The sequence below is a fragment of the Equus asinus genome, chromosome 1 (genome assembly GCF_041296235.1).
Source record: "Equus asinus isolate D_3611 breed Donkey chromosome 1, EquAss-T2T_v2, whole genome shotgun sequence".
Lineage (NCBI taxonomy): Eukaryota > Metazoa > Chordata > Mammalia > Perissodactyla > Equidae > Equus > Equus asinus.
In genome coordinates, this window is record NC_091790.1 from 138,538,804 (window position 1) to 138,658,121 (window position 119,318).

A 119,318-nucleotide genomic window follows, 5' to 3' on the forward strand; every position below is an offset into this window, starting at 1 on the left:
TGGAATAAATATATGATTGCATGTTCATAATTAGAGCCAGTGGGAAGAAATTATGGACAGGCAAATTTTGACTCAATGTTACACAGAAACTTCTGACTAATTTTTCGGTACAGTCATGTACCACATCACAACATTTTGGTCAATGAAGGATTGCATATATAACAGTGGTCCCATAAGATTAGTACCATACAGCCTAGGTGTGTAGTAGGCTATGCCATCTAGGTTTGTGTAAGTACGCTCTGTGATGTTCACACAATGATGAAATTGCCTAATGACGCATTTCTTAGAACATATCCCCATCCTTAAGTGATGCATGACTGTAATGGGATGGATTGCTTTGTAAACAAAGATGTGAGATTTAATTATTTAATTAATTAATTATTGTCTTGTGTTTTCTTCTCAATATTCATCAGTATTTGGCTCCGTCATCGATTTGTTTGTATATTCTTGAAAGCAGGAAATGTAAAATTTGGAATGGTAGGGTTGATTTAAAACTTTATTTTTATTTATTTAAAACTTTACCGTTAAGAATTATGAGGCCTGGGGCCAGCCTGGTGACACAGTGGTTAAGTTTGCATGTTCCGCTTCGGCAGCCCAGGGTTCACTGGTTCAGATCCCACGTGTGGACCTACGCACTGCTTGTTGAGCCACGCTGTGGCAGGTGTCCCATATATAAAATAGAGAAGAATGGGCACGGATCTTAGCTCAGGGCCAGTCTTCCTCAGCCAAAAGAGGAGGATTGGCAGCGGATGTTAATTCAGAGCTAATCTTCCTCAAAAAAAAAAAAAGAAAAGAATTATGAGGCCTATTAACTAATTATCCACTATCTCAGTCCCTAAGGCCACAAAGTGGCAAACTCAAATATGAGAAAATATCCTTGACTATTTAGTCTATATCTTACTCTGATTATCTGATGTCCATCACAAAGTGTAATTGCAAATTTTTCAATGAGGTAAGATTTCATGAAGTTGGTGAAAATGTTGGAGAACTGCCCAAATCACATACAAAATAATTTCCTAATGAGAATTTGGCTGAGTTATTTCTGTTAACAATTTAATAAGAAAAGTTGGAAAACATGAGGATTTTATAAGTGTTCCAGTGGGAACTCCAGCCGTTGAGTTTGAATATCGTTGGACTATCAAAGGCTGAAGAGAGGCCCTTGGCAAAACTACTGAGGTTCTTGAATGCTTTTGTAAATATGATCCTTTTTACATTAGTTTGACAAAAGTCATTCAAAAGGTAAAGGATACTGTCTCAGATTATTATGAAATTGGATCAGAAAAATTATCTTCCTCAGAAAACAGTAAACATTTTATTTTATGGTTCTGTGAATTACGTATAGCTGCTGTCAACCTAAATTTTGTTAAATATTAGACAAAAAAATGTTCCCAGTAATTTTTGCTTTTATTTTTCAAGATGAATTAAAAAAGAATTTTCACCCCATTTTGTGAAATTTGGTCTTCATTTTAAGTAGAGTCAATTTTAGTGGCCTTTCTAGCACTAATTATCCTCCAATAATGTAAAACTTCTGGATCTGTTTCTTCTATTGGGAGTGCTTTTTTTTCTCTTAGTTTTATTGAAAAGGGACAAACTGTATCAGTAAACACTATACTTCCAGTTGAGTTCCCCACGTGGACATAAAAGGAACAGTGTCTTACTTGCCACTGAGCACAGTGCTAAGGACATTGTACATAATCAATGAATAATTCTTTATTCATTCATTATTCATTTATTCATTCCTGCTAGGCACTGAGGACACGAGAATGGTTCAGCTCCTTACTTCATGGACTCTAGAATTCTGTAGCTATTCTGATTTAACAAGTTATCCTTATTACTATATTCAGTACAGAAATACCTTTTTGTCATAAATGTAATATATGCTCATTGTCGATAAATTTAGAAAATGAGAAAGGGATAAATAAGAAATAAGATGTAATCCTACCACTAGGAGATAAAATCTGATGATGTTTGGGAATGGATGCGTACAGACTTTTCTTCCTATGTGTGCACATGGTACATATATTCATACATTTGAACATTATATAAATATATACAAATTATGTAAGTATAGACAAATTATTAGGTATATACAAATGTATATTTGTACCTTATACAAGTAAGGATATTTCTTAAAGATATTTATACTACACATACTATTTTATAATTTATCTCACAGATATTTTTTAATAAATATAGATCTACTAAGTCATAATGACTGAGGAGTATTCCATTATATGGATATGCCATGAATTGTTTATCAGATTTTCTGCTGTTAATCATTTAATTGCTTCCAAACTTTTTATTATTATTAATGTAATCATCCTCACATAGATTTTTATTCATTTATCCATACTTTTTTTCAGAACACATATTTTACACTATGTTAAATCTTGATTTTTTTTTTTCCTGAGGAAGATTTGCCCTGAGCTAACATCTGTGCCAATCCCCCTCCATTTTGTATGTGGGATGCTGCCACAGCATGGCCGCCAACAAGTGGGGTAGGTCACGTCCTAGGGACTGAAGCCCAGCTGCCAAAGCAGAATGCACTCAACTTAACCACTAGGCCATGTGGCTGGCCTCTCAAGCTTGAAATTTTATCTTCTTGGAGATTTAAAAATTAAGATTATTAACAAAATGTTTTAAACATTAAAAAACAAGCAAAACTAATCTACAGTATTAGAAGTCAAGATAATGGTTGTCGTTGGGGGTCAGGTGAGTGTTTTGATTGGATGGGGACCTAAATGGGTCCCAAGTGTACTTGAGCTGTTCTATGGTTTGACCTGGGGTTGGTTACATGGGTGTGTTCACTTTGTAAAACTTTGACAAGCTATATACTTAGACTTGTCACTTTCTACTTTCTTGCATTTATGTTATGCATCAAGGAAATAAGTTCAAAAATTATGTTATGATTTGCATCTATGTTTACATTCTTAGGTAAATTTTAAGAATCAAATACTATTATCATTTTAAGTTTTTCAAAATTCATGTTGCTAATTATTTTGCCTAAAGTTTGCACCAGTTTTGACTCCCACCAACAACATACAAAATGTGATTTCTTTGCATTCAAATTAGTGCTTACTGTCATTTTTCTGATTTTTAATAATTTATAAATTACAAAATGGAGTATTTACTTTTCTCTCTAACTTTTTATTTGGAAAAATTTCAAAGTTATAGAAAAGCTGGAAGAATAATATAATGGACACCCATAGATCCTTCATCAGATTTGCCAACTTTTAAGTTTTTGCCACATTTGCGTTCTCTGTCTCTATTTACATACTCACACGTATGTGTGTATGTATATACACATTTATTGTTATATTTCTGAACTATTTGAAAAGAAGTTTTAGACCTCATGACAATTTACCCCTCAATGCATCACTTAAGAATAAGAATATTCTTTTACATAACCACACTATCTTTACCACACCTTAAAAAATTAACCATAATTTCATATTATCAAGTAATATCTAGTCCATATTCACAAATCCACAATTGTCCAAATATAGTCTTTTTTAATTGATTTTTAAAAAAATAGTACAGGATTAAATAAAGCCCATTCACTTACTGCCTTTAGCTATTTGGTCTCTTTAGTCTCTCTTTACCAAAACAGTCCCCTGCCACCATCATGACACTCTGCTTTCTTTCGTGACATTGAAAATTTTCAAGTCTAGGTCACTTGAAAACCTTCTCTTTGTTTTCAAATGTGCATGACCATGCTTGATTTTGCAGGCTCAGATTATAAAATTATAGGTTTTCAGAAGCACATGTATCAGCAACTGTAACAAATTTTCATTTTCAGCTATTGGTTAATCAGAGCTAGACACTGGATCTCCAGTTGGGCACCAGATGTTTTTACTGACGAAAAAGAAAAAGCATTCAGAGCTTTTAAATCTTACATTATTACTTTGATCATATAAGGAATAATAGCGACCTTTCATTCTCTGAAAATTATGGCAAGGGTTTTCCTTCATATTGACACGATATATTATTCAATGAATCGGTTAGTATAGAACCAGTTTGAAAGCCCTGAAAATACAGTGACAGCCAAGAAGGATATTTTGAAGTTTGAAATGATCCCTATATAAATAGAACGGATCCGCATAACTCTGGGATAAAATTAGCCGACAGTTTGTGGCTCTCCAGCATGTGCCTGTTTGCTTGGTGCCGCTCTCCTGGTAAACCACAACAAAGCTCAGAGGGAGAGGAAGGATGGACGGTGCGGCTGCCCCGAGGACGAAATCTGCAGCTGCCAAGCTAGTTAAGAGAAATTTCCTTGAGGCTCTAAAGTTAAACGACTTCGGAAAATTGAAGGCCATTTTAATCCAAAGGCAAATAGATGTGGACACGGTTTTTGAAGTTGAAGATGAGAATATGGTTTTGGCATCTTATAAACAAGGTAAAAATTATAGGTGTAATTGTAAAATTGATAGAAAATGGATTTTTTTTTAATGCAGTGTCAGTCACCCACTCTAAAGCCATAGCTCTTATAGTTTCTTTAAGTATGTATTTTCAAAATCTTTCTAATTTAATCTTTTCTTTCTTTTTAAACTAGACCACATCATGGGCTGATATCTATACATGATATATCATATATAAATCATATATATAGGCTGATATCTATACATGATATATCATATATAAATCATATATATATATATTTTTTTTTATTTCTTTTTCTCCTTTTTCTTCTCTTTCTCTATCCCTGTGCCTGGAATTTAAAATCCTGGACGCTCATATTTAGTAACGCACTTTTCTTCTAACTTCTCTTCTCCCTATAATGACATAAAATAAAGAAAACATATCTAGATTATGGCTAAATAGGCTGCTGAGACCTAATTCAGACAGAGGGACTGGCTTAGGGACAGGCAGCCAACTCTCAGTTAACACAGCCATTTAAAGATATATCATCTCTATGTCCATCTGCAGAACAAGAGGATTTTTGCCCCCATTTTGGGGGTTAATGAATGGTTAATGTCATTATGCACCTTGAGGGTCCTCATCATTGTAATGAATTTGCAGTTCAGGCACAAAAGCTGAAACCAGAAAAACCAAAAAGTTAACTTCTTTTCCTTGACTACAACAATAGATCAAAATTGTAGGTATACTTGAACAGAGTATCTGCCTTACAAAAAACTAAGGATAACAAAATTAGAACAGAATTTGTTTTTATCAAGAGATTTTCTGGAACTCATGCCTAATAAATCAGAAATAAATTAGAACTGCTCGAATTCTTATTTCTCAAATCAGCTAGTTAATGGGAGAACTTGAGTCGCAGGGCCATCTGGTGAGCGGACTGCGAACAAACATCGTGTTCGACATCAGTTTACACAAAACAGATGATGAGGGCTTGTGTGCAGCATTTAGAGAGACACAGTAATTCTTTTTTCATGTTTGAAATACCTTCCATTCATATATAAATCATCGGCACCATCGTTTGCAGAAACTAATGCTAATGATATATATTTCTACGTTAATTTACCATGCTCTGATTGTCAGTTCTAAGAGAAAGACAGAATAGTTGAGGCCAGTTACCATGTTTATGATTTTTACTTGAAGGCTTTATAATAAATTGGCATTGCAATTTTGACAGGAAGGTAAAGAAGAGGTCTGTTTTTTAAAAAGTAGTTCATGGGGGCTCTGCGGAAAAGAAAACATGTATACTATATAATTAGATTACTTTCATCTTATGGATTCGTTCAGTGAAAGACTGTCCGAATGCTAAACACATCTTTAAGGTACTTTTTAAAACTTACCTTTGTGCCCAATGTAAAATAACTTAGGTCCAAGCCAGCGGCTAATTTAACTGACCTGAGTTGTGAAGACTGCCTTTTTCCTCTCCTGAGTGTGCCAAATTGCACAGATCATGCGAAGGTTCTTAGGTTGTGAGAAAGTTTTAGGGGCAGGCTCCGGAGAGGGAAGGAGTTGTTTCTTCTACTTCCAATGGTGTCATCCGCCCTGAATGAGAAGAAATGCATTTTAAATTCTTTCTGTCAATATGAGTTGACTTCTATGGTCCTCATAGAGCTAAATTTCACTCACACTAATGAGTGTTTTCATAGTGTTAAGACTGTGGGATGTGGCTTTCAATTAGGGAGACAAGAAAAAGAGGAAGAGAACAATTCCACTCTTATGCATGCCAGGTGGAAGTATGCACAGAAATAATAGGATTTGTGGTCATATCTTTGGGGTTTGTACAAGAAATTGTGTGTGTGTGTGTATGTGTGTGCGTGGGCGCTCGCGCATGCACATGTGTGTACACAGAAAGATATGTGCTTACTCTTTGTTTAACGTGAATATGGGTATAAGAAGCTGTCTCTTCAGTCTTAAACCTGGATTAAAGCCTCATCTTTCTTCAAAGTTTCCTGAAACTTTTTCACATGTCCTCCAACCCCATTATCAAACCTTTTCATGTTTCAGTCAGAAATGGAAGTGATAAATAGAATCCTAATTGCTAGCCAAGCAAAGTAGACCTAAGTGGGTATAGCAAGTTCTTAAGTCACAAAGGAATTCCCAGGAAACTGTACAGCTGAGCAAGCTACACTGGTTAGTAAGTTAGTTAATTAGTTAGGGTTAATTAGTCCTTTCTGAATAATTCTAAGGAATGAGATCGTTTTCTGTGTGGCCCTGAGGGATTAAACTTTGTGAGACTTTATCAAACCACAGCAGGTTCTTGAACGTTGAATGCTGTTGTGTTGCTATGCACTAGTTTTTGATTTTTTTAAAGCACTTTTGAAAAGTTTTATACGGAAAAGAGTACAAACCATAAGTGTGCAGCTTGATTAATTTTCACAAAATAAACAAACATATGGGACTAGCATTCAGAGGAGGAAATAGAACATTACCTGTTCACTTTTAAAGTGTGGGAATCTTCAGGTTTTAGGTATTTTTGGCTTAATAAGCGAGACAATGTGTAAAGCCTATAACAGATACCATGCTACCTTTAAATTTGCTTGTATAAATAATAAAATAACCTATATTCAACATTTGATTGCCTTGCAGGAGATCAACAGTATTACAATTAATCTCAAACCATTTTTATTCTTCTGTTAGGACATAGCAAAGCATTTTTCATAGGATTTCAAAAAGTAACCACATTTTTTCCCTAAATATAGCATATCTAAGCCAGTATGAAAGTCAGTTTATAATTTTTGGAAAGGCAACTCAGAACTCTGTTGATGAAAAAAATCAACTTGAGATCTAAATGTTGCTCCCCCAAACCCACAATCTAATTGGTAGACTAATAATCAAAGGTTGACCTCCTAAGCAAATAGAAAATGTGGATTTTGTGAGGAAGTTAGAACAAAGCATCTGGAAAGCCACTTCTGCTTTCCCATCTCACTGAGTAGCGTCTCTTACCTGTGCAATAGAGAACAGATTTAGAAGCCAGCTTCCAGAGCTCACATTCAAAAAGTGGGTCCTGCCCAGCCCCCACACCTAGTAATGATTCTTAAAGTTGAGATCTAATTTGATTTTTTCAAGTTATTTTAACCTTTGTAATTAAATCTTCAGATAAAATCATATTTTATTAATTAAAGAAAACCTCTCATTGTGGCTGGCCCAGTGGTGTAGTGGTTAAGTTTGCATGCTCTGCTTTAGTGGTCTGGGGTTTGCAGGTTTGGATCCTAGGTGTGGACTCAGCACTGCTTGTCAAGCCATGTTGTGGCGGTGTCTCACATAAAATAGAGGAAGATGGGCACAGATGTTAGCTCAGTGACAATCTTCCTCAAGAGAAAAGAGGAACATTGGCAATGGATGTTAGCTCAGGGCCAATCTTCCTCACATGCACACACAAAAATAAACAAACAAATAAATAAATAATAAACAATTTTGAAAAAACCTTCTCTCACACTTTGTAAAGTAAGCATTAAAAACATCCCGTTTGGCATTTGAGTTATCTCCTAGGGAAGGGCAGAGATATGAGTCTTAAAAGCAAAAATGAATAAGCCAAGTCACACCCATTTAAAATGGGAATGACAGGAAGAAAAGCTAAATACGCGAACAACTTTTTAACAGCCAAAAGCAATAAATAATTGAATAGTCAAGGGATGTCAATGATATAAAGTTTATTATGACCCAAGCACACAGTCTTCAGAGTGAAAGCTGGATTTTGAAGAAAGCTCAAGGGCTGTTGATATTGGTTCTGGCTCGTCATCTCCATACTGGAACCGTGAACGTCTCTAGAGCTGTTTCCAAAGGTTTTTCCAACTGCGTATTTTGATTCTCCTTCAGACCTATGAGCCTTGGCTCGTTAATGATACAGGCAGAACATCACACTTATCTCTTTGATATGAAATTCCCTAGTCAGCAAGGTTAATCAGAGTCCTTCTATTAATCAGTGTAATGCACTTTAAGTACTTCGTTAACGGCCCACAGCCGCAGGGTCTGTGGTTGGTAGTCATATTTTTAATTAAAATAACCAATGAATAATTTCACTGGAAAACTTTCTGGCAGGTCCTCTGTCTACTTTACTAGGTAGCAACTGTCGTCCAAATATCTTGAAAGCTCTTATTTCCACTCTCTTAATGAATAATCTCTTTATCACCTAATTTTCCTCTTTGCCAGAAATCTGCTCTCCTACTTTCCTACGAACCAGCCTAGCGTTCTTTTCCCTTCTTAGAAGTTCAAACTTTTTTCTTTAAATTTTACATTGCAAGCTTACTTTTTTTTCTCTCCTGGGAGAATTCTGAGATTTATTCTCAAAATATTAGCTATTAAAAAATAGCCAAGAATTGTGCTTCAGTCTATAATCCTTCAGGACTGTGTAAATACGTGGACCCAGGCAGAGCAAATGTCTGCTAATCCAGCCCCAAGCAGCGTGTGTAACCTTTGGCTGTAATAACAGAGGCTTCTCATGTGTGGGGTTCTTTGGACTCAGATAACATAACTGATAACTGTCTCAGAGCCCAGGCTTAGCGGAAGGTTTACCACAGACGCGTACATCCCCCTCGGCACTGGAGCCGAATCAATCCTCCCTTCCAAAAGATGGCCAGACACTTCCCTCCTTACCATATTTCCTGAGCCAGGGAGCTGTCTACTCAGCTACTCAGGCATATCTCTTTGGTTTCAGATTTAAATTAAACACACACAGGATTACCCTGCATATTTTTGTTTGGGGTAAAACTTCTAAAATCCCTTTAGAACATTTGCCTACAAGTAATGCTGGTTTGGAAGTGAACTATGTGTAGCCTGCAGATCACTGATGGCTATTTGAAGATCTGAGGGAGACCAGAGATTGAGTTGACCTCTGTCAGTACTAGTTACACAAACATGGGCATTTACGCTACTTAATCTCTACAAGATCTTTATCCTCATTTGTAAAGTGGAGGCTTTGTCAAGACCCGCTCTAAATCCCCTGCATGCTGATAATCTACGATGTTATGAAGGGAAAATTATGTAAACAGATTATGGTCTGGAGAAGGTACAAAGTAACTGTAGATACTATAAATCCACATGAGCATGGCCTGTATTTGAGAGTTCTTTGTGGGATTTTTGCATAGGAGAAAGAGTCTGTATTTTCTTTTTTTTTTTAAAGATTGGCACCTGAGCTAACAACTGTTGTCAATCTTTTTTTTTCCTGCTTTATCTCCCCAAATCTCCCCTGGTACATAGCTGTATATCTTAGTTGCAGGTCCTTCTAGTGGTGGCATGTGGGACGCTGCCTCAACATGGCCTGAGGAGTAGTGCCATGTCCACACCCAGGATCCAAACTGGTGAAACCCTGGGCCACCACAGCAGAACGCACCAACTTAACCACTCAGCCACGGGGCCGGGCCCCAAGAATCTGTATTTTCTTCTCTTCTTCCTAGTTAAGCTCCTTGCTCAAGCAGAACTCTTGTGCAAGGAGCTGTCACTACTCACGGACTGCAGACCTGGGGCGAGAGTGTGCATGGTTTACTTCAGGGGAGGCAGAGGGTTCTTCACCACCCCCTCGAGGGCTTTGTTCCCAGGTTCTGCTCCACCCTTGTGCTTTGTGCAGTTTGAGCACGAGGTCAAAGGGCATCTGCAGAAGTGAGCGGAGGGAGGCCCTTTGAAAGATAAATGCTAAGAATAAATCACATTCTAGGTTCTGAAGCCCTGGGACAACTCTGCTGAGGAAAAAAGGGAGAATATGAAGAAATGAATCTGCCTGATTACTTAACTCTATTTCTATCATTCTGTGATTATTGGCGGTTGTATTTTGGAGGACAAATTCTGATCTCTGGACATGTCAGTATTGACACAAGTATGTTAATAGGTGCTGTGTCGCTGTGGTTTTTGAAGATGGATTTTCCTCAGGTTTGGTCCTCAGTGAGGGGAGGTGTGGTGGAAGGACACTTGCTCATTTCCACACATGGTACACAGTGACCTGTGGCCGCAGCCTCACTTTCAGGTGGTGATTATCTGTGGGTAGCCTCCTTGCTGTGAGCTGCTCCTTTCTCTGCAGATGGTCTTCCTGCTATGCTCAGGGTTGAATTACCCAGAAACTCTTCTTCAAACACCACCACCAAATCCTGCAACACAGTGTCAAGATGCACTTCAGCAGACCCTGATCCATATGCAACAGCCTGTCCTCTTCCTATTTCTCCACTCAGCTCCCTTCCAAAAGATGGCCGAACACTTCCCTCCTTACCATATTTCCTGAGCCAGGGAGCTGTCTACTCAGCTAAGGTGTCTTGTTGCCACCCACCTACACACATTCCTATCTGGGAGAGGTGAGTTGTAGGCACGATTCCATTTGGGGCATTGGCTGAATTCCAGACCTTGGCGATCTCCGAGCTCAGTAAATACTGGCTAATGATTATGATTATAGGAAAAGAAGATGAAACTGACTGAGAGGTCAAGGATGACTGATTCATGTCATAAATGCGCAGGATAGATTCTCCAGGTGCTACTGGGAATTTAGGAGGAAGAAAAAAATCAACAAGCAAATGCATTTCCATATCAGAGATGTGACATATATTATAGATGAATTTGGGGTCTTCTTTCCTTCCTCGTGATTTGTGAGGCAGGCTTGGCACTAAACCTATTCTGCGTCCACAAAGACAAAGACAGATGGAAATCCTGCACTGCACATGTCCTCAGTCCATTCGCTTGGGCTGAGGCAGGCAAGTCATGGCTCTACCAGGCTGAAAAAGTAGCAGTTTTTTCATCTGGAAAATAAAAGGCTTGGAGTGGATAATCTTCCCCTTAGTGCTAACATTCTATGTTTCTGATTTTGCATCAAAATGCTGTTTTCTTAATCAGCTCCCTGCTGCTTCCTTTTTGAGGTCATTTTTCTTCCCATTGCAGAAGCAGGCCTGAGTTTCCGATCAGTGGCTGCACAGAGCTGCCTAATCTTTGCTGCTAATCGGTGGGCAAAACACACTTCTGTTTTCAGATCTGGAACCAGCTTCTTTCCAAGACAATTAGAAGAGTCTGTCTTTGCAAATTGCTTGTTGAAGGATTTTGAGTATTAAAATGACTAAGAATCGGTGATAATGTGATTCATTCATTATCAAAAGCAGATTGCATACCATAGAGTTTAAAAACTTTGCTTGGAAGGCATATTCAGCGTACATAGCTAAGTAGAAATGTATAAATGGATATATACACATATATCGTGTGTGCATATCTATTTACACACACACACACTACACATATACACAAATTACAGGCACGGGGTTAATACTCCAGCTCAAGTTGTCTGTGATTCTATTTATCTCTGCTAAGGAAAGTCCGTATCACCAAATATGTCGCCTTCTCAGTGTCTGGAATTTCGAATTAGTATCTTAGAACTTAATTCTATTAGTTGAATATACATTCCTAGATAAATTCAGATAATCCCAAGAGGGTCACCCTTTGAACTATCCTCTGTTTTCTAGACCTTGGTGTGAATTAACCTTGGATTTCTTTACAAAGAGCAGATTTGGATAGGGGGAGAGTTGGGAGGAAGAGAAAGCAAAATGGCCCTAGAATTCTGAACAGGAGGAAAAAGGGATTAAAGTGTATGTGTGTGTGTGTGTGTGTGTGTGTGTCTACGTTGGAAAGTGGGCTGCAGAAAAATAAACTTTGGGTTGGGTTCATTCATTCCTCCAGGATTAATCAGCATTGTGTATCACCCTATATTATATGGCCTCTTTAAACTAAATTATTTTTCCCCCTCTGGACAGGGAGACAATAGCTTATTTTAATTTTGCTTATTTTTATAAATAGTAATACATGCACAAGGTACTAAATATAAAAGCTCAAATGGGGCATTCAAGGACAAGTAAATCCGTGTTCTTGTTTCCCAGTCCCCCAGTTCTTGGAGTCACTACTGCAACCAGTTTCTTGTTCTAGGTGTTTATAAATATGTTTGCATATGATGGCATGTTATGCGCACTGTCCAGCTTCCTGCTTCTCTTACCCGATAATAACATATCTTGAGATTTTTCCCTATCAGTATACATAGAAATGCCCCCTTCTTTATAATGGCTGATAGTATTCGATTGTATAGATACACCGTAATTTATTTAAACAGTCTCCTATTGATGAAGATAGGACTGATGTTTCCAATCGTTAACCTTTGAGAACAATGCTGTGGTGCAGTGCATGTTCTTGTCCATAGGCTGAGTTGCCAGGATTCACAACTCCTGGGAACTTTATACTCTTCACAAAGAGTTCAATGCAAGAGGTGTTCCTGGGAGTTCTGCAATACAATGGCACTTATAGGGCATTTCACACATGAGCGATTATACTTGTAGGATTAATACCCAGGAGTGGCATGTGTGTAGTGTTTTTCACCTAAATGAGGAAATTTTAAGATCTGATCCCCAGGCCCACTTTTAATGTGGTCATCATCCTCTGAGTGCCCTCCAGATGCTCATCATTGGTGCCCAGAAGTATTCAAAATATTCTAGATTTATTCTGACCCCATCTAATCAGTGAATAATACAACTTTTACTTCTCTTGTTCTGGGCACTGCACTTTTGTTAATGTGGCTTAAGATTGCATTAGCTTTTTGGCAGCTCCATCCCACTGTCAGCTCATTTTGAGATTACTGTCAAGTCAAATCCCTAGGTCTTTTCTCAAATAAATTACCATTAAACCATATTCTGCTTGCCTTGTACTTGTATAGTGGGATTTTTATAACTTAAAAGCAAACTTATGATTTATCCGTGTTAAAATTTATTTTGTTGTTTCAGCCCTAGAGTCTCTTCTAAGCTGTTGAGCTCTCTCTCCATCTCATCTTGCCATCAATAGTTCATCTTTCTGTATCTATCTTCCATTCTCCACTTACGGTGAGCTTAATGCCATGGCTCTAGCATTGAGACTGAAAGAAGGTTTATAAAGTTATCTCTTTTATACCTTGTCAAATATGGCAATTGTTAGAGGCTTGGATAAAAGGGGCTAGCTCATTGTTTAGAAGTCAAAGGTCAGGGGGAAAAAGGCAAGACAGGAGAGAGAAGAGGACATTTCCAACAACTAATGGGAAAAATTTATCAAAGATCTCAGTTCTAGGAACAACTATGATTCTTCTCAACAATTAATTTGTATATAGCTTGTGGACATAGTTAACTGTGCAACACATCATGCTTTCCTGTTTATTTTGGGTGCTAGGAAGTTCAAAGGCTAATTTTGCAATGCTGTTCTAGTGTACACGACACAGTTTACATTTTGTGTACTTATCTTTGACCTCTTTTTATTTTCCTACCTTACTTTTTCTTTGCCCTTATTTTCTAGATCATTAGAAAATCCTGTATTGTGTAAATCTTGTGAGTTGCTGTCAAGTCTTCTTTCGAAAGAGATATTGTATAAACTGACAGGCTGGCAAATAAAATCTTGGTGTGACAAATTTTTTAAAGACATCAAATACATTCACACCTTAGATTGACAATAACAGCCACAACTGTAGGGAAAAAGAACTGTGACGGAATAAAAATTATAAGCTTGTAACTAACAGCTTTGGAATCATTCAAGACAATAGTTGGGAGTTAAAAAATTCTTTAATAAGAGTTTCCTGTAACTCACCAGTTAAAATAAAATGCAATCACGTAAACGAAGATCTCAAGCTCAAATGCCTTGGAATGCCAGGAAGGTAAAGCAAATAAAGGAACGAGATAACAGAGAGCAGAAGAGACAGTGAGAAGTCAAGAGTGGCTGTCCCTCTTAAAAACATCCAGATATGCTACTAAACTAAACATTTGCAGACCCACCAGCTACTAGTTTACGGCTTCTGAATCATTCCTCCCCAATTTTATAAACGTGACCAAAGTAAAATACTTTGTAAAAATCCTCGCAAAGTAGGGAGAAATTCTAGGCCAAGAAGTTCAACTTTCTTTTCTTTTCTTTTTCAGGGTACTGGTTGCCTAGTTATAAATTAAAGTCTTCCTGGGCGACAGGCCTGCATCTCTCTGTCTTGTTTGGTCACGTGGAGTGTCTTCTGGTGCTACTGGACCACAATGCTACAATCAACTGTAGGCCTAATGGGAAAACCCCTCTTCATGTGGCTTGTGAAATGGCCAACTTGGATTGTGTTAAGATCCTCTGTGACCGTGGAGCAAAGCTCAATTGCTATTCCTTAAGTGGACACACAGCTTTACACTTCTGTACAACTCCAAGCTCCGTTCTCTGTGCCAAGCAATTGGTCTGGAGAGGTAAGCCTTTCTGGGTGGCTGACACTGTTATCACTTGCACACTCATGGTTTTGAAACGTGGTGATATTTACTGAACTCAGGCAATATAGTAGGTATCCCGATGCATTAAGCCTCATTCAAGGGACCCAAACATACCCATATATGTACATATATACATACACACATACAGGTATATATATGTGTGTGCTGGCCCAGGTCATTTAGTGATGATCACATTAGAGTCTGATAATTTTTTAACTGTAGGAGGCTCATTAATTTACACATTTATTTGACACATATTTATTTAGCGCATATGATATGTTAGGTAATATGCTAAGTAAGTGAAAAGAGAAAATAGTATCTGCCCTGAAGAAGCTTATATTCTAATAGAGGAGATAACTATTAGCAAAACAGATTCATAAATATATAATTGTAAATTTGGAAAGGAGAAAAACAAGGTGTTATGAAAGAGAATGTCAGGAGTGAACTATTATAAAATGTATAAAGATTTCTCTAAACATATGATATGTAAGCCAAATTTTAAGAATGAGAAGGAGCTAACCATTAAAAGAAGGAGCCAAGAGGAAGAAGAATCTAGGTACAGGGAACAGCATGTGCAAAGTTCCCAGGAGAGCAAAAATCTTGGACTATTCAACAGATGGAAGAAGGCCAGTGGGGCCAGAGTGTCACTGCTGTGGGTGGGGTGGGAGAGAGGAGGGGAGAGGGGACTGCCACAAGATGACATTGCACGTGTTAGATCATATACGGCTTGCTGGGGGCCATAGGATGGGGTTTAGAAATGGAGCCACTGGAAAGTTTTGAGAAGGGCAAAAACATGGTTTCGTTTTCACTTGAAAGCATCATTCTGTATTGATGCAGGCATTGGATTGGAGGAGGCCCAGAGTGGGAGCAGGGAGACCCTAAGGGAAGCTATTGCAATCTTGTAGGTGAGAAGGGAGGGTGATTTGCACTAAGGAGCAAACCTGGATAGGAAGATGAGAAGATGAGTTTGTAATATATTTTGGAAGCAGAATTGCTAGCATTTGGAGATGGATTAGATATGGGTGGGAATGAAGGGAAAGGAAGTTTCAGGTATCATTGCAGTTTTCTGGCATTAGAAAATCAGTAAATAGCGATGTCTTTTCTTAAGATGGGGAGAGTTGAGGATGAAGCATGTATGTGGAGAAGATAGCTAAATTAGTCTATTTTTAAAGTCAGATTTATAGAGGTAAAATTTACACACAGTAAAATTTACTATTTTTGAGAAACACATAGTCATGATGAAACCATCACCGCAATCATCTCAAAAAGTTCCCTGATGCCCTTTGTAGTTGATGCCCTCACTCTGTCTCACCTCCAAGAACCACCAATTTGTTTTCTGTCCCTAGAGTTTTGTCTTTTTTGGAATGCTATGCAAATTAAATTATATAATATGCAGCATTTGAGTCTGGTTTTTCCTACTTAACATAATCCATTTGAGATGCATCTGTGTGGTTGCACTCACCAGGAAACCAGAACTTTTATTGCTGAGCAGTATTCCTTGTACAGGTGTAACACAATTTATCTACTCCTCAGTATAGGGGCATTTGGCTTGTTTCTAGTTTTTGGCAATTTTGAAAAAAAAAGCTGATATAAACATTTATATGCAAGTTCTTTTTTTTTTTTGTTTCAAGGAAGATTAGCCCTGAGCTAACTGCCTGCAATCCTCCCCTTTTTGCTGAGGAAGACTGGCCCTGAGCTAACATCCGTGCCCATCTTCCTCTACTTTATACGTGGGACACCTGCTACAGCATGGCTTGCCAAGCGGTGCCATGTCCACACCCGGGATCCGAACCGGTGAACCCTGGGCTGCTGAGAAGCAGGACACGCACACTTAACTGCTGCGCCATCAGGCCAGCCCTGCATGCGGGTTCTTGTATGGACATGTTTCCATTTCTCTTGGGTAAATATGTAGGAGTAGGATGATGGGCTGTATAGTAAATTTATAAGAAACTGCTGAACTGTTTTTCAAAGTGGTTGTACCATTCTGCATTCCCAGCAGCAGTGTATGAGTTCAGTTGCTCTCCATCCTTTCCAGAACCTGGTAATGTCAGATTAAAAAAAAAATTATTTTAGCCATTCAAAAAGGTATATTATAGTATCTCATTATGATCTTAATTTGAATTTCCCTGTTGACCAAGGATATTAAGTATTTTTTCATGTATTTATTTGTCAGCTGTATATTCACTTTAGTGAAATGTCTTTTCGTATCTTTTCTTCTTTCTTTTTAAATGGGTTGCTTGTTTTCTTATTATTGATTTGTGAGAGTTCTTTATATATTCTGGATACTAGCCCTTTATCAGATATGTGATTCGCAAATATTTTTATTCATTCTTTGACTTTTTATTTTCCTAACAGTGTCTTTAAAAGAGCAGAAGTATTTGATTTTGATAAGTTCGATTTATCGATTTTTACCTGTTTTGGTTTGTGCTTTTTTGTGCTGTATCTAAGACTAGCTCAAGTAACAAAGATTTTCTCCTATGTTTTTGTCTAGAAGTTTTATGATTTCAGGTTTTACTTTTGGGCTTTTGATTCATTTTGAGTTAATTTTTATATATGGCATAAGGTACAGATTGAGGTTCATCTTTTTTATATACAGATGTCCAATTGTTTCAACATCATTTGTTGAAAAGACTATTCCTTTACTCTTGAATTGCCTTGATATCTTTGTCAAAAATCAATTGGCCAGGGCCAGCCCTGTGGCATAGTGGTTAAGTTCATGTGCTCCACTTCAGTTGCCTGGGGCTTACGGGTTCAGATGGCAGGCACGGACCTACACACTGCTAATCAAGCCCTGCTATGGCGGTGTCCCACATACAAAGTGGAAAAAGATTGGCTCAGCTATTAGCTCAGTGACAATCTTCCTCAAGCAAAAAGAGGAAGATTGGCAACAGATGTTAGTTCAGGGACAATCTTCCTCACAAAAAAAGAAGGAAAGAGAGAAAAAATCAATTGGCCAAATATGGATGGATCCAGGGATCTACATGTCTATCTTTTGCTAATACTCCACTGACTTGCTTGCAATAGCTTTACATTGTCTCAAAATCAGAGTGAGTCCTCATAGATCAATTTTAAACCTGAGAAGTTTCAGATCTCTTTGAGACATCAAGGTGAATACGTCAAGGTTGCACTTGATATAAAAGTATAGCTTTCAGAAGAAAGTTCTGGATTAATGCCATAAGTTAAAAACTATTGGCTTGTAGACTGTATTTGAAAGCAATGAAATCACCTGGATAAAGAAGGTAGCAGAGAAAAGAGAATCTAGGACCAAGCCCCAATAAATTCTTACATTTAGCTGTTAGCAGGATGGACAGGAGCCAAAAAAGGAGACTGAAATGGATTGCTAAGTCAAGTTGGAGAAAACTCAAGAGCATTTTTGGCATCACAGGGACTAAGAAAGAGGCAGGTTCAAGAAGGAGGAAGTGGTCACCTATATTGACAGCTACTGAGAGGTTTAATTAGATGTTCATTAGATTAATTGAAAGAATTATCGTCAACAAAAATAGCTTTGGTGAAATGGTGGGTGTAGAAGCCAGATTAGAAGGTGTGAATGGGAGGTTAGAAACTAGAGATGGCAAATGTTGACAACTGTTAAAAGAAGCTTGGCTGCAAAAATGAGCATAAGAATAGCATGATTGCTAAAGGGGGAGGGGGTGTCATAGAAGAGTATTATTTACAGCTGGAGATCAAAGGAAATGTTTGTGTGCTGAAGGAAATGACTTATAGAAAGAAAACAGTGGACGGTGCATGAGATAGGATAACTGAAAGCTCCAGATCTTAGAGAAATTGAGACAGGATGAAATCAAGAGACCAGGAGACAAATCCTCATTTTTAACACATTGGCCAAAGCAAAAGATGGCTTTAAATGCCAGAGCATTTATAGATTTGGTAGTGATGAGGGAGTTCATATCTGATAGCTTTCCCCCTTCAATAACGTATGAGCCGAAAATGAGAGAACAAAGGGAGGAAATTTTGATGAGAGAGGAGAAGGTATGAAAAGGTCATGGGGAAGTATGGGAGAACAAGCTTAAAGATGCCATGGTCTTCTCAACCTGGGAGAATTAAGGAGAAAAAAATTAGCCTGGCTTATTCTCCTTCTCTCCTGCCCTAGGAGGAAGGGCCTAACGCAGAGATGCATGATGAGGGATAGGCACCAGCTGACTCATCTAACCACTGGTGTTCATCACCCGCTTTCACATTTACTTATACATTTATTTTTAGGTTTAGTTTTTATTTATATTTTAATTAATTAATTTAAACTTTTAAGCTTTTTATGTTTTAAATTTTTAGAGAGTTAAGAAATTATGTATTTGTTTAATTATTGACCTTTTATATCACTACCTTTTCTTGTGACTTCATCAACTACATACTGACAGAGAGCTGCCAACCCTTTCACTCCTTAGAAGCGTTGCCACACAGTTTTCCCAAAGGGTGCTGTTGTTCCTTGCCTCCCACGTCTTGGTTGACAGAGGGACACTACCTAGTGATCAGAAGGAGTGAAGAGCAAGGGGGAGGCAGAGCAAGGCTCCCTGGAGGTTGACACTAATGAATTAGGCTGATGATGATCAGAGAGGAAGAATGGAAGTCCATTAAAACATATTTGCTCTTTGGCATCATGGTCTCAAAGGCCAAAGCCATAAAGAAAAGAAAGATAAATTAGAGAAAGTGAAAGTGTTCAACTTCTGAGCGGCAAACAGATCATAAAATTAAAAGGCAGTCATAAAACTGGAAAAAATATTTGAGACTATATGACAAAAGGCTTGCATCTTAATTCTTAAATCTTAAGAAGTAAAGTAAGGAAGTTAACAACTAAGGAAAAGAAGAGAACAAAAGGACAAAAAATGGGAACAGGAATAGGTATTTCAGAAAAAAACAAGCATATAAATAATGAATAAAGATAATATAATGATCACCTTCATTGGTAATAAGTAAATATCAATTAAAATAGCAATTGGATGCTTTTATTGTTGTTCATTCCATTAACAAGAACACAAAAGATGATAATACATATGTGGACAAACACACGGGAAAGTACTCTCATACACTCTCAGTGGAGCGTAAATGGGTGCCGTCGGGAGGGATGTATCAAAAGCTGAAAACCTTTTTGACCTCAGAAAGTCCACCTCCTGGGTTAAGACTGATTTGACCCTTTGGCTCAGGGCTCTCATTAGGTAGGGCCTCAAATTCAGATTTTAGATATTATCTCCAAAGAAGGCTATACACTGAGTCAAAGAGATAACTGATAAGAAGGAAGGAAGACAATTATCATGGTAACAGAATTGTGCTTGGTCACACAAACTATAGAACACTAGAAATTAAGAGACTTTCTCCTAATTCCATGAGTCTTCAAAATAGGGCAGTTATAAGTGTGTTTTATCTTCCATTTTTGCATTAGACGGTTTGACTGTTTAAGGAAAACATTTAAAATATGTCACAATTTAAAAATATACATATCGGCATTTTTTTTATTTTTTAATATATTTAGAGTCTCAAAAAATTGCCTGATTTCTTCTTTTACCCGCAGCCATTTATATTACTGAAAAACTGAAAAATATTTGCATATCTAACCAAAAAATTTTAAGCTGTGTTACCTCCATACCATACAGACATTAAAAATGATGTTGGCAAAGAATGTTCATTGACATGGAAAGAGTTTTAAAAAGAAGTTTATAGGAGAGTATGTACAGAGTAGACTTATTTTTCTAAAAATTATATACGATTATGTGTATCAGAAAATACTATCCAAATCATCAGAGTCAAACTTGCTATCATAGCTAATGCTTAGCTCCTTGCATAACAAATTTTTTTTTTTTTTTTTAAGTATGGTACCTGGCAAATATATCAAAACAAAACACAAACGGTGCATCGGATGGTTGGGGAAAATTTCACCCATTTTATGGATGGAGAAATAGAGAAAAGGAGAAGGTTAAGTGCTGGGAGGGAGGTCTCCTAGTCTGGAAACTCTAGAAGACTGTGAGCATCTTGCATCCTTTTCTTTTTGCATTTTTATGTCTTCAGCGTCTTGAGCAGTGCTTGGCATATAGGAGTACTCAGTAAGTGGTCTCTGACTGATCTGGGAATGACTCCAGGGGCCCTGAGTGCATGGATGGGAACTGCCGCCATCTAATAAATGGAAACGGTTATGTTCTTGGTTAACGAAATGCTGCTGATGGTCAGTTTTACCCTCTGAGTCTCTGGGGACATAGCTGAGGGATGAGTTTTCTCTCTCGGACTAGGTCGTAGGCACTTTGAGGAGAAGTCACATACGTCACTTCATGGCTGGACAGAGGGAATTGAGACAGCATACAGACAAGGAAAATAAGTCAGGCTAACATAAAACTTGGGACCAGAGAAGTCCATTAGAGGAAAAACCAATGCCATGGCAACTGAAAACCGATGTAATTTCATTTGCTATTTAATGGGTTCTTTGTGGAAAAGTGCTCTTTGTGGAAAAGGCTAATTGAGGCCAAAAAATTGCATGCAATTTTCTCTTAAAGGATTTTCCCCTATTTTTCCAATGTTGTAGAGCCTGCTTTTGTCCCCATGCTGGATTTGTCTGCTATTTTTCTGTTTGCCTTTCTACTTAATGCCCCCCATCTTCTGGCCTTTGTTTCCTCTGGTATTAGTATAATAGTGTTCATCAGTCGAGAGGGCTTATTTACCTCAGTGAAAATGTCCTCTCCCTGAATCCTGCATTTCCCTACGAATAAAGAGAGTCAGGTCAGGTTTAGCTGGCTGACAAGCAGCATAGTATTTCTACTTATTCCCTTTCGTCAGAGGAAAATGAAAGCTGCTTGCTTTACTCTGTGTGAAGCAAATCCTGACAGTTGGAGGGAAATTTGTTACTGCAGGAAAGCCATAAAAATTCAAATGTTTCCTAGCAGAATGTGGTATGAGGACAATGCAAAGGAGCCCGGGCCTTTTAAAAGACTGTCTCCTGCTACTTGGTGTGACAATGACACAAGTTACTCGAACGGTAGGAAAGTCCCTATGCAATGAGGCATTCATAGTAAGGCAAGATGTCATTGGACTTCATTTTAGTCAAGAAATAGATATGCCTGTTTACAGCCATCTCTCTCACCAATCCATACCTTCCCCTTTCCGGCTCTTACGTTACATGTTGTAATAGCACAAATCTGGCCATCCTAGTTATTTGAAAACCACCTGGGGCATTTTTGCCCCATCTGCTGTACTGTTAGTACCACCTGTACAATGAATTTAATATTTTCTTCAAATTAACGTTACTTATTAAATTTAATTTTAAAGTAAACTTTATACCACTATAAAAATGGATGCATCACTATACAAAAAATACGGCAAAATCCCTTGCCATACGTAGAAAGTCATAGTCACAGTAAATAATGGACAATGAAATTCTTGACCTCTGTCTGTCCCGAGACCCTCTCTCAGATGGCAGAGAATCACTCTAAAAAGTCGCTGCTGTTTCTAGAAGCGTCATCTCCAATCATTCTGCTCTAAATGAGTGAAACCGAAATGTATTTGCAGGTCGTCTCTCACACCCAGAGAGGTGGCAGGTAGTCCAGCCCGGTAGAGAATGTCCCACATAAAATCATAGCACACTTGGGGAGACTCTGCCTTAAGCAGTGCTTTGCAAAGTTGATGGTCTACTTAGTGGTGAATTTTAGAAGCACCCCCTTTAGAATCAGCAGTGAAACAAGCTGGATACTCACACCACATCTCCTCAGCTCTGGCGTGGAGGTCCTCACTGGCACAAAGAGAAAAGAATAAGAAATAAGATGCATGAAGATTGGAAAGCAGGAAGCAAAACTTCCATTATTTCACACAGTGTGTTTATCTACATAAAAAACCCAAGAAAATCTAAGGTCAAACAGTTAGAATTTGTAATTGAATTCAGCAGAGGTACTGCATTTGAGATCAATATACAAAAATAAATCTTTGCATTTCTATATACCAGAAACAAGTGGCAAGAAATTATTATGCAAGAAAACATAGATTTATAATATCACAAGAAATTTAAGGGACCTAAAACATATATTCAACAAAAGGGTAGAAGAAACATGAAAATTGATTAAAAGACATTAAGAGGATACTATATTCAAGGTTTATTATGAAAAATGTAGTTCTTGATTACTCCCTCCTCAAAGGCAACCACTTTCACCTCTTTTAGCTGATTAGTTTGATATTTATCTCCATATTGCTAAATAAATCCCATTTATTTATGCATAAAATTGGAAGGAATAAGTAGAAACATAAGCAGTTTTCTGATAATCTATTGATTTGTCTAAGGGAGGATGAGCATCTGGATCGCACCCCCCAAGCCCTACCACGCACCTCTCCTAGCATCTGTCCTCACGCTATAAATATATTACAACCATGAGGCTTGAGGCAAACCGGAGTACCTTTTCTTTCCTTGTATAACATTTTGTTTTCCCTGGAGTTAGTTGTCTTGTTTTATTCTTTTGCTTAGTTTTCTACGTCTCCCCAAAAGAGAGAGTATTTTAACCTCAAACCACTAGCCAATAGTTTTAAATTTTTCTGAAAATATTCAGAATTCAATGGGCATTTTATCAGTTTCATTTTCTTGAAAAAGTCCCTTCTGGAACCTTCAGACCTGCTCCAACTACTGTTGTCCTGCGATCTCCATTCTCCATCATCCTGGAGATTCCCTTTGTCTCTTCCTTGTGTTGGATTTCCTATTTCCTGGATCCCGGGTCTTCCTATGTTTTGGTTTATTGCCTGTTTGGGTTGAGTATATCGTCTTTCCGAGAAAGAGGGCAAGGGCTATATGTGCCCCAGAAGGCACTTATTCTACCCTGGCTTGGCATAGAATTCTAGATGGATAATCATTTTCCTTTAGAATGGTAAAGGCATTGCTCCATTGATTTGTAGTTTCCAGTACTGCTGCTGAAAAATTGGAAGCCATTTTATTTCCTCTTCATTTATATGTGACCTATTATCTTCCTCTCAGGAGCAGTGGGGTTAGAATTTTCTTTTTGTCTTTGGTGTTCTGACATTCTGTGATGATCTCCTTTAGCGGTTTATTTTCATCCGTTGTACTGGGTCCTTTCAACCCCCCAAAAGTGCATATCTATCAGTTCTGAGAAATGTTCCTGAATGATTTCCTGCATGAATTCTTTTCTTCTATTTTCTGTATGCTCTCTTTCTTGAATTGCTATTATTTAGACATTGTACCTCCTGAATTGTTCCTCTAATTGTCTTATATTGTCTCCTGTTTTACATTTCTTTATCTTCATGCTTTATTTTCTGGGAGATTTACTCCAGACTTTTTTCTCTGTTTTTTTATGGGTTCTATCTACCATATCAAAGGCTTTCCTTAAATATTTTACAATCCTTTGCTGTCTGCTGATGTTTAAGATTGACTGACTGAAAGCTGATTTGGAATCTAAGTGTATCAGTGGAGTTCACTGACTGTTAGCTTCCCTATAGGAGATCTGGCTGGACTTTTTATTTGAGGAATCTTTGACATAGTTCCTTTAGATCTTTTTCTTAGGCTGCTCAGATTCTCCAAAGAAAACTCTACTTGGTTTCTTCCTGGAGGGTCATGGCCTGGGTGCTGGTTTTCTAGGTGCTGAGTTAGGGAAAAGGGCTGGGAATGCAAATCCATTATACATGTGGTCTAGAATGCTCTGCCCTCTCCTCTTGGCTGAGCTAACTTCTACTCCTACTTAAGGCCTTAGTTCAGACATCAGTTCCAAAGATCAGTCTTCCTGAATTCCCTTAAATGAAGTTAGGTCCCTATGTTATTCTGTATTCTCATAGCACGTTGTAGATTTCCTTTGTGACATTTATATTTTATTTGTTTAATGCTTTGATTAGTATTGCCTCCCTCACTAAATCATAAATTTCATGAGAGCAGAGTTTTGCTTAGCATAGGCCAGTACATAGTACATATCAGTTGTTGATTGTTGAATATTTGTTGAACGTTCATTTAAGAACAAGTCCTAGAACTAGGGAGGAGAGTGTGGTTGAACCAGAGTAATTCCATCACCATTACTGGCACAATGACTCTCGGTTCATAGTCTATTGCACTCTGCTTCTTTTCTTATATGAAGAGAGTATGTCAGGGAGGAGGGAGCTGTCAGAAGTGTCAAATACTGCCGAGAAATCCAGTAAGTTGAGAGTTAAAAAGTTTCATTTGGATTTAGTAACATGGAGGGACTTACAGATCATAGCAATCAGTTGAGTGATGGACACAAAAATCAGAATGGAGCAGACTAACAACCAAAAAGAAGCTTGTCTGTGAATGTGAACAAGCTTTTAAAGAGTATTTGTGAAGAAGAGACAAGAGGGCAGATGAAGAGGGAAATGAGGTTGAGAATTCTTTTCTTTTAGATGACAGAAACATGAGCATTTAAAAAAACTGATGGCAAAATCCACTAATAGGCAGACAGTAAAGACAAAGGAGAGAGGAGGGGTAATCTGTGGTGTGAGGATTCTGAGAAGTGTGGGGAATGATGTCGAGAACCAGGTAAAGTATTGGTTCTAGGGAGGAGAACACCTGTTCCATTGTAGCTGGAGGCAAAAAGGGAGAGGATGGGAGATGATATCTGTGAGAGTAAGGCTATAAAGAAGTTTCCATATGAAAGGTATTTTCTGTGTAAAATAAGACATGAGGAAATCCGACCGTAAAGCAAGAGGGAAAAGAGTTAAAGGATTGAGGAAGTGAAACGGGCTTGAAATAATTATGACGGAGAGTGGGGGAATAAGGTAAGAAGAGAAACATTGGATTACTGAGCAGTCTTGAGGACCTAGTTTTTGACTTTACAGTGGCACCAGTCTTGTACAGATGGCACCTCACCTGTAGTGTGGTTTTTGCCATATTGCTCTCAGCTGTTGGGTACAGGTGCTGAGACAGTAGTTAATTGAGTTCATTCATGGCATCAGGTGGGTGCTATGAGAAGTTGGAGATAGTTTAAGGTTTTGGCAAAAGAGTTATTGAAATGGTGGAATATGGAATTAAGCTGGATAAAGAGGGGAGAAAAGAAGGAACATCTAATGGACAAAGAGAACAGAGAGAGGGATTCTAATGAAACTAAGATACAAGAACAGGCAGTTATGGCCAGAGAATTGAATGTAGGAATTCGTGATTTCTGGAGACTAATCAATTGAGGGTAATGACTCAGTCAGGTGTGACTGTGGGTGGGAGTCACCAGGTCAGAAAGGAGGAGAAAGTCATGGGAGAGAATGAGATCCATACATTGAGGAACCTGGGCATTGGGTGGTCGTCCCTGTGGGCACCGATGTCACCCAGGATTTGTGTGGAGAGGAATAATGTAAGTCAGGTGCCAAAATCTTCAGGAACTGATGTGGAGATATATGTATTCAGGAAGGAGGGTACGTGGTAGAGATGAAAAAGCAGAGCCCCAAAGAAGCAGGGATGTTCTTTTTATTTTTATTTATTTTTTCAACAGAATTAGGGAGTAATTGGAAGCAGCAATAGGGAGTCAGCTATATGAAAAAGAACACCCAGCTGTATACTGCAGGCCAGAGTTAAGCATCCCGCATCTGTTCTTTGAGATTGGAATAGGGCAAAGCTAGTTTGGTTGCCATGGTGACCAACGCCATGTCTCCAGGCTCATTAATCCTGTGTTCCAAACTAAGCACTTAGCGATAGCTTCTGAATAAATGCAACAAAGCTCTGCATACTGAAAAGGGCACGTTCGTGTTAAGCAGGGGAAAAAAGGTTTTCAATTTCATTCATTAAACTTGAGTAAATAATTCAATATCTTTGTGCGTCAGTCCTCCTAGCTAATGAATAAGGATAAATGCTTAATGGAAAATCTAGCCTAATAAAGTTAACAGCATCGGCTTTACATGTAAAGGAAATTGATGTTGCCGGTATATATGCATATAAAGGAGAAAATGGAGAGGAAAATGACATATATTAAGCATCTACCATGTGGAATGTCAGGTACTTTGAAATAAAATGTCTCATTTAGTCCTTGCAACAACCGTGTGAGGTGCATATTATTCTCTTCATTTCGTAGATGAGGAATCAGAAACGCAGAGAAGTAAGGCCCCAATTCACACAATTGGTAGGATTCAAGCAGGTGCCATTCTGCCTGGTTTGGGTCCATGATGGTCCTACTATGCCTGGTTGGAAATTGTATACTGCTTTTCCTTTTGGAACATTTGGCTAATTAAAAAATTAGGAGAAAAGTTTCTGCTAAGGTGACACTGCCTACATAAAAGAGAAGTTTAAATGCTGTATTAGAATTCCATTGGCTTAAAAAAAAATTCACTACCATCGATGTTTTTAAATGCTTTTCTTGAAAAAAAAAAAAGAGGAGAAGACAACTGGGTATATTAGAAGCATGTTTAATTAAAAGATGGCAAAACTGTCAATGCTTCTTCCGAAATGAATCTCCCCAAAGCAATCATTTATCCCCACTTTGCCATTTCCTAGTGCATAGAAAGTTTGACGTTGCAAAGCTCACCCTCAACACAGAAGCTGATTTTTTTCTTCTAAGTATAAAGCCTTTATTTGGATTTACTGGATGTGCTCCCACAAAGGTGTAGATAAATGATCAAAAAAGATATATCAAAAACCCATTGGGGCCAGCCTGGTGGTGCAGTGGTTAAGTTCGCATGTTCCCCTTCAGCAGCCCGGGGTTGGCCTATTTGGATCCCAGGTGGGGACATGGCACCGCTTGGCAAAAGCCATGCTGTGGTAAGTGTCCCACATATAAAGTAGAGGAAGATGGGCATGGATGTTAGCTCAGGGCCAGCTTTCCTCAGCAAAAAAGAGGAGGATTGGCAGCAGTTAGCTCAGGGCTAATCTTCCTCAAAAAAAACAAAACACTCATTAATTCGTTTTCCTTAAAATTAAACTCTTTAATTCAAAGCAACACTTTGATCAATGTCTAATTTCTGCCTCTAACAATGTGATATAGTAAGGTTTAAAATATATAGAAACAACTAGGTGCAAGTTAAAGATCCCCGTCACTAAACTCAGCTGTGAGCGATTTTTTAATCCAAATACGAATTGTTTTGGTCTCACCTATATGAGTGTCCCAGGTCTATTCTCTTAAATTTGGGTTGCTTACTGCTGCCCCAGATGATTCCCACGTGTTGCATCAGAGGGAAAGTGTTAATTACAGCCTTCTCTTCCCCTGTTAGTATTACAAGTTTCCTTCTCCGACTGGCTCTCTACTTTGAATTCTGTCCGAGGCCATATGTGACTTGCGTTGTGAGTGTTCAGTCTGGCTGTGTTATCTTTGTTTTACAACTAGCAGAGTCTGAAACCAGAAATTGAAGGATGAAGTTTCCTTGGGCTTGTACTACTTTATTTTTTTTTTCTATCAGCACTTCTCTAATTTGTTTATTACTTAGAGGAGCCTGGATCTTATTATCCACTGAACATTTTAAACACCATTTAGCAAAAGATATCAGATTTATAAGCAGAAATGCAACTGTTTTCTTTGTAATTTCCATAAGTAACAATTCATGGAAGATAATTTAAACAATTTCAGAAGGAGACTCAAGGGCCCAGATTTGGAGGTAAAATGGTCAAATCAAACAAAAGCCTTAGGCTGCCATCTCAGTTTTCCATTAAGCTAACCAAGAAAACATACAAATAGGGGAAATGGCAAAAACATCAGAAGTGGAGGCTAAGAACCAAGCACATATGCCAGCTTCCTGAAGAAGTTGCTACTAATTAGAAAGCTAATGGGAACAGAATAAAAGTGGACCCCTCTTTTTTCTGAGATAAAACATCCTCTGGCAGTCAGAAGAGGTATTAGCCACCCCCCACTGAGAGCCACCGAGGGCTTCAGACTTCTGGGGAGGCCCTGAGAGCATCCTTGCCTTTGTTTACTGGGGCCTTAGAAGTCCCGGCAGCCCTCAGAAACGCTCTCCAATTAAGAGGGGCGCCAACCAGAGAACCGAGTGGAAAGGCAGGAAGCTAATTACTTCTTGCAAGCAAAGCTGAATTAACCCGGTGGAGGGCAGAGGAAAAGATTGAGTAAGAGTCCTGAGAAAAGGTCTGCTTGGACTTAATAATAGTAACAACTGGACATGGCATTTCTATTGCACACCTGGCACTTTATCCATACTCTCATTTAATCCTCACAACTATCCTGAGGTTAATGCTATCTTCCCCATTTGCAGATTAGAACACCAAGTTGCTGAATGATAACACCAGGTTTTGAACGCAGATTGACTTCAACACAGAGAACTTGCTTTTCCACTAGGTGGTGCTGCCTCTCCTGTGCTACTCAGAATCCCGCCAGGAATGTAACTAGTCTTGGGACTGCCCCGTTGCCTTGTTCTGTGAATTTTGTCCCCATTGTAGACTGGACCTGTTGTCAGTAAGGCTACCACTTGCTCACCTTCTTCTAGAACTGCCTGGTTCACAGCTCCTGATGAAGGGAAAGCTTAGGTTATCTTCTCTAATACCCCATCTTCCCTGCCACAGCCAACTAGACCAGTTATTCAACCCGAGGGCCTCAAATATGGCATAATAGGAAGGGAGGAACTCAAGTATAGTGCTTAAGCATGTAGGGTCTGGAGTAAGATTTCCTGAGTTGAAATCTTGACCTCTTTCCTCCATTCCCTACCTACATGAGTGAGGGCAAGATTTAACCTCTTCAAATCTCAGCCCTCATTTGTAATGGGGATATTGATAACAATCCAAGTGGATACCAGGGAACTCAAACAAGGGTTCATGGATCTTCACGTGTGGCTCTTTCCCCACCCCTTACCTTTGTATTGTCTAGAAACGCATGTCCCTAAGTCCGTTATATTAAACACTGACTCTGGGACTGTCAACAGACGTTCAAAAAGAGAATTCCTTGGTCAAATAAGTTTGGGAAAATGCACGTTAAATTAGACAGATTTCCTCACCATAGGGCTTCTCAGAATCTTTCATATGCTAATGTGAATTGTAAATATACAAAGGTACACAGAATCTACAACTTTATTTAACCACAGAGCCTTTATTTTTAATGCATTTTACAATACTAATATGCCACAGAATAGACTGAGAAATACTGGCTTAGAAGAATGAAATTGGGGTTTACAGCTGGAAGAGGAACTCACGTTGGGTGCAGCAAGATCTTAGCCCTGTGTATATCAGTCTTCCCTCCAGCTCCCTGTCTGGGTGCAAATGCTATCTCACTGTAGCAGGCAGAACAATGATTCTCCAAAGACGTCCATATCCTATCCCTGGAACCTGTGCCCATGTTACCTCATATGGCAAAAGGGATTTTGCAGATGTGATTAAATTAGTGGCTTTGAGATGGGGAGATTATTTTAGATTATTCCAGTCAGCTGATCGCCTTAAAACTGGAGAAACTTTTTGGGCTGTTGTCAGAGGAAATGTGATTATGAAAGGAAAGTCAGAAAGATTTGATGCGAAAAAGACTCTACCCACCATTGCTGGCCTTGAAGATGGAGGAAGGAGGCCATGAGCCAAGGAATGTGGGTGGACTTTAGAAGTTGGAAAAGGCAAGGAAACAGATTCTCCTAAAAAGAATCCAGAAGGACCACAGTCTCACTGACTCTTGATCTTAGTCCACTGTATTAGTCAGAGTTTTCCAAAGAAACAGAACAAACAGAGAGAGACAGAGATTAAGAGAGAGAGAGAGATTGAGAGAGACCGAGAGAGATTTATTTTAAGGAATAAATCTCTGTGGAGAAACAAGTCCAAAATCTGCAGGGTAGGCCAGCAGGCTGGAGACTCCGGGAAGACTTACAGTGTGAATCCAAAGGCGAATTCCTTCTTGCTCAGGGGAGGCCAGTCTTTGGTCTATTAAGACCTTCAACTGATTGGATGAGGCCCACTCACATTATGGAGGATAATCTGCTTTACTCAAAGTCTACTGATTTAAAAGTTAACCTCATCTAGGAAACACCTTCACAGAAACAGCCAGAATAATGTTTGACCAAATATCTGGGCACTGTGGCCCAACCAAATTGTCACATAAAATTAACCATCATACCCACTGAGACCTGCATTGGACTTCTGATAATAAATTTGTGTGTTTTAGGCCACTAAATTTGTGGTAATTTGTTACAGAAACAATAAGAAACTACACTCATGCTCTACCCACTCCAAACATTGTCTACTGTAATGCTAGCCATTTCCTACTGAGGACTTGCTCATCTGTCTCTTGGTTTTGGTACATTTCCCTTGTTCCGTCATCAGGAATGATTTTAATTCTGGTGTAGATTACCAATACGAACTCACCCTCCCATCTCCTGGACCTCTACAACTCTAACAACGCTCCTCTCATTCTAGGTCAGCCATCCACTCACATGATCACATCCTGCCCCTTTATATTGCGCCAATATTTTTATTTCCTGTCTTTTCAGCCATCATTCTCTCAGTTACACCTTACTAGTTCTTCAATGTCATGGTGACTCCAGTTCCTTGCACCTCTTTTTAGCCAGGTCTGCCAATCCTTCATAGCTTCATTTCGTTCCCTCCTCAGTCTGGGTTTCCTGGTTGACTTGCACTGCTATCCCACCAACATTATGACTTTGCCACGGCAGGGTTCTTCTGGACTGATACACCTCTCCCTATTTACTGTTGTGTCTATAAAAATACAGTAAAACCCCCAAAATCCTTTAACAACAGCTATGTAAACTCAATATATGAACAAACTATAAACCAAAGAATGAATGACATTTCTATTAATTACATCATCAAAGGGAATGGATTGGGATGTACATTTTTGATGAGATGCCGCATGCTCTACCCTCTTAAACAAAACAGCACAGGTGGCCCCCCAAGAGTTAGGGAGAGAGATTGACACTAACATTCAGTGTCTGGCTTCAGGGTGCGCAAATTCTCCCTCCCCTTAACTTCTTTATCAGTCTACATCCATTGAGAATACCTCACGGCATGCAGCATGTCGGGCATTGGAGAAGATCTTGTATTCTCAGACGATTAGTCATTACCTGTCTTACAGAGCTCTCAAGTATGAAGACGGTAAGAAGTCCAACTGGGAGTCTATGAAAAATACACTGGCCCACAGGGAAGAAACGTTACTCTGACAACTCGGGAGAGGATAATTCTGAAACTGCCTTTCTGCAAGAAATAGACAAAAATTTTGGAGCCCTCTGCTTAATTCCATCCAAAATTTGAAGGAGACATGACTTCTGTGAAAGCTAAGCAGATAACGGGCTGAGATAAAGGCAGCAATGCAAAGGGAGCTGAGGAAATAATTTCCCTCTTCTGTCAACCTCAGCGGCTCTCCTAAACCTTTATGTAGGCACACCTCCAGTTTCACCAGCTTGGACATAGGCAACATCACACATATGTACCCCAGGGTAAACCAACTCTGATCCTCTACAGACTGTCTTACAAGAAGTCTTTCCCCGAAATCTCCTTTCCTGATTTGAATCCCCAGCAGTCACCTCTGTTCAAGCAATGAACTGTTCTTTCTGTAAACCAATGGTTGTAGAAAGAACCCAGGTGTTCCCTCTGGGCTAAAGGACTCCTCGCTCATGGTCCAGAATGCTGGTTGCTCCAGAGATGGGCTTCATCACCATTGCTTTGCTGCGCTGCTGCCACTGAAAGGGGAAGGCCCATTATTGCTTGATTAATTCCTTCTCATGCAGTTGGTTTCTGCTAACCTAATGCCCCACTTGCTGCTCCTCCTCCTCCTCTCATTCTGCCTCAGGAGTGGGAGTACCACTCCCATTCATACCTCATCATCTTCCAGTCCTGCCTCCATGTGGCCAGGGCCATCACCTCCACCCCTGAGGCTGATCCAGGGCTCCCCTAGTTCTGAGTCCAGAACAAAGGAAATTTTGTCCTTGGGTAGAGAAAGAAGTCATTATTCACTTTCTCCAAATTTGTGACCTTTTAAAAAAAAAACAAACAAAAACCCCAGCAAACTTCCCCAGGATTAACCTCTTTTTCAGTTGAATAACAATGGCAGCATTCATTTTCTTCAGCAAAAACATCATCCCAATCATAAGATATGGTCTGCTTTCATGAGCCCAACAAGATTAGCACAAAATAGTATGATAATACTACATTTTCCAAAGTCTGAGTTATTCAGTCCTATCTATGGTTACTTTGCTAAATTCTAATCAATGTCTTTTTGGAATTAAAAAGATAAAAAATAAAACAAGTATAAAGTGACTGAGTTCAGTGCCTGCATCTGATTGTTCACATCTAGAAAGATACCTTTTCCTTAAGGTTGAGTAAATTAAAAATAAACATAAGAATAAATAAACATGGGCTCTATGAGAAAAAGTCTGCCTCCCAAGGGAGGAGAAGCAATAATCTGAGGAGTTGGCAGCTAAGCTTTGATATGAAAAAGATTCGCTTCAGGAGAAAGAAGGAAATAGTTTGTTATTTGTTTCCTGTTTTCAATATGTTTAAAAAAATACAGGTAGCTGTTGAAGACGAAGAAGAAAGTTGTTATGGGAACAGACCACATGCAAAATGGTTTAGTTTAATAAGCATTTATAGAGTCAAGCTGTTTTTCTATTCCCTCACTGGCCTTTCTTCAGTCTTGTTTCCTGGATTTGTTTCTCTTTTCCACGTTTAAACGATGGTGGGCCCCAAAGCTCAGTCAAAGGCACACTTTCCCCATCTAAACTCACCTTATCTAGTCTCATGGCTTCAAATATCATCAGATGGTGTTTGCTCCCAGATTTGTATCTCCCAGCCTGATCCTATCCTCTGAACTCCAGCTCGTCTATCCAGCTCCATATGTCCCATCTCCACTAGATGTTGCATGAGCCTCTCAATCTTATCATGTCCAGACAGAAACTGTTTCCTGACCCTGCCTCCATGCTCTCCATCTTAATAAATAACAATTCCTTCTTCCAGTTGCTCAAGCTAAAAGCCTAGAAGACATCTGTGTTTCCTCACTCTCCCTCACACCTCACAAGCCTCAAAACCTGTTGGTGCCATCAAAATAGATTTCCAGTCTGACTACTTCAAACACTGCGACCCCCTAAGCCAAGCTATGTTATTTCTTCTTAGACTACAATAGTAAACTTTCAGTAATTTCCCTGCTTTCATGCTTCCCCTTTTTACAGTCTACCCTCAACACAGCCAGCCCAAGTGATCTTTACGAAAGGTAAATCAGACCATTTCTGTCTCCCATGCTTCCCCTCATGTTTAGAATATGTCTGAAGTCTTTCCCATGACCTTCTGAGCCTGATCTCATCTGATCCCTGCCTGCCTGGCCAGTGCTGCTACCTACTACTCCTCATCTTACTCACGTCTTTGGATGCTTACCTTCTTTGCATTTTCTGAACACATCCAGCTTGCTCCTACTTACCTCAGAGCCTTTACCCTTGCTGCTTCCTGTGTAAGGAAAGCCTTTCCCCATGCTCTTCAGATGGTTTACTTCCTTGCTGCACGAATGTCACATCCTCAGAGAGCCTTTACATGAAAAGTTGCTTCTTCCCTCATCTCATTCTCCATCACTTACCCGGCTTTATTTTTCTTCACTACCTGTAACTTTGTCTCATGTGTATATATATATATATATATATGTAAATTCCATGAAGTTAAGGATATTGTCTGTCTTATTTACTATGGTATCCCCAGAGCCTAGAACAGTAGCTGCTACATAGCAGGGGCTCAACAAATATTTGTTGAACAAATGAATGTACTGAGCACCAGGGATTCAAAGACAATTGGAAACAGCATCTGTTCTCAAGGATCTCAAAGTGAGGAGAGAGATACCTAAGTCTGCTATTCATTAGAGTGAGGTAATAAAATTGTTACAGTGGAGGGACAAGTAGCACAGCCTGCGGGGTAAGGGAGGGTTTTCTGGAAAACATAGCACTGGCCCTTGAAGGATGAGTGGCGTTAACCAGTCAAAGAAGAAATGAAGGTCACTGCAGATCAAGGAAACAACATAAGCAAAGATACGTAGGTGTTTGCAGAGAACTGCAGACGCTCAGTAATTAAAGCAAAGTGTGAGACAAAGGACAGCAGGATGGAAGCGTGGAGAGGTAGGAGGCGGATTTTGGGTGGCCTTGTCTCTTATGAGAAAAAGTTTAGACTGTATCATATAGAAAATGGAAAGCTATTATAGGATTTTAAGAGAGAGAACGATTTGGTCAGACATGCTTTTTAAATACATTACTTTCAGAATTATGAAGGGTGAATTTGAGCACATGAGAGCCTATGAGGGAAATGCAAATGTACAAACTAGGCAGTGGTGATAGGATGGAAGTAATAGTGCCAAGAGTTGGTGGTTGATGAGAAGGGGCAGGGCGATGAGGAAGAAGAGGAATGGAAGGTGAATTTCTGAGCTGCAGTTTGATGTGCTAGAGTCACAGCAGTGCTATTTATTGCAATACAGCATATGTGAGTGAAAGGATTAAGAAGGAAAAGACTTTAGTTTGGGAATAAAACTTGGTTAAGTTTTAGTGCACAATGGGCCTCCGAATGGATTTGTTCCAAATGCTGTTGCACATATAGATCTGAAACTCAGGGGTCAGCTCAAGACTGTTTATATATTTCTTAGCAGCTTTAGTACAATATAATTCACTTTCATATAATTCACCCATTTAAAGTGTGTGATTCAATGGCTTTTAGTATTTTCACTGAGTTATACAACCACCACCACAACCAATTTTAGAACATTTCATCAGCTAACAAAAAACTTGTACTTTTTAGCAATCACCCTCCAATTTCTCATCCCCAGCCCCTTAGCCCTAGGCAACCACTAATCTACTTTCTGTCTCTGTGTACTTGCCTATTATAGCCTTTTCATATAAATGGAATCATATAATACGTAGCCTTTTCTATCTGGCTTCTGGCTTCTTTCACTTTGCATGTTTTCAACGTATTTTGAAGTGAAATGAAACAATGTATTAGTAGTTCATTCCTTTTTATTGTTGAATAATATTCCATTATGTTGATATACCACATTTTTGCTCATCTATTTATCAGTTGATGTATGTTTGGATTGTTTCCATGTTTTGGCTGTTATGAAAAATGCTGCTATGAATGTTCACGTACAAATGTTTGTGTGGACATTTGTTTTCATTTCTATTGGGTATATACCCAGGAGTAGAATTGCTTGGTCATATGGTAACTCTGTGTTTAGCTTTTTTTTTTTTGGTGAGGAAGATTTGTCCTGAACTAACATCTGTTGCCAATCTTCCCCTTTTTGCTTGAGGAAGATTGTTGCTGAGCTAACATCTGTGACAATTTTTCTCTATTTTATATGTGGGACACTGCCACAGCATGGCTTGATGAGAAGTGTGCAGGTCTGTGCCTGGGATCCAAACTACAACCCTGGGCTGCCAAAGCAGAGTGCGTGAATTTAACCACTACACCACCAGGCCAGCCCCAAACTCTGTGTTTAACTTTTTGAGAAGCCGCCATACTGTTTTCCAAAGTGACTCCACCATTTTACATTCCCACTGTAGGGGAGGAAGACATTTCCTCTATCCAGTCTAGGTCCTTCTGGCTGGGCTATGAATTAAATTCACAGGAGACAGAATAACAGTAGAAAATTAAACAAAGCTTCATAACATGTATACGTGGGAGAGATTCAGGAAAACTGAGCCAAAATGGCAGAGGTTCTCATCTTAAATACCATCTTCAGCTACAAAGGAGGATGTTGGGAGTCGGGGAGTCAGTTATGGGAGATTACCAGAAAAGTACAGTAAACAAGAGTGAGGTTATTATGCAGATTTAAGTCCTTGCCTTCTGCATTGATGAGAATTTCTAGAGATAAGGTCATCCTCCATTCTTCCTGGTACAGAGAGGGAGACACCTTTACAGATGAAGATTTCTCTTACAAATGTAAATGTCTCTTACAAAGGGTAACTTCTACTTTTCAGAGTTCCTGTCATGTCTGCAGTTTTTAAAAGTAACCAGCCCAAAATAATCCTCATGCCAAAGAGACATATCTTGGGGTAGCCAATTCCAATCCCCCACACCACCATCAGTGTATGAGGATTCCTATTTCTCCACATTCTCATTAACACTTGTTATCTTTTTAATCATAGCCACCCTAGTGGATGTAAGCTGGTATCAAACTGTGGTTTTGATTTGCATTTCCCTGACGGTTAATGACATTGAGCATCTTTTCACGTGGCTACTGACCATTGATGTATCTTCTTTGTAGAGATGTCTATTTATATACTTTGCCTTTTTTAAAAAATGGGTTATTTCTTTTTGTATTATTGAGTTGTAATAGTTATATATTCTAGGTACAAGTCCATTATCAGATTGTTCATATAATTTTGAGAGTCATCTGTTCATAGATAAAATGAAAAGAGTAGTTATGTCTGCTCAAGAAAGTTATGTACAGTAAGAAGTGCAGGGATGAAATGATGATAGCCAGTGTGAAACAATTTAGGGACTGAGAAGAAGAAGGGGAATCATAGAAAAATCATGAAGGAATAGCTAGAGAGGGAGAAGGAAAATCTCAGGGAAGTTTGAAAACTACGATTTTAAGAAGTGAGTCATCAACACCATTGGATATAGCAGAGAAGTATTGTAAGATGAGGATTTAAAATTGTAGACAGGACTGATCAATTAGAAGCCACTGTTGACCTTTGTCAAGCAGTTTCGGTGGAGTGGTGGAGACAGAAGACAGGTTGGGACGGGCTGAGGGGATCACGGATCGTGAAGAAGTGGGTGCAGAAAGCAGAGATCACACTTTCAAAAAGATTGGCTAAAAAGAGGTTGAAAGCAATTGGAGCATAGTTAAAGGGGAGAGAAGAATTGAGAGAAGCTTAAGTATGCTAATAAGATGAGGGCAAAAAGCTGATGGAAAGGGAGATGTTGGATATATAGTAAAGAGATATTTGTGAGCAATAGTCAACTGCTGGGCATATGATCAATTGCAAAGATGGAGGTGTTGGTCTTGAATTGGAGGAGAGACTCCTCTTCTCTAAAATGAAAGGGAGAAGGTAAAGGTATGTATTGAATTAGTCAGCATTTTTGTTTATCTTACTGCAACCCATAGAAACACAATTCAGCCATGGCAGAAATACTTACTGCTCATCAATATCTAGTTCTCTTCCCCTCCAGGCTCATGGAAGTCTACATTTTCTAGTCTAGTCCCCTTGCAGTTCAGCAGGGTCATAGGACTCTTCTTCCTAATGACATGTGAACAGAAGAAATGAATCACTTTCAGGCTTAGGCAGTGAAAAGCTCATGTAGGATTTTTAAAGTCTATTTCTCCCCCTGATGTTGTGATAGTGGAAGAAACTTCAGGTAGAGATGGGGAAGCCACAAGACAGAGATAGTCTGGATTCCTGAGAGGTCAAATAGAGGAATCGGTTCTGGAACTACAGTGGACTGTGTGAGAGTGAGAAATAAACTTATTGCATTAAGTCACTGAGATTTGAGTGTTGGTACAACAGCATAAGTTAGCATATCCTGATTAAATTCTAGCCTAAGGAAAATTTAGAATATATTGGCAATCAAGGAAGAGTTGAGTAAGTTAGCTAAGGAAAGGATAGAAATGCAACTGGGCTACTAGAACCAGTAATTTGAATTGAATTCAACATGGTAGAGATGTGTCAACCTTCAACAGGGAAGCCACTGCAAGAAGGGCAATAAAATATTTGGTAATGGTAAGACAGTCCGCCCCAGAAGGTTTAGGAATTGTGTGTGTGGATGTATTGGATGGGTCATCTGCAAAGACATTGCAGGATGGTGTCAGGATAGAGATAAAACAAGGACTGCATCAGAGGCCTATGTCTTCAGTGAAAAAGGGAGAGTGACTGGGAATTTGTGAGATCATAGACAAGAAGGGATAAAGAGGAACCTCATTGGGTGACATAAACCCTAAAAGATGAGGAGTGTACACAAGGGAGTAATGGCTCAGAAGCACCATTGTTGATCTAGAAGAAGGTGGTTCTCAAGTCCAGACCCTGGAGAATGTATTAGAGAAATGGGGACTTAGGGAAAATGGGATTTCATTTAAGATTTCATTTAAGACAAGACTATGAAAGATACAGGAAAACATATTTGCCATAGATTGTAAATTGAAAGGGCAAAATTGAAACTAGAACCAGGCAGCCTACTGAAAATATGCTTTGGTGATAGTTAATAACAAACTTGACACGGCACAAAACTGCCTCCTTGACAAAGAAGCACACTTGAGAAACAATCCCAGAACACGCAGAAAATGAAAAGCCCAGAATATGAAAAAAGAAATCTAATCTTTGAATAGTAGATATTTCTAAAGAATGCTTACTGTTAACAATAAGCAAGACAATATTTGTAAAACTCCTATGAGTGCTCACAAAATAGCAGACATTATTAATATTTTCATAAAGGAACACTGAACAAATGGGCTGTCTTTTGCTTGCACAGAAGCCTATACAAACCTAGGATGGTTTTGAGCTGAGGCAGGTGAAGTTCAAGCTGATGAGGATGAAGACATCTCAGACAAAACAAGTAGCTAAAAAGGATTCTAAATTTCTACCTGAAGTTAATAAATTGAACCAAATTCCTTCTCCAACCCTTGCTCCTATGACCTGTGATAATACTTTCCCCTTGTTTCCTTCTGTTCTCACACATCTTGCAGGCCCTATAAACAAGGACACTAAATACTTTCACTGTCTTAGTAGTTTTTCTAAGAAAAGTGTAACTTTTTAAGGTGATGTTAAAAAGAAAGCCATGAGTAATTTACCATGTTGTCACTCATGCACTGGAGGATTGGGGTTTAAAAAATTGTGATGGGGCCAGCTCGGGGGCATAGCAGTTAAGTTTGGGTGCTTTGCTTCCTCGGCCCAGGATTCAATGGCTCAGATCCATGCATGGACCTGCACCCTGCTTATCAAGCCATGCTGTGGCAGGCGTCCCACATATAAAGTAGAGGGAGATGGGCGTGGATGTTAGCCCAAAGGAAAAAAAAAATGGGAGAGGGGATTTCTTGTCAATGTCTGTAACTTGATAATTAGTGGTAAGGAACATTTTAAAACAAAAAAGATTTTATAGTTTTCAGTTCATAAAGGAATGTTTCCTTTTTGAATATGACCAATATTTAAAACAGAGTAGAAGAACAAACTCCTTGTTTAAAAACACATTTGTTTGGAGATGAAATAGATAGGTTTGGTTCCTGGCAAAATAAATTTTAAAAATCCAAGCCTAGATATATCTTTAATAAAATAACAAATTTTAATAATAAAAGTGGTAAAAGTATACAAACAAATGAACAAACAAAAAGTAGATTGCTTGTAAAGGAACAAAAAACTGGGCAGGCTTCCATTTTTCCGCAATGTTCGGTATTAGAAGAGTAGAATGAACTTACGGAATTTTCTTAAGCAAATTACCCTAGAATTTTACACTCTTTAAATGTTATTTCTGATGTATGATGACAATAGAAAATTAGTCTTAGGTATTTGAGTTCTTAGAAAATATGCCAAAGGGTTTCTGCCTGAAAAATTTACTAGACACATATGACTATTAACTGAATCATGCAAAATACATAGGATGTATTCATAAAAAATTTTATTTTTGTTTTCCAGTGTCTCTCTAAATTATTCAAAGAGTCTAGTTTCTCCCTACTGTGGGAGGAAAACTTGGGGGGGCTCCATGTCTTCTCTGGTAACCCTTAGGTAAGAAAAATTCATAATTGTCACTTCACATCTCAAAAGTCAGCCTCAATTCAAAAGTTGGACATGCAGGACTAATAATTCAGACTTTATTTAAATTCTCTTTTCCCCTTGCTCAAGTACGCTGCAGACCGGAAGCATGCACTTGGGGAAGGGGTACATAGTCTCTTTTCCCACTGAGCAGTTCTGGTCCTTCTTATCCATCTGACTAATGGTGAGTTCCAACCCTTGCAGAGCTGGTGCAAGGGAAAGAGAGGAGAGACGGAAGAGCAGAGAAGTTCTTTCTTCTAGGGATCCAGCTTGGCCACCTTCTGGATTTGGCAGATGTTTAAAGCACTACAAGCAGATAAATACATAGGAATAATTAGAATAACTGTAGTTTAGTGATTACAAAATCAAATGCATTAGTTAAAATTGCTTAAGAAGGATTCCGTATTATTTTTGGAAATGAACACAAATTAACGGCCCCAGATTAAATTAATAAATTTGGACAAAGAAGAGCAAATGGTACGTGGGAGAAACAATGGGATGAGTTCCTTATTTTCCGTTAATTGCTGTCCTACAGGGACACACACTGGCTGCCTGTGCAGCCATGCTGCCTACCTTGAGCATGTGGGTCAGCTCACCACTGCAGGACCCCAGCATATTCTAACTGAGGTGGAACCTTTCAGGCAGCAGGTAAAATTTTAAGTTTAGCTACTAGTCCACCCTTTTCCTTTCTTAGATAGTAGGTAGCCAATTGAAACTTTTCTAGTTGTACAGAAGATTCATAATATATCATGCACTGGCTGCAAGGACTCAATTTAGTTTTTCCAGGGTGGGTTGGAGGAAGGACAGGCTACATAATTTGTGGGGTCCAGCACAGGATGAAAATGTGGGGCCTCCTGTTAAAAAATATTAGTAGGAATTTCAAGATGATGACAGTAAAGCATTAAACCAAGGGTGGGGTCATTCCAAGTGCGGGGCCCTGTTTTGAGCCAGCTGTAGTCGGGGATTGCTGGCTGCATTGCAGTATAGCTCATATCTCTGCATTTCTAGTTAAAGGCCAAAATGACCTCAGCTTGCAAGTTGTAATAATTTAAATACTGTTTTATTAGTTGAAAAAACTTTTATAATTAACCAACGATAAAACATGCAAGGCTAGATTGAGGTTGCAAAACTGAATATAACACCTTAACAACTTTGACAATGTAAATTGTAGCTGTCAGAAATGAGATGTGTAAGTATAGGAGAAAAATAGCTTGGAGATATCCTCATTTCATAAGACAGGCAGCAAGAAATAGTGTGATAAATTTATGGATAGGATTTAAGTGTAATAAAACTTTAGTATTTCTACAGAAGAATTAAAACATGATGAAAATTTAACTATTGAAAGAAGGAGGGATTAGTATAAATAAGTAAAAACTTACCTTTTATATCAGAAAGCAAAAAATACTATCTAAAATTTGATAATAAATCTATAAATAAGTAAATTAGCTGGGGTTGTGGAGATAACTACCAAAAGATGTAAAAACAAACATAGTTAAAAGAGATGTCTTTGTAAATGCATGTATTCTAGAAAATTATGGATCAAATTCTTCTATACTTTTGATTTTTTAAAAACATGTTCTTTGTTATTTAATAAAAATAATTTTGAAAAACCAGAGTAAGTTATTCCAACAGAAAGATATGATATAAATTTGGTTATTCAAGAAGATGAGTCTATGAAAATAGATACATATTCCCTTATTTTGGTTCCCAGTGCCTCGTGCTCATGAGGGCAGAGCTTATTGGAAGCCGTACAGCTGCTCGACAACAAAAGTCTATGTAAATTAATTATTAAAAGGCATACTCTATCACTAGATAAAAAATACCTTATTAAAAGTATGTCTAATCTAAAATGATACAGCTTAGAAACAAAAGCAGAAGGAGAAGATACATCAGGATGTGTAAGCAGAATAGAAAATTAGGCAAGTCTTCAAGGAAAGATGATGGCATCGTCCTTCCCCCGAAACAAAAATGAAATTAGAACAACAAAAAGAGTCTCTGCTTTTTTGTTTATCTGTGAATGTTTTTCTTTTACAATGATATTGGATTAAAACATTTAAAAAGGGTATCAAATATGCCATCAATACTAAAACCAAAAGAATATTTTAACTTTTTACCACAAACTTTAAGAAGTGTCATATTAAAATACAATGGTTTAGATGAAAGATTATAAAACCCAGACTTCTTATATGGCCTAAAATGTCCAACATCACCTTTGTAGCTTCAACTTTACTTTCTGTCTTTCTTCCCCTCACTTTTATCTGTTCCTTGAAGGTGCCAAGCTTTCCTCCCCGACTTGGGCCTTTGTTTTTGCTGTTCCTTCAGCCTAGAGTGCTTTCCTCCCAGATTGTTCACAGCTGCTCTCAGGTCAGAGGTCATTTCCTCAGTTCCCAGCCCCCATGGTCACTATCATTACAACTTGTTATATTTGCTTCATTGTATTTGTCACTATCTGAAATTATCTTGTCACGTATTTACGTGTGCGTTTATTTTCTCTCTCTCAACTAGTACGGAAATTACTTGATAGCAGAATCTTGATCATTTTATACACTGGTCTCTCTCTGTACCTGACACAGAATAGAAACAGAATAAATATTTGCAGAATGAATGAATGAGTCTTGAGATGAACATTCGATCCCTTTTATTGAAGAGTTCATTTAAAAAAATGGAGGAAATGTTCAATGTTGGGCTAGTTAGGACCAAAGGTGTATGTGGCTTAAGGGAAAGTCAAAACCCCTAGAGAATCCAGAAAACATGATAGGATTCCTCATTTTTGCTCTTCTAATCTAGAGGAAGGTGAAAGGGGCTGGACTGAAGACGAGGAAAAGAGAAACGATTTAAATGTAGGGCTGTGACAAAGCAATCCCCAGTGAAATTTATGCTGGGGTAGTCTATCAAATAATAAGGTGCATCCCTGAGTCAAGGAATAATTTAAATCTTGAGAGTGTCCCCCGGCAGAGGTGGTAGGCTCTGCGATGCAGGATGTTACGTACAGAGAGAGCAGAAACAACAAACAACACTAGCAGCTGTTCAGCTGGTCCTACCTCTTCCAGCCGCTGCAAGACTGAACCAAGGGGTGAAAACATTCAACACTGTCTACAAGCTCAGATTTACTGGAGAGTGAACAAACAAGGTACATGGCTGGAGGGAAATTCAAAGAAGTGGAAGATTCAAGAAGATAGCACCCTGTTGTTTTAGATCTAAAGAAAGCTTGGATCTCATAGATCTAATAGAAGTCTTGGATAAAACTGCCTCCATCAGAAGTTAATAAGCTGAGAGGGTATTCTGGAAACAGAGTCACTCAATCTGGAGGACTGCCCATTCCCTTCCAATCCCAACTCCTAAATTTTTATTTTTAGGAGTTTATTATTTAGCTTTTCATTTGCCTTTTATTTATCTGACATTTAACACACACACACACACACACACAATCTAATTTGTGCTTTTGCAACACTGTTAGTCTTTGGTCCCAATACTGTTATTAAATAGTCCACTATTTTTCCGCTGATTGGTACTACCCATATAGTTTTTAAGAACACAAAATAATAGCATATGTGTTGCTTATGGATACATACATGAATAATAAAAGAAGAAAAATTTACAGGGGAATGACAAAAATCAACTTTAGAGTCGTAGTTATCTCTGAGGAGAAAGAAAGGGAAGGAAGAAAGGAGAAATGAGCTGGTTTTCTTTCTGTAAAATTTTATCTTGGAAAAAAGAAAACTAAAGCAAATATGGCAAAAATAATATCTGTCAAATATGAGTAATGATATATAGATGTCCGTTATAATATTTTTCCAGAATTTTCTATAGATTTGAATTATTTCATAATTTGTAAAAAATCTTAGATTTAGTGCAGATGTAATAATAGCTATTTAGATGTTACTACACTGTGGATTTCTAACCTAACTCCATTTTATACATAAACACAAAATACTTTTGAGTTGTAAATAAATATGGACATTTCCAGGAATGCAACTCTGGTATAAATCAAGACAAGATTGGACTTGAATTTATTCAGAATTTTACCAAGATTCTTGCTTATTTTGGAATACCACTCACCATAGCAATGACATTTGTGGTATTTGAATTACAATACAAAATACCTCTGTCAGTTCAAATATGTAGCTGTCAGGATTCTACTTATGGGGTCAAGCAAATCACTATTTCATTATGACATCTAAAATAGTCATTAACATATTGAATTTGACACTACATCACTGTAATTTATTTATATTATTTGTAACAATAATAACTATGTAGTTATAATTATTAGAAATCACTTTGTTTTTGCCTGTACATGTTGGCTAGGCATTGTACTTATTTTTAACAGATTATTTCTGAAGGTAGGTGACACTGTCTATGGACTTCATCGCAGAATGGGAAAGGTGTATCTGAAAGGGTTGAGAAGCGCTGGTCTTCCCTCCTCCTCCATCTCCCTACTGATCTCTCCGCTTACTCACAGTCTTTTCAAGAAATCAAGTCCATCAGAACAGCGAGGAAGGCAGCTGCTGGTTTAGGTACATGAAGTGGGGGATGTGGATTCCCTGAGTCTGGGGAGACGGAGAGGTGACAGTTTCTGCAGTGACAGAGACGTGCTCCCTGCTTTCATTCTCATGGAGCTCTTGAAGTGACAGGACTTGGGAATGTGGATGCTTTGGAGAGGACGCCTCTGAGGGCCAACGCATAGCCTGTAGGGAGCAGCAAAGCCCAGAAGATGGCGCCACAATAATGACTGATCGAGGAGGATCGGCCAACCTAACAAACGGGCACTAGGAGGCTGTTCAATTTTACTTGAAAAAAAATAAGGAAATATGAAGTCTCATAACTACGATTCATGAAACTGATTTTATCTGTTGGGGGATAATGAAAGGAGACTATCACACAGTATGGGAGAACAGAAAAAATTTAATATTGACTGGCACCATGTCCCTCGGTAATCCTGGATCAGGATTATCTTTTCCCCTGGGCCTGGCCTGATGGCCAGCCACCATTTCTTGTGGCCAACTCGCAATCTTTCTGTTCACATTCTTACCGCCTCTCCCCTCTTTATCCCATTCTCAGTGCACACAAATCTCTGTCTCCGTTTTCAGATGAAATCTGAAAAGTCCTTGTTCTTTATCAAGCAGTGCAAATTAAAATTTTTATCTATCTCATTTGCTACCATTCCAGCCTGCTTCTGAAGACCATCTTGCATAAATTACTTGCATAAATTAAAGGATTCTTGAAGGGCTTTCTCTCATTAAAAGTTACTTTATCCCAGAAACAATTTACCTTGCTCCCCTAGAATGAAAATTGCTGCAAATTTTGGGGGGTATAGTTTACAGAAATGAAAGAAAAACTTTCACAGAAACAGACCATGTTTCTGCATGGAAAGACTTTAGATTGTAAGAATGTCCATTCTTCCTAAATTGATGGCTACACCAAAATAAGTTTGAGATGAATCAAATGTTAAACATTTTAAAAATCTATAAGAAACTAAATTATCATGCATCTGGATAGTTATGCAACTTCTGAGAAGAGTTGGACATTCTAACACCAAAAAAAAAAAAGGAAGACTTAGATTACCTGAAGTCAACGTCACTGTATGTAAGAAAAAATCAAAATAAACTGGTTAAAAATTTTTAGCAATTATGATAGCACAGGCTTACATTTTAATTTAATGAAGGGCTCATATAAATGTAAACAATGCAGAATGTCTTCAATGTATAAAAGGACAAACATTTGGGGGCCAGCCTGGGGCCGCAGTGGTTAAGGTTCGCACGTTCCGATTTGGCGGCCAGGGGTTCACCAGTTCGGATCCCGGGCGCAGACATGGCACTGCTTGGCACGCCATGCTGTGGGAGGCATTCCATGTATAAAGTAGAGGATGATGGGCACAGACATTAGCTCAGGGCCAGTCTTCCTCAGCGAAAAGAGGAAGATTGACAGCAGTTAGCTCAGGGCTAATATTCCTCAAAAAAAAGGACAAACATTTGGACAATTAACTAAAGAAGAAATACCACTAGTTAATAATTACAGAGAAAGTGCTCAAACTAGAATAATAAAATGAATTCAGATTAAAAAAAAAGAGAGAGACTATTTTTTACTTCACACTAGCAAAAATTCTTTTAAAAAATGTATGACAACATACCGGTGAATGAAATAGTACTCTTATGTGTCAAAGAGAGAAATATAAATATTTTGGCAATTATTCATAAAGGACCTTAAAATAGTTCAAATGTTTCAGCTTAATGACTCTATTTTGGGGGAATTTATGCCAAGGAAATACTCCTAAAATTTACATACAAATTTCTTAACTGTAGCATTAGTCATAAGATCAAAACTTTGGAAAAAAAATCTTCACAACCAACAGTAAGGATAAACTCACTCTGCGGAGTATTATGTATTTATTTATTTATTTTATTTGCGAAAGATTAGCCCTGAGCTAACATCTGCCACCAATCCTCTCTTTTTTGCTGAGGAAGGCTGGCCCTGAGCTAACACCTGTGCCCATCTTCCTCTACTTTATATGTGGGATGCCTGCCACAGCATGGCTTGACAAGTGGTTCATAAGTCGGCACCTGGGATTCCAACTGGTGAACCCCAGGCCGCCAAAGTGGAATGTGTGAACTTAACCGCTGAGCCACTGGGCCGGCCCTTGTAGTTATTTTTAAATGATATTTAAAATGATTATATAAAAACATGGAAATGCTTATAATAGTAAACAAAAGGTAATGTTGGTCAATAAAAATATTAAAATATGTCTAACCTAATTATTAAGGAAACAAGTATTCAAACAGTGAGATACCACTATGCATCCACTAGATTGGCTAAAATTAAGTAGACTAAAAATACCAAATGTTGCTGAAAATGTGGCACAACAAGAACTCTCATGCATGGCTGATGAGAGTGTAAACTGGTTCAACAGCTGTTTGACACCATCTAATGAAGCTGAAGATATACATACCCAATGACCCAGCAATTCTACTCATATGTATAGAACCCAGAGAAACCCCAGCACGTGGGCACCAGGGGACAACAATGGGCAAAAAGGCTAATGGCAGTGTTTGGAATAGCCTTAAACTGGAAATGTCCATCACCAGTAGGATCATTGAATTGTGGCTTACATGTGCTGTGAGACAGAACACAATAAAATGAATAAATGAGAGCTAAACATCACAACACAGATTATTTTCATCAACATAATGTTGATTGAAAGAAGCAAGTCATAAGAGAATGTGTTTATTATTCCATTTATAAAAAGTTCAAAAATAAATGAAACTATCTTGTTTAGAGATATATACAAAGGTGGTAAAACTATAAAGAAATGCAAGGACGTGATTATCATAATAGTCAGGATAATAGTTACCTCTGGCGGGATGGAGGCGTTGTGGTGGGGAAGGATACACGGGAACATGGAGGGCTTCTCTGGGTCTGGGGAAGTTTGGCTTCTTGACCTGGAATATGATTACATGGGTGAAGGCTTTACGAATTTTTTAAACTACACATGTGTATTTTTACATATTACATAAGGCATGTTATATGCCACGGGTTGAATTGTATCCCCCACCCCCAAAAGAAGATACGTTGAAGTCCTAATCCCCAGTACTGCAGCATGTGACCTTGTTTGGAAAGAGTTGTTGCAGATGTAACTAGTTGAGTAGGAGAAGGATGGACCCCTGTTGCAGTACGACTGGTGTCCTTATAAGAAAACAGTCATGTGAAGACACAGAGACACAGAGAGAACGCCATTAAAGATAGAGGCAGACCTTGGAGAGATACATCGACAAGCCCAGGAACACCAAGGATTGCCGGCCATCACCAGAAGCTTGGCGAGAGGCATGAGACAGTCTGTCGCTTAAAGCCCTCAGAAGGAGCCAACCCTGCTGGCATCTCAATTTTGAACTTCCTGTCTGCAGCACTGTGAATAAATTTCTGGTGTTTGAAGCCACCTAGTTTATGGTTCTTTTTTACGGCAGCTCTAGGAAACCAATACATTGTATTTTCGCATCAAAAATATTTTTAAAAAGTTCCCAAGAACTTATGTTTATACTCTCTAATTTCTTGAATAAATTATAAAAACTAAAATAAAAAAGTAGTTAAATCATCCTACTTTATGTACTCCCTGGAAAAGTTACACTCAGAGTCACAATTCAAATATAAAAATAAGGGTCTTTATTCAGAAAAGGAAACTGCTTGGCATATCTAGTTGTACCAAGAGGTCGAGGATCAATTGTAAATGTTCAAGTACATTAAAAAATAAAGGATGTGGTTTGTTCCAAGTTGGCCTGTAAAATTTTCACCCTGACCCTTTGATTCCCTTCCTTACTGGAAATTCTCCAGTGTATGAAGTGACCCTGCATGTGGCTTCTGGGAAGACATTCTTATTCATTCCATTTCGCATGAGAGCAAAGAAGGGCTGACCTGAAAGGAGACCTGACTGAGAACTTCTTCGGGCAGAATACTGATGAACATGGATGGCTCTGTGAAAGATGATCTCTGGTTATAATTCTCCTTTCCACAAGTTAGGTGTACAGCCCCAGAGTTTCCAGAGCAATGTGCTCTCGGAAACCTCACTAGGGGGTTGATTTTGTATAGAATTGTCAGCATGCGTGTAAGGATATTGCCTTTCTCAAATATGTTCCATATGATCAGAGGACACCATAAAAAAGGGCATAAAGAGGCAATACATGGAGAACAGATTTTTTAAATTAATAAAACGCAATGTGATTTCGCTACTACTTTCAAGTTTTCAAATACCAAAAGAGAGCGAAGTACAGAAAAATTTTCTTCTAGAAAAGTAATGAGGTAGAATAGCACAGTGGTAACAAATTTTGAAGCCAGGCTGTCTGCTTTCAAATCTCTATTCTGTTGCTTCTTAGCTTGGTGTAGTTAATTAGCCTCTCTAAGTACAAATTTCTTCATCTGTAAAATTAGGATAAAAATTGCACTTACTGCAAAGGTGAGTCGATGCTCCTACCAGGTACTGCCAGGATGCTCCCACTTGGAAGCATCCTAGCTACTGCTAGAGTACTCCATGAGGCAACATAAGAAAAGCATTTAGCTCAGAATGTTGCACATGCTAAGTGCTTAATAAATATAAATTGCTGGCATAATAATAATCATAATAAAAGTCTTTCCAGATTTATACTTGAAGTAGATAAAAAATTTCCAGTAGAATTGATTGTAGAGTAAGCTCCCTAGGAGTCATTTAGTTCACCCCATTAAATTAGACAGAGAGGGAAAATTTCAGCTTCTCAAGCTGACCATTCTAGTACTTAACATTCCCTACTAGAAAAATAAAATTCACTTCAGTTTTCTGGTCTGTTAGATAAGTGGGTCGGATTAAAGGACTTCTAAGGAGCTTTCCAAGCACAAAGAATTTGGGTTCCTAAAGGCAGTTGTCAAACTTAAATCAAATATGTTAATCTCTAAATCATCGTCTTTCTTTCAATGACTAGCTTCTACCCCTTTCAACGCAAAATATGGCCTTTAGGCTAGTTTGGTGGTCAAAGTGTTTGGGTTTTTTGTTTTTCCCCAGTTGTCTTCCAAGGAATCCACATTGACTTGGGCGGCTCTGGTAGGGTCATTTTTCAGTCAGAGGCTGGGCAATTTCCATACCACTAAAGTTTGCTTGGACTAAACTTTCAGATTTTCCTGCTTTGAAAGAGACGAAAAACATAATGTTGTGAAACATTCAAAGAAAGTGATAATTTTTAAATCCACTCGTATGAGCTCCAAAGGTTTCGATATAACCTTTATTTTCAATAACATTTACTATTTTATTGATAAAAGCTATTTATCTGTAGAGATCACTTTGTGTTTCCAAATCCACCTAGAGTAAGAACTAAAACTCAACAAACAACGCTTCAGCCCTCGGCGGAAATCCTTTGTTCTTTCCCGGATTCCCAGCACCGCTTCCCCGCGCCTCCGACCCGTACGTTTGCTGGTTGTCCAGGAGATGGCACTGTTGTTTCAAAGGAGTGGCTTCCATGGGACCCAGAAATGGAACTTGGAAAAAACGGATAATGTATGGCAGTTATAGGTTAAAAAGCAAGCAAAAGCAAAGTCTTGTTTAATGAACCCCGAGAATAATGGCAAAATATGTTTAAATAATTGTCGTCCTCAATCTCCCTTTTAGGGGCAAATGTAAACATGAAGACCAACAACCAGGATGAGGAGACGCCTTTGCACACGGCTGCCCACTTCGGCCTCGCGGAGCTGGTGGCCTTCTACGTGGAGCACGGGGCCATAGTGGACAGTGTGAACGCCCACATGGAGACCCCATTGGCTATTGCAACCTACTGGGCCCTCCGCTTTAAAGAGCAGGAGTACAGCAGGGATCACCACCTCGTCTGCCGCATGCTGCTCGACTACAACGCCGAGGTCAACGCCCGGGATGACGACTTTAAATCTCCGCTCCACAAGGCAGCCTGGAACTGTGACCACGTGCTCATGCACATGATGCTGGAAGCTGGTGCCGAAGCCAATCTCATGGATATCAATGGCTGTGCTGCCATCCAGTATGTGCTGAAGGTCACCTCTGTGCGACCTGCCGCCCAGCCTGAGATCTGCTACCAACTGCTATTGAACCATGGGGCTGCCCGAATATACCCTCCCCAGTTCCATAAGGTGAGGCTTGTCCAGGGTTGCCAAGCGGAGACCTGAGTAGTCGGCAGGGTAATGGAGACTCAAAGAGTGGCTTGGTCTGAAATCTCCAAGTAATTCAAGCTTGCTGGAGGCTTGAGTCTTTGGGCTAACTGCCAGTGATCCTCTATCTGACCTTCCATTTACACATATACCCCTAGCTATCCCATCCTAATCCAAGTTTGTTTGAAATCTGGGGCTGAGAGGGAGAAAGGACAACAATAATGGCAGATAGTTTTCCATGTGTTGTGTAAACACCAATGAACTAGTAGTGGCTTCCTGAGGGACTGAATTGAAAAGGATCAGAAGGCCACATTAAGTCTGCAGGAGAGGTGAGTGGTGTCAGACAGGCAGGCACTTGCCACTTCTTAGGCAGAATGTCTTATATAATGATGACTGAGACTACTTTGGAATTAGTTTGTAGATGAAAGGGCTACTCAATTTTCCAGTATGATGAAAGCTAAGTTTATTAAGTACTAATAATTATGTTTATTATATGTAATGTAATTTATTATATGTAATGAATATATATATATTATATGTAATGAATTATATTTATTAAGCACACTGTTATAGGCATTTTACATTTCTTAATTTAATTAACTTAATTCTTATAACAATCCGAAGAGGTAAATATTATTATCCCTATTCTACAGAGAAGGAAACTGAGGCACAGAGTAGTTAAGTAACTTGCCTGATCTCACACAGTGGCCATGCCGGGCTTCAACCATAGAGCATTTGGTGCTAGGGTCCATTCTTGTACTATCACACTGTACAGCCTTTAACAATATTTATTTGATAATCTCTAGTGGGCTGGCAAGGGCCAGATGCTGACAATACTGATATGACTAAGACATGGTGCCCACCCTGAGGTAGCTTAGAATCTAGTGCGAGAGACAAATGCATAAAGAGATCATTTTAATATGCCATGGTAAAGGACAAGGTAGAGGAACAAAGGGACCCGTGGGCACATGGAAGAGACTTTTGCATTAGATTGATGATGATAATTAATTTGGAAACCTAAATGCATTTCACCTTAAAATAAAAAAATCAAATGACACCGTACCTAGGATCCCATTCATTCTAAAAAATTAATTAACAAGAAGCAGAAGAGTTTCAAGTATAAACTAGATAACTAATGTAAGGCCTGGAAAAGCTAGTGTACAGCAGTTTTACTGAATTCGCAGCCAAGCTCTACCCCCTACTTTGGGAAAATGTCAGGGACTTGTCAGAAGTCCTGCAGTGTGAGGGTTAGTTGGAAGAAAAATCTGCTGAAGAATTTAAGAGGAGGGCACACAGTGAGGGCAAATTCCAGATGGACAACCTAGAGAATGTTCTGATGAAGATATGACCAGTTCAGTGATTCCTGTGATCTCAGCAAGGGATTTTCTCTTGGTTGTCAGTGTTTTAATAGAAGATTAAGTCATTTCTTTCCCCTTAAAATTATATGGAATACTCATAATGTCCTGGAACTTTATAAAACTTTTGTAGAGAATTCCAAATGATTATGATGAGGAAAAATAAGAAAATAAATAAAATACTATAATAGTGTCCTTTGTTGAGTTTTAAATAGGCTTTATACAGATTATTTCATTTTATTTTTATAATAACCTCTGACGGAGGCACTGGCATTATCCTCATTCAAGAGGTAATAGCATTAAAATATTTTCCTAAAGTCACACAGAGTTAGTGGTCAAGTTCATTCGTTTGTTTACTTGACAAATGTTTACTGAGCACCTGGTATGTGCTGGGCATGCTTCTAGGAGCTGGAGATAGAGCTGTGAACCAAAAAAAATGCCTTCATGGAAGATACTTTCTAGTGGGAGACAGGATAAAAACAAAAAAACAAGTAACTATACTCTGATATGGTAGGTTCTATGGAGAAAAGTAAAGCAAGGAAAAGAAAATAAGAGAATGCCTTTGTTTTGTGTGTATGTGTGTGTGTATGCGCTACTTTATAAAGGTTGATTCAAGAAAATAAGGATGTGAAGGAGCAAGCCATGTGAATACCTGGGATGGGGAGAGAGCATTCCAGGCATAAAGAAAAGAAGGTGCAAGTATCCTGAGGTAGGAGAGAGTTAAGTATGTTTGAGGAGGAGCAAGGAAGCCAGAGTGGCTTAAGTGGAGTGAGCAAGTGGGAGGAGAAGTCAGAGAGGTATATATGAGGTGGTTTGGAGACCATAAATATGGCCTCATAGCCTGTGGTATGTCCTTGGTTTTTCACTTTGAATGAGAGAGGAAGTCACAGAAGGATTTTGAGTTGGAAAATATACATCTAATTTATATTCTAAGAGGATCTTTTGGCTGCCTTTTGGAGAATAATGCAAGGAGGGGCAAAAGTATTGCAATAATCTACATAAGAGATAAAGGTGGCTTAGACCCACAGTGCAAATGGTGATGGTGATAAGTGGTCAGGTTTGGGGCATGTTCTGAAGAGGGAGTCATTGAGTTTTGCTAATAGATTGTTTGTGGACTGTAAGAAAAAGAGAAGAGTCGAGGATAACTTCAAGCATTTTTGCCCAAAGAAAGGAAAAAATCAAGGGGCCATTTTCTGAGACAAGACTGATGCAGGAGGAGCTGACTTAGAAGGGAAGATCAGAGGTTCCACCATGCTCGAGATGCCTACTAGTCATCCAGGTGGAGATGTCAAGTCGGCAGTTTCATGTATGAATCTGGTGTTCAGGGAAAGATCATGGCCAGAGATACAACTTTGGAAGTCTTCATCATGAATATGGTATATAAAAGCTATGAGGCCAGATGAGATCAACCAGAGCATGAGTGTAGAGAGAGAAGACAAGTGGCCAGGGGACTGGGCCATGGGGACTCCACCTAGAGGTTGGGGAGATATAAAGGAATCAGTAGAAGAAACTGTAGAGAGACCTTGAGATAAGAGGAAAATCAAGATAGAATGTCTTCCTGGAACCCAAGAGAGAACATGAGAAAAGAAGAGGTGGAATCAATTGGGTCAAACATAGGTGACAATTTAAAGAAGATGAGGGCTAAGAAGTTACCATTGGACTAGACAATGTGAATTTTATTGGGGGTCTCAACAAGAGTTATTTTGGTGGAATGGTGGTGAGAAAAGGTTGACTGAAGTGGGTTCAAAGGAAAGGAGAGAAAAAGAAGTGAAGACAGTGAAGGATTTAGAGGCATTTTCTTGAAATGGAGGAGTGGCAGGAAGAGAATGATGGCTGATGTTACAGCATGTTTTTTGCTTATGGAAATGTTCCAGGAAAAGGAGAAAATTTGATGTAGGTGATTACTGGATCGACATTTTGATTTGAAGATAGAGGAGGGAATCTAGTGGACAAATGGAGGTGTTGGTCTCCAACTCATAGACAGTTCATCTATCATAACAGGAAGGAAGGCAGCCCCTGTGTTTAAAGATGCAGGGATGTTGGTAGATATGTTGATAGGAGTTGGTAGAAGTTCTCTTATGATTGCTTCTATTTTCTCAGTGAAGAAGGAGAAGTGGACAGAGAGGAGGTTTGAAGGCTTGGGGGCAAAAGAGAAGGTGTGAGATGTTTGTCTTAGGGAATGAGTGGACTTAGAAAATGTAATAAGATTGCTGGATGGCCCAAGCCCATTAGAGGTTAGTAGTCATATGTTTGATTCAGAGTGAGGTCTGTTTGACTTCAGAGCCTAAACTCTTAGGTTTAGTGGTTTCCATTATTTTCTAATATTACCAGGAAATGTAATTAAACCTAAAGGAACGCAAGACAAGAAAAGACCTGAAGAGGTCATTTTATTTAATTCTCAAGGCTCTAGGCAGAAATAGTGCTCTTGTCCTATTTGCAAATCTCCATGAAGGCAGATTCTACAGCATCCTCATGCTTGGGTATACCTTAGATGTTGGAACACTCCCTCACTCCCACATTTTTTTTCTTTTTGGTAAGTTATCTAAGCTAATTCTCTACTTCTTGTTTCTGACCTGGAAGAGCTTGTCTGCATCCTAATAAATCTTTACGTCTTTGTATCAGTTTGTACCCAGGGCTTCTCTTTTCTCCCAAACCAAATTTTGTATTTCTCCCAAATTTTTAGGTATTAATTGTTTTTGCCTCTGGATCTTGGTCAGGTTTGTCTGAAGATGTCCAGAAGTATGACAATGATTAACCTTATATTTTCTCTATAAATTTTAAGGAAAGACTGCTGCATAAATGGCCTGAAAAAATATTCTGTGAAATATACTATTGAAGCTTCCCGTTTGATCTCGGTTATGAATTCTCGCTTTCCTTGCGAGTTCCTCACTGGTCAATACACTTTTGAATTTTTAAATACATTTTCATGTTAAGGTTGGACTCAAGGAATATTTTCATACCCAAACTGCTATATATACTGCAGCCTCAGAAATAAAGACAAATGGTTAAAGCCTATGAAAAATTCAGCAACTTTTGTTAAAAGTACAGTGATCCACAGCTTGTAGCTATGAATATCTACCGCCTAGGTTGCATCCATTTTCTAGATCATACAGTGGTATCTGGATTTGGCTAAAACAACAAATATTAACAACCTCTAGAGTGAGGATACAATCCAGTATTTTAAATTACATATGAAATTGTTACTGTTTTTAATTTTTCTCTGTTTTGTCACCCATAACTCATTCGTTCTAGACTTAGCCATGCTACTCGTGTCAGGAATAGCGAAGCATGGACTTTGGGGCCGGACAAATTTGGGTCCTGCTCCTTGCCTAAAAGTGTGGTTTTGAATAAATTACTTACTTTTGGAGCCTCAGTTTCCTCCCCTGTGAAATGGATTTACCCTGCCCTTATGCCTTGGCAATAATATGCAGAGGGAGTCTTTCACTAGAAGGAAATAAATCTTACTCATAGCAGATCACACATTTACCCAGAGCCCAAAGGATGGTGCCAAACATTTTGTTACTCTTTCTCTTGAGTCACTTTCAGTCCTTGCAGAGTCTCCCCCTCAGCTCCTCACTCCAAGCCCCTGCCTTAGTCTATAAATATCTCTCCTTTGGTCCACCTACATCTTTTTTCTCCACCCACATCTCACTAGGGTCTGGCCATTCTTGCTAGGGGAACCTCTAGAAGACAATCTCTCTCTCTCTTTTTTTTTTTTAAGATTGGCCCTGAGCTGACATCTGTTGCCAGTCTTCCTCTCTTTTTTCCCCGAAAGCCCCAGTACCTGGTTGTATATCCTAGTTGTAAGTCATTCTGGTTCTTTTATGTGGGACGTGGCCACAGCATGGCTTGGTGAGCGGTGTGTAGATTTGCACCCAGGATCCCAACCAGTGAACCCCAGGCTACCGAAGCAGAGTGCACGAACTTAACCACTAGGCCATGAGGCCAGCCCCTCAATCTCTTTCTAATACAGCTCAGTTCACAAGGCATAACTTTGTGTATATTTATGCTCTAAGGCTACTGTCCTTCCAGAGAAAAGAACGGAGAGGGACAAAGGGCTTGGAGGTGCCAGAGAAACATACCTCACCACTTTATCCATGAGTAATAATAGCCTTCTCATAAAATTGTTTTGAGAATTAAGCAAGATAATATATGAGAAGTGTTTAGCATGGTAACCATTAAACAAATAATTAATATAGCTCTTATTATTATTATTACGTATCTGTTGAGCAGTAGAATCAGTGTTCCTTGGCTTGGCTTAGCCATGGGAACCTTCTCAACCAGGAGAGATAATATGGGAGATTGGCTCGAGACTAAATGTTGAGTTTTACTGTGAAACTCACTGCTGATTGACTGTGGATAAAACAGGTCTCTACCAAGATAGCCAAAGGCCTTTCTCTTTATTCCCTTGTAAGAGCCACACTAGGGGAAATGGGACTTTAAACAGAGTTCTTCTTCCCCAGGAAGAGGTCTTGTGAATGTGAGAACGGTCCCCAGGTGCTTTTCACAAAGGCAGTTCTCCGAGAGGTAATAACAAGGAGGGTTGGGAGCAGAGGCTTGGTAACCATGGGTCTGAGTTCTGCCTTGGCCATTTACTTGCTGTATGATTTTTTAACAAGTCCCTTAATCTCTTAGATCCCAATTTCATCATCTATAAGGTGAAGGTAAAAATGCCAACTTTTCAGAATTGTCTGAGGAGTAAGTGAGTAAGGCATGTAAATCATTGAGCCCAGTAGTGGTGCTCGACAAAATTGTTTCCTTTTGTCTTCCTCATCCCAAAGTGTACTGTTGGTCTGTTGTAGGAGTCTCTCTTACTCACCTTACTTTGGTGGCTCCACTAGCCTGTAAAACAGGCATACAGTGCTGTGTTCCAAGGGACACTTTATCCACAGTTAGCATGTTCTTATGCGTTTCTGCTTTGCTCCTCTGAGTTCCTCTAGTTTGGCCGTATGCTAAAGAGATTTAGGATAGAGTTGGCTATTGGTAGATGGCTGGTATTATAAACATTTTTGTTGCTACCCAATAGACTATGTAAGAGACCTGGCCCCCTTCCAAAGGAAAACTGAAAAAACTATTCAATTTACTATGCACATGCTTCAAAGTGATTCAGAACAGCGGATCTACAGCTGGACTTTCCAAAGAGAAAGTCATCTTTAAGACAAGTAAATGACTGACTCATTTATCCAGAAGATAAAGTGATTTATTCTCCTGTGGATGGGGAATTCAGTTTCCTTATTTACAAGGAACAAGGTCAGAGCCGAAGATGCTGTCCTCCAAATACAAAGCAAATTTGCAGAGGGTGTATTTCACTGAAAGCCGATGTATAAATTACATAAGGGAAAAAAAAGAATGATAGGGTCTGCAATTGCTTTCCAGGGTACAAAAGGACATTTGATTTTTTTTTTCTCAGCATAATTCAGAGGGAAGTGACACCCCAGGGAGTCAAGATTGGGTTTTCTTGTAGGGCAGGAAAGACATTTTTCTAGGGAAGAGAAAGATATGTGAGGGTTTGGGTAAGGTAAGGATGATTTCTGCCGTTGAGCAATGCTGTATATGAAGCCAGCATACAAGCAGTCTCTTTGATCATTAAATACCTTTCTGCACACAAATATATCAATATGAAAGTGCAGAGCTACCTTTCAAATTTCTTTGCTCAAGTGGCTTACAGGTAGCATTTGTATTGGACAGGTGGCAGGGAGATTCATCTTCAGTCTGATTTTTGATCTATGCCTTTAGAGGTTGGAGGATGAGGGGAGTGTCTAAAGGTGTCTCCAGCTGCCAACGCTGTAGAAGGAGCTTTTTTGTCAAATTGTTCTTCCATTACAGGAGATAAGAGACACCAGAGACTCACAGAAGGTGAAGTTCGTTGGGCGTCTTGTTTCCCAGGCTGGCAAAGAGGAAGCAGAGCTTCTCCCTTCTGGCCGTACCACTCCTTTCTCCTCTGATGCTCAAGGTTCCTGGTAGTCGGCATATAGTGGTGACTTAGAGTTTGCTATCTCTTTAGGGTCCTTTTTTTAATTATTATTGCCTTGTGAAATAATTACTGAGGCCTGAAGAAGGTGTGTCCAGCTGTGTTTGTTCTGGGAGAAGCCCGACGTGCCAGTGAAGAGAGCTGGAAAGCTATCAGGATAAAAGGAGGCTTTCGTGCTGCCAGAACCGTCTTCTGTCAGCAGAAAACTTGGTAGTCAGTGTCAGTGATACCTAATTACAGCAGTGGGAGCTTTGGACTTTGTGCATCTAAAGACCACAGGTTAAGAGCTACTTGGGTTTTTTTCACCCTAGTGGAAGGTAAGAAGTGATCTCCCTATAATATATGGGAGTATGCCAGGTGCAAATTGAAGCACCAAATGTGTGAAGTTAGGCTCCTAAACTATGAATGAATTACATTTCTGTATCTGTGGCTTAGTTTGAACTGTTTCTGAATAGGGGCTGAGAATAAGCTTGCCAGATAAAATACAGGATGCTGAGTTAAAACTGGATCTCAGATAAACTATAAGTAATTTTTAGTATGAGTGTGTCTCATGCAATATTGCAGACATACTTATACTAACAATTATTTTTTGTCTCTCTGAAATTCAAATTTGCCTGGCAGCCTGTATTATTATCATTATTATTTGCAAATCTGGAGACCCTAGTTGAGAAGTGGGTAATGTGTTGTTAAGAGGAGAGTAACTTTTAGCCCCATCTCTTCAGTGTTCTTGGTGTTGGCAAGAAGGGGGAGGTAAGGGATACCCAGGGACAAATTACCTGTGTTGGGTATGTGGGCGTTGTGTCTTTAAATATACCGGTGTGGCTTCCGTGAAGAGCGAGTGTGGCCTGGGAATTAATGCAGAGCACAGAGGTCAGTTTTCTGAGTGGGCACCTAAACCATGTGCAAAGCCTCATTATAAGCTTTCTGACTTCTTAATGCTTTTTTGTTTTCATAATTAATTCCAGTATAAGTATATTCTTGATTCAGGCCTTGGATGAATTTCAGCCATTATGTCTGTACTGGTAGCCCTTAAATTTAAGTCTTTATTTTGCATTACTCAACTGATTACAAATATACTTCTCACCAGGGCTCATCTTTCCAGAAAGGATGTATCTGTAGGTTTTTAGAGAAGGAAAGTGTGGAGTACCATGTGTATGGAGGTCTGAATGAGCGCTATTTTCGTAGTTAGCAACACCTTTGCACTCAAAAGGTAATTCTTTTGTAATTTCAACAAAATCCAGCCTAAAATACTTATGATAAAGAGCATCTCTTATATTAAAATCTGTGCAATGGAATTTGTGTCCTTAAACCATTCATTTCACTAGTCATTACTGAAGGATTAAAATAAGATCATTAGAATATATTTACAAGAGCACTAAACTCAGATAAAGAAGATTCAGGACCATCTTTCCTCTTACTGTGTGTCTCTGGGTTTCAATTTCCTCACCCTCAGATTAGGGGAATTGGATAGCTTCTAGGAGACATTGCAACTCTAACCTTCTCGGTTGTAACTAGTGTTATAACACTATAACTCGTGTTCAACGCAACCAGTCAGCCTCAGGTTTTGTCTGTCTCTTTTACATAGAGCTACATATCTGCCATCTTCATCCCAGTTACAGAGGGAAGGGCAGCCCCATCTGCCTCAGTTTTCCAATTGTCCTGAAAATTACCTGCCCACCCTGTCAGCCATGTACCAGATAGAAGTCCTTCTAGTTACACTTTCTGTAGACTCAGAAGTGCTAATTCTTCAGAGGTCCCGTAGCAATGGATTTCTGGCTCCAGCCCACCTGCTTACCCCCTTATGGATTGATGGTATAGAATTACTCTTTATTTGTTTACACCTGACTGAAAAGGTCATGGTCAGCAGCTCGACTTTGTGCTCTGTGCCCAGAATATGTATGTGAATGGACCCTGTCATTAAACGCATATTTACGTTGTGCTCATTTGGACCCTACCACGCGGCAGGATGTTTCTGATGCCTTCACTGGTTTGGAGCGTCAATGTATACATGTAGTCTGCCGTGGCTTATGACTGTGCTAATTAAATAGGGGGATAATTGAAAGCATTTGTATGCTGGAATTGGCTCCCAGGAGCTCACAAGAGCTGATTGTTAAATTATCGGGAATTTTATGAGCTGATTGTTAAACACAACCACTGTTAAAAATTAAATCATATAAACCAACAACAAATAAAGCATACTAAAAACAAAGATAATAAATATTCAAAACACATTACCTCCCCTAATTATTTTACTCTACATAGCTATGCTCTTGAAAGTATTTGCATCTATTATATCTGTATGGTGGAAACACTGTATAATGATGTTGTTGCACGTCTCTTCCCAACCACACATTCAGTGACCTCACATTGGTAGCTTCAAGCAGGCCATGATAGGAGTATTTACACCACAGAAATTAGCAAGTGCTACCAATCAGACCTTGATTTATTGCTTTGTTGATGTCTAGACTTAAGAAATTAACAGAGAGAGTGTTACTAATGCAGATTAAACTTAAAAGTATGTAGTGTGTGGTGTCTATAGCTCTTACATTGCGAATAACGCAAAAAATTGAGGAAACGTGCTTCCAATATTCAAAAACTATTATATGTTTCAACAAAAAAATCACTGATTCATTGATGAATGAGTGAAGTTCCAACATACATCTTCATTGTTTCGCATTTATGAAACAATTACTCTTTAATGTAATACAATTATCAACCAACCTTTACATAGGAACCACATGTACTCTTCAATCGCAGACACAGGTTGGCTAGGAATACAACTCAACATCCATACAAAATTGATACGAAAAGCAATGCAAGCATTCTGTGAGAACCAACTGGCTATATAAAATAGGAAATAAAGTGTACTGGTTGTTTTATTATTTGTAAATTGTGGGCTACAAAATTTATGCTAAACTTATATATGTATGAGTATACATACAGTTTTTTCCAGAATGGCTGTTTTTGAACAGTTTCCAGCACACTGTTGACTCCAACCTCTGGTCAGCAGAGCTGCCTCTGGGTGGCCCGTTCGCTGGGCTGACACAGTCCTCAGCTGAGGCCACGCCTCCTGATTTGATATTGTGCTCCAGAGAATTCTTTTTTTTAAAATTTTTTTTATTGCAGCAACATTGGGTTATAACATTGTATAGCTTTCAGATGTACATCGTAATATATTTCAAATTCTGTGTAGATTACATCATGTTCACCACCCCTCATACGTGAACCTGATCACTCCTTTTGCCCTCCTCCCCCTTACCCTATGGTAACCATCAATCCATTCTCTGTTGCTATGTGTTTGTTTGTGGTTGTTTTTATCTTCTACTTATGAGTGAGATCATATGGTATTTGACTTTCTCCCTCTGACTAATTTCACTCAGCATAATACCCTCAAGATCCATCCATGTTGTCACAAATGGCCGGATTTCATCATTTCTTATGGCTGGGTAGTATTCCATTGTGTATATATACCACATCTTCTTTATCCATTCGTCCCCTGATGGGCAACTAGGTTGCTTCCAAGTCTTGGCTATTGTGAATAATGCTGCAATGAACATAGGGGTGCAAGTATCTTTATGCCTTTGCATTTTCAAGTTCTTTGGATAAATAGCCAGCAGTGGGATAGCTGGATCATATGGTAGATCTATTCTTAATTTTCTGAGAATATACCATACTGCTTTCCATAGTGACTGCACCAGTTTGCACTCCCACCAGCAGTGAACGAGGGTTCCCTTCTCTCCACATCAGAGAATTCTTAAAAACCATTTTTTTTTCCCACAGTCCCTATTCTGATGACCTTGCTGCATCTCACCATATTTTGTTATTTCTGATTCCCATTGGGTCTGGGCCATTGGATCTGGGTTTTGATGTGTTTTAGAAGAGAGTTGCCAGTTCCTTTGTCTCATGTTTTTGTAAGGAAAATTCTGCTAAAATAAAACCTCCAGCAACCTCTTTCCCCAACCTTTCCTTAATCCACTTGAAAGATTGATGAGTTGGGGGGAAGAACTGAGTTTTCTTGCTTGACTTTGGGCCTAGAGGATACCTGAAGTCTTGGTTCCTCTGTGTGGTAAGCTTCCAGGAACAAGCTCTATCTACTGGAGAGAGTCCTGCAGTTTTGGGGTGCAAATTTAATTTTGGGGGTAGAGTGTTAGGAAGCTCTATGTGGCCCTATAACTAAACATATTATATTTAATCAGTTTTCTCCAATTGATTGTCATGTTCATTTTATTTTTTAATGGTTTCTAAACTTAAGAGAGAAAGTTATTTATGGGGCCCCTAAAACCCTTTGTGCTATGACACCACTGGTCTTAAAGATGAGTACAGGTCAGTCTTACTTACAGTGGGCATCCATCACCTATCTATTTCCCACAATTTGGCCCTTACCTGTTTCAGTCCACCCAACTTCTGGTACCTTGACCTTATAATCAAATTTGGTGGTATTTAATCTGTCTTCATCTCTCTGATCTTCACGGCCCTGTTGATCACCCAGCTTTGAATGCTCTCCTCATTTGGTGTCTTTCATTCCGATTGGTCTGGTTGGAGTCACACAGACCTGAGTTTGAATCCTAGCTCTCTCATTTACTGGTTAAATAACCTTGAGTTTAAATTTTCTCAGCCTTCGATTTTAAATCTATAAAATGGGGATAATCATAGGACTAACCTCATAGAATTGTTTGAAGATTGAGCGAGCTAAATATGCAAAGATTTAACATAGTGTCTAGCACATAAGTTGTCCTTAAAAAATGACAAGTACTATTTTTTTCCTTCTTCCTCTGTCCTGCCTATTAGAATTCCTGAAGCTCCAGACCACGGTCCTCTACCTTTTCCACTTAGACCCTCTTGGAGTACATTGAGTATCATAACTTTAGCCGGCACATTCTTTGATGGTGCACAAATCTTTGTCTCCGTCTTGGCCTTCTCCTTAGAGCATCTATCATGCACGTTTTTGACTGACATTAGGACATTGCATATGAAATATTCTCTTGCTCAGTATCTAACTGTCCCCGAATTGGTACGCCCCTCCAATTTGCTCATTCCCATCAGTGGTACCCCATTTGGCTTTAAAGTTGCATTCTTTACTTCCCATAGATATGGAAGTCGTTAAGCCCCACTTCTTCCTTCTCAGCTTCTGTTACCCTGCATTCTCATGACTGACAGTGAAGCCGTTTGGTGCACTCCCGTTCAGCCTCCTCACTGCTCACTGCCCTTAATATCCTTGTTTTCTCCTTTGTGCTTTGCCTCATGTTCCTTAAGGGACACTTGGTGATCTTTAAGTTAGTCTCATTATTTACTGACTTATATTGCTCTCTAACTCTTTGAAATGTCTATGTCTTTTCTCTTCACCTGGGTTGTAAACTCCTTGAAGACAAAAAACTGGATCATAAACTTCTCAGAATCACTGTCACAGTGCTAAACACAGTGCTCGATGAAAGCTTCTTAATGGAATGCATTGATTGAATATAACCCTTTCTTGTTAAGAATGGGTAATAGCCTCCTATTGCCTAAGTCCATCCCAAGCTCTTTGGACTGGCATTCCAGGTGTGCTGTCAGCTGGCTCCATCTTACCTGCTCTTAACTTTAGCCCTTTTCTGACATGGGCCCTTCGTTTGTGTGACCTTGGTGTGTACACACACACACACATGTACTTAACTGGGTATTAAAATGATAATCTTTCTGTCTCAGTTTTGCCTGAGGCCCCAAGACTAGGTACTTACCACCCTACATTGAAAAATGCAAAGCTAGACCACCTATGAAGGACTTGTAAAGGGGTGGGGAAAACCAGTTTCATGACCTTTTGCTCAACTGTTAACAATAAGTTGAGGTTGAAAAGGACCAGGAAATTAGGAAGAAAATTTCTTAGGAGAAAGTTAAGTGCAGAGGCGTGCCTCCCTTCTAGTGGTGGGGATGGGGGCTTTTTCCTCATCTCATGTCCAGTGAGAGGGGCTTTAAGAGGACTTCACAGAGAGCTTGATATATGTTCTCTGAAGTTTCAAGGGAAAACTGGAACTGATGCATGACTCATCACAAGAAAATTTAAAGGAGAAAGTTTGTAGCTGGAGGTGCTTGTCTGGTGGCAAAGGAAAGAAAGGCGACTAAACTGGGGGTCAAGAGTACTTTTGCTGACAATGGGACAGAGGTGCAGGTTCCCCGTGGACAGTTGTGGGTCACATTGGAGAGTCAGCTGGATCAGTTTGACATAAACATAGGCCACACCCAAAGGACTTCCAGAGATAGGGCCATCTTGGCAGAAAGAAGCTGGAGGTGTTCTGGTGGATACCTCTGTTGGGGAGGGACAAGGGCTGTAAGGGACCAATCTGAAGAGAGACATTGCCCTTGTCTAAAGAGTTGTTATTCCAAATTGGGCAGCTTGCTGTAGAACCCACAAAACTCCCCACATGGGGAAGAGATCAGCACAGAGGGCACCAATGTGAGGTCATGCTGGTGCCAGTCCGCCAAGACCTTTGCTTCCCCTTTCCTCTCCTTCTCCCTCCTCCAAACCCTGAGCAGTCCAGGCGCAAGTGGGAGGAGGAGAGGAGGAAAAGGCAAGGTGGGGAAATAGAAAAGCCCACTGAGATGTTTTTTCTCACACCAACCAATTCTCCCATTCTCTGACACCAGCTCGGTGTCCAACAATTCATTTAAATTCTGATGCTAACTACCTGGTGTTAGAGTCGGACTTCACAAGTTAAGGTCTCAGTCCCACAAGACCCCACTTGAGATGCCAGCCATGAATGGGGTACCCAAGCTAGTCACATTTATAGCAGGCTGACTAAAAATTTGGGGATTTCCACAACTCCCTCCTTGGGTTTGATAACTTGCTAAACAACTCACAGAACTCAGGAAAGTGCTTTACTTACTAGTACTTGTTTGTTATAAAAGATGCAACCGAGGAACAGACAATTGGAAGAGATGCATAGGGCAAGGTCTGGGGATAGTGCACAGAGCTTCCCTCTCCTCTCCAGGTGTGTCACCCTCCCAGGACTTTGACGTATTCACCAGCCTGGAAGGTCCCCAAACCTCATCTACTAAGGGTTTTTTGGAGGTTTCATTACCTAGGTGTGATTAATGGAATCGTTGGCCATTGGTGATTGAACTTAATCTGCAGCCTCTGTCCCCTTCCCTGGAGGTGGGAGAAGAAGGGTGTAAAAGTTCCAACCCTCTAAACAAGGCCAGGTCTTTCCAGGAACCAGCCCACATCTTGAAGCTATCTAGAGTCCCCACGGAGAGTCACCTCTTTAGCGTAATTGAAATAGTTAATAGGAGAGTATTATGAATAACAAAATATGCTCCTATCACTCAAGAAACTCCAAGGTTTAAGGGGCTCTGTGCCAGGAACCAGGGACAAAGACCAAATATGTACTTCCTATTATGTCATACCCATAATACCTCCTTTTCCACTAGAGCTTGAAGCAGTCTTGGGCTACGAGAGAGGAGAAACTTTTAATTTAAATAAAATTTGGAATTTCAATTATTCAACTAAAATGAACATTTTTATTACCAAGATGACATTGTTCTTGTGTTTAGAATGGTTGGAGGACTTCTTATTATTAAACATGAGAAACTGGTGAGGGTCCTACCTGAGTATTCACACCAATAATGGAAAAGGATTCCAGGGAGCGGGTTTGTATAGGAAGGAGAAAGGGAAATAATAAACCTGATTTTTTCTTGTTGTGCCCCTTCAAGTACCTCCCTTTCAACATAACTGTTACATTTGCTGATCCTGCACTTGTAGATAGGGACATAAGTGCATGCATCTAGGCATGGGTGCGCACACACACACATTTTTACTATCTAGCATCTAAAGTTGAACTCATCTCCTCCAAGAAATCTTTCCTGGTTAGCCCAGACTCCCACAGCTCTTCCTCTTGGAATTTCTATAATTCCTATTTTTTTAAACCATATAATCTAACACTTAAATATATGGACCAACCATGTGTCTCCGTTGGTCTTCATGTATGTGTCTTTGCCTCTCATTCTTATGTAAACCTCTCACCAGAAACCAGTGTGTTTTGCTTTTTGGGTATGTCTCATATATCCCTCTGTTGTCACTTAATAAACACTGCATGATTCATTGATCAGGTAGGTCCAAATTTCATGGTTACGTCAAAGGTTGGTTAAACATCCAATTTGGTCTAAAATCGAAAGTTAAATCTTTCTGTCTCCTGAGGGAAAGGCTGACCACCTTGACTCCGCTTTTCAGTTTTTTTGGTTGGCCAAAGAACGGTCGAACAGAGTGTGCTAACGAAATAACTACATTTCTTTTATTTGTTGATGAGTGTTAAAATTCCAACGAGTGTGTGGTATGTGACATCAGTTGTCTTCAGGCGTTATACTGGGTGGACATCTTTGGTTAACCTTCAGGTTACTCAATTGTTTACTTACCTCACAGTCACCAGTAGACTGAAATTCTTGAATTAGTAATATTCAGCTTTTTGATAAGAAATTTTTCCATCGAGCCGAAAGAGTTTCGCAGGCAGCTGGGAGTGTATTCTGAGACCAACCTATCTCAAAATTGCTTCAATTAAGGGCAGGGCATGCATTTCCGGAGGCTCCCACCTTTTTGTTAGCAACTCTTTTTTGCTTGCAGAGAAAGAAATTAGTCTGATTTTATTAATCCTCCCATCCACCATAGGGGCTGGCAGTGTGTTTGAATACTCAAAGGCATGAGACTTCTCAAAAGCATTTCAGGGCTCCAAGGAGCCTTACATATCCATGAATTCTTTTTTTTTTTTTTTGAGGAAGATTAGCCCTGAGCTAACTACTGCCAATCCTCCTCTTTTTGCTGAGGAAGACTGGCCCTGAGCTAACATCCATGCCCATCTTCCTCTACTTTATATGTGGGATACCTACCACAGCATGGATTTTGCCAAGCGGTGCCATGTCCGCACCTGGGATCCGAACTGGCGAACCCTGGGCTGCCGAGAAGCAGAACGTGTGAACTTAACCACTGCGCAACTGGGCCGGCCCTCCATGAATTCTTTTTCTTTTTTTTTTAGATTGGCACCTGAGCTAACAACTGTTGCCAATCTTTTTTTTTTCTTTTTTTTCTGCTTTATCTTCCCAAACCCCCCGTACATGGTTGTATATCTTAGTTGCAGGTCCTTCTAGTTCTGGGATGTGGGATGCCGCCTCAACGTGGCCTGACGAGCAGTGCCATGTCCACACCCAGGATCCGAACCCTGGGCTGCTGCAGCGGAGAGCGCGAACTTAACCACTCGGCCACGGAGCCGGCCCCTCCAAGAATTCTTGATGTCTCTGTGAACGGAAGGAATGAATCATATATGTGCCTTGAACAAATGGAACTTTCTCCTCCCTCTGCAGGTGATACAGGCTTGCCATTCTTATCCCAGAGCAATCGAAGTTGTAGTCAATGCCTATGAACACATCAGGTGGAACGTAAAGTGGAAAAGAGCTATCCCTGATGATGACTTGGAGGTAAAGAGTCAATTCACTTCCCGTGGTTTTCACCATAAAGTACTTCCAGACTGCAATGGAAGTGCAGAAAATTATAATTCAAAAAATTGGTTTTGAGAATGCTTGTAAGACCTACTCAAATGCAATGAGACAAAAGGTTATAAAATGCGGGTGTGGAGTAAATAGATCATCAAGTATGTAGCATTGCAAGTGTCTTGGGATCTCCATTTAAGGGCAAGTTGAACAAGTATATAAAAGCGGCAGTTTTACTTTCTTCTCATCAATTTAGATGAATTAATAATAATAATAATATTTGGGATTGCTCATACAGCATTTTTACCAGAAGATTAAAGCGTTCCATGTAGATTATTTCATTTACTTTTAAATATCTTCAAACCATTAGTAGCAGGAAACAAAGTCCTGAATACCATCTAATGGGCCAACAGAGAGCCATTGGCAAAGCTGAGTCCTCGCTCCATACATGGACTCTGCTGCCTTTGTAAACCAGTCCTGCCATGGAGCCTCCTGTTCTTGGGTTTGGCAGTCACAGGCTGTCTCCAGTGCACGGACAGGTATCAGGTACATTGGGCTTAGGGGCTGATGGCTTAGATGCAATCTTATTCTGCCACTTATTAGCTATCTTAACTTTCGAAAGTTACTTAACCTGCCTTAGCTTACTGATTGATTAACTATCTGAATGTATGAGTCACGCTAGGCACATAAAGGGTATACAATAATATTTAGACTAATTTGAAATTGCTATTTTGGTTTACACAGGTCCAGGCAGTTCATATAAGTTTATGTCATTTCGTGGGTTCCGAATTGTAGTGTAGAGTATTTTATCCCCTCCTCTCTCTTCCCTCCTCACATATCACTCCCCTAGCTCCGTATCTCAATTTTAAATTTAATTTTGTCTTCCTATCCGAGACCCTGGAAAGCTGCCTTGTGCATCAAGTCGAGCTTACATGCATCATTGTTGATTTCTATTGATGTAAACCGTGGGGCTTTTCTGACTTTAACCTGTCTTGCCTTCCTTTGCAGAGACACTGGGATTTTTACCACTCTCTCTTCACCGTGTGCAGTAACTCTCCAAGGACTCTCATGCATTTATCGAGATGCGCCATTCGAAAAACATTACACAGCAGATGTCACAGAGTAATTCCTTTGCTTTCCCTCCCATTGTCATTGAAAAAGTACTTGCTTTTAGAGCCGGAGGGAATCATTTATTAAGCTTTATGAGACAGAAGTTTCCAGTCCTAGATATTTAAGTGGACTCACTGGGTAGACACAGTTTTCATAAATAAAATGGTACTTGGGTTGATTATAACACTTCAGGGATTTTAAAACACTTTACAAACACGATGTCATTAATCCTAGAGTATCATGGTGAGGAGAAACAAACAAGAAGTAAAGTTAAGATATTCTTAGAGACAAGAATGTGTCCAGAAAGTACTGAAATAACAATAATAACTGATATGTATAGTGCTCTTGCTAAGTGCCTGATATATTTTTGTAAAAATTTTCATATATTATCTCATTTGAAAGGGGACCCAGATTTTCTTACAACCAATCTCATTCGCTCCCTTATCAGTAACAAGTTTACATTACCGTTCAGTTGGCAAAATAGCAGCCTTTGTGATCGGCCTCTTAATCTTGGTGTCTTCCCCAGTTCCCACTTCGCAGAAATTACTGTTGCTAGTTTTGCAAACTCCTATTCCCACACCAAGCTCTTCAACTTATATTTATTGAAGAAAGCACATGTGCATAATCAAAACAAGGAGATCTTTGAGTCAAATTAGAAATGCAAACAAAGACCAGTCCACTTAACAATCGAAAACGGACATTTCAACACTCTCTCCTTGAGCCAGAGACTGGAGATGCAACCATGAGTCTGAAGCAACTCCTGCCCTCCAGGGTCTCACCATTTTGCAGAGGATCCGGACACACAAGCAGGGACCTGCCGTGTCAGATGTCAGGGGCAAGAGTACAGGTGCAGACTCGTTCTTAGTGCTTGCCTTTCAAAGTCACGTTTCTGACACGAGGTCTGGTTGTCTTTTAAGCCTGAAGACGAAGAGTGAAGGGATTGTGTGACGTAGAGTGATCTCCTGCTGCTGCGAGCGTAAATGTGTTCACTTGAAATCTCTCCGCACATCTAAGTGTTGTTTTATCTTAGTATGATGTCCCGTTTAGTGCTTTCCCAGACTCCTTGGGAAGAGTATTGCACACTCAGTGGCTCCTATATATGTGACAAGAACGTTTAAAAAAATGCGTGCAAAGAAGTGTGCAAAGGGAAAGAGTTAAGTTGATGACTTTGGTCTTTTTGTGTAACAGACAGACATTTCAGAGCATTTTAGCCAGAAGACAAGGAGCACTTTGCTAGCAATGGCTGGCTCCAGAAAAAGAAAGACTTTTTGAAAATGGTGAAAGTTTGAGAAACTTGGAAAGATAAGTGTGTTAATCAGGCTTGTTAGTAGTTTGCAGAAAGAGAAATGTAGATGCTTAACCTCTGGACCTCCCGGTTTATGAGGCCCACTTTGCTTCACTTTTTTGTTCTTGCTAATCACTGTTAGATAAGCTCATTGCCTCTTAGCATTGCTTCTAGCAGTTAGAGCAGCAGTAATTAAGCACAAACAAATCTATTTGCCAGTTGTGAGCAGGTTTCTTTTATCTGTGTAGTTCTCCATCTTACTTAACTTTAGATGCTTGAGTTTTGAGTAGAGATGATGTCAAATATTCCACAAGCCTGCCACCTAGACTACGCTAAACTGGGATTCTCATAGTCCCAATGCTGTGTAGGAAAAATCATAGGTGGATACCATAATCTTTCTGAAGTATCAGTTTTACTCAAATATTTTGGGAGAAATATTTTGCACTAAAACAAGACCTATATTATGGAATAGAATATTGGTGTTTGTATGAACTATTCATATAAAACATGATCCTTCAAAAAATAGTTTGCTTGTAAGAAGTTGCTAAAGCACATCCTAGAATACTGGGTAGAGGTGTATGTTGCCCTCCACCTTCAGGAATATTGTGGCAGAAAAGTTTGTGTTGCACTGACTTAGGCAATAAAACTGATACTGGAGACAAAGTGAGAGGGAAATATTTTGCATGGGGAAATATTGTTTCTCAGTCTGTTTATGCTTAAACATTTTGTGTTAACCTAGGACGCAACTACTTGTGTTGAATTGTTTATTCGTGGAGTTAAAGTTATCTAACCCCATCTCTGAATTTTTATTTAGAGAACTTAAATAAAGCTCTTCTATTTTATTTCATCTTTGTGAGTTGTTTATTTACCGGTAAGACTTTTTCCTAATTGACTTTTCAGCAGTTAGACTGAAGAACTCTACACATTTCATTCCTGTCTTCAACATTTAAAGAAAGGGAGAATAAGGAAATGTGCCTGTAAATAATATTTTCAAAAGAAAGTAAAGGGAAAACACAAATAAAATGCAGGGTATTGCTATAGGAACAAGAGTGTTTTCATAATAATAAAGAAATTGTACTGAATCCTTCTCTTCCGCCTACCGCCATCTCTGTCCTCCTGGGTTTTTCATTTCCTTTCATTTTTACCATTCACACAACCCTGGGCAAGAGCAACAGAGGAAATTACGTCCTCGTGATACCTTTGTTACTTTCTGTAAATAGACATTTAATGGCCTGGAAAAATAAATCTCCTCTTTTGTAAGTTACATGTGAGGAAGGATCTTTGATTTGAAGGAAAGACCACCTTAAAGTTTTCTCTCCTTCTCAGGATCTAGACGCTTGTGTTCTGTTTTTTAATCACCTAGTGTTAGTCCTTCCATCCTGAACCCAGTGGCATCTAATAAAAAACACAGCAGTCAAAGCTGATTGTAGGCATAGGAAAAATTACAAAACATTTGCAGTGGGTTATTAATGTTGGAAAAAACAGCTGAGCCTTATATTTTTGTGACTCATCTGATTGTGAAGAATTCATGAAGTTTTAAACTGGCACACTTTCAAAACTTTTTAAAAAGAATCCAATTATTCATTGTTTTTCTTTGAAACATAGACACCATAGCTGGTAGCTGGAAGGAATTCATTCTCGCTTTCTTTAGGAGTATAAACAGATGCACTGCAGTTAGACATTAAAAGTTTTGGCTCTAGTGCCTGTATATCTGGGTTTATATCTTGATTCCCAACCTTACTTGACCCAGTAGCCAGGGAAAATGGCACACGTGTTCCATGCCTCAGTTTCCTTAGTTGTGAAATGGGAGTAATCATAGGACCTACCTCATAGGACTGTTATATGGTTGCTTAGAAGTATAGGGGAGGAGCAAGTTTTCCTTGACCCTCTAGGCAACCTCTTAGAGTCCCTGGCTGCATCTGAAAATCAAACTGACAAAGACAGATTACAGGAGAAAAACATGCAAATTTATTTAATATAAATGACATGATTTATTTAATATAAACCCATGACACAGAGGCCTTCATAAGGAAATGAAGACCTGAAGAAACAGTTAGACTTGAGTATTTCTATGGTAGGTTTGATGAAGAGTGAGTAGTCAAGAAGAAATTTGATAGGTCTTTAAGGGGAAACAGGTAAGGGTAGTAAACTGGGGAAACTTAGCGAGGCCTGTTAGGATTCTTCTCTGGTGTCCCTGTGTCTTCAGAGAGAAAGATGCTCCTTTCCTCCAAGTATAGGGAGGGCACCTCCCACAGGAGGGTTTTATGACCTGTTTCAGGGGAGAAGGTGGAGGGTGGATCAGAGTGACCTTCCTGGATCTGCCATTTTCTCGAACTCCTTCAGCTTAAAATAGTCAATATACCAAGGCGCCATATTTTGGGGTAGCATGTCCTGAACTCTATCAGAGGGTTAAATTGTTAATACATGAAAACACATAAAACAGAGCATAACATTTAGTAAGCATTTTATTGTTATTATTGTCCTTGTTATTACCGTAGTCATTATTATTTAGGGAAAGGTTTCTATCAGTGGGGTAATCCATACTTAGAGTGAAGCTGTAGCTGAAGGTGATACATGGTAGATTTCTGTTCATTTTTGGAAATATTTATTAAGCTCCTACTATGTGCCAGGCACTTTGCTGATGGCTGCAATCAATGGGGGAATAAGACAAATCAGGTCCCTGACCTTCTTGGGCTTTTATGAGGTGGGTGATGGAGGGGGAAATAACATTGATTTGGAGGATTAGCAAACAAGTAAATTGATTCATTTTGGAAGCTTTGCCCTTTGTAAGTAGGTTTAGCAAGGACGCCATGACTCTTTTTACTATTTCATGAAGGCTGTGTAGTCACTTTAAAATTTATTGTGTGGACCGAGAGGGTTTATCAGCTGTTTCCATCTCCAAAGAGGGGAAGAGTGGGAGGAGGTTGACTTTGTCGCAGGAGGAGTGCAGGTGAGTAATGAGATTCCCGGCAGTGAGGGTTGTTGCACATCAGAATGAATGAATGTGGAGGCATGGAGGATTTCATTCAATTATTCTTTCACCTTCAAGAGTTTATTCGGTACTAGTACGTGTGTGGCTCTGTGCAAAATGTGGCAGGAAGAGGGGAGTGCTGATACCAAGTCATGGCAAGATTCACTTTCAGTGGCTCAGTTTTTGTTTGTTTTCACCGAGAAGTAAGAATAAAAAATATACATTGGGTTTTTTAAAAAAATTAGATACCAAGTAACTGGGCTACTTTTCTGTCAGCTTGCCATAAAATGGTTGATTAGAAATGATTTTCAAAACACATATGTCAGTGATAAATTGCCTTCTTCATATGTTTGGTCACACTTGTCACCAATGAGAAGCAATGCATGAAATATGCAAAACCATCCTCCAAGAAATAGTTGTTTGCTTTCTTTTCGTTTTCTTTTAATTTTTTTTATTGACACTAAGTGGATTGGTAGTTGGTTTTCTCAGCTAGAGGTATGCCTCAATGATATTGGATAACAACTATGCAATATATGCTAATCCAGCCAAGGAAATAAAGTAACGATGCCATCTTGTACTCCTAAATTAAAGCCACTGGTGCATTAGTTCTTAGTGCTTGTTAGGCATGGAAGAGTTGACAAAATAGAACTAACATCATGGGGCATTTAAGGTGATCTTGGAAGCAGAAAATAGGGACTGGCGGCCTTCTCAAAGTCCAGGAGTCCAGACACTGCCCTGAGTGAAAAGGGAAGACTTTTACACACTGCCTCTTTCTAGATTTGGGGGAACTCGAAAGTCAGTGTTTGATTGACAAGAGGAGGGAACCAATGGAGATTACAATCAATTCAATTCAGGAAGCAAGACATACAAATTGAGCTGCCCTTTCAAACACAAACTCTCTGCCCTGCTCTGGGTCCTGGCAGGATAACTTCCATAGGCTGCATGAGCTGTGGGTTCAGGGAATGGGAAGACCAGCGGGAGACTAAAGGGCAGGAGGAGACGGAGCTTTGGACACTTCCTGACTCTTCCCTGTTGGGCGTCCTCTTGATAATGGCTGAATCCCTTTCCCAAGCCACAGTTCCTGCTAGGAGCTCTTCTTCTAAGCTACTGTTCTTACTGGTTTATAATAACCTCTTCCTCCACTTGTTCCTTCAGACCTAGGGGTAGTCGAGGCTTCCTCCTGTTGCCTTTGTCCCAGGTGCTTCATCATTTCTTGCTATCTACATTTCTATAAAAATGAATTTCCTTAATGAAATTCTCTTCAATCACCCTTATTGAGTAGGTAATTCATCTCCTCTAGGGATCTTCACAGATGCGCAAACACACATAGGACTGTGACAAGTCAGTGAGAGCCTGGGTGTTGGTCTGGATGGTAAATGATATCGGTGTTGAGGGAAGATAGAGGTCACCGTGGACCAGTGGTCAGGGAGGTGACTTGGACTGTGACCTGAAGAAGGGTGGGGTCTGGGTAATAATTCGAGCAAGAGAAGGGCAGTGGAAGGGATGTCATTTATGGTCAGTGAGTAGCCTTAGTGAAGGGTTAGAGCCGGAATGTACAATGAACATTCACCTTTACCAATTAGACAAACTTGATGGAGGTAGAAGATGAAGATTTGTTGTAGAGAGTAGAGGATGAAGCTGGTAGGGCTGAGTGGAATCAAATTAGGAAATGTTTTAAAACATGGGAAAACAGTATGGGAAAGCAATGGAATACATTGCTATCATAATTACTCTTTTTCCAATCCTATAACTTTTGTAGTAATAACTATGATGCAACTACATAATGTTTATATGGTATTTTATAATTTTCAGAGCATCTTCATGATGCTTAATGCAGATAATTGCATTTACCATTACCCTCAACTCTTCTTCCATGCCAAAAAATATCCCCCAATTCTGAAGATTTAGATGGGAAAAAATATCTAAACATGATATTAATTAATCATTTTCTTCTCATGTAAAACCTTCCAATCATATGGAATGATTTACGCAAGCAAAAAAGGAAGTATAGCCTTGCATTTCTTTTTATTATCAAAAGCTACAGAATTTTTTTAATTGCATGGGAAAAAAAGGAAATATTTCTTCCAGGGCATAAGAGGATGAAGGAACAAAGGCAAAATTTTGAGTTCTAGGACTGCTTATAATTCTCCCCACAGCAGTGTTCAAGTGATAAATTGTTTACAGAAGCACTGACATAATCACAGTTCTTCAGGGGTCCCAGAACTCCCAATACTGCTGAAGTCAGAGGGACAATGAAAGGCCTCTTCTTCCGATGATCCATCTGGGAATGCTTAGGCAGCAGGAAATTGTTTCTAAGTAACCTTTGGCTAGTTCTATGATAAAAATACATCCAAAGAAACTACTAAGCATTTGCTCCCATGTATTAGCAATGTAGTGTGGCAGAAGGGAAAAAATATGGATTTTTGAATTCAATAGTTTAGACTTTAATCTTGATAGTGCCACTTAATATTCATGTGAACTTGAGCCAGTTTCTCAACCCGAGTGTCACTTTCTTTATTTGGATGGTAGTAGTAAAGTACCTGATTTACAGGGCTTTTGGGGGAACTTAATGAATTGATGCCTGTAAAGCATCTAAAGCAGTGTCTTGTATGTAGCTGAACCCCAATAAATGCTCAGATGGCGCATGCATCTGCTATGTGGGGGGGATTATGCAGAACATGCCAGAAGACTTAGAGAGTTTCTAAGCTACTCATGTGGGCAGACCAGAGAAGTGATTTGTGTTTTGTACTGCATTTTGACTACAATGATTTCCCTGTGGTACAAACTCTCTGAGGCCAACGGTTCCAAGCCTTCTTCCTTAACGCTTCTCTTATCTTGGCAGTCTGGCTTGAAGAAGGTAGCAGAGGAGAACTTTCTCCCTGCCATGAATTAGAGCTGTGGAACTCGTGGTGGCTCTCAATTCTAAAATGCAGCCCTGAAGAAGATTAAATCAGAAAGCTCAAGGAAGGCAAAAGATATTCTGAGACAACTTTCATTCATCTCCTGGTTACAGTTTCAAAGAAATCTGCTCTGCCCTTCATTGGAAAGAGATCTGGGAATCAGGAAGAGATTTTAGAACCACGGGTTTCTATCCTGTGTTTGCAGAATCTGGAAGAAAAAAAATGCAGTTAGCTCCTTTCTGTGTAGCACTGAAATAAACAACTTCATTAGAATTGTATTCATTTAATTTCCCTTCTTTCTGTCCTACTTCCCTTTCTCTCTCTCTCTCTCTCTCCTCCTTCCTCTCTTCTTCCTTCCCTGTTGTCTCTTGTCCTCATTCTTGGCATATTTTCTTTGCCTCCATTTGCTTGCCCAGGATCTCAGTGGGGGCAACGCAGGAGCCATGTTAGCGTGCTCCTGGGGAGTGTCAACAAGTGATGGGACAGTGTCTTCTGCAAAACTTTGCTTTGGATGCATGACAATGACACTTAAGTCATCCAGAAACTGGAAATTTGATGCTTCTTTCTCCCTCTCTAATTCTTCGATTCTTTGTTCCCAGTTTGAAAGCTACAATCATGGAAGAGTTCATTTTCTTTTAGCAATAGATTAGCGGTGAGGGATCAGGGCCAAACAAGAAGCAAGAAGGGAAGGGGCTAGTCATCCAATCCAGGGTCCTAGTGTCCCACATATTACTGCACAGTCAGACAACTCTACCAGTAAGCTCTCAGAGATGCTGCTTTTTGGAAAAGCCCAAAATAATTACTTCCCAAGATTACCTAGCATAATAGATGGTCACTCAGACTAACAAATGGAGTCAGCAAAGTCCGAGTGCAAATTCCTCTCTGCCTCTTAGTCTCTGTGAGACAGTTTCCCCCTTTGTAACTAAGGAGAAATAATTGCCACATCACAGAGTTGATGGGAGAATAAGTAAAATATCTTGAGCTTTGCCAGACACATGTTTAACTTCTAATAAATGGTGATTACTGTTATAGTCCTACCCTGAGGGATTCTTCCAGCTGAATTCAAGATTTCTATAAGTGACTTATAGACCTCATACATGCCAAAAAAGTTTAAACACACTTGTAGCAAACAGAAGTGACTAGAATGTGTGGACATATCAATTCAATGACATGCCCTCTGCATGTGCTGCAGCCTACAGGAGGAATGTGCCCACTTGTGGACATTGGACATGGTGAAACAAATCAAGATAGGCCCTCTCGCAATGTGCTCATATTTGGGTTGGTTTTCAATAGTCTTTAAATATTTTTTCTCCCTTGTGACAGGGCTGACTGACCCATTTAACATGTGCTCCCTCTATCTGTATAGCTTACCTTTCTTATTACATGACACTTAAATTTGAGCTTTCTCGAGATGGCAAAAGTGTGGCATGTCACTTTTCACATCTATAGCAGGCAAGACAAACCAATCGAGATATTCTCTCCTGTTGAACCTAGACTCAATCTCAGAATCCTCCTCAGCGCAGTTTCTAGACTGCCACTGCCAAGTGCTTGTAGCTGATGGGCAAGATGAAATCTATTTGTCATTTCTGGGTTCTTTTCTCAAGGTTCTCACAGACTCATGGTCAGGCATAACATAAATAAAAAGCTGGAATAATTAGAAGGTAGGTGATGATTTCTGGCACAGGGTCTTTTTCTTTTTTTTTGGTGGCAGGAAGCATAGAATTTACTCAACAAAGATTGTTGAGCTGAACAAAGGTGAATAAGGGCAGACAAAGTCCCAGACCTCCTGGGCACTGATAAGGCTGTGATTCTCACTCTGGACTACGCATTAGGACATCTGGGGCGCCTTAAGAAATACTAGTGCCCACTCCCCACCTACTCATGTAAAAGCCTTAATAAGCTAAAGATGTTAAGCGCCTCACTCATCATATCACGTTGTAAATGTCTGTCTGCCTATCTGTCTCCCCAGCTAGGCTGTAACCTCCTTAAAGGAAAGAAGTGTACTCTCTTTACTTTTTTAAAAAATTAAGGTAAAATTTACATACAGCAAAATGCACAACCTTTAAATACATAGTTGGGTGAATGTTTGCAAATGTATATACCTGTGTAATCAACACTCTAATCAAAATAAACAATACATTTATTACCCCAGAATGTTCCTTTCTGCCTCTTTCCAGTAAACCTCACCTCTCATAGGCAATACTATTTCTATCACCAGAAATTACACTTGCTTGTTCTTGAACTTCACAGAAATGAAATTATACACCATATACTCTTTTGTGTCCGGCTTCTTTCTCTTAACATAATATATTGGCGATTCATCCACGGTTTTGCATGTATCAATAGTTTGTACCTCTTTATTGCTTAGTGGTATTCAATTGTATGAATGTACCACAATATGTTTATCCATTGTCCCGTTGATAGACATTTGTGTTATTTCCAGTTTAGGAAAATGATAGTGTGATGGTTGATTTTATGTGTTAACTTAGCTAGGCTGTAGTACTCAGATATTTGGTCAAACACCAATCTAGATGGTGCTGTGAAGGTAGTTTTCAGAAGTGATTAACATTTAAATCAGTAGACTTTGAGTTTACTCCAATTCATAATACTCCATATAATGGAGGCGGATTACCCTCTATAATATGGGTGGGCCTCATTCAATCAGTTGAAGGCCTTATGAGAAAAAGACTGAGGTTCTCAGAGGAAGAAGGGATTCTGCCTCCAGACAGCCTCCAGGTTCATGACTGAAGCATTGGCTTTTCACTAGGTATCCAGCTTGTCAGCTGCCCTGCAGATTTCAAACTTTCCAGCTCCTACAATCTCACGAGCCAATTCCTTAAAATAAATTTTTCCCTCTCTATACATACACAGCCTATTGGTTCTCTGTCTCTGGAGAACCTTGACTAATGCAATGGACAAACTTGCTATAAACATTCTTGCTCAAATATTTTTGTAGGAATGTTTCCAATTCCCGTGGGTAAATATTTAGAAGTGAAATCGAAAGGTCAGTCAGTAGGCGTATATTTAACTTTATAAGAAAGTGCCAAACAGTTTTCCAGAATGGTGTACATTTTTCTCACTTCCATCAGCAATATATGAGAGTTCTGGTTGCTGCACATTCTTGTCGCTATTGAGTGTGCCAGTCTTATTAGCTTCAGTTATTTTGAAGGATGTGTAGTGATCTGTCTCTGTAGTTCTAATTTGCGTTTCTCTGAGGGCTAATGATGTTAAACACTTTTCATGTGCTTATTAGCTATTTATATGTTTTCTTTGGTAGACCACCTGTTCAAATATTTTGCAATTTCTTCCCTTTTGAATCTCAATTCCTAGCATTTAGTGGTTACTCAGTACATAACTATTCAATGAATGAATGGGTGTTATATCATCTATCATCAGTGATTATTCTGATGTGATTATTAAATCTTTGTCTAGTTATTTGCAACACTTATAAAGTGCTCAGCATAATGCCTGATACATAGTCAGCAGCCAACAAGTGGTAGCTATTAGTACCATCCCTATTTTATAGGAATAAAATAGGAATGAGGAAATGAGGATCAGAAACGACTTCACCAAGGTCACCTACTTACTAACTGTTAAAATTGTCACTCGACTCTGTGCTTCCCAAATTCTGTGTTTCATGTTTTGACTTTTAGGAACATACTAGGAAAGGTGTGTTAGGAGTGGTTAAAGAAAGTGATGAATATATTTGAAGATGGAGAAATTCCAATAGTTTGATTTTGGAAAGTTCTATGGTGGACCCCATTTTTTATGGACCTACTTTATCCACAAGAATAGGCCTGTAATGATGAAATCTTATGACAGCCGACAGTTTGTCCCTAAGATACTTCATAATATTTTGGCTGCTGTTTGCTAATAGAGTCCAAGACAAGTGGACCTAGGTTGCCTACTGATGGAGCTGGGGGCTCATGGTCATTCTGACAACCCTTTTTCTGTTTACTGGAAAGCCCAGCAGCCCCCTCAAGGGTCCTTTAGGCCAGGCTGACTAATCCTTCCTTCTGCTCAGATTTCACTTTCCTGAAAGGGAGTGTGAGGAGCAGGGAGTGACTAATCCCTTCAAACTGGCAGTGCCCAGATCTGGTGTTAATCTGCATTATCTCAGCTCCCCCAGGGTGAGTAATCATGTTGAATCAGAAGATCTAACCCTGAAAAACAGGTGCAAGTTTCCAAAGGAGGCCTTTGTGGCCACAACGGGAAGTTAGCTGAAACTCAATCTATATTTACTCCTTGCAACTGAACATTTTTTGGACCACAGTCTGCAGGAATGTTCAGGTTCCCTAAAAATTGATCTCTGCACTGATTATGTGGGCATCACAGAAACACCAGCCATGTGCCCAGCCTGGACCCAGGGGTCAGTCCAGATTGTGAGGGCGTGCACAGCAGGTCCAAGCCAAAGACTTCCCCGGACTCTCCACAGAGGCAGTAGGTGACACGGAGTGACTAGGCAGGCCCTGCCTACTGGGCTGCACACACAAACATGTTTTGAAGCCCTTTATACACTCAGCAGAGAACACGCTGTTCTCTCTGGGAGGTTGCCAGAAACTTATAAGAGAGTCAGATCAAAGCCAAGAATAGACAGCAAGGCCTCTCTCCTGCCTCAGAAGGGGAAGCTATGTGGTGCTAGGGTGCTTCGGCCCCTCGGTGCTCCTCTAGCCTTCCAAACCAAGCCTACAACTGTTTCCCTGGACTTTTCACCCCTTGGTTTGTTTTTAAATGATTACTAAAGAACACTATATATCCTTGGGCAGCTATAATCAGGCTATCCAAAGGCAAATACAAATTGTTCCTTCTGCTGTCATTTGTTTTGCATCTCAGAGCCTCAGGCCATGGACCTTGGAGGCAGCACTCATGGAGAATAGGTTACCAACCTTTCCCACTTCAAACAGATACATGCAGAGTTTGAGTGGCTGTCCTCCCAAGTTAGCCATCTGCTCCAGCTTCAGCAAGAAACGCAAAGGTTACTTGAAATTCAACCAGTCCTGGCAAAGTGGAGAGCAAATCTTAATCTTCCTCAGAGGTACTAGAGGCCTCTTTACCCTCTTCCACAGACTCTTCCTAAATCCTGTGTCTCCATCTTGACCCAGCTCTAAAACCAAATATTTAAAAAGGTTTCTTCTTCTCTGTAATACCTGCAAGAATCGTGTCAATTTTTAAGTAAACATTGTTAGGGGAACTTTTGGTATATTCCCCATATTTGTATAGGGCATAACTTTTGTTTCAAAATGGTTTTTCATAGTTCTCTAAGTCTCTAAGATTCAACTCCTTTTTTGGCTTATGAAATTGACGTTAACCAAGATGCATTCTCACAGAGTCAACTACTTGAAATGTAGGCATTCACCCAATTCATCCATCCATCCATCTCCCCATCCAATACTTTTTGAGTTTAAAGTCCCTACAAGTACCTAACCAGCCTATATAGCACTGAAGTTGAGAACACGCAGTAATTAAGAGATGATAAATGTCACATTGATCCATATTGCTTATTAAGCAACTAAAAATAGAAAAGCTCAGGGGAGAATGATCTGTGTGAACGTTCAGGATTCTGCTATGGAGAGATTTTACCAACCATATGCAACTGCAAAATATAGAAAGCCAAGCCCAGGCAAGATAAGCTCATTCTGGGCTGGGGACCTGCTAATTGGTTTCATAAGCATGTGGATGGAACCCTCAGGGGGCTAGATTCCAATATGGGGAGAGAAATGACATATTTCACTGAAATAAACGTCTGAATCAGACTGAAGGAGCTGTTATGACACTGGGCTGTGGCTGTAATCAGCATTTGTGTGAAGAGGACACTTTATTTAGGGAGGTATTGATGGTCAAAAAAAACTGAGTTGGAATCCCATTTCACCATTTCCAAAGTATGACCTTGGGCTATTCATTCATGTCATTTATTTATTCAGTAAATATTTATTGAGCCCTATTACGTGCCAAGCATTACATGAGGTGACGGAAATTTCCCTGCCCTGGTAGCATTGCGTTAATTATTCTTTGAGCTTCACTTTCCTAAGGCATAAGACTATGTATCTTGCGGAGTTGCGTGGAATTCATATACACTATATGTGTGATAAGATACAGAGTGGAACTTCTCTTATTGTCTCAGAACTGGCAACTTGGCTTCAAAGTTGGGAACAAACAGATGATAATTAGAGGATAAACAGATGATTGGGATTTATTAAGTGGCAAATTCCTTCTGCTGCCCCAGTTTTCAGTCTCTACTCACTAATCTAATCTTGAGGGAACTATTGAATTGTAAATCTTCAGCCTCAGAAAGAGTTCCATGTTTTTTCCTTCCACTCTTGGGAAGTGCCCCTTCTAAAATAAGCCAATGGGGTGTTCTAAGAGAATGACTTGTAGAGATTCGGGGGAGGGGTTCCAGCAAGAAGTTGAGCCCGGAATCTCATTTTTCAGTTGGATACCTACCTGTGCCATGGATTTGCTGAACTGCCCTTTGTGCCTATTTGAGCAATGGGAAAGAGATTTAGGGAGAGAACTCAGGGTAGAGAAAATGAGTGGTAGGGGAACAGGGCACACTCCCATTGTCTGGTAGAAGAAAGTTGCTTGAGTCTTGTGGACACCATGGAAGGCTTGAACTATTGAGATGGAACCCCCACCCTTAACTGTGACTCGCTAAGAGAAGAGACCCCAGGAGCGAAAGTCTGTAGGGTGGATTATATGGGGCTGGGAGCTGAGGGAGATTGGAAGAGGTCTACTGGAGCTGCTTTCCTATGAGAGGTGGCCACGCAGTGAAGAGGCCTTCCAAAGAATCATCAGGTGTCTCTCAAGAGGTGCAGCATTGGGGTGGGTGGCTGCCATGGGTGAGGGCAGAGATCACTACAGCAACTGGTAAGTAAAACCCTTTCTGCTCCCTGTGCGAATTCTGTCTCCCTGTCCTCAACAGGGAGAGGGACCTAGAAGATGAGTCAGGGATCATGGGGAGAAACTTTCTCTCCTTGCCTCCATCCATGCCTCACGCCTGTTCTTGGGTCTCGGGGAGGAGATGGATATTTAAATTGGGTGAAAAACTGAAGTGGACAGCACTGGATTATATCTTTTACAACCTGAAATGGTCAGAAAACTGGCATCTGCTGGAGTTGCCACAAAATCTCGGGTAGGGGAGATTTGATGAAGCATGTTTTAAAGCAGTGATTGGAGAAAAATAAAACCTTATGGAGTTTGAACCCTGCTGAGTTCACAGTGTTCAATAAACTGCTGACAAGCGCAAAGTGCTTAGCAAACAGTAGGAGCTACACACATGGAAGATGTTATTATTCCTAGTCACCTAAAGGGAATAAACATTCAGAAAATGTCTATGTATGTTGCAATATCAAAGTGCAAGTAAGATGTTCAATTTGCGTTTTTGGTTTAGGAGAAAGCATAACGGGTTCATTGTGTCTTCAGGTTTCCATTTTCCTCATGAGGAGCTTCTCAGAATTTTTTCTGAGCTGTTTCACTACATTTCTTTGCTGTTCTAGGCATTTGCCTTCTTTGTCATTTTGTAGATCCCTATCCCCAGGGACTGAGGAGATCATAAAGGTCATTTATTTTCACCTCTAATTTAGTTGAAGATAAAATACTATTTAATTATTGATAAAATGCTTTCAGTTCTTAAAAACAATGTATCTTGTGTAGATGTGTTAGCAAATCAATTTCCGCAGGCTCATTACACAAGGAGGAGACCAAGAGTCCCGCTGTGGTGAAGCAGAAAGGAGAGGACGTTGGACTTGGCGCAGAGGAGCCAGATGACTCCCAGCAATGTGATATTTCATGTGTTATTTAACCCCGTTTAGCATCCATTTCCTCAGCTGTAAAATGGGGCATTTGACAAGCACCACACTGAGCAATTGTGAAGATGAAGCGAGATGATTATGTAAAGCATGTGCGCAGTGTTAGCACAGATGATGCTCAAGAAACAGCTCTTTTCCCTTTTCCAAGGTTGCAGGGTCAGAAGATGCCCCCAGGAAGAAGAGGTAAGGCGTAGGTCAGAAGAGAGCCACTGGGGTGGGGAGCATCAGAAAAATGCACTGAAGATTCATTGGCACACCCAACTGACTAGAGCTGGTGGTCATTTATGTGGCATTGTTAAGAAGAGACACAGAAAATCATGACATATTGGAGCAGAATGACATATGGGTGTTTTTGTATTTATTTCATAATGTATTGATATCATGGTATTAATATCCATGGTTTATTTAAAAACAGTGTTCAGAATTCTGAAAATTTTAAAAAATCATTGAAACTACATATTTGGTATATTTCACATGTAAAATATATAAACATATTATGTAACATTGAATGAAACAACTTTCAAAAACATAAATATTAAACATATATTATCTTTCTAATTTGAATTAACAGCAGGGGAAAAAAAACCAATAAAAATAAGTATACAAACTAAACATAACATCAAGTGAAGAAAATTAATCCTGAATATTGAAAATGAATTAAATTATTTGATTTTTTTGCCAGTATGATCTTAAGAAAAATGTATATCAATGGTGTTATCTTTTATGGTGAACCTAGTTTGGGGCCAAATTTTTCCAGCCACTAGAAAAGTTTTTTTCATATTTTATACTAGTCAGAGGAATAGTGAAGAGATAAATATAAACTAAATCCAAATATCTTTCTCTGGATCTTTTATTTACAAATAATCTCATCTCCCTGTGATAATAGAAAGATAACCTTTTACAAATTTTATTTTTATTGAAGACTTCAATATTGACAGTGGGCTAGTTTTTGTTACTAATGCTCAGCGGTCAGTTTGCAAGGTGCCTGGTTCTTAGTTTCTGCTATGAAACAACCTTTGTTCAAACAAACAAAATGAGTCAGTCAGCTAGATAAGGGGTTTCCACCATTAAACATGGATTGTTTTCCCTATCAATCTGATCCCATTCGAAGTGCTGAGATCTTGAGTTGAAGATTGAGTCTTTGTTCCTCATAATTTTCTTTTAGGGAGGCTCTCATTCTTTACCTATTTAAGGAAAGCTAAAAGGAAAGAAAAAATACTTTCAAGAAGTGGAACTGGAGTGAGTGTTTCAGTGTTTTTTTATTTACTAGCCCCGAAACTTTGAGAGATCATAAGGCCTCTCTTGTTTTTTTTTAAAGATTTAATTTTTTTCCTTTTTCTCCCCAAAGCCCCCCAGTACATAGTTGTATATTCTTCATGGTGGGTCCTTCTAGTTGTGGCACATGGGACGCTGCCTCAGCTTGGTTTGATGAGCAGCGCCATGTCCGCGCCCAGGATTCGAACCAACGAAACACTGGGCCGCCTGCAACGGAGTGTGCAAACTTAACCACTCGGCCACGGGGCCAGCCCCATAAGGCCTCTCTTTTAATGCTGAATTTAACTCTCTGGGTACTTCTCAAAGCATAAATATTTCAGATTTCAGATTTTTAAACTACTGAAATAACGATAGCACACCAACAAAAATCCTGGTGCTTTGGTACTTAACAGTGAAGCATGAGGTCAAGAATGTCGAAGGCTGACACTGTAATCACTAATTAAAATCATCTTGCCCAGGGGCTGGCCCAGTGGTAAGTGGTTAAGTTCGCATGTTCTGCTTCTTGGTGGCCCGGGGTTTGCCGGTTCAGATCCCAGGTGTGGACATGGCACCACTTGTCAAGCCATGCTGTGGTAGGTATCCCACGTATAAAGTAGAGAAAGATGGGCACGGATGTTAGCTCAGGACCAGGCTTCCTCAGCAAAAAAGAGGAGGACTGGCAGTAGTTAGCTCAGGGCTAATCTTCCTCCAAAAAAAAAAAAAAAAATCATCTTCCCTAGAAAGTTTTCCTCCATTAAGCTACTTTAGTGTCTAGGTTCCATTTTTAGAAGTCCATGTTGATTTAAGACAACTGTTTATAGGATATCCTTAAATATATGAATACATCCAAGGTATTCTCCCTTTAGTCGTTAATAACTTGGCATAAATTGTTTATCAGCCACGTAGTCAAGAATAGGAACCAGAAGATGCCTATTGTGTTTTGAGGCTGAGGAGGAGAAAGAGAACTACATGCAAGGAGGATAGCTACAGCTGTAGGGGAGGATCCAGCAAGGGAGTACAGTAGATTGTCCCTGGAAAGCCTGGGGTTGACTCAGGAAGGTAACGTGGGCTTGGAAGAAATGCTGATGGAGGTGGGGCAGGGGCCAGAGGATAGACAGACACCTCATCTCCACCACCACATCTGCACTGGATACTCTCTTCTTCTTTTTTTTTTTGTTTTTTGAGGAAGATTAGCCCCGAGCTAACATCCACTGCCAATCCCCCTCTTTTTGCTGAGGAAGATTGGCCCTGAGCTAACATCCATGCCCATCTTCCTCCACTTTGTATGTGGGACGCCTGCCATAGCCTGGCCTCCTGAGCGGTGCATAGGTCTGCACCCAGGATCTGAACCAGTGAACCCCAGGGGCCGAAGCAGAACATGAGAACTTAACTGCTGCACCACTGGGCTGGCCCCTGGATATTCTCTTCTTGAACAGCCCTTGAATTAAGTTCGACCAAGAAGATATATCTTAAAAAAGAGACAGCCCATGTTCTTAACAACTTGAGGAAGGGGGAAGATCATACATAGGATGTGCAAAATAAGTGAAGAAAAGCACAAGTTAATATAGTCACAGAAAATACTCAGGAAAAAAATAGAGTGAATGAGGTGAGATAAGAAGAAATGAAATGATTAGTGAAGTATGGATTCCTATGGAGAGAGATATTTTGAGCCGGATTTTGAGGAGAAGTTGGATGTGGGTTGATAGAGTCAATGTCTTTCCACACTGAGAGAATGCTATGTGCAAAGGTATTGTCTTAGCCTGGGTTCCTGAGAAGAGAGTCTGAGTTTAATTTTATGAGCGCGTGCTTTCTTGTGGAGTGCAATCCCAGAGAAGCAAGAGTGAGGAAGAAGGAGGGATAGAAACAAATGAAAAATCGTGTTACTGAGCTTTACTTACAAGAAATTAGAAAGCTTGCTCAGTAAGACAGAATATCTCCAGAGGGACTTCATAAATTCACAGTCCTTTGGTGGAAAGAAGAGTGAATAATCTATCTACTGACTTCTTTCTGTCTCCAGTTTCTTATCTCCGGTTAGCCCAGGTGTTAACTGTCCCATCTTCCCTCCAGACAGCTGCTGGGATTGGACTTAGTCACTGGAGCTGCTGTGCTTTCTGCCATTACCACAGTGATGGAAGCCAGGTCAAAACCTAACCTTTTTCCCCTAAAATTTGCGGGGGAGACTGAGATAACCAGAGTGTTAAACAATGTCTTCAGGGTGTTATGACCATTGGAACAGCATGAGTCTGTCAATCATTGCTGGCCTGCTCTTATGAGGAATCAGGGCAAGCAGCACTCTTGGATGGTGGTCAGGTGAATCCTAGTGGCCCTGAGGAGGCTTATGAGGTAGGTCTATACAGGGATGAAAATGGATAGGGAAAAACTAAACATGTCTAGAGGAAATGGAGCCTAGACAAATGTGTGACTTAGTGTATCACTTGGGTGACAGTCCATGAAGGGCCAAAATCTAGGATTTCATAGGTCGATTTGAGTGAATTTGAAATTTGTGCCCAATTTGTTGTGCTTCTTATGGCTAATATTATGGTTTTGCCTTTTCAATAATCTTTTGAACCTCCTTCCTAAACTTCAGAGGCTCGAGCTGAAAGTAACACTTTTCAGACTCCAGTGCACTGGAGTTCTGGAAATGTTTCAGGTTCTGCCAAAGAGATGCACTCATGAGAAACCTGAATTCAGAACTGAAGCAAGTGGGGAAAGAGGCTTAAGATGCAATTGTAGCAGCCGCTGGGTGTGTAGTGTGCAGCCATGAGGACGCTTCCTATCACGGCAGGGCCTACAGCACCCAGGTGGCCCGATTGTTTGGTGTGGCTCTGGAGATTTCTCCTGGATGCTCAACCTAGAGGCTGCTTTTCTCTCTCAATTAATTTGTAAGCCTTGTAATGCTCTATTTAAGAAAAAAACTACGTTCTTTTGCTTAAACCAGCTAGAGTGAATCCTGTTGTGAGGAAATGACTATTGACATACTTATAATATTTTTTAAGTCGTTAGGAGAGAAAGAGAGAGGAAGAGAGAAAGGAAGCGAGAGAGAGAGACGGGGGCCGGGGAGATATCACACTGACAGGTAGAGATTCAACATATGAATCTGGGGGGCACACAAATATTCAGTCCTTGACACACAGACAGAAAAAGAGATTAATTCTGGCTCTTAGGTACTGTGCAATTCAGTGTCCATAGTGATTAAATCTGTCGCTTTCAGCACCTGCTCATATAGATACTACCCATGAAGAAACACAGGACCTTGAAGGTATCTAAATGCATTTGACTCCTCAATCAACATCTGACATTAAGAGAACCTTAATAAAATGTGCACCGTCCCTGGTACTTGAGACTGAAGCTACGTGAAAGAAGCAAAAGTGATGCTTATGACAACTAACCATTTAAAATCGTCTTTATTAACATTCCGGGGGCAAATCTTTATTTTTCTCATCAAAAGCAAGGATGATTATTTGCAAAAATCTCAACCAATAGTAAACTTCATACAGACCCATACTGAAATAATTAAAAAGATATGAATTGTTTTCTAGATCCTTTTTATTCAAAGCACGGCTCCTGGATCAGAGCCACTAGCACTACCTGAGAAATTGTTAGAAATTCAGTTCCTGGCCCCACCCCCGGCTACTGAAACAGAAATCTACATTTTAACAATGTTCCGGTGCATAGATCCCCACCCGGGATCGGAACCAGCAAACCCCAGGCCACTGAAGCGGAACCTACGAACTTAACCGCTGGGCCACAAGGCTGGCTCCTCAAAATCCCATTCTTGATATTACAAAATTGTTCATTGAGCTACTTGTTGAAATGATTCCACTCAGCATGTAAATGTGTTATGGCAAATGTCCATTAAGGATCAGCAAAGTCTTATGTGTGTGTGTCTCTATCGATGCTACTGTTACGTGGGTTATGTGTTACATGGCTTATTAATTTAGTCAATGTTTCTTGTTAGCATAAGGACCTTGATTTTATCCAGTGGTATTTCTTGTGCTTCCTAAAGTGATAAATAGTCCCTATTTTTCCTTATTTGTTCTTGCAGCTAATTGTTTTATTCATCTTTTTTTTTGTTTTTCAGTCTCCATTGATGGGTTATCATTTAGGGATTCTCAAAAGCTTTCTGACATACCCTGCTAGGTTGTTCCGGCAGACCCAATGCTCTTTTCTCCATTCTTCCTTGCTTACAGAAGCATGATTTGGTTCAGTGTCAATCTTTTTAACCCTAGTCTAAGCAAATCATGATGATCGATCTATTTCCCTTTACCATATACTCAATTTCCTATCCTCATTTATAACCAAGGGTGACAATGTGATTGAAATCTGACCAAAAGGGATAAGCTGGAGGCTTATGAGAAAGTCTTTGCTACCCTGTAAAAACAACAGACATGAAAAGGCAGCTCACTGGCCCCTGTGATTCCTTCTTTCAGCTCAAACAGACAGGAGACCTGGTGCTGTGAGAGCCATCTTGAAACCGTGAAGTGATAAAAATAAGGAATGGAAAAAGTCAACTTGCTGAGAATGGTAGAGAAGAAGAGTAGAAAGAGCTCAGTTCCTAATGACAAGATGGAATCACCAGGCTATTTCCAGAGTTCAGGGTATGGAAAAACAAAGCAAAACAAAAAAGAAAAGAAAGCAAAAACTACTCCTCGCCTTTGCAAACCTATCTATTTACAGATATTGTTAATCTACTTTATTGGTATTTGCTATAGCTGGTACGTAAGAAGGGCTTATTAGAGTCCAAGAATTACTCTGTAAGTTCGAGTGGTTTTGGCACGAAGTAGTGAGGCCACATACAATGGTAGAGACCTGGATTCCATATTGACCTCTATTCCTCTTAGCTATGCAAAATCGCAAACCTTGCTGTACAGCAACTTTGGCTCCTCTATGTACAAGGTAAGTGTCTACTTTTCTGGCAAAAAAGAGGAAAATGAGCTAAGTTCTGGAGATTTTCCTTTATGTAAGTATAGAGATTTCCTCAAACTTTCTAGAAAGTCAGATGTTTTCCTAGCTGCTGTTTCCTATAAATTAGGTTTAATTATGGTCTCTTCCCAATAGCATATTTTTGATGAATACAGTGATTTTTCTTTCGCTTTTGAGGATTAAAAAAAGATTAAGGCTTTAGCAAGATTTTCTTTTGAAGTAATGACCTTCTTTTTCAAGGTAAACAAAATCTTATGCTGAATTAAGATCAATTTCCTCATACTGTATTTTAAATAAAGGATTAAAGAAAAGTCACATGTAGGTCTGTGAGGAAAATAGGAACATTACAAGAGAAATATTGAATTAACATTCGTAGTATTTTAGGTCTGGTAGATTTGAGGCAAAATTTGGCGCAGACTTTTCAAGCTGGTGGGCTTTGATAGTCCATAGATATCCAGCAAATGATTTTATTCCACTCAATGTTTTCAAAAATCGGAATTTGTTGCCGGCAATTCCTCTGTTCCTATTCCACCTTACACTGCTCCCACACTTGGATTTGCTCCACATCAGAAGCACTGAACTCTTTTGGTGCTAAAGCTGAACTACAGAGAGTGGTGAGGTCAGTGACGGTGGGTGTTAAGGGCTGAGTTGTGTCCCCCCAAAAGATGTTGAAGGCCTAACTCCAAGTACCTATGAATGTCACCTTATTTGGAAAGAAGGTCTTTGCAGATGATTACATCAAGAAGTCGTTAGAGTGACTCCTAATCCAATAAGACTGCGTCCTTATAAAAACAGGAAGTGTGAACATAGAAACAGAGGGAAGACAATGTGAAGACACAGAGGTAATGCCATCTAGAAGCCCGGAAAACCCCAAGGAGGCAAGGGACGGAATCTCCCTCACATCCCTCAGAAAGAATCAACATTTCTGACACCATGATTTTGGACTTCTAGCTTTCAGAACTGTGAGACAATCAGTTTTTGTTGCTGAAGCCACCAAATTGTGGTACCTTCTTAGAGCAGACCCGGAAACTCCTACACTGGGGGAGAACTTTCATGGTTATATTCTGAGAGAGAGTTCCAGAGCAGTGAGGCATGGAACCCAGTGCTTAAAAGCTGAAGTCAAAGCAGTCATAGTATTTTTTAATATTAATCTTTAAAAAATATATTTGTAGGAACTGAGCTAGAAAACAAATCTGAGTGACAGCAAACATACTCAAAATTTCAAACATGTCTTCCCTTTACTGCAATTCCTTACTCCCGAACTGACGTGTTACACCTGGATTCATCCTGAAGAATATGTTTTTCTGATGTCCACCTCATCAGCCTGCCAGTCACTCCCTGATAACTTTGAGTCTTAAATGTAAAGCTCAAAAGTTATTTTACTTTAAATATTAAAATAAATATCTATTTTAATATTTATAGATACATGCTTTAATATTTCTTTAACCCTAATTTCCCTAGACTTCTGCTGCCCCTACATATAACATGTTTGAATCTCACCTAAACTCAAATTGGACCTCCACAACCTTAGCAAAACTCTTCTAGAAAGATCTATAACTTACCTTAATAATCTGCTCCAGTGTATCATTTACCATAAGAAAATTCTGTTTGGGTTCCCCTTGAAACCATAGTTCAAAACAAATGTATTTGTTCTTGCATTATCTTTAGCAGAGATAAAAACTATGTGATAAGATAAAATTTTGCCTATTGAGGGAAAAAGTTTTAAGTTATTCACTAGTCTTCACTAAATAATGCTAGTAATTCTAATCTTAAAGATTTTAGCTTTTAACTTTTAGTCATTTGGATTTTTAAGGAGGGATCCCTCATCAGTTTCTCCATGTTAAGATATAAATCACCAAACTGGAAATGAATTTTTAATGTATCAAGTGAAGATGACTAGTGTGCACGTTGAAAGGAAAACTTCCCACAATAAAATTTCTAAATAGAAGTTGCAGTCCCCGTACACTGAGTTCCTCAGATTAAGAGAGCATAGCAATTCTTTAATATTCCTTTTCAAAAGAAAGGACAAAGACATGGTGAAACTATTTTGCTTGCATATCAACATTCCTTTGAAAGGAAAGAAAGAAAATGATACGTTGTTGAGAGTTCTTCAATTTAGCTCTACAAAGACATAAAAATGTTTTGACTTTCAAAGGTACTTTTACAGAGCTGCACAACTGCCTGTCTCCTCTCCAGACTATCCTGGATGCAAATACAGTTCTAATCTTCATAGAATGCTACTTTGATCATTCAGCTCCTTGGTCAAATGCATTATGGCTTCCCACTCTGTGTCAGGTCATGTCTACACTTTTCAAGATCCTTGATAATCTGTATCCACCTGGTCTATCCCAAATTTTGTTTCATATCTTCCTATCATAAAATTATTGCTTTTATTTTGTTGCCTTTTTTTCTCTAGTCAACTCCAACACATATGGGGTTACACACACAATACTCACTCAAAACACACACACACACACACGCACTATACATATTTTGATCCTGAGATTTTTAGTTACATTTTTTCTCTTTTCTGCTATCTGTTGATATCTTTTTCTCCTAGCTAGATTCTAAACTTCTTTAAAATCTCCATTTCCTTCTAGGAAGTATCATCTCCTTCTATGAAGCTCCCCTGATGACTTCACCTACATTATCCATCCATTGTCGTATCCCTGATACTTATTCAGTATGATACTATCTGGCTCTTGGTTAAATACCATTTTATAGTGCTTTCTAATTTTTGCTATGAGCACATAGGTTGTGTTATAATTCTTTTCCTTTTTTGTATTTTTTGAGGAAGATTAGCCCTGAGCTAACATCTGCTGCTAGTCCTCCTCTTTTTGCTGAGGAAGACTGGCCCTGAGCTAACATCCATGCCCATCTTCCTCTACTTTATATGTGGGACGCCTACCACAGCATGGCTTGACAAGCGGTGCATAGGTCTGCACCCGGGATCTGAACCAGTGAACCCCAGGCCGCCAAAGTGGAACGGGCAAACTTAACTGCTGTGCCACTGGGCTGGCCCCTCCATTTTTTTTTTACGCTTCAAGTTTTTAATCTATAAATGGAAATAACATCTATCTTGCTTAACTGTTTTTTTAATTGCAGTAACATTGGATTATAATATTATATAGCTTTCAGGTGTACATCATAATATATTTCGAATTCTGTGTAGATTACATCATGTTCACCACCCAAAGACTAATTATAATTAGGCACATGTGAGCCTAATGACCCCCTTTCGCCCTCCTCCCTCCTGCCTTTCCTTCTGGTAATCACCAATCCAATCTCTGTTGCTATGTGTTTGTTTGTGGTTGTGTTTATCTTCCATTTATGAGCGAGATCATATAGTATTTGCCTTTCTCCCTCTGACATTTCACTTAGCATAATACCCTCCAGGTCCATCCATGTTGTCACAAATGGCTGGATTTCATCATTTCTTATGGCTGAGTAGTATTCCATCGTGTATAAATACCACATCTTCTTTATCCATTTGTCCCTTCATGGGCACTTAGGTTGCTTCCAAGTCTTGGCTATTGTGAATAATGCTGCAATGAACATAGGGGTGCATGTATCTTTATGCTTTTGTGTTTTCAAGTTCTTTGGGTAAATACCAAGCAGTGGGATAGTTGGATCATACGGTAGATCTATCCTTAATTTTCTGAGGAAACTCTGTGCTGTTTTCCGTAGTGGCTGTACCAGTTGGCACTCCCACCAGCAGTGTACGAGGGTTCCCTTCTCTCCACATCCTCTTCAACATTTGTTGTCTCCTGTCTTGTTAATTATAGCCGTTCTGAGTGGAGTGAGGTGATACCTCATTGTAGTTTTGATTTGCATTTCCCTGATAGTTAATGATGTTGAACATGTTTCATGTGCCTGCTGGCTGTCCGTATATCATCTTTGGAGAAATCTCTGTTCGGATCTTTTGCCCATCTTTTAATTGAGTTGTTGGTTTTATTGTTGTTGAGATGTATGAGCTCTTTGTATATTTTGTTCATTGCAGCATTATACACAATAGCCAAGATGTGGAAGCAACCTAGTGCCCATCAAGGGATGAATGGATAAAGAAGATGTGGTATTTATACACGATGGACTACTACTCAGCCATAAGAAATGATGAAATCCGGCCATTTGTGACAACATGGATGGACCTTGAGGGTATAATGCTGAGTGAAATAAGTCAGAGGGAGAAAGTGAATTACCATATGATCTCACTCATAAGTAGAAGATAAAAACGACAATAAAAAACACACATAGCATTGGAGATTGGATGCTATATCTTGTCAAATGCTTTCTCTGCATCTTTTGAGATGATCATGTGATTTTTATTCTTCATTTTGTTAATGTGGTATGTCACGTTGATTGATTTGTGGATGTTGAACCATCCCTGTATCCCTGGAATAAAACCCACTTGATCATGATGTATGATCTTTTTAATGTATTGTTGTATTCAATTTGCTAGTATTTTGTTGAGGACTTTTGCATCGATGTTCATCAGTGATATTGGTCTGTAATTTTCTTTTTTTGTGTTGTCCTTGTCTGGTTTTGGTATCAAGATAATGTTGGCTTTGTGGAATGAACTAGGAAGGCTCCTTTCCTCTTCAATTTTTTGGAACAGTTTGAGAAGGGTAAGTATTATCTTCTTTGAATGTTTGACAGAATTCACCAGAGAAGCCATCTGTTCCTGGACTTTTATTTTTGGGGAGGTTTTTCTTTTTTTGGGGGGGAGGGAAGATTAATCCTGAGCTAACATCTGCCACCAATCCTCCTCTTTTTGCTGAGGAAGACTGGCCCTGAGCTAACATCTGTGCCCATCTTCCTCTGCTTTATATGTGGAATGCCTGCCGCAGCATGGCTTGCCAAGTGGTGCATAGGTCCTCACCTGGGATCCAAACTAGCAAACACTGGGTGCCAAAGCAGAATGTGCAAACTTAACTGCTCTGCTACCAGGCCAGCCGCTTATTTTTCGAGAGGTTTTTGATTATTGTTTCTATCTCCTTACTGGTGATTGGTCTATTCAAATTCTCTACTTCTTCTTGATCCAGTTTTGGAAGGTTGTATGATTCTAAGAATTTATCCGTTTCTTCTAGATTATCCAATTTCTTGGCATATAGCTTTTCACAGTATTCTCTATAATCTTTTGTATTTCTGAGGTGTCTGTTGTAATTTCTTCTCTTTCATTTCTAATTTTATTTATTTGAGCCTTCTTTCTTTTTTTCCTGGTGAGTCTAGCTAAGGGTTTGTCAATTTCATTTATCTTTTTAAAGAACCAGCTCTTGGTTCCATTAATTTTTTCTTGTTTTTTAGTCTCTATTTTGTTTTATTTCTGCTCTGATTTTTATTATTTCCTTCCTTCTGCTGATTTGGGGCTCTGTTTGTTCTTCTTTTTCGAGTTCCTTTAGGTGCACTGTTAGATTGTTTATATGGGATTTTTATTGTTTGTTGAAGTAGGCCTGAATTGCTATAAACTTCCCTCTTAGAACTGCTTTTGCTGTATCTCAGATTTTGGCATGTCATATTTTCATTTTCACTTGTCTTGAGGTAGTTTTTGACTTCTCCTTTGATTTCTTCATTGACCCAATCGTTGTTCAGTAGCATTTTGTTTGATCTCCACATTTTTGTGGCTTTTCTGATTTTCTTCCTGTAGTTGGTTTCTAGTTTTATACCTTTGTGGTCAGAAAAGATGCTTGGTATTATTTCAATCTTCTTAAATTTATTGAAACTTGTTTTGCAGCCTAATACGTGATCAATCCTGGAGAATGTTCCATGGGCATTTGAAAAGGATGTGTATTCTGCGGTTTTTGGATGGAATGTTCTGTATGTATCTACTAAGTCCATCTGGTCTAATGTGTCATTTAAGGCCATGTTTCCTTATTGATCTTTCTTTGGGTGATCTATTCGTTGGTGTAAGTAGAGTGCTAAAGTCCCCTACTATATTGTGCCACTGTCTATTTCTCCTTTTATGTCTGTTAATAATTGCTTTATATATTTAGGTACTCCTATGTTGGGTGTATAGATATTTACAAGTGTTACATCTTCTTGTTGGTTTGTTCCCTTTACCATTATGTAGTGCCCTTTTTGTCTCTTGTTACAGTTTTTGTTTTAAATTCTATTTTGTTTGATATAAGTATTGATACCCCTACTTTCTTTGCTATGCTATTTGCATGGAGTATCTTTATCTATCTTTTCACTTTCAGTTTGTAAGTGTCTTTAGGTCTGAAGTGTGTCTCTTGTATGCAGCATATATATGGATCTCATTTTTCTATCCAATTGGCCACCCTATGTCTTTTGATTGGAGCATTTAGTCCATTGACATTTAAAGTAACTATTCATAAATATGTATTTATTGCCATTTTCTTACTTTTTTTCTGGGTGTTTTGGTAGTTCTTCTCTGTTCCTTTCTTCTTCTTTTGTTCTCTTACTTTGTGTTTTGATGACTTTCTTTAGTAATATGTTTGATTTCTTTCCTCTTACTTGTTTGTTTACTTATTACAGATTTCTGGTTTGTGATTACCATGACACTCCTATATAAGATTCTACATATATAGCAATCTGTATTGAGTTGATAGTCTCTTTAGCTTGACCTCTTTCTAAAAGCACTCCCCTCCTCTCACATTTTATGTTTTTGAAATCATATCTAATCTCTCATTTTGTGTGTGTCTATCCATTACCCTCTTATCTTTGAAATAGGTAATATTAATACTTTTGTCTTTTAACCTACATATTATCTTTGTAGGTGGTTGATCTGCTACCTTTATTGTATTTTTGCCTTTACCAGTGATTTTATTGCCTGGTGTGTTGTGGGTTTTTTAAGATAATTTTCTTATCCCTATTTGTGGTTTTCTCTTTCCACTTAACTAAGTCCCTTCAGCATTTCTTGTAAAACTGGTTTCTTGGTGATAAACTCTTTTAATTTTTGCTTGTTTTGGAAGGTCTTTATCTCTCCTTCCATTCTGAATTATAACTTTGCTAGATAGAGTATTCTTGGCTGTAGATTTTTTCCTTTAAACACTTTAAATACATCATGCCACTCTCTTCAAACCTGTAGGGCTTTGGCTGAGAAGTCTGCCAATAGCCTATGGGCTTTCCTTTGTATGTCACTTGTTGCCCTTTTCTTGCTGCTCTTAGGATTCTCTCTTTATCTTTAATTTTGGACATTTTAATTATAATGTGTCTTGGTCTGGGTCTGTTGGTGTTCATCTTGATTGGTGCTCTCTGTGCTTCCTGTACTTGGATGTCTCTTTCCTTCCTTAGGTTAGGAAAGTTTTCAGCTATTATTTCTTTAAATAGATTCTCTGCCCCTTTGTCTCTCTCTTCTCCTTCTGGGACACCTATAATATGAATGTTAGTGCACTTGATATTGTCCCAGAGTTCCCTTAGACTGTTCTCATGCTGTCTAATTCTTTTTTCGTTTATCTGTTCAGCTTGGGTGATTTCCTGTAGTCTTTCTTCCAGCTCACTGATCCATTCTACTCTGTCATCTACTCTGCTATTGAGTCCCTCTAGTGAATTTTTCATTTCCAGTTCTGTATTCTTCATTTCTGATTGGTTCTTTTTTTTTTTTTTTAAAGATTTTATTTTTTCCTTTTTCTCCCCAAAGCCCCCCGGTACACAGTTGTGTATTCTTCGTTGTGGGTTCTTCTAGTTGTGGCATGTGGGACGCTGCCTCAGCGTGGTCTGATGAGCAGTGCCATGTCCGCGCCCAGGATTCGAACTGACGAAACACTGGGCCGCCTGCAGCAGAGTGCACGAACTTAACCACTCGGCCATGGGGCCAGCCCCTGATTGGTTCTTTTTTTATATTTTCCAATTGTTTGTTGATGTTCTTGCTGTGTTCATCCAGTCTTCCCTGAATATCAGTGAGCATCCTTATGAGTTTTTGTTTGAACACTTTGTCAGGTAGATTGCTTATTTCTGTTTCATTTAGTTCTTTTTCTGGAGTTTTGTCCTGTTCCCTTGCTTGGAATATATTACTTTGCCTCCTCATTATGCCTTTTTCTCTGTGCTTATATCTGTGTATTAGGTGGGTCAGCTATGTCTCTTGACCTTGGAGAACTGGCCTTATGTAAGAGATGCCTTTTGAGGCCCAGCAGTGTGCTTCCCTCTTGTTATCATCCCAAATGATCCAGGAGTGGCACCTGTGTGGGCTACTCATGTCCTTCTGCTGTGGGAGGGTTGCTCTTACTGCAGATACCCAGGAAGTCTTTTCCTCCCTGGCTGGCTGTTTGTAAATCACATTTGGGGAGCCCCAGCACCATTGGCTACAAGGCCTAATAGCACACTCCTGTTTTAGTATTTTTGTTAATTGAGTATGTAGCCAGTGTAGCTGGTTGCTAGGCTCTGGGGCTTACCATTGCTGTAGGCCTCAGGCCTGCAAGGCTTAAGTCAGCTCTCTTAGGATTGCACCTGAGTGGGGCTAGCCCTAAGCACAGCTGCACTCAATTGTTTCAGGCTTTGGAAGGTGGGGCCAATCCTCTTTGTGGCTGTTTGTGAAACACAGGTCTTCTGCCACTGATAAGCTCCACCCCCCACCAGTTCACACACACCATCAACACAGCCCTGGTCTGCCCAAACTTCCTGACCCCCTGGAGCATACCCAGGCACCCAACTGCAGAGGCCCTCACCTCTCCACCAACACCCCCCACAGTTAACCTTGTCCTCACACAGGCCCTGCCCCACAGAAGTGGACACAATTGCCTGCCTGTAGAGGATCAAGGCACCCAGTCTATGCAGGCAGACAAGTAGCCTGAGAGCTTGCTGTTGGGTGGGGCTGGCTCCTGCCCTGGTTCAGCTGGCTTAAATCTGCACTCTAGTGGGTGTGGCAGACCCCTGGGCTATCAGGCCAGGGGAAGAACTTCAATGATGTCTGCCAGCGTCTATGTCACCACACCTGTGCTAGGTCACAGCAATGGTGGCCACCAATGTTTCAGTCTCTAGAGAGGTCTCACCTCTCACTGAGATGCACCCAGAGCCTACCAAGTGAGTCTCTTTTCACCAAAGGACTGTGCAGCTTTCTTTTTGGTGATTTTATGTTGCTCTCTGAGACAGGTGAATTTGTGCATGGGTCCTTTAAGAGCTAGGGTTTTTTGGCTTTTATCCCATAGCTTTTCCAAGAATATTCCCCCATTGCAGTTAGTAGCCAGTGAAGGCACATACTAGAACACTCATCTCAGTTGTGCTGAGTCTGAAGCATGCTTATAGCAGTAATGTGCCCCCACTAAGGTCGCCACTTCTCCAGGGAAGGCTGTGTACCTTAGAGTATCTCCCGCCTGGCCAGCTGTGAAGCTCTGCTGCTCACGATGGTGGATTTTTTTCTCTCCAGAAGGAATTTCTTCCTCTTCTACCTCGGTCAAGACTGTTCCTTGTTGTGGGAGTTCTTTTTATCCAATTTTCAATTCTCTCTTCAGGGTAATTTTTCCAAGAATAGTTGTAACCTGGTTGTGTTTGTGGGAAGGAGTGAGTTCAGAGTCTGCCTATGCCGCCATCTTGACGAGATCTCTTTTTTCAGTTTGCTTGTGGTTTTGGGGGTATTATTTTATTTATCGAAGTATAGTTGACATATAAAATTGTATTAGTTTTAGGTGTGCAACTTAGTGATTTGACATTTAATTATATTATAAAATGATTACCCTGATAAGACTAGCTACCATCTGTCATCATACAAAGTTATTACAATATCATTGACTATATTCCCTATGCTGTACATTACATCCCTATGACATTTATTTTATAACTGGAAGATTGTACCTTTTAATTCTCTTCACTTGTTTTGACCTTGCCTCCACTCCCCTCCTTTCTGGCAACCACCAGTTTGTTCTCTGCATCTATGAGTCTATTTCTGTTTTGTTTTAGTTTGGTTTTTTCTTTTTTTCAGATACCACCTATAAGTGAAATCATATTGTATTCTTCTTTCTCTGTCTGGCTTATTTCACTTAGCATAATACCTTCTTGATCCATCCATGTTGTTGCAAATGGGAGAATTTCATTTTTTTTATGGCTTAATAATATTCCATTGTATATAAAATATATATACCACATCTTCTTTATCCATTAATCTAACAATGGACACTTACATTACTTTCATATCTTGTCTATTGTAAATAACGCTGCAATGAACATGGGGTGCAGATATTTTTTCAAATTAGTATTTTTGAATACTTAGAGGTGGTATTGCTAGATCATATGGTAGTTCTATTTTTAATTTTTTGAGGAACCTCCATATTGTTTTCCATAGTGGTTGTATCAATTTGCATTTCTACTAACAGTATACAATGGTTCTCTTTTCTCCACAACCTCATCAAAACTTGTTATTTTTTATCTTTTTGGTAATAGCCATTCTTATTGATGTGAGGTGATATCTCATTGTGGTTTTGATTTGCAATTCCCTGATGATTAGTGATGTTGGGAATCTTTTCATGTGCTTGTTGGCCATCTGTATATCATCTTTGGAAAAATGTCTATTTAGGTCCTCTGCTCATTTTTTTAATCAGGTTGTTGTTTTGATATTGAGTTGTAGAAAGTCCTTATATATTTTGGATATTAATTTCTTATCAGATATCTGATTTGCAAATATCTTCTCCCATTTGGTAGGTTGCCTTTTTGTTTGGTTGATGGTTTCCTTTGCTATGCAAGTTTGATGTAGTCCCATTTGTTTATTTTTACTTTTGTTTTCCTTGCCTGGGGAGACATATTCCAAAAAATATTACTAAGACCAATGTCAAAGAGCATGCTGCCTATGTTTTCTTCTAAGAGTTTTATGGTTTCAAGTCTTACATTCAAGCCTTTAATCCATTTTTAATTTAAATTTGTATATGGTCTAAGATAGTGGTCCTGTTTCATTCATGAGTTCATTTCTGGGCTTTCTATTATGACATTGATCTATGTGTCTGTTTTCATGTCAGTATCATACTGTTTTGATTACTATAGCTTTGTAGTATAGTTTGAAATCAGGGAGCATGATACCTCCAGCTTTGTTCTTCTTTCTCAAGATTGCTTTTGCTATTTGGGGTCTTTTGTGGTTTCATACAAATTTTAGGATTGTTTTCTCTAGTTCTGTGGAAAATGCCATTGGTATTTTGACAGAGATTGCACTGAATTTGTAGATTGCTTTGGTATTATGGGCATTTTAACAATATTAATTCTTCCAATCCATGAGGATAGTACGTCTTTTCATTTATTTGTATCATCTTCCATTTTTTTCATCAATGTCTTATAGTTTTCAGAGTATAGGTCTTTCATCGTTTTGGTTAAAGTTGTTTCTAAGTATTTTATTCTTTTTGATGCAGTTATAAATGGGATTACTTTCTTAATTTCTCTTTCTAATAGCTTGTTATTAGTGTATAGAAATGCAACTGATTTCTGTATATTAATTTTGTATCCTGCGACTTTACTGAATTCATTTATTACTTCAAATATTTTTTGGTGGAGTCTTTAGGGTTTTCTACATTTAGTATCAAATCATCTGCAAATAGTGACAGTTTTACTTCATCCTTTCCAATTTGGATGTCTTTTATTTCTTTTTGTTGCCTAGTTGCTGTGGCTAGGACTTCCAACACTATATTGAATAAAAGTGGTGATAGTGGGCATCCTTGTCTTGTTCCTGATCTTAGAGGAAAAGCTTTCCTCTTTTCATCGTTGATTATGATATTAGCTGTGGTCTTGTCACATATGACCTTTATTATGTCAAGATAAGTTCCCTCTATACCCATTTTGTTGAGTTTTTATCATAAATGGATGTTGAATTTTGTCAAATGTTTTTTCTGCTCCTGTTGAGATGATCATATGATTTTTATCCTTTGTGTTGTTAATGTGGTGTATCACATTGATTGGTGTTGAACCATCCTTTATCTCTGAGATAAATCCCACTTGATTATGGTATATGGTCATTTGATGCATTGTTGGATTTGGTTTGCTAATATTTTGTTGAGGATTTTTGGATCTATGTTCATCAGATATATTGCTCTGTGATTTTCTTTTCATGCAGTGTCCTTGTCTGGCTTTGGTAATGCTGAGGGTAATGCTGGCCTCATAAAATGAGTTTGGAAGCATTCCTTCCTCTTTAACTTTTTTGAATAATTTGAGGGATATTAACTTTTCTTTAAATGTTTGATAGAGTTCACCTCTGAAGCTCTCTGGTCCTGGACTTTTGTTTTTTAGGAGTTTTAAAATTACTGATTCAATTTCATTACCAGTAATCGATCTAGTCATATTTTCTATTTCTCCATAATTCAGTCTGGAAGATTTCTTCTAAGTTGTCCAAATTTGTTGATGTATAATTGTTTATGGTAGTCCTTGTGATTCTTCGTATTTCCATGGTATCAGTTGTAACTTCTCTTTCATTTCTGATTTTTCTTTTTAAAGATTGGCACTTGCGCTAACATCTGTTGCCAATCTTTTTTTTTCTTCTTCTTCTCCCTAAAGTCCCCCAGTACATAGTTGTACATTCTAGTTGTGAGTGCCTCTGGCTGTACTACATGGGATGCCGCCTCAACTTGACCTGATGAGCTGTGCCATGTCTGTGCCCAGGATCTGAACAGGTGAAACCTGGGCCGCCAAAGGGGAGCACATGAAGTTAACCATTTGGCCATGGGGCCTGTCCCCTCATTTCTGATTTTATTTATTTGGGCCCTCTTTTTTTTTTTGATGAATCTGGCTAAAGGTTTATCAATCTTGTTTATCTTTTCAAAGAATCAGTTCTTTAGTTTCATTGATCTTTTCTATTGCTTTTTAGTCTCTGTTTCATGTAGTCCCACTCTGATCTTTATTATTTCCTTCCTTCTACTAACTTTGGTCTTTGTTATTCTTTTTTCTAGTTCCTTTAGGTGTAAAGTTAGATTGTTTATTTGAGATTTTTCTTGTTTCTTGATGTAGGCCTGGATCACTGTGAATTTTCCTCTTAGAACTGCTTTTGCTGCATCCCACAGATTTTGGAAAGTTGTGTTTCCATTTTCACCTGTCTCAAGGTATTTTTTTTTATTTCTTCTTTGACTTCTTCATTGACCCATTTGTTATTTAGTAGCGTGTTGTTTAGCCTACATGTGTTTGTGTTTTTTCCAGTTTTCTTCTTGCAATTGACTTCTAGTTTCATACTATTGTAGTTGGGAAAGCTGCTTGATGTGATTTCAATCTTCTTAAATCTATTAAGACTTGTTTTGTGGCCTAACATGTGATCTATCCTCTAGAATGTTTCATGTGCACAAAAGAAACTATATTCTACAGTTTTTGGAAAGAATATTCTGCATACATCTATTAAGTCCAACTGGTCTAGTATGTCACTTAGGGCCAACATTCCCTTATTGACTCTCTGTCTGGATGATCTATCCTCTGATGTAAGTGGGCTGTTAAAGTCGACTACTATTATTGTATTCTATTACTGTCAATTTCTCCCTTTACGTCTGTTAATATTTGCTTTATATATTTAAGTGCCCCATTTTGGGTGCATAAATATTTATGAATGTTATATCTTCTCAGATTGACTACTTTATCATTATGTAATGCCCTTCTTTGTCTTTTGTTACAGTCTTTGTTTCAAAATCTATTTTGCCTGATGATCTATTGTATGTTTTTGGTTTGCAGTTGCCATCAGGTTCATATATAACAATCTATATATATAGCAGTCTATTTTAAGTTGAAAGTTGCTTACGTTTGAATGAATTATAAAGGCTCTACATTTGGACTTTTCCCTCCCACATTTTATCTTTTTGACATCATATTTTACATCTTTTTATTTTGTGTATCCCTTAACTACTTATTGTAGTTGATTTTACTACTTTTGCCTTTTAACCTTTGTATTAGTTTTAAAAGTGATTGATCTACTACCTTTACTATATAATTGTTTTTACCAGTGAGATTTCCTCTTTCATATATTTTCTTATTTCTAATTTTGGCCTTTTTTTTTCTGCTTAAAGAAGTCCCTTTAACATTTCTTGTAAGGCCAGTTTACTGGTGATGAACTTCTTTAGTTTTTGCTTCTCTAGGAAACTCTTTATTTCTCCTTCAATTCTGAAGGATAACCTTGTCAGGAAGAGTATCTCAGTTGTAAGTTTTTTCTTTTTAGTACTTTGAAAATAAGCCATTTCCTTCTGACTTGTGAAGTTTCTGCTGAAACATCAGCTCGTAGCCTTATGGGGGTTTCCTTGTACATGACTAGTTGTTTTACTCTTGCTGCTTTTAAGATTCTCTCTTTATCTTTAACTTTTGACATTTTAATTATAAACTATCTTGGTGTGGATCTTCTTGAGTTCATCTTATTTGGGACTCTGTGTTCATCCCAGACCTGGATATCTGTTTCCTTCCCCAGGTTAGGGAGGTTTTCTGCCATTATTTCTTCAAATAGGTTTTCTACTCCTTTCTCTCTTTTTTCTCCTTCTGGGACCCCTATAATGAGAATGTTAGTAACACTTGATGTTGTCCCAGAGGTCCCTTAAATTATACTCACTTTTTAACATTCCTTTTTTTTTCTTTTTGCTGTTCTGATTTGGGGATTTCTACTATTTTGTCTCCAGCTTGCTGATCTGTACTTCTGTATCATCTAATCAGTTGTGGGCTCCTTCTTGTATATTTTTTCATTTCAGTTGTGTATTCTTCATCTCTGATTGGTTCTTTCTTATATTTTCTAACTTTTTGTTGAATTTATCACTGTATTTATCCATTCTTCTCCCACACTCAGTGAGCATCCTTATGACCATTACTTTGAACTCCTAATCAGGTAGATTACTTATCTCCATATCATGAGATCTTTTTCTGAGGTTTTGTTTTATTCCTTCATTTGGAGTATATTTCTTTGTTTTTTCATTTTGCTTGGCTCTGTTTATTTCTATGTATTAGGGGAAACTGCTACCTCTCTCAGTCTTGAAGGAGTGGCCTTGTGTAGGTGATGATCCTTCTCATTCAACCCTTTCTTAGCTCTTGGTTGTCTCTCAAACCTTTGTGGCTATCTAAACCTTCTGATTTATTTTTTATTGCCCCTGTTGTTGAAGGTGCATCAAGAGCTGTCAGTGCTCCAAAGGGAGGAATCTCATTTAGTACCTAGTTTCAGACTGATTGGAAGCCAGCCCCTCAGGCAGCAGATTTTAAAGTATGCAAATATATATAGTCCTATGGGGCCTCAATCATAATCCCTGCTGGCTTGCAGACCAGGAGATCTAGAGGTGTCCCCTGAGTGATAATTGCAAATATCTAGGCTCCTGATGACTGTATAAGCTTTTTTCTGGAGAGTTTCATTGAGCTATAGCGAGGCCAAGGAGTGCAATGTTGGTGTCTCCCTGCTCATATTCCCTAGGAACACCTCCTTAGCCTCTAGATATGTGGGAACCTGAAGCATGTCCCTCAGGGTGAAGCTCCAAGCTAAATAAAGAGGTCTTTTTCACAGGGTTGTTTTTTGGTCTTGTTGTCTGTACAGTGTGCTGGGCTGGTGGCCTGACAGGAACTGTCTTTCTGATTGTTACAGTCCTGTTGAGCTCAGGAACACCAGCCCCTTTGGCCACCGGGGCCAGCAATCAAGGGGTGTCCCCTGTGTGCATTGCATGTGCAGCTGGCTTTAGCTAGGCAGCTCGAGAGTGTGTGTGTGTGTGGGTGGGGGGTGACTTGAATGCATGCACCAGTGGGCTTCAGCAGTGCAGCAAGAGAGTGCCTTGTCTCTGAGCTTGTGTCAGTTTTAGGCTGAGAGAGGGAAAATGTCATAACTGCTCATGCTCAACCAGGTGGCAAGGGTTTTAGGCTAGGAGTCGGGTAATGCCACTACTGCTCACTCCCCAGCCCCAGCCAGAGGGAGGAGTGTTGCAGCCACCTGTGCTCTCACATTTTAGCTAGGAAACAATAGAATGCTGCATAGGTTCATGCCAGCCTGCTCCAGCCAGACTGCAGGGGTGTGCTGCAACTACAGGGTTTCTCTGGGTTCAGCAAAGTGGGCAGTGGGATAGTGCCAGAGCTGCTGGCCTCAGCATCTGAGCTCACTGGCTGGTACTGGCAGGTTAAGTGGGTAGCACAACAACAGCATCCACCAGGGACTCCGTCCTGGGGAGTGTTTCCACCATCCCCTGCCCCTCCAGCCAAAGCTTTTAGATTAACAAATAATTTTCCTTCACATATAGTCTTGGCACTTTTCAAGCTGCATTATTTCCCTGGATGTCTGGGCAATGAGACTACATGCAGGTCCTTTAAGAAAGGAATCTCAGTTTCCTATAGCACTTTGGGACCGTTGGTCATCAGCTCAGTTCGTTTTTAATCCAGATGTTTTGGGGGCTCTTCTCTAGTAAAGATCCCAGGGGCTGGGACACCTGATGTAGGGTGCAAACCCTAGCTCCTCCAGGAGAAGCACCCATATGATGAGATCCCCCCTGTTGTGTGCCACCACACCTGGAGGGGTGGTATTGGCACTCATTTATCTGCCTCTCCTACCCATTTCGATGTGGTCCTTTTAATCCTTTATTGTGGAGTAGATGTTCAGATAGCTCTCAGTTTCTTTTCAGAGGGAATTAATCCATAAGTAGCTGTATAGTTGTTGTGGCCATGGGAGAAGCTAAGTTCAGGCTCTTCCTGCAGTCCACCTTGAACACCTTCAGCTGTGTTATAATTTTTAAGCTTCCTTTGCATCTCTCACAGTCCTAGGCACTTGCTGGAGCCTAATAAACAAACATTCCATTTCAACAGCCCCCTTTCCACCTCTCTGTAGCGTGCTGCAGCAATGACTTGAAGCAAAGCATTCATATATGAGGAACCCTAGTTGCCAAAATGCCTACCAATTCCCTTCTGCTAGGTAGGCAATCAGGCCCACTGGCAGCCACCATAGCCATCACCATCCCCAGGGATCAAGAAGAGAAGAAATAACCTCCCCCACCTTTGTATCTTTAATAATGCATTAGCTTTATAAAATAATAATTATTCATATCCTTATTCTCCTCTGTCATCCTTTAATGCAAAACCTTCAATTTATCATGTTCTGTGTTCTGACCTTAATACTACTCAGCTCCTTTGACACTATCATTCCTTTCCCTTCTTTTCCAAGCTCTTTCATTGTGTTGTCTGAAACTCAGCCCAACACACTGACTAACTGAACATTCCTTTACTTCTTTACATTCATATAAACTTGAGTATTTCCAAATTACTTTTCCTAAAGGTCTCATAACACAGATACCTCAGGGTTAGAAGGCTGGGTCCATGGTTCATCTCCTTCTTATTTCCCAATGGCACAGCTCCACCCTTTCATGAAAAAGCCCTATATCTTTGCTGCTTATATGCCATTCTCTCTTTTTTCTCTCTTCCGTCAATCTCTGGGAAACCCCTCTCTGTCACTATAAGGACATGCTCATTATATTCCTCTCCACCATAAATCTAGCATCATGTTATCCCAAACATAACTTATAATCTTCATTCTCATTCTTAGAACTTCCAAAGATTCTATTCCATTCATTCTTATCTCAGAAATGGTTCCATCATTCAGTTGGATGTATAAGCCAGATGCCTGGAAATCATCCTTGATATCTTCTTTTTTGTTATCAAGGATATTCAGTCTATCATCAAGTCTTTTAAAAAATTTTGAAATAAGTACTTTAAAAAAATTGACTCATAATAAACTGTACATAGTTAAAGTGCACAATTTGATATATATATATTAAATATACATATGAATAGTCAGCATTGGTAGTCTGGTGGTTAAGATTCGGCACTCTCACTGCTGCAGCCCTGTTTGTTTCCCACTCAGGGAACCACATCACCTGCCTATGGTTGTCAGACTGTGGTGACGGTGTGTTGCTGTGCTGCTGAAAGCTATGCCACCAGTATTTCAGATACCAGCAGGATCACCCATGGTGGACAGGTTTCAGCAGAGATTCCAGACTAAGACAGTCTAGAAAGAAAAACCTGGCCACCCACTCTGAAAAACTCCCTATTTTCATCAATTGATTTATTTTTCTGTCTTGATGCCAAAACCGCATGGTCTTTACTACTATAGCTTTGTAATAAGTCAAAGTCAAATGCTGTTAGTCCTTCAAATGTGTTCTCCTTTTTCAAGTTTGTTTTGGCTATTTTAGATCCCTTGTATTTCCATTTGAATTGTACTTGTCAATTTTCACTAAAAAGCTTACTAGAATTTTGATTAGGGTTGCACTGAATCTATAGATCAATTGGGAGAGAATTGACTCCTTAAAAATATATAGGTTTTTGATCTATAAACATATCTCTGTTTATTTGGGTCATGTTCATTTTATCTCAGCAATGTTTTATAGTTTTCAATGTACAGATCTTGTACATTTTTCATCAAAGTTATCCTGAAGTAGTTTGTATTTCTTGATGCTATTTAAACTGTATTTTTAAAAATTTTAATTTCTGATTGTTCACTGACCATAGAAATACAATTGATCTTTATATGTTGATTTTGTTTTCTGCAACATTGTTAAACTCACTTATTAGTTCCAAAAGATTTATTTTGTAGATTCCATTGGGTTTCCTATATACATAATCATGTCATCTGTGAATAAAGACAGTTTTATTGCTTCCTTTCCAATTGTATGCCCTTTTAATGTTTTTTGTGACGCGTTGCACTGGTAGGAGCACACAGCACCATATTAAATAGAAGTGGTAAAAGTACACCTCCTAGCCTTCCTCCTGATCCTAAGTCCTTTCAATTTTAACTCCTAAATAGCCATTGAATCCTTCATCTTCCTCCGTAGTTATCACTGCTATCCTATTTCAAGTCACCATATTCTGTCATCAGGAGCACTTTAAACTAACCTCCTAATGCTTCGCCTGGCCCAGCTCCAATTCCTTCTCTGTGGTGCAGCCAGGGTGCTATCTTCCAACCTCAAAATGGATCATGTCATTCTCCCTCCTTAAAACCCATAAATGGATTCCTATTGCTTTTCTGGTAAAGACCATTGCTGAATTTGGTCAACTCAGCCACATAGGATTGGGTGTCTGCTTAAAATTTCTCAGGCTCCCATCTTGCCCTACTTTGCATTTTAGCCACACTGTCCACGGTTAAGTAGCTCTGAGTTACCGCGATTCTTCCCAATTCTACCTCAGGTGTGTGCTCTCTCCTTATACCAGGAACACTTTCCCCAAGCCCTGCTTTTCCTGGTTAACTTCTGTTCATACGTTCTTAGGGAAGCTTTCCCTGGCCACCAATGACTAGGTTAGGAGCCCCTTCAGGCAAGATCAGAGAAAAGTGCACTTTTTGTTTTGTAGCTAAAGGCAGAAAAATATATTAATAATGTTTGTGTTACTCTTATGTCTATAGGGATTTCTCACCCTGTCTCAATCAAGAACATGGTCAAACTTCTGGGACTTTTATATTGCTGAATTAAGAGGGGAGTTACCAGGCTGGAGAACTTAAGCTTCCTCTAGTTTTATTTTATTTTGTGTTAAATAGACTCTTTTGTTTAGGGCAATTTTATGTTCACAGCAAAATTGAGAGGAAGGTACAGAGAGTTCCGGTATTTTATTTTTTAAGTAACCTTTTTATGTTATAGTGTTTTAGATTTATAGAAAGGTTTTGAAGTGCATACATAGTTCCCATACCTCACACTCAGTTTCTCCCCAGTTATTAACGTTTTACATTATTACGGTACATTCCTCACCACTGAACCAATGTTGATATATTGATACATTATTACTAACTAAAATCCGATTACAAACTAAGATTTTGGGGCCAGCCTGGTGGCACGGTGGTCAAGTTCGTGTGCTCCGCTTTGGTGGCCTGGGGCTCACGGGTTCGTATTCCAGGTGTGGACCTATACACTGCTTATTAAGCCATCCTGTGGTGGTGTCCCACATGGAAGACAGAGGAAGATTGGCACAGATGTTAACTCAGGGCCAATCTTCCTCACCAAAAAAAAGAAGAAGAAGAAGAAGAAAGAAAGTAAGTAACTAAGATTTGGGTGCTAGGAGTGCTCATTGCTATTGGAGTGGCATTAATTCTAGGCCCTCATAGCTGACTGAGCAAGGAAATATGTGTGTATACTCACATGTATCTATTGACATATATATGAATATTTCTACACGTATCCATCTGTATCTATATTACACTAATTATGAGTTCATATTTCTGTCTTCAACTCTAATCTTAATTTTCTTCCCTTGCTTCTCTGTAACTTCCTACAGCAACAGTGAGAAATGTCTCCCACCATCTGTCATCCATTTACTCAATTGTTTAATTTCACTGGACACGTAGAGTGGTTTCAGAATTGAAACAACTTTATCACCTAGAGTGCAGTGCTTATATTCCATTCTTTTTGCCTTTGGTCTTACAGACTCTCCTCATTTCCAAAGTCATGTAGGTCAGCACCTTTTCCTCCACCCTCTTCAGTGAGGTTGTTCCAGACATTAGTAATGCAGTTAGATTCTTCTGTTATATTCTGCATTTCATCCTGGGATTCCTCTGACCTAAATGATTTTTTAAATTTGCCTACAATAAGATTCACTCTTTGTGTTATAAAGTTCTATGGTCTTTGCCAAATGCATCGTCATGTGTCCATCATTACACTATCATACAAAGTAGTTTCATTACCCTAAAAAGTCCTGTGCTTCACTTATTCAACTCTCCCTGCCCTCACCCCCAAATCCCTGGCAATCACTGATCTGTTTACTGTCTCTAAAGTTTTGCCTTTTACAGATGTCATCTAAATAGAATCATACAGTATGCTGACTTTTCAAATTGACTTCTTTCACTTTGCGATATGCATTTGAGTCATCCACGTCTTGAGAACTCACTCCTTTTTGCTGTTTAGTAGTATTCCATCTTATAAATGTACCACAGTTTGTTTATTCATTCACCTATTGAAAGACATTTTGGCAACTTTCAATTTTTGGCTGTCATCAATAAAGCTGTTATAAACATTCACAAACAGGTTTTTGTGCAGCCATAGTTTTCAAATCAGTTGGTTTAATACCTAAGAGCATGATTGCTGGATCATATGGTTAGATTATGTTTAGCTTTGTAAGAAATTGCTCTCTGTCTTTCAAAGTGACTGTACCATGAGAAGTGCTGTTGCTCTACATTGTTGTCAGCACATAGTATTGTCAGTGTTTTGGACTTTAGCCATTATTCTAATAAGCATGCAGTGGTATCTTATTTTAATTTGCATTTCCCTCATGACAAATAATGTTGAGTATCTTTTCATATGCTTATTTGTCATTTGTGTATCTTCTTTGATGAAGCGTCTCTTCGTGTATGTTACCTATTTTTAAATGTGTTTGTTTTCTTATTATTGAATTTTAAGGGTTCCTTGTATATTTTGAATTTAAGTCCTTTATCAAATATGTGTTTTGCAAGCACACTCTTCCAGTCTATGACGTCTTTTCTTTCTCTTAACATTGTCTTGCACAGAACCAAAGTTTTAATTTTAATAAAGTCTGGCTTTTCAGTTTTATTCCTTCAGAGGTCATATTTTTTGTGTTATATTTAAAAACTCACCACCAAACCCAAGGCCACCAAGATTTTCTTTTATGTTTTCTTTTTAAAATATTTACAACTTTGTATTTTACATTTAGGTCTATGATCCACTTTGAATTATTTTTTGTGAAAGGCATAAGATCTGTGTCTTAGTTAATCTTGGGGGTTTTTTTTGCATATAGATGTTTAATTATTCCAGCATTAATTGTTGAAAAGACTGTCTTTTCTCCATGGAATTGCTTTTACACATTTGTCAAAAATCAGTTAATATATTTATTTGGGTCTGTTTTGAGGGCTCTCTATTATCAATTGATGTGTGTGTCTGTGCTTTTACCAATATCACACTGTCTTGCTTACTGTAGCTTTAGAGTCTTACAGTCTTGAAATCAAGTAGTATAAGTCCTTCAACTTTGTTCTTCTTCAATCAGTTGATATGATTACATGAGTTTTTCTTCTTTAGTGTGTTGGTATGGTAGATGACACTGATTGATTTTTGAGTGTTGTACCAGCTTTGCATGCCTAGAGAGTATCTCACTTGGCTGTGGTTATAGCTCTTTTTATACGTGATTGAATACAACTTGGTAATATTTTATTGATGATTTTTGCATTTATATTCATGACAGATATTAGACTGTTTTCTTTTCTTATAATGCTTTTGTCTCGTTTTGGTTATAGGTTAATACTGCTCTCACAGAATGAATTAGAAAGAGTTCCCTCTGCTTCTAACTTATGAAAGAGATTGTTTGACAATTGATGCTGTTTTTTTCTTAGGTGTTTGGTGGAATGCACTAGTAAAATCATGTGCACTTGGTGCATTCTTTTTTGAAAAGTTATTAAGTAGGTTGTTAATTATCCAATTTCTTTACTGGATGTATAGCTATCAGATTATCTATTTCAACTAGTATGAATTTTGGTAATTTTTGTCTTTCAAAGAATTGGTCAATTTCCTCTTAGTCATCAAATTTGATGGCATAGTGTTGTTTCCTCCTGTTGTTTTCCATTTAAGAAATATTTGACTATTGATTAGACTTATGTGGCACTGTACCAGAGTTGGGTATGGTGGAAACAAGAACTGAAGTTTCTGAGATAGAAACAGCTGACTTCTTGGCCAGATTCAGTAGAGGTAGACAATTCTTGAGTGACTAAACATTTGTACCTAGGAAATTGCTATGAGATCACTAGCAAAGATGTCCAAGTTCAAGCTTTGCATAGCAGGCACAGATCTCTTCCATCCCTTCTCTCTCTTTTACAGTCATCAGTCTGTAAAAGGTTTGGAAAACAGATAGAACAGCAGTTACTTGTGTACTCCAAAGGCCTAAGGGCTGTAGTTGACTGTTTTGGAATGTGAAAGACTCCTGGATCATTGTACAACCCTAAAGAAATAGGAACTCATAATGATTTGGGATAAAATTTGACATAGTATTGGGACTTAGAGCAAGTTAAATTTGATTTGGAAGAGTGGAATAATGTTATATTTCTTGAATTTCTTATGATGCAAAATTTGTACACACTATACACTGATCAATATATAATTATATTTTTATTTGTCTTATTTTAAAACCAATCTCTGTATTTGCCTGCTATATGCTAAGCCCCGTGAGAATAGAGACCAGTTTTGCTTTTGATTACCATTGTATTCCCAGAGCCTAGCTTTGTATTTGGCACATGATGGACACCTAACCAGTGTTAATTGAATTTATTTATAAAGAATGAATGATTGCTGACTTCAGTGTCTAGTAGACTCTGTTGCAATCAGTTCTTCACAATACTCTAAACTTTATTGTCTCTTTTTACTTTTATCTTACCTACTGGATGAATCCACAACCTTAGATAAGTGTTACTTTTCATGCTTTCCTTGCCTGCATGTAGACGAGGGGTCAGAAAACTATAGTCCAGTCAAGGAGCTAAGAAAAGTTTTTACATTTTTAAAGAGTTGTTAAAAAGCCAAGAAAAATATGTGAAAAAGACCACATATGGTGCACAAAGCCTAAAATATTTGCTATCTGGCCTTTTACAAAAATAATAAAAAATTTGCTGACCCCTAATTCAGACTATTGAGTACATAATGGGGAAAATCACACAATTGAGCAGATTAATCAACAACCACTCTCTTCTCCCCGCTGAACCAACTATATGTTCTCTTATCAGCTTATCCTCCTACTCTCTGACATTATTTCCAAGCTATTCTCTGTCCTCAAACCTCTGATCCTCTCATCTTTCCCCTTCTCTACAGATAAGTTTTATAGCCAAGAATATGATCTATCTACAACTCAAAGCATTTCCTCTTGTTATAATGGAGAACGTGTTTCTCTCCCTAGCTAGTAAAAGTCCCTCCACCTGTGCTCTGACCTCATCCTTTCCTGCTGGAGTGGACATATTGATGAGGATTATTTGGGGCTGGTTACTTTTGAAAGCTGCAGACAGGAAAGAGACTCTGAAAGGTGGCATTTGCTTGCCCTTTGATGAGAGACATTTCCATTTGTGAAGGAAGTCTCCATCTGTGGGGGTGTCTCCCTCTCTGCACCAGGAAGAAGGGGGTATGAACTTATCTCTAGAAACTCTTAATGGAGACGACTGTGCTTGTCTGGTAACTTCATGTAACTGACCCCTCCTCCCCCCAATATCCTTCTTTGTCTTTAGCTGAAGATGATATTTAAGGAGGTGGCTTCAGCCATTTACTTAATCTGATCTGATTCTTATCTAAAGTTATAGGACCACCCAATAACCAGACCCCATCTGCAGTGATACCATTTTAATGACTTTTTTTTACATATTCTTTCCTTTGTCTTGTAAAGAGATAACTCACATACCTATGCCTTAAATTTAGCCCTACCCTCAATCCATGTTGGCAGCAGCTCTTACTGCCCATGGATCCTGTCCCCATGGCAGAAGCACTTTACTGCCCATGGGTCCTGTCCCTCTGCTATTCCATACTATTCCCTAAATAAAAGAGCACTACTGCCAGACCTTGAGAGTCCAAGAAATCTTTCTTTCAACTCCTCGGCTCACTAAGCCTGCATCAATATGATTTGGTTTGCTACCATCCTTTTCTTTGGGATGTTATCCATGTTATCCTGCTCCATCTATCTGGTTCAAATTGGGCCAACTGTCACCACACTCCCATTCTTCTAGCCCCATGGGGAGGCACATGAGCCAGCTTAGGCAATTCAAATATTCCACCCTCATCTTTACAATGATTGATTTCAAAAAAGGTGTCTGACCAAAGCTGGGCCTTGTCTCTTTCCTGGGGAAGATGGCACTATCTTTTCCTCTTGAAGGGCCTCTCTGAAGAGCAAACACCAGAAGGAAGTGAAGAAGCACCACGTGAAGTTCTGGAGAAGGACATTCCAAGGCAGAAGAGACCTGCAAAGGTGGGAACAAATGTGGCCAACTCAAGAAGCAGCAAGAAAGCCAGTGTGGCTGGAGTGGAAAGAGTCAGGGGAGAGTGCTGGGGATGAGTCTGAAGAGGGAGATGTGGGTTAGATCTTGAAAACAGCAAAGAGTTTTGATTTTATTCCAAGAAAAGTGGGAAAGAATTGTCGGGTTTTTGCTGGCAAGAAATGTGATCTGATTTACATCATTGACTCCACTATGCTTCTTGAAATACTCTCTCTTCTTGGATTCTTCTGATTTTTCCTCTTAACTTTGTGATTTACTGCTTGTCAGTCTCACTCAAAGCCTCCTACTCAACCACTAACTACAAGTCCTTTTTGGTTTCTATCCCTCCTCTTTTCATTCCAAACTTTTTCTCAGACCCACACCCCTGGGGCTTCTGTGGCCATCTTTACTCTGACACTCCCAAGTTTAGATCCTGAGCAAGGTCTCTCTTCTGAGTTTTAGCTTTCACCTATGTGATTGCCTCTTTGACACGCCCACCTAGATGTTTCTTAAGCACTTCAAAACCAACATGAAAGTAACTGATTTTAAACCTCCGCCCTGAAACCTGCCTCTCCTCAGGGTATTGGCCTCTCAGTGAATGGGACAACTATCCACCCATGTGCTCAGATTATTGCAATACTCTTTCTCAATTTTTCTTTCTTATCTAGTCAATTACCAAACTCTGTTTAGTCTAGTTCTCATACATTTCTCAAATCTGGCTGCATTTCTTTATTCTCACTTTATTCCACAAGTGTACTGCTGCTAACTGCCCCCGACCTCTACAGATTTTTCTCTCTGTTTTCTCTCAAATCCACTCTACACAATGTAGCTCCAAGTGACTTTTTACAGTAACCAGAAATCATGCCACTATCCCCACCTAAATGCTTTTCACGACCTGTTGTTGACAGACTATAAAAGAAATGTTTGAGGCTTACTAGGCCTTTCACAGTTGGTCTCTACTAATGTCTCCAATGTCGTCACCTGCCAATTTCACTTCTATTCCAGATTTCAGCACAGTCCTTCTTTCATTTCACTGAAACCACCAATTAGTTATCTGCCTTAATCACCCCACTGGCTGCACCCTTCGTGCTGCACTCCCCTCACCCCACCACCACTAGCTCTGCTTTTTGCCAGACTGCCTTTAATTTCTTCTCCACGCCTCAGGCTAAATGTCATTCTTCAGGGATGTCTTCCATGACTCACCTCTCTCCCACCACAGAGTAGATTAGGTCTTTTTCGACCCTTCTAGAACACTCTGAGTGTCTCATTTGTGCTGGTCATTATCCTCATAATTGTCAAAGAGTGAATATTTTATGTCTCTGCATAGTTAGGGCTCTTGGGGCAAATTTTGCTGCGACTTGGGTTAAAGGGCATATCTTGAAACTTAAAGATAACTGAATAGATAGTAAGAGACATGCTTCCCTTGAGAGGAGAGATGATAAGATCGGGAACCACGGAGTTGTTTTGGAATGAGACCTTGTGTGAAGTTCATTTCAGAGAAACTTGTCTTATGTCTCCCCTGGAAGCATGTATTTACATTCCAAAGAGTAACTCAGGATCCTTCCTATTCTCTCTCAAAGGTGAATTTGTGTATATTAGGGAGCAAAGTTTTCTCTTACTATCTCACGAGGGGAAAGAGGGGAACAGCCATCCCTCTTCTACATAAACTCTCAGATTCTTTTGGGGCTCTTCACCTATAGTACAGATCCCGGTATGTGTAAGGTGACATCTGGCTCTAATTCTATCATCTGAAAAGGGAGGAAGATTGGGGCCAGGGGAGCTGATGCAGTTCTTACTACAAGTACAAATAGTTCATCCCTACCCCAGAAGTCTTGTATCTAACTCTCAGGATAATATTTGCAACTATAGATACTAAAACCTATCAATATTTACAAATTTAATTTCTATGTTCACAAATAAACTATAATGTCCTCGAGCATAGGAATCCTTGTGATTCATCATGGTATTCCTAGTGCCTGGCAGCATATGGTGCTTAAGAAATCTTTGTTGATTGCTTGTTGAATAAATAAGTGAATTGCCTCATGCCTGAGGAATGGTTAAGTGTCATTTAGTAGAAAGTGAGGGCTGGCCTAACAATTCAAAGCTTTCGATGGCTCTGCAAGTAGATGGGGCCTTCTGGTAACATTGTCTGAAGAAATCCAGGAGCCTGCAGCTGATCAGTTAGGCTCAGTGCTGATGAGACCAGGGGCAGTGTCGCGCTCCCCTGTAGATGAGTTATGGGTTATTCATTTGCATGACCTCAGACGTCACCCTGATTTGCTGCTGTGCTGGGTGTATTCCTCGACGAGGGACTGTTTCCTCAGAGCAAAGGCTCTGGAGTATACAACACCTGGAATCAAATCCCAGCTCTGTCCCTTAATAGAGGCAACTTGCTAGCCTTCTTTGTGGCTCAGTTTCTTATCTGTAAAATGGTTGGATAATAATGTGACAGATGTTGTGAGGATAAAAAAGTCCATTTATGCAAAGGAGTTACTAATATAATGGGTTGTTGTGAGGGAAAAAATGAATTAATTAATGTAAAATCCTTAGAAAAATACCTGCCACATAATAAATTCTATAGACTTTTTTTTCCTATTTAATATTCAATTTAAAAAGGGTTCAGAGAGAGAAGAAAGAAGTCTACTGAAACCAATTTCTATTCTAATACATGAAATAAATATTTTTGGCCAATGACAGATACAGTTTCAGAAAATCAAGTCAACATTATAACCTATAGATTATCTTCGGTTATGAAATCATTTCCTCAAGTTCAGTGGCAAGTTTTATCCCTAAAATAATTTCCCCCAAATTAGTGTGTGATAAGTAAAACCTGCCCAGAGCTATCTGGCTTATGTAAAAATAGGAATCACATCTGACTCTATACGAAATGCAGGATATATTTTCAGTTCCAAACAAAGAACTATTGTCAGACATTCTAGGGAAAAAAAATTAGAAAATATTTTCTACTTCCCAAAAAGCCAGGAAAGTGTTTTCAAAGGGTTTTTCAAAAACTATATTTTATGCTTTTTTTTTTTTTTTTTCATTTGGAGATCTGCTTTCTCAAGATGAAATGTGATATTTAGAAGGGGAAGGAGGTGGCCTAGCAAAAAACTGAAGCCTAATTGTTACTCTAATGTCTTAAGTCTCTCTTCAACAATTTGACAAACAACTATGGAGAGTGTGCTTGGGGCACAGCACTGTGTTAGGTCTTTGATGTGTTTATTTATAATGTGTAGCAAGCTGACTTCTCCTCGGTGTTCAGGGAGATGCAGCCTTGTGCAGGGCTCTCAAAGGGACCTGGAAGAGTTAATAGCTCTCATGAGGTAACGCGTGGCACCACCATCCACCCAGTTTTTGGTTGGACGGCATTACCAAAGAGGTCAAAGTCTGGGTTTGATCCCTGCCTAAACAGCTTTCAGACTTACTCAGCAGGTTCAAGTCACAGACCATACTTTGACCTGAAAATCTAACCCCAGGGTCATAATCGGACAAAAGAACCTTATTATGAGAGCAAATTTGTTGCTATCATTGATATTGCATGCTCATACTGTATGACTTCATATCTGAAGGACAGTACTTTATTTTTATTGCTATCAACTCATTTGTATAGGAACTTAATATAAGGATCCAGTATCTAATACTTAAATAACATTATTGATAAAATAGCTAAAATCTATATAAATTTTATTATGTGCCTAGGACTGTAATAAATGCTTTACATATATTAACTCACTTTAATTTTCACAGCATCCCCATAAGGAAGATACTATAATATTATCTGTATTTCACAGATCAGAAAACTGAGGCAGAGAGAAGTTATGCAACTTCTCATGGCTGTTAAGTAGCAGAAGTGGGATGAAAATCTAATCAGTCTGGTTCCAGAGTCTACATCCCTGGCCACTCTGACACTTGGGTGAAAACCCACTGTTTTCACTCATCAACAAATATATCACAAATGCTCTATCTTATTTATTTGAATATTAAATTAATTTCTCACAAGAAAACTGTGCTGATTGCTTCATTGTATTTTGTAAATAAACTGACAGTGAAACACATAATCTTAAGACTTAGTCAACAGAACTCTTTTGATCCTTTTACTGTCCTGGCAAATGGCTCCTTGATGCCCCAGGTACCACATCCAGACATTGAAACTATCGCCAGTTGAGCTCCAACTTACCTTTCCCACCTTCTCTCCAGACACTTTCTTCATGGTCTTATTTTCACTTCCTCCACATAAATTGTCCTCTTTCCATCTAGTCACTTTAGCTTGAAATCACCTTTCCCTCTTTAACTTTGTACAGCAATTAATGCCAGTGCATTTGCCTGGCTATGTGTGTTAGGAATTATGACATCTCCTTTGTTGTTGACTGTTATTAAAATCTTTGGTCATGATTTAACTTCTTATGCATTTGTGTCTCTTTAACTCTTCAGGGGATTCTAAGCTCTTTGAAGGCAAATGCCTAGTTTTAGAGCTAAAATAAAAGGTTTAAGTTAGTTTATATGTCTATGTTACAGCCATGATCCATCTGGAAGTAAACATGGATCCTTCTCAGATTAAGAAGAAATGCTGAGAGGCATTAAAAATATTAACATGAGTGGTTTTAGATCAATAGAATAATCGTTCAAATAGGAGTAGTTCTGTTGCTTTTCATCGTCTTCCTTCCCAACTCATCAGAAATATACTAATCCAGAAATATTTTTTGATGTCTACCGTACATGAGACAGGCTTAACATCATGGTGTTTATACAGG

At 39.2% G+C, this 119,318-nt stretch overlaps 1 protein-coding gene across 1 annotated transcript; it reads left to right on the forward strand.

Annotated features, from left to right (window-relative positions):
* Positions 1-4,108: 4,108 nt before the first annotated feature.
* Positions 4,109-70,797, forward strand: ASB4 (ankyrin repeat and SOCS box containing 4). The gene is made up of 5 exons (XM_014853328.3): positions 4,109-4,396; positions 14,295-14,594; positions 50,275-50,765; positions 67,431-67,544; positions 68,565-70,797. The coding sequence occupies exons 1-5, from the start codon at positions 4,210-4,212 to the stop codon at positions 68,751-68,753; spliced, it is 1,281 nt and encodes a 426-aa protein (XP_014708814.1). The 5' UTR covers positions 4,109-4,209; the 3' UTR covers positions 68,754-70,797.
* Positions 70,798-119,318: the final 48,521 nt, after the last annotated feature.

Coding starts and splice junctions, on each gene's coding strand:
- ASB4 (XM_014853328.3), top strand. CDS start 4,210: ATGGACGGTGCGGCTGCCCCGAGGACGAAATCTGCAGCTGCCAAGCTA. Junction 14,595..50,274: donor CAAGCAATTGGTCTGGAGAG/GTAAGCCTTTCT, acceptor TCTCCCTTTTAG/GGGCAAATGTAAACATGAAG. Junction 50,766..67,430: donor ACCCTCCCCAGTTCCATAAG/GTGAGGCTTGTC, acceptor CTCCCTCTGCAG/GTGATACAGGCTTGCCATTC.